Here is a 134,338-nt window from a genome sequence, read left to right as displayed (position 1 = left end):
GGAATTGGCACTTTATTAATACATGCTCGTAATAAAACAAAAGAGGAAGAGGAGGAATAGAACAAACGCTAATCAGTTTTTCTGACACACTAAAGATTTTTAACATAAGCTGGAAATGGCCCAGGAGTTATCTTTTTCATGGTGAGATTAGTAAAGGGAATGAAACACAGTAGAATGATTTTCTTGACAATATAGTATTATTTGGCAGCTAGCTTGAGCAATGCAGTGAGCTGAACTTGAAACATTGCATATATTTGATGTTTTTCTGGAGAATATGCATATGTTCAAGCTACTCTTGTCTAGATTGTGTTGAAGTCATCAGAGACTTATGAGTAAGTTACCTTAAAAATTTAAAGCTTTTAATGTCAGGTAATGTAATATCATAGAATAGTTTGGTTGGAAAAGACCATTATGATCATCTAGTCCAACTGTTAACCTAGCATTGCCAAGTTCACCACTAAAGCATGTCCCCAGGTACCACATCTACACATATTTTAAATACCTCCAGGGACAGTTACTCCACCACTTCCCTGGGCAGCCTGTTCCAATATGATGGCATATTAAAGAAGATACAAAATATCTGCATTGCTACCACTTCGAGGAAGATCTGTATTTGAGGACATGTACACCTATTTGAATCTAAACATTAGAGATAGAATGACAAATTCTCTTTACACTTGTTTTTAAATGAAATTTCATAAAAGTATTGCCTCTTGAGTGCAGATGAAATTCAGTAGCTTGCTATGAAACATGCAGGAACAGCTACACTCCTATCACTAGGAACTAGGAAGAATAGGAGACTTGTGGGTAGTTTATCAGGCACACTGAAAAAGTATCCTGACACCAGGATCAACACAGTATTTTGGATTCTGTTTACAGATTTTTATTTTTTTTTTCTTCTCAGGCTTTGGAAGACCAGGTATGGGACCTGCTGCGTGAAGCAGACAAGGCTGCAGAGGAAGAGAAAGAAAAGAGTCGGGTTTATGATGCCATGGCGGAGACCCTTGGGGATGCGTGGGATGCCCTCATCATTATGTTAGAGAAGCGACAGGCACTTCTGGAACTTACTTCAGTGTTCTTTGAAAATGCTCTGGAGGTTTGTATTTAAATCAAATGACTCTTAATTTGAAATCTCCAACTTCTTACAGGTACCCTGTCCACTGTAATTTTACTTTGTTATATGTTTAATTGTATTCCTAAAGGTTGAAGCAATTAAGAAAATAAAAATCTCTAGATGCATTGTTCCTTTTACACCTTCTGCATAGTTCAGGATGAAAATGAACAAAGAAACATGTAGATTTTAAGAAATGCCTTAGTCATAATGTCTCCAAAATTTGTAGTTGACAGTGAAAAATGGAAATGGACCAAAACCTAAAATATGTAATTCAGTGACTATGGACATTCTGCAGAATATCTTTCATTCCTTACGATTCAAATTATTTGGCATGAAAGGAACTAAATTCTCAGGTGCCTTCACTAATGCATACTGAAGATTGGCCACTGAAGGTTTTACACTGAAATATCCATACAGGTATTGCAATTATGCAAACTAAACATTAGTCTAACTTGCCAGTCCTTTACCTGAGACTTCCATGTGTAGATGAACACAAAAGAACAATTGTGTGAACCCAGAGACAGATTTCAGAGTGTTGTCTTTCCCCGTTTACCCATTTCTCTGTATCTCTTATCTTAAGTCACTGATACACAGGGAGCTAAAACAGAGAGAGTTGTCATGCTCACTCTGTGTAGCCTCACATTCAATTCTCCTCACATCCCTGGGGCTTTGAAGAGTTTAATAATTCTCCCTGATAATTTTGTTTCTACAATAGCCCAGTGCCACCTATAAATTACAGAAGTAACCATTCTACTGCTAACTGTCCTAAGAACTCCAAGATCAACAATCTACTAATTATTTTGTCCTAGTGATATGTATTATACAAAAAAATTAGTGCAGAGTTGGTGTAAGTATCACTATAATAAATTCTATACTACCTAAGGTTGACCTAGTGAAAACTAAATCCTTAAGGGGCTAGCTGAATTGCCACTACAACAGGTTTATATCATTAAAACAAAATGAAACAGCTGGAGCACAGCAGAGATCACACCCATAGATCACCCACCCTTCCCTAGAAGGGAAGAAGAAATGCTATATTGATTTAAATAGGAGTCACTGAAACTTCTTATGGAAAGGCTTTTCTTTAAATGACAGCCTGTGATTATGGAAATCTTTGTTTCATTGTGGTAGAACACCAAATGTGTCTCAAAAATAGTCTTTAGTGAAAATCCAAACTTGAATCTCAAGTGTTCATACCTAATGGATTTCTTTTATAGCATGCAGATCAAGAGGGAGGAAAATGTGGAACAATAGAAAAGACAGAAAAAGCGGAGTGCTTGCTTTTCATCTTCCTTAATTTCATCATAGGTTTCAACATCTTCGCTTACACTGAAACACAAGTTTGAACTTGTGAACCAATAAAACTACTGGTTACTTCACTCTTGAGATGAAGCAGAAGAATTGAGAAAGATTGGCTAAGATACAGAATATGTGTCTCAAGTCTTTCTGAGCTACTCATACTTGGAATTGCACCTGAAAAGGTTTTAACAATCTCAGCAGATTCCCAAATCTGCTCCAGATCTCTCCGAAACATGACATGTTTAAATATTTAAAATATGGAATCCCTGGAAAAATGAACTGTAAACGAATAACGTAACTTCAGTCTTCATTACGGAGATGCTGTTTCCCCACTATGATTAATTATTGTGTTTACCATAATATTAATTAGCTTAAATTTGCTACTCATTTCTGCCTTCAAAAGATTGCTTTAAAGATTGTATCTCTATCTGATGTTGCCCTTAAATATGTTTTCCCTTCAATACTTTAATATTAGAAAGGAGTTCTGGGAAGGAGACCTAAGTTAAAGGTTTCATTCATGTTAAATTATTTTACTGAAGGCTTTGAAATTGAAAGACTGTTCAAGAAAAATTTCTTTACAGTGGGTCTGAAACCTATGTAGGAAAGATGATTCATAAAGTGACAAACTGTAATTGCAGAATATGTCAACTGAAATTTGGGTTCCCTCAATCAATGAGAACCTCAAAAAACAAGAAGATGCATAGAGGCCGCAAAGCATCTGTATCTAGAAGACACCAAGAATGCCTTTTTCTAGGAATTTACAAATTCTTATGAACTTTCCCTAAAAATACAGAGATTATGATGGAGCTCTGCAAAAAAAAAAAAAAAAAAAATGATACTGTGATGCTTCTCAGTCTTTGTTTTTTTAAATGCAGTTTGCTGTTAAAATTGACCAAGTTGAAGATTTCCTGAAAAATGCCCAAGAGTTTGACAATATTGACTCTTTGAGAGAACTCCTTCTGCAACAAGAGCGTCATACAAAAGGTACAAATAGTATTGCACTCCTGATGGTATGTGATTGTGCATTGACTCCTTGAAGGATGATTTTACTCTTCCTGTACCTATTTTAAAAATAAAATATTAGAAAAAAAAATGTATTTGGAAAAATACAATGCTGAAATAACTTTTTATCAGGCCTCCTGCAAGATATGAAACTGCTGGGTTTGAGCAGGCTCTCTCATGGTTCCATTTTTGTTGCTGCAGAGCAGCTAGTGGTAAGCTTGTATATTCTTATTTCAAGGCAGTCCAGATCAGGTGAGCTGCTGAGAAACCAAGCTGACTTTTAGTGCTGATTGGCAATCAAATTCTAAAACAATCCTTCTTTTCCATGGGAAAATTCATCAAAGTTATCAAAGCTATCAATGAATTAGCATTTTTCTATGGAAAACTTTCCATTAGCAAATTTCCAATCATCTCTTGTAACAATCCTCTGCAAGATCCTACAGTTTCTTAAGGATGGCCGAGGGAGAAATCTGCCCTCTGCTTTCCATTGCCTAGGGATGTGGTTTGAAGCACAAGTGGTGCAGTGAGGGTAGGAGCTATGAGATAGAGGTGGCAACTAGCCAGCTTCGGAATCTATTTGCCTACTGTGGTTCCCTGCATTTTACTCCTGCCTTTGAGGAGTGTGGATGTGTTTCACTTCCTCACTGAGTTGTCTGATCTGCTCCAAGACATTCTGCAGCTAGAACTGTAACACTCTTGGAAAAAAGGTGTTTTCTCCTCTTCCACCATGACTTTCCTGCACCTATGTTTGCCTAGAAAAATTCTTCCATGTGACTTTTTTTTTCATTCAAATTCTCATGTGAAGCATCTTCTGCCATGTTGTGGTATTCTTAATTCAAAAAGGGCAAAAAAAGTTTTCTCAAAACAAGTCTCATTGTGTGTCTACTTCAGACACCTTTGCAATTCCATATGATTCTGTATTTTTTTATAAGGCTTAAGACTCAGTCTTTGTAATTCTAACCAAATTTTGCTGTAAGATTGCTAATAAATGGCAGAATATCAATTATACTTTATTATTCACTAGTGGAGTACCAGCTTAAATATCTTTAACTACGCTGAATGACAGGTATTATTCTCAGGAGACCAAATAGGTAATTGAACTCAGGTAACTCTAATATGGGTTTTGGGGCTTCCAATTTGATCTTCATGGGAGCAAATTGCTCACTGTATAGCAGTTTTAACCTGAAGTATCTGGCAGTAATTTATTGCTAAAAAGAGGGTCTATAACTGTAAAAATTAGATGAAATGGTTTGCCAGAGAAAGACTACTTTGACAGGGATAAGCTCTGGAGAAAAGTGATTGCAATTCATTGGCTTCTTATTTGATCTTTACCACATCAAATTTGGAAGACTGATATTGAGCTATTTGATTAAAAAACAGTGTTTGTATTGCTTTCTGTGAGAAGGATACCATCTACCCACTCCAAAGTAAGGTGGCTGAAAATATGACCTTTACAAATTATTTGCTCTACCAGTGATGAGTAGTTTATCACAAAAAGAAAAAAAAAGAAAAAATAAAAAGTTTTGAAACAAATACATTTCACATCAGAATAAAAAAGATGAAAATATCTAAATTATCCTCATTTATCCATTTGTATATGTATTGCATTTGGAATGGACTTGAACATGCATAACACCTTTCTGGAAGGCAAGAAGTAAAATGGACAGGCTTGTTGCAAGGAGCTCATGGAAACTAAACTCTCTTGTTAGCCCTTGGTGGCTGGAGAAGTGGAGGCATTCCACTCCTGCATCTTCCCTAGGTGCTCTATATGAAAGATGCAGATTTAGGGTGCTTTACCTTGAGTTACCAGTACATGTACTCAGCTGGGAGGATGAATATTTCAGCTGCTTGCTGCCTGTTGCTAGTTGCTTCACTAGCAGCTCCTTGCAAACGTTCCTTTCTTATACTTTTCTTCATGCCTACCTTTCCTCTTATTCTGGCTTGGCTCCCCTTCTTCCTTGTTCTGGACCTAAAAACTTTCCTATTTCATTTGAAAGGCCTATAAATACTGATGACTGTCTGTTCAAAAGATTTTGTACTATGTGGCCTTAAGGACCTGGAACAAAGATAAGACACATGACTGGTATTTCATTCAAGTGTACTAATCTACCGAATTTTAACCATAAATGTATCTAGGTAAAGGTTATGGAAAGAAGGTAAGAGTTCCTGATATTCGTGACTTATTTAGTTATAAAGTTATAACAGCCCCCAGACAGGACTTTCTCTTTCAACTTCTGTGAGGGACATGAAGACCTAAACTTTGCTTACATCGCTAATGAAAAACTACAGAGGCTACAGACCCACAGAGAAAGCAGGATAGGAAATTCCACTTCAGCTTACCTGAGGATTGGGGAAAACCAAAAAACCCCTCAGTTCTGAGGAAACACCATCACTTCTGGGTTTTGTCTCAATGGCTCTCAGTACACCATTATATGTGTACATATTATATGTACCATTACCAGTAGTTATATGCATGTGTATACAGTTCTAGCTTTGAAGGTTTATATAACAGGTGTCCAAACTGAAATATCTTAGGATATGTATCTTCTAAAGTAAATATTTATAATCGGTTCATGCAATGCATTAAAATACATTACAGTCATGTATGCAAATAGATAGGTAGTTTTAAAAGTTCTTGAGTAATATTTGAAATATGCTACTAGAATTACAAATCACATTTGTTTTTTTTTTTCTATGAAATTCTATTCTTACAGAGCTTTTGGAAAAGTCACTTGCACTTTTAAACAAAAGTCAAGAGCTAACTGAATTCATAGAAGAATTTAAATGTGAAGGGCCAAATGCAAATCCGGAGCTGATTCAGGGAGCCCACAGCAGCTGTTTGAAAATTGACAATCTCCTTGAAATGCTGCAAGACAGGAGGCGACAACTGGACAGATTTCTGAAACATCAGCGCCAAGGACTGGAGCAAGTTCTCCAAATTTGTTTGTGGCACCAACAAGAGAACCAGGTAAGACATACAATATTAAGAGAAGCCACAGTTTAAAAAAAAAAAAAAAAAAAATCTAGCAAATGTTTTACAGTAGAGACTCTTACAGAAAAGTAGCTCAAAAATATTTATTAGGCAAATATCCCTGCCCCACTTTTGTTTGATGAGATCCTAACTTTTGAATATTTGACTCGTTTGATGAGATCCTAACTTTTGAATATTTGAATATTGAATATAACAGCCTCATAATTTATTTTACTATAACTCTAATGTCTTCAAAAGCACTATTTCCATTATGTGGATCCCTCTTATAAGCTATCAAGATGCTTCGAACCAAACTATATTCAGAGGAAAATGTTAGAAATTGTTAGAAGTAGTCTGTTCTGCAGGCAATAACTTTGCCTGTGAGGTTGTTTAAGATGAGAAGCACCTTATCCGAGAAGCACAGCTCTTTGTAATTTTGCATAGAGACAGCAAAATTGTTGAGGTACACAAGCAAGCTGGCAGCCTTGTTTCTGGATCACTCAATATCGGTAGCTGCCAGAAACAGGACAAGAATTACTTATTTAATGATTATACATTAAAAAAAACAGATAAAAATAGTATGGTCTTATGCAAGCATCATAAACTCAGTGTGTAGTTATAAAATAATAGATGAAAAAACCACCTGAAAAACATGAACTACAACATAGGAGGCTATATCTATTTCTGTGTGAATCATTAGAAACCATTTAGTGCTTGCTTAGAGATACATATAATTGCTGCTGTTACTGTTTTTTATTTTTTTTCAGTGTCATCACATAGCTATACCATAAAAGAAAGATCCTCAGAAATAAATGTTGTTTCAATATAATGTATTCTAATATTTTTACAACAGCTTCAATGGAACTTTCAGTGTCACTCTAACTCACTGTATTGGAAATATGTCCTAGTTCATCTAGAAAAATGATCCTTTCTTTACATTAAAAAGGATTAGATTAGGTACCATTACATGGTCAAAAATCACATTGTCTGAGATGTTAAATGTCACAATTTCATAAAATTTACCAGGGAATTCTACTTGTCCTCATCACATAAGGGATAAATATTTGGGAGTAGCCAGCTAGAACTTGCCCTAAATTAGCTGGGATTGAAAATACTGTACAGTGAATTTTGTGTGTGTATTTGTGTGTGTGTATTCCATTTCCTTCCAGGTATGTGCTCACATCACAAAGAGTAAGTATAGAAACTGTTTGCTGGCCAGTTTCCTGATTGTCTGAAGAGAGTGGCCAGTATTTAAGTACCTGTTAGTTCATACCTGCATCCAGTTTGAGGCTGGTATGCACATGGAGGGACAAATTCAAATAATCTTTTAATATTGTTCTTATCAGAATATACTTGTTTACTATCTGCATTAGACTCAAACCTGGTATAATGTATGATTTATACATTTATGGACAATTAATTTGCATGCACCATGGACAAAGAATACATTCACATGTAATTATAATTACTGAAAAATTAACTTTTAGACACTTTATTTTTCTTTGTCCTCTAACATATTATGCATATGTTTCTGAGTAATGACAGAAATTAAACTCTCAAAGCCTCTCAGCACATCTGAAAACTAATATTCCAATCTCTGTACATGGACTGAACTTCTATTGATATCTAATGGTGCTACATATGCAAGAACAGCTTATTGAACTCCCACTGACATAAATGGGAGTTCAGGGGATACAGAAAAAGCAGAATGCTAAAGATGAGTTATGCTGTGTGAGATCTAAGAGTGGATTCGCATATTTTAAAAAACGGACAATTGCTGTTAAATTTTTCACTGACAATTTTTTTTATTATTTTTTTTTAGGTAACATCTTGGTACAAGAAAAATATCAGAGATTATTTTTGCAAGCAGAACTTAGGCTCCTCTCTATTGGAAAATGAAGAGTTACTTCAAGAGCTTGAAGAAATGGAAGTCAAAGTGAAGGTAAGAGTATGATAATTGATTGGTGAAGCAACTTTAAAGATAAGTAGCAAAATGTGAACTCAGGCATTTAATAAGCACACATAGGAGCAGATACTTAGTATGTATACATAAGTTATATATTTCTATATGTCTAAATGAGATTTTTTTTTCACTTTACTTATTTTAATATAGACCTCCATGTTTCTCAGTGTTTTTCTCATTTGAGACATTAAAAGCTATTGATAAGGTAAAAGAAGAGTAATCCTTGATGTTTATTTGGCTTTTCAATTTAGTGATCAAGTTCCAGATTGGTAGTTTATGTATTAAACTATGTTGCAAGAAAATAAAAGCAATTTTATTAGAATATTACCAAAGTTTAATGTTCATAAAGAATAAAAAGCCAACCACTTCTACCGTAATTCATTGTCACTGAACTGTGTACATGATTTGAAGAGGTATTTGCCTGATTAGGAATAGAGGTAATGGAAAATACTGTTTTCATTCTGAATATCAGTTTTTCAGAGAATAGATCTGTTAAAAGCAAGATGGCATTAAAGACAATATTGGTATTAAAAAAGATAGTATTTGTATAGTGTAGATTCCATATATTTAGAACCTTTCTTTAGGTAACTCAATTTTACTATAATCAGGTAAGTGCTGTTGCTGGGTCATGATCATTCCTTATTGTACCATTTTCTAGCAATTGAAACCCATATGAACAAGCAGGCCTTTTTCATCCAAAAATCTTTCAACAGAAACAAGTGTCTTTTAAAAAGTTATTGTGTTGATAGCAACTAACAGGTTCATGATTGTTCACAGTTATTTTTTCTTGTAAGATTTGTAGTTAAGTGTCACGTTTACCTGTTGGCATAATTTAGTTAACTGTTTCAGAGTTGTCATGTAAACAGAATACAATATTTCTAATGCTTTTCCAAGCAGCACGTCAGAAAACAAATTTTCTTAATCTAGGGAAGATGAGTATGAAAAGATGAATTCTGCAGTAAAGCCTGAACAGACCTTTGGCACAAGAAAAACAGAAGATAAACAGTAAATGACTAAGCCGTGAGGTGTTTCCAGAGAAACAGGGACCCACAAAAATATTTGAGGTGTCCTAAAGTATTGCTGAATTTTTGAATTAGCCAAATGGTCATTAATCTTTCCAACGTTTGATGTTGAAAGGCTGTTCTAATTTCCTGTCTGAATTAGAAATGATACTGTAAGTGCAGAAAGGAGAACAATATGCATTTTCTTTTTGTATAGAAATCAGTCCTTTTGATGATTGAGTATCCAGAAGCTAACTTACAACCATAACACTTACAGTTTCACCTAACAGTTGCTATTCCCTAGATTATATGAGATCATTTATATAATCTGAATTGCTTTCTTCCCCTAAAGTAATTAAAAAGTGTTTAGCATTAAACATTTTTGTAACGCATCCATGTGAATTATGATGTAGAATGTCTTACCTTTAGCCTACTGTTGTTCTTACTAGCAGAATGTTCTAGCAGAGGGAAATGAAATTCTTGGAGTGGATGTTACTGAACATGTTGGTTATGCTTATGATGTACAAAAAGAGTGGCCAGGTTTAACTGCATACTACAAATATATTTCAGAATGCTGAGTTACGGGGCTTTGTGCATTAGTTTTTACATCTCTGAACTGCAGATGTGGAGACTAGAATAAAGAAGGATCATGGCATCTTGATTTTAAAATTCAGATAAAGTATACCAATCAAATATGTATTCCAGTAAATATTTGTTAGATAGCAGAGATTAATATTAGATGTAATAACTGCACAAAGTAGTGTTTTACATGTATAATTGGAATACATTGAAATACAAAACAACCTAGAAATGAACTTGTCATCTGCTCACAGATTAAGCAAAACTAGATTTATAAAATATATTGTGTCTGAACATGAAATTCCCTAAATCTTTGGCATCTCACAGGCCTTCAGCAGCTGATTACTGATATGAAGTATTTTGACTTCGTACGTATTTGGGAAGTACAATGCTGTTGTGGCAACTAGTCACTCTGAGAAGCTATTGACTAATTCCATACAGAAGTTGCAGGGAAGGCCAGCAAAGATCTAGGTACAATACTAAAAACATTATTTTACTAGTGCTGGAAACAGAAATATTATTTCCTCTGTGTTCCCATACACGGGTGCACAAAATTGCCTTAAGCTGCTTTTCTTGTAAAATTTTCATTTCAGTTGGCCATACAACATGGTATTATTCTCCAGGGTTACTACTTTCTAGGATACAATCTTTCATCCCATTAATGACACAAATTCCTGATAAGTCTGGAATTACAGTCAGCTGTTTTGTTCAAATGAGCCTACTTTAAAAAAAGGTTGTACGCAATCTCTGTAACTGACCTTTCCTAATTATTACATAGCACTCTGCTACTTTTTGTGCAACAAGAAACTTTATTAAGCAATGACTTTATATTTTCTTCCAAATCACCCGTGAAGCTATTAAAGAATATATTTAGGAACAGAATGTTTTAAAAAATACAGTACTAGCAATTTATCTAGCTTTCTGTAAAGCAAAAATCTGTAATTCCCAAAATACGTTTTTCAGGCTGCCTTCAGACCAAAAGAATATTGTGATGTAAAACAACTCTGCTACATCTGTGCAACCTAAAGTACTTTGCAAACAATGACAGTATCACTGCAAAATGACACTGAGTACTTGTAATGCAATCTGCTATAAAAACATGCAATAAGTTCTGCTTTTGGAGCTCTAGTTTGTCATAGATTTTATACACATGTGATTACCACACATTTGGATATTTACTTGACACTTCCGTGGTACAGAGACATTAGAATTATTTTCTGTTTGTTTGATTTTTTTGTAATTTGAGATTTTTCTGCAAGGACTAACATTCTCCCTGAAATCAATAGTCACTATATGAATTCTAATATGTGACAAAATTGTAAACCACACATAAAAATATTGACAGGTTCACATGGAAAATTATGAGGGGAAAAAAATCCACCAAAAAATCCCCACTATACATAGCTATGGTACCATTCTATGTTATCTGTAAATTTTTAGAGTAGAAATTAAGTCCATCTTTTCAAACAGAGAGACAAATAACTATATTACTGCTTCAAAATTCCTTCACTTGTGTATACTGCAGCTTTGAGGGTAGGGCGAAAAGTTTCTTTGTAATAGACATGAAGAACATGCGTAAGTGTTCTCATAGGGAGTAAGATAGTGGCAAGTTCTGATATCTAAACAGTTTCACGCAAAGAAAATGCACATGTGTTTACTTACATGTATTGTTGCATTAAGATGAACAGGAAAAATAATTTGCTTAAATTGTTCAGAGGCTAGCCTAAGAAAAATTTATAGGATTAGCACCTTATTTATGTGACTGAGGTGAGAGAAGAAAGCAGAATGGTTTATTACATTCTCAAGTTGATATCTTATCTTGAACTTCACCTTGCGAAGAGGTGAAACCACTGAAAACATTATTGCTATCTTGTATACTAATCGAAGGCAAAAGTCTTTCAGATATTCATATGGTCTAAATTATCAATGTACCAATGTACCCAATTAATCAATTACAGGCAGAAGTTGGGCTTAGACAAAGTTCAGTTGTGAATGTTTTTGCAGTATGAGAGAAGGGAATAATTTATCATATATTCTGAAAGTGACATATTTTATTTTTATACTTAATTGGCTTGTGGTTTAAATGCTGCTCTATTAAATGGAACACAATCTGAAGACAAATAAATATGTGGTTTTCTTACGTTAATCCTAGAATGTTCCGCAAAGACAGTTTTACACAACTTCTAGGTTTTTAATCAAAAGATAGAATTTTTAAGTTATGTTTATGGTATAGATCAATACAGCCCTTTTATTCCATAGTGTCCATATCAAGATAAAGTTGGAAGCATTTCTACTTCCCCCACCCCCCCCCACCCCCCAGGCTTGTGCTGGATATTTTTGAAGGCAGAAAAATTTCTAAACTTTTACTTAAAACCACAATAGTTTTACTTCATCAGTTTTAACACTCTTGAAAAATAATTAATCAAGGAACCTAGAAAGAGCTCATTTTCACTATGGAATAGTGAAAGCAAATGTTTAGAAAACTTACTACTGTGAGCATAGTGGCATGAGCTAAGGAGTCACATTGAGTATAGGCACATACAATGCAATTTGTCTTTAAGTAGGTCAGAGGAATTCACAAGCATTTATTGACAAATTGAAAAGTCAGAGTAATAGTAGGCTTTGTGTTCCTTTCCAGGAAAATGGCTAACAATTTTTGTAGTCCTGAATGACAGATTTTTACAAATTTAACAGATAGAAGGCTGAAGGACATAAAAAACTGTCAAAGATTTTTTCCACTGAGTTTGTATGTCCTGTTAATGGAAATTATAGGTGTAGAAATATTTCCTTATAAATAGAAAGCTGAAAATGAAATTGTCGCTAGTGATTGTGCAAGATTGTAATGTTCATGGAATATTATAAACTATGAATTATTATAATAAATTGGTTTTGTGAGCTTGTGTGAAAAATTAGATGAGAAGCTCAGTGTTTGGCTGCAAGGTGCAAGCCAAAAAGGTGAATCCATCCAAACCACCACAACGAGGCTGAGTGCTTTAAGATCACCTAAAAGCTGCCATTGGGCACCTTGTACCAAACAGATTTATGAATGTTGTTACAGTGAAATCCTCTTACAGGAAATAATTTCACTACAAGTTGAATAATTTTCTTATAATTAGCCTTACCTGCTGTAATTATAATTTACACACTGCAATACAGTGAAACAATTTATAACTTTTTTTATTTTTCTGTATCTGCTTCTAAGCTAAATATAGACAATTTCCTTTCCTGTTGCATTAAAATATACATTTTTTAATTCTTGCATAAATTATTGTTTTTATTTATTATATGAATAGCATATAATAATAAATGAGGATGCATATATTCAACTGCACTTTTTTTTTGCCTTTTTCAGTTTATTATTATTGGTCCTGGTTAAAAATTCCCAGCTGCAGTGTTGTTTTCTAATTCTCAGAACATCTATATGTTTAAGTGTAAGTGAAATTTGGATTAGAATCTGATCATGAATGCATTTGGTGCCAGTCATTCCAGCTGCAAGTATTGGAAGATGTTGACATTGTGGTGCTGATACAATTGGATGTCAGGAGTCCACATCTTTATCATAAATAGGCCAATTAAGCTGTGTATGTGGAGAGACTTCCTTACTATTTTTTCCCAAGTTAAATTCTTCAGGTAAAAAGGAACAAATACAGCACAGCAGACTAATTATCCTGAAAATCCTCATGATTGCTGAGTATGAGGGCAGAGAGACAAAGATGGGACTTGATGAAAAGGGAATTGTGCATTAAATACAGTACAGGGTTTCACTTAATTAAAAGTACAGGATGAAGATTATTGCATACAGCTCTCATAAGTCATCATTATTTTAATTTGAAAGAAAAATTTAAAATATCAAGAAAGTTTTTACTGTAGCTGTTTAGCAGTAATAGACAAAATGAAAAAAAAATCATTCCTTTTATTGTTTTCTTATTAAACCACTTAGAATCTGGTTGAAATATTTTAACGCTATTGAATTATTTTATGTTGGCTTTTTAAAAAAAAAAAATTGGTGATACTATAATAAAAGTTAAAAGCAAAAGTAAATTTAACATGAAAAAGCTAAATATAGCATTAACACAGATCTATTTTTAGATTTAATGCAGATTTTTACAGCTGCTTAGTTTTTCTGTTGCAGAAAGATGGAGAGCATTCACCACAGTGGAAAAAAGATTTACAAACACAGCAGGATTGCTGTAATTTTCATTTACCTATTCATAAGATTTTCAGGATAAAGGAATATGTTGCATTGCACAGAAATAGGATGCCAATCAAATAATCTGTAATCTGAGTCATTTCTGCTAATTCAGTGAAGGTATTAGCAATCCATTTATTAGCATGGTCTTTTAAAATTTTTCCTCCTCAAAAAGCTTACTTAATGCCTAAATAAGCTTTAAGATCCTTTAAAATTGGTTTTAATTTAATTAAAATTTTCTTGTTAAAATCTCATTTAGAGTCTCATTTATCATATAAAAAGAGCATCCTTTTTTCCTCAATTTTGCTAAAATATTTGTCTCTGCTATAAACTGCAGCAGTTAGTATCACAGACTAATTCACACAGAAAAGTTCATCACTTAATATACCTTGGTAGTTGTTTTTTTAGAGAGATTAAAGCTATTTTTATATAATTAATGATTATGAGGCTATTGCATTTCTATGTATTGACATCACACCATGCATCACCTTCCTTATTCCAATGGGTTTGTTCATATTTTAAAATTACTTTCGTTGCCCATGTCAGTACTCTCTATTTCAGCTTTAGTTCATGTGCTCTGAAGCTGCAGAATTGAATCCAAAGTTCAAACCAAGAATGTACAGGCAAGGTCTGAATGCATGTGTTTTCCATTTTCAGATGCGTTTTTCACTGACCTGCGAGTAATGTTAGATCTTTTTCCTGAATTGTTCAAGTTAATCTAGAATGCAGTAAGGAAACTGGTCCTTTCCATTGGAATTGCCATGTACTATTTAAGCTTGGCTATGTTGAGCAATGGCTACGTTGGGAATTGTAGAGTGTCTCTCACTTGTTAGTTGCTGGTCCAGATCTCAGCTATACCAATAGGGAGGGAGAGATAACTGCATGCTGGAGAAGTGTATGTAAAACAAGTTGCTGATCTCTTTATAACCTAAAGAAAATAGTGGGACTGTATACTGTAATAGTATTTATCACAGGTAAAAAAATGTAGGAAAACCCAGTTTTGTTCATGAGGCTTAATCTCCAAATTTAATGTATAATTTGAGTCAGTACACTAGAAGCAGAGTTCAGGATGTATAATTGAAAAAAGAAATAGGAGTCAAGTAGACATTCAGTTCTGATTGGCTAAATATGCTTTCAAGTGGTGCAATGCAGACAAAATATCTTCATGCAAACTCGTATTGCTTCAAATGAATCCATTTTATAGCTCCTTCGTTTTAAAGTACCTAGCTCAATTAAGTGTCAGTAATGTTTCTGACACTGTGGCTTGAAATTCAGAAGTATGATCTTCCTTTTTAAAGCATCTTTGATCCCTTGCTGCCACTGGGAAGGTTCATGGTCAGATAAGGCAGAGATGTGTTTTGAATGGATTTGTGTTTTTGTGTAGGAAATCAGGGAAAATGTGCAGTGGAGACTGTCAAGGACGATAGCACACCTAACTGCAAGGGAGAGGCATTTGGTTTAATTGATTATGAGACAGCTCTCAGCAGAAATTGCATCACAGGAAGCAGCTGTTGTCTAGGCAATATTTTAATTTGTTCTTGGTTAAATAGTTGTACTTAAGGGGCTATTTGTCATGGTAGTGTGGTCATACCCAGTAGAAGTTTATTGTCTTTATGTTATCCAGACCGTTTTTCTCAGCAGACACACTAGTAACTGCTACTTCTGCCTGTGAAACTGTGTCCAATAATTTAGAATGCCACCTCTGAAAAGACTGTCATGAAAACCATAATTTGCTGAGAAATCCCTCCTAGTAGAAATACTGTTTTAAATGCTGATAACTTGCAACCTATAAATGCAATACATGTTTTCCAGTATTTATGTTTTCCAATATTTATATTACTATTGTGCAAGTTTATTACTTTTCTGGGTGTAGTTGATTAAAATGGAATTTTTCCTTTTAGGAATGGAATTCCACTGTGGAACAACTGGAAGCTGAAGCACTTAAAATCTTGCTTTCGGAGGACTATACAGAAAAAGAGCATCTAAAGCTTTCAAATCAGAAAATCTGTCTGCTGCGAGAAGAAGTATGCTTCCACATGGAAGAAAGGAAAGCTCTGCTGCAAGAGGCCAATGACTTTTTTCATGCTGCTGGCAAGGTTGGTAAGAAGCCTTGTCTGTAATAATAATCTGATAATACAACTGTCAGTGTGCTCTTGAAAGCTGATATACATGGGATTATGCAAGCAGTGTTTGCTAAACAATTTGGAATGGAAAATTACAAATCTGATGACCTTTTGCCTCAAACTTCTATCCAAAATGGCAAATGCTTTTTTTTTTTTTTTTTTTTTTTTACATATATTGAGAACACTTAGTTTCCAAAGTAAGTAATTTGGGAAATATTTGCCAAAAATGGACTTTAAGATCATGGGCTCTGTCATGATGGTGTTATGCTGTATAAATATACAGGAGCTGCTCTAAAATACCTGAGCTATTTCAGGCTAGAATGAATACCAGAATCAATGTCTATACTTGCAGTGATCTCCACAGGGGCTATTTAATAATCAGATATAAGAAAAATCAAGGACAATATACAATTCCTCATACCAGGCACATCATATACTACACATTCTAGACAAGATGTAACGCCAAAGTGACCAGTTAAAAAAACACATAACTCCCTTAGTCACAGCACAAATGATGAATTAAGGCCCACACCTATACTGAGGTCAGCAAGATAAAGTGTAGGCAATAATTTCTATTTCTGATGTGCTCATATGGAGCAGCAGTGATTCGGATTCCAGAATTAGATTCTTGCAGCTTTCACAGGAAAAGGCTAAGAGGGAGTTACCTGTTTACTGAATTCTATTAATTGTTTGTTTTATGTAGGTTGTGCTTAGGTACAAGCAGCCTTGTCTAGTATGTCTGTTTAATTTTCTGCTCTTCCTAATCTTATGTGATGAAAATGAGTAAATCATTGATGATCAAGAAAAGGAATATTTTAAAACTAAATTTTTACTTTTTCAAAAATCAAGTCTAGTAATAACTACTTGTATGAAAATTATTTTCATATTTGGTCATTACTTCTTTTACATCCTAATTATGATACCTTTTTCTTCTATAATATAAGCTGTTTCTCATACTTGAATACTTTAATACACTTTCAAGAGTTCTGTTCATAATTTCTTTTCTTTTTTTTTCATTGACTCTAATGTGAGCATGAAAAGAATACTCTTGTAGACTTTCTCTTCAAATCCCTGTGCCAAAACAAAAATATCAGATTTTTTTTCTTCACTCATCTTCTAGGTAATGAAGGCAGGCAATCTATAAGCATCTATATAGGCAAGGAAAGTTCAATAGCATATGATTTTTCTATCCAGCAGACAACAAAATCCACAGACAGATGTAATAGAGTTTATCTTTTAAAGAAGAAATGAGCTATTGGAACAATTTACCATGGTTATATTAGTTTTTTCATAACAGAAAAGTGGATGATATTCTTTAGTTAAATAAAAAATTTAGTAATTTGTTTGGCTTTCTATATGATAAAAGTAAGTTATGTTATTACATTCTAGTATTACTACACAACAATTTGTTAAAGGAAATTTATTTGAGTTAGAACAGAAGGAATAAGCAAAGGACACTCTATCTCATCAGTCTTTGATGTCAGTGGAGAACTTATTCAAGACTCTTCCAGCTGTGTGCTTTCAGATCAGAGCACTATCTTTTAAAAAATGGGTTGTCAAATTTGTTGCCTTGATTTGGGGCACAAAGCTTTTGGAACATTAGGTCTTTAGGCAGTGGTGCTAACCAACTACCTGTTACACTGAAGTTAAAGAAAACAAGGGTTTGTGTGCTTTTTGGAAATACTAAGCGCTTAGACTCTGCTGTCTGAAGGTGACCCATTGAGTTTTAAGTCTTTGATAATTTTGAAAATCAGGTGCTACATCTGAAAATTTTCCAGTGAAAAGGAGGACCTCAACATTAAAGACCAAACTTAAAAAAGTGAAATCTCTCTGTTTCTGTTTTACAACAAACTAGTTCTTCAATGTTACATACATCAAGTAGTATTAGTAATGCAAAATTTTTTTCTAAAACCTTTCAGTTAGAAGACTAGTTAGAAAAGTGTATATTTTAAGGTGTCTAAAGACCTTAATAGTGTTTTTGTATTTTTTAAGCATATTGTTTGCAGATCATTTATAGGAGCTTTAAAAGTAGGTCATTTCCAAGGATAGCTCCAGCAACAATCTTCATACCTCTGTTAAATGCGCTGAAAAAAACAAACTTAAGTCTTTGCCTGCACTATTTAATTTTTTTTTTTTTTTTGAGCACGAGGTGGGGCTGTAATCACATTTGTCTTTAACCTACGCTATGTTCCTTCAATATTTTTTTAACAACATGTAAACAACACTTGATGAGGAAATTATTTACAGGCCCTTGAAGTGAAAGATCTCTTTTGCTCCAATAAGTCTGATCTTTCTTGATTTCATTTATAATGAGGAATCTGAGATGGGCTGATGGAAACAGTGGTAAAAACGCTGATAACCAACCCCCTTCTAGTTTGGACAAGCAGCTACACAAATATAGATCTGGTTTTGAGAGCAAAGGTAACATCTTTTCAGAATATGGGGCTGTGCTTTGTGGAAGTACCTGCTGAAGAAAGCACTAGCTCAGATGTATCGCCACAGCATGCTGTTACACCTGTTACATGTAAGAGTGAACGAAACACTGAAATTAAGATCAGAAAAGAGACATTTTCAGTTGTTCTCAGAGTATACTTGAACCTCTGGACTGTCTTTATGTGTAAAATGAACACAATTAGCAAAATAAAGTATTAGTTGTTTTGAAATAACTTAGAGAACTACTATTAGATCTTGTGTATCTCGTAGTCATTTTAATTTTTAATGAATTCAGGAAAATAAAACCACAGAAGTATAGCACTTGCATTGTATTTGTGCTCTTAAATTCTGGCGTACACTTACTTGGCTACATTAAGCAATATTTTTCTGCATGTTTGCAAGCTCCTTGGCTCTTTCTAAGCTTTCCTTTAAATACTAATCCATCTCTACGTCTATGTAGTTGCCTTCAGTCAACCCGTATCTTCAGCATGTTGGTGCTCATTTACAAACCTTAGAGCTTGTAAGTCTTTTGTCATTTTTGCTAGCGTATCTGTTGTTTTTTCCTACTAATCTTCCATGATGAAATGAAAAAAATCCCTGTTATTAGTGTTAAGCATTTAGATCACTAATTATAACTTTCCTGCATCTTTAACTTGTGAATATATGAGTTGCAAATATTTTTCTGTTATCAACTGATAGATCAAGTGATACAATTTCTAAAATCATGTCATTTAATCTATGCTCTGATACCACAGTGGCATGTAGACAGAATGCTTTCCTCCTCGTATTCTGTTGTGTATACCATAATATGCTTATGCTTATAAAAAAAAACAAAACAAAAAAAAACAGAGATATATACATATGCCAATTCTCAAAAAGAACCTGAGATAGAAGTAGAAGGCTGGCTTTGTATGGATTGTTTAATGTGGATTTGGTTGAGCTCTTGAAAGTCAGAATTTAAGGCCTGATGTTGCTCTTCTGTGCAGAATAGGAGGGGTATAGAACTACCAATGGCTGCAGTGGCTGCTAGGGAAAAAATCAATCCAGATAACACCTTCCTGTATCCAGACTTCCTACTTGCAACTGAAATTGAACATTAGGAAACAAATCTTTGCTTATGGTAGCAGACTTGATTGGCATAGCAACAGCACTGACAATGCAGGCAATGCAACCCAAAAATGGTCTATCCTTGAAGCTGCAAATTGATGAATATGCAAAGCGCTCAGATGTGTTTAGGAAGAGAAGCTGCAGACAATACCTGATATGTTTTTTTCCATGCTAGTTTTCTAAATAGTTGTTCCATTGCCACTCTGTTCATGTTACCCTTTGATAGATGTAATTATGGCAGTAATATATACCTTTTTGATTTATTAATTTTAAATTTCCCTACTGCTTTTTAGCAAAAGTCAAAACACATTCTTGCATTTACTTAGTTAAATATGCTAACTAGTAATACTTATAATAAGTCTGACTGAAATGCTTATAAATCCATAATAATTCTTATACAATTCATAACTTTCCTATGACTCTTTAATATTCTTAAGTATGGTCTGAAGACTAGAATTCATTATACAGAACCTATTACACAAAATAAATAAATTAAATGAATTTCACTTGGTTCCTATGTTCTTGTGAATTGCCTCTATTTACAGAAAAAAAATATTTGAGATTTGTGTAGGTCCATAAATCTATGAGTTTCCAAATATGGTTGTAATTCCTGTCTTTATCTGAAGTTTATGGCCTTTTTAATACTTAGTGATGACTAAAAGGATTTAATGTTTTAGGAAAAGTTTTTTTTCTGGATATCTTCAATTACACTTTTTCTTTGATGTAGAGTTCTTGTTCCTGGAAAATTTTCTTTGTACAGTAAAGATATCTTTTTTAAAAAATGATGAATCCTTTATTCTGCAAGAAAAAAATCTGACAAGGACAATAAAATAGTACACATATCCTATTTTAATCCATTGTGTATTGATATTGAATTAATTTTACTCATTCTCTTCTTAATTTTCCTTAATTTCTTTTGCGTAGATGTCAGTTGTTTGAGAGGGTTCAAGCACCTCTACTTGCTATTTTGAGTCAGCAATATGGGGTTCTTTCTCAGCTGCTGAAATCTTGGTTTATATGCTGTATGTAAGCTGGATCATATTGTACGCCTGCAGTCAGAAATTTCACTTTTCAACTTTTTATGAGTGTAAAACCCTGCAGAAGTCTTTAAAGTCAAATTTGGTCTGCCTCAAAGTTCTTTTGTTTTCCTGATGTAGTAATTTTAAAATTGACATAAGGAAGGATAGTATTTTAGCATCTATGCAGATTTCTTGTCTCTCAGAATTCTTCTCAGTGGTGAACTGAGGCTTTAGGAGCAATATATTTTTGGACTGTAAGTCTGCAAAATTATTAACTGAACTAAAGCTTAGATTATATATAAAGATTTGTAAAGTCAGAACACAAGTTTGGTATTGTACAAACAGTTGTTTTCCTTTTAAAAATATGTATACAGAGCAGTCCATGTTATAGTCACTATATTTTAAATTTGTAACATAAATGGATAGGTTCAATAATAAGTTAATACTATTAGACATTGTCTATTGCTTTGATTTGTTTAGATGTCATGTTTTTCTAGTGTTTAGAACAACAGAAATAAACTGTGTAAGACAATACAGTGCTACTGATATGATGCTCATTATGCACAGAGGGTTTCGGCACGTTTCTATTTTACTAATATTAGTATTTAATAACTTTAATAAAGGAGTATTGCAATGTTGTCCTTACTCTATCTAAAAAGACAGGAGTCTTTTTAGAGTAGTTTTTTCACTTTCTTCTGGTATTTGAATGAGAAACTTCTTGCACTGAAGGAAGACAGAGAATAGATACAACAAAACCAAAGATGCATATGTGCTTACCAGAAAGCTGAGGAAATGATCTTTAAGGTCCTTTCCGAACTATTCTATGATTCTGTGAAGATCAGAGCCTATATTTTAAATTTTTGGTATATTTAAAACACTAAAATGAAGAATAATTTTGGTAAAACTCTTTAATTAAAGAGTGTGCTTCAGTAAAACTTTGAGTGCTAATGCACTGTATTATTCTTGTTATTTTTTTTCGGCTTCAATCTTTAAAATTGGCCTGATAATTGCTGAAAAAATTGAATTGTTTTAAATTCAAAGAGTAATTGTGATTTTGCATGCCCATACTTAGATTAACTTTTGTTGGATTATACCTGTGTTTTTCTGACACCTGCAAAGTCAATATCACAACCTAAATTAAAAGAATTGCTTTTCATTTCTGAAGAAATGTAAAATGTTAAATGTCCATTGATCATCTATTTATGTAAAAATATAAATACGTATTTTAAATAGCAATACTGACAACAGAATTTTTTTTTTTTTTTTTTTTGCAGGTACTTGATGGTCTTGAAGGTATTGAGAATTACCTTAAAATCTTTAATTCAGAAGACTCACATTTGCCTATCTTGACAATGAATTATGAGGAATTAAAGGAAGCAATTAAAGGTTCCGCAGCAAGTACCTTGCAAAAGGGACAAACTTTGGTTAATAAAGCAGATTCTCACAGGTATTCTGTCCGTTTTTGCAATTCTACTGCATTTCTCCACATCAACATGTTGATTTATAACTCAACTAGTTAGAATAAGACTGCTTTTAGAGCCAGTGTGGGTAACTAAGTAGGAGTGCATTTAAATGACCTGAAAATCAGAGTTTCTGCTATACTTATCTGTTGGTATTTATGTAAACCAATCTCTTTAACAAAGAACTTTAGGAAATTCTACATGCTATTTGTAAGAGTGGTGTCAAACAGAGGAGTGGTATGTTAGGGCAGTGTTCAGAAACAATGGTTTAGTTGACATTTTGGAAAAGTAAATCTATGCAAATGAAAAAATACCAATGGCTATGAACACTCCCTGCTTCCCAATGTAATGCTTTTAGAATTTTTTTAAAGTCATCATTTTAGCAATTACAACGTGATTTGATGCAAAACAAATACAGATGTTAAGCCAAGTGCAGAAAATGTAAAAGTTTCTTCACTTCTTAGTAGTTTTAATTCATGAATGAAATATTTTTTTTTTCTTCAAAAGCTTTTGTTAATTTCGGTGATGGTGTACTCCACAGTTATTATTTCTACACTGATGTAAAGCATAACTTAGAATCAGTCCTAGTGGTTTAATATCTCCTACTTTTCAGGTCTTAGTAGGAGGCTGGTGCAGTAAGAATGAAGACCATTTATACTAGTGAGTTCTACTTCAAAGACAGAACAGATGACCGTGGTTGATGGCTGGCTAGTGGTCAGCTTAGTGCTACCTTCCCATTACATGCTTATGTCCTTAATTTTTCCCGAGCTTTGAATAGCTTGAGTTCAACACAGCAACTGAAATTTTAGATAAGATCATCATTTCATCTCAAGACCTTGCAAAATATTTTATCTAAAGTGCCTTCATCTGTCACCCCAGATGTAATTGTCTTGAACCTAACAAAGGGACAAAATAGAAAATTCAAATAGAAAGTTGTTTCGGGAACACATGCAGCTATTGCTGCTATGCAATAACAGTAACAGCTATTGTTACTGCTTCAGCATCTCCTGATATTCTAATTAAATGAAAAGGAAGGGATTTTCCTCGGTGAAACTTTGATTCCTAAACCAACCATAGTTCCAGAACACATGCTTCTGTTCTCTAGGACTTGATGTTCTGCTAGACATTACCTCAACAGAAGCAGATGTGTTTCAAATTATGTCTGCACAGCATTGATTAATGTGTAGAAACACTAAAGATCTTGATAGAATAAATCCCTAAAATAACAAGTAATTAATTTTCTTTCTTCCCTACTGAGAGTTTAAAAAAATTTTTAAACAGTCCAAATCGGCAGTAGGATAGTAAGATATCATCGCTACACATCAAGAAGTATGGAATACATTTGTCAAAATAACCCTATCAGTAATTTCTGGTAAAATTCAATAAAAATAGGTCATGCCACAGGCAGATCTCCTGTGTGCCAAAGCACTGTTCAAGATATTCTGTAAATAAATAAAGAAGGTAAGACTGCTGCCTAGGAGACATTATAATTTAAAAAACGGCAAAGCGTTACAGCCAAAGCAGCTGTGATTTAGAGAAGGAAGGTGAAATCCAAAACAGTATCAATAGGCATTCTCACTAGAAAAGTGTTTTGCTCTTTCTAAAGAACAGTGAAAAATCTCAGACTCTAATATTTTAAATGTCTACTTGCATCATAAAAATAAATAAGCTCATTTCTAAAAAAGCAAACACAATATTATGGCTTTTCAGTTTTTCCCTGCAGCCGTCAGGCCTCAATGTCCAAATGTAGTGAATTTGCCATATATTTCAAGGAGCAGTGCTACTACTTCTGTGCAGGTGGAACACTTTATATTCCTAGGAATGGGTTTGAGGATTACAGTCATGGAATAATTTAAACTGTGAAGGAACTCTGCCCTCACTTGGTGCAATTCCTTGCTCAAAACTTGTCAGTTAGATTAGGTTGCTCAGGGCCAAATTCTTAGTATATCCAAGGATGGAGATTTCATAGCTTCTCTGGGTAACTTGTTCTAGTGCTTAAGTACTCTCCTTGTGAAACATGTTTTTCTCATATCTAGCCAAAATTTCTGTTGCTGCAACTTGTAAATATTGCCTCTTGCCCTTTTGCAGTACACCTCTGAAAAGACTCTGATCATGTCTTCTGTATAACCCCACTTCCTCACAGATAATGAAAAGAGAGCAATTAGATCACCTTTCTGTAGTCTCAACAGAGTTCTTTCAGCACCCCCTTGTACATCATATGCTCCCACCTCCAACCATCTTGGTGACCTCTGCTCAATTCACTCGAGCTTATTTGTCTGTCTTGTACTGCGGGGTCCCAAACTGGACAAGCTGGCCTCCAGATGCAGTTTCACATGACCTTAACAGAGGGGAATAACCTGCTGGTTAGTCTCTTCCAGATGCAGCTCAGCATGAGGCTAGTCATCAGTGCAACAAAGATGATCCTGACTAACATTTGACTTTTTGTACACCAAGACAAGTCTAGGGGTTTTTTTGCCTAACCCGTGGCTCAGAATGCTCTCAACCAGTTCATAAGCCTAGTAATGGTGACACAGTGAGTTCTGTCAGCAAATGTGGTAAGATGTTATATTCCAGAATATTAATTTCACACAGAAATGTTCACATTTTGAAAGAGGAAAGAGAGGGGCCTCTCTTTGTCATGTATAAGCCACTGTGCTATCCTTAAATGCTGACCCAGTGATTAACCCACATGGTCAAGATTTATATGAACAGCTGAGAGTCAAAGGAGGAAGATTTGGACAGAAAACAGAACTCCCATTAAGACTAAATCCTGATTACTATTTTGTTCCCCTTATTCCATAATTCACTGGTAGTCTTAACTGCCCTCACAGACTTTTCGTTTTCTTTAACTATCCAGACTGGAAATCCTGAGGGACTTGGGCAGTCACAATTTGAAGGCAGTGAACAGTGTGGATCTGAAAAACTTTAGGTATCTTTTCAAAAAGCTGCTTTGCCCTAAGACAGAAAAGTATAATCCAAAAGTGAGATACGTAGCTGCTAAGTGTTTGCATTATGGTAGGATCTTTGAACTAGCTGGCAACAAGTAAAAATTCATGTGGAATTTGAAAATAGCTGCCAGCTCCCAGAAGGAGTAATTGGAGTGCAGTAATTTTAGAATTCCTTCATCATTTGTGATAGAAAAGGTATTGCACGCTCTGCTACTCGCATTACTTTACTAGTTTTAAAAAAGAAGCAAGACTCCAGTTTTTCAGACAATATATTTATTAATAAGAAGGAATCATCTGACCTTGCTCGGGTTGGGTTGATTTTGATGAGATGATGCCCTGAATTGCACCGTATCTTCTGAATGAGGATACTGGAAAATGTATTTTTAATGCAATATCAAAGCGACTGCCATGTATAATACTGGTTTAAATGCACTAAGAGAAGATGGAGTACTTGAACATTAAAAGAATTAAAATGTACATGAATTTATGCATCCACATTATTTTGCTATTTTAATTTTTAGAGTACCCAGAAATAAGCTGGGCAGTTTATATGCATATGATAAGACAGCTCTACTAGTTTTTGATTTACAAATCTAATACTGATACCCTCACATTGAGGGAGGAGTATGTTTAGGGCTAGTGATGCTGACCTCAGTGGTGTAATTGGAAATCCAACTCACAGTAAAAATGGAGACATATGATGTTAATTCTGTCCTACTTTCAAATCTTCTTGAGGCATGTTGCAGCCTTATACTAAAAGACAGTCCAAATAAATGCAAATGTTGGAAGTGTTCACATTGGAAGAGGAATAGATTATAGAAAAGTGACAGAAGGCAGTTCTTTCTTGTAATCCTAGAGTGTTTCAAAACTAAAATATTGGTAGGTCTAATTTTTGAGATCTCATATTTTTAGATTAAAACCAGCTAGAAATACAAGAGGAGCAAAACTTTGTATGTAATAAATCTAAAAATATTATACAATCATTAAATTTTGTTCATTAAGAGAACGCTTGTTACTTTGCCAGCCAATTACCTTGCCTATAAGAACTGTCTTTATTTTACTGCTGTTTTAAATTTGTTGTATTAACTCATAACAAACTAGTGATACTTTCAAAGATTTTGAGATTTAAATTATGATTTTCAAAACCTATAAATCTTATTCTCTTATAGCTTTTTTTTAAAGGAGTGGTACTAGTAGAGGTTTTTAAACATACCTCTTTTTAAGGAGTACTGAAGTAAAGGAGTGACATTTTTAGAATTAAAGGATAAAGCACAAACTAACAGGTTTGTGAAGAGTAATTTCTGAAGAGTAATTTACAAAATCTGAAATCACTTACTCCCTAGAAAGAACTTAAAATTTAGTTTCTCTTTGGAGAGAGATTCTTGGATCAGATTGAAACAGAATGATCTATTCTAATACCATAATTCATCTTAGGAGTGTAGAGTAAGGTTTTTCTTTGAGGTTGCAGAATTTAACTCTAAGCCTGATCTGAAAGTGAGGAGAATTTTTTTTTTTTTATTTTTGAGGACAAAGATGGAAACCTTGAATTAACCTTCATTAACCTGTATTAACATAAGTTTCTAATGAGACTAAACTAATGAAAAACCTATTTAGGACATTTTTGTCTTACAAAAATTCTTACGATGAATTAATTTAAGTAGTAAAACAATTGATATGGGGGTTTCTTTTTTTAATATCAAAACTTCAGATCTTAATTGTATGTGGTAACCTGTTTACAGTTTGAAGAGGACTGCCTTAAGTATTCAGATCGTGAATTCCTTCCCTGCTATTAAATGTTTTAAATTATGAGACAAGCTAGAGTTTTGTAAATTTATGTTGTCTTTTCTCCTGTTAAAACAGCATCTTTGAAGGAATGTTTACTTAGAATGTATATGACATTCTTTTTCCAGCTACTGTAAAAACACTGAAATATTTGATTGAATCACAGAATGGTTTGGGTTGGAAGAGACCTTAAAGATCCTCTGGTTCCAACCCCCGTGCCATCATCAGGTTGCCATCAGCATCCACTAGACCAGGTTGCTCAAAGCCTCATCCAACCTCCCTTAAACACTTCCAGGGAGGGGACATCCACAATTTCTCTGGGCAACCTATTCTAGTATCTGACCACCCTCACAGAGAAGAATTTCTTCCTAGAAATTGAAATTTGAAAGTCCAAAGAAAAAAAAAAAATTGAAGTAGAAGTGATATGCTTTAGATAGCATAAGTAAGGTTCAGAATTATTAGTAAAATGAGGTATTTCTCACTGAATCAGGTTATCTGGCGTATGAATCTAACTTAAGCACTGGTGAGAAATGATTTGTTTGGAAATGTCACTCCTGTGTTCCACTAATTACCAATTTTGGATTTATTTTAGTATTCCTCTTGGTTATTTTTATTTTGAGGGTCACAGTTTAGAATTTATAAGTTCCTTGTCATGCAAATCAACAGAAAAGTTTGGGGTTTTTTTAAGTCATTATCATCCTGATTGTTGAGCCAAAATGAGAAATAACAGCAGTTCTGCTTTTTCATTTTAGCTCTTGGGTGACAGGAATTCAGAAAATGATGGAATATGTTAAAAAAAAAGTAGATCTATTAATCAAGCAGTGTCCAGATTACAAAGAATTTACTTTGAAGAAACAACAATGGACTGCCTCACTTGAGGATCATCTAAATAAGGTACATGATAACACATCGTCATCTTAATGCATTAATGAACAGCGCATTGCACTTCCGTAATTTAGCTATGTGGATATTAAAGTTGATTCAGATAATTTCAAGTAATATATTGGTTTGTTAGCTCACAGTTGTAGTTAGAATGCTGAATGCTGTTGTCAGTGCAAATGAACCTAAAGCTGTTCTGAAAAATGTAGCCGTTTCCATGAGACCATTTCACCACTGATCTTCAATAAAGCATGGATTTACTTAGATAATAAGCTATTAAAATTCTTTCTTTTGGAAAAGAAGTGAGCAATCATGGGTGTGCAGGTTTCCTATACTGTTTTTATGCCTTCTGTTTCATTTGACTGAAGATAAAAATAGAATTGTGGCGAAATTGAGGGTGACTATGAACTGCAACATGTTGTCAGTAAGACTGAAGAAGAGTAGATTCTGGTCACTATAAAAAAATACCTTTATTCATTAAGATACCAATGCATCAAGGGCATTACAGCCTTCTTTGAGCTGTTGAACGTTCTATAGTACTGCAGACTTTTTTAATGACTTGTCAGAGATGCAACAGACACATGGCTCCTAAATAAGATTCCATGTCTAAATTCAAATTACAAATATAATCTTTTAACAAGGTTCATATCAAGGAAATCCCACAGCATAGACCAAAAAAGTAAATCAAATTTAATGACTGAATAATTAAGTCTGCAAATGGATATTTTATAATATTTGCATGGTTTATAATGAACTATTCTGAAACAAATGGGAAGTAAATTTGCCATAGATTGGTCCCTTCACATTCAATTTATGTAGAAGAGGCCTTGTGGAATTAGAACACAGTGAAAATATTGTGGAGTTTTGCTGAAAATAAAAGATTTGCTGATTGCTGCTGTTGGTCTTGTAGAAATTATGTCACTAGTATATTGTGGATCTTAAGCTAAAACTACAATTCATTTAATTTTTACACAAAATTTAGACCCCAATTTTGACGTATGTTTTTTTTCTGCAGCTTTTGTAATCACTTTGTTCCCAGACTTGCGTTAGAGAACATTTTGAAGATTTGAGTCACAATACATGATCTTTCATTACAATGATTAGTGCTTATTGTTATATTTCTACCTAGCAAAAAGCTTTTCATTGCAACCTTCTGCTAATGTAAAGTATCCCAAATAATCTGGTGCTAAATTCAACTGCCCCTGAGCTTCATTTAATACAGTCTGAACCTCAATCAGCAGCCACTTCTTAAAATAAATAGTACATGTTAATTCACCTGTCTGATAATAATGATACACACTATGTCTGGTATCATCTGCTTCTGCTTTTTATAATCTGTTTTGTTACCCGCATGCATATATAATGTCTTACAGTGGCAATGAAATGGAGTTGTGTACATGTGTCTGTTCAAAAATAGGTTTCTTAGCTTGGCAGAGAAGCTTTAAATATACTTTCTGAAACAAACAAACAAGCAAAAAAAAAAAAAAAAGAAGCATAATACAAGTATTTCTGCCAAGTTTATAATACCTAGATTACAATGAACTTGTGCCTAACTGAAATAACAAGCCTGGGATACTTAGGGTAAAGGAAAGTGCTATCAATAAAATGAGAGACTTAGAATTTTCTCTAGGAGAAATAGTAGAATTTTCTTCCTTTATATTTTAATTTCTGAATTTCTCTGAATTATGCAAAGTACATAATCTAAATGCCAACAGACAAGTTTGCTTCACTTTTTTCAATACAAAATCATGTTTTATACTGTTTTTATATTGTCTATTTGTATAAATTAACTATATAAATAATGCTTTCAAATAAAGGTATCGCAGTCAATTAAAAAAATCACCCCAATGCTTGCAGTTGCTATGGAGATTGGTTCATATTTGTCTGAATCGGAAAGAGTTTTGAACAAACACCTTGAACTGGCTAAACAAACAAAGGTAAAAAAAAAAGAAGCTTTAACAATGTTAAGTACTTTTAGAAATAAATGCATGCTGCATGTAGTTCTAAATAACGTGAAAGGCTGAGTTTCTTCCATAGTTTTGGAAAGAAAATGATTCTATAGTTTAGTTTAAAACTGTAGTTGATGAACAAAACCACAGATAACTTTACAAGTCAGTCCTTCTTGTGTCATTGGTTTTCCCCATTGCCTCTATCTCATCATGTTATTTGTTACTGGCTCAGGATCCCAGTATTAACCCTTGACAGGAAGACTCTTCAAATGTGGATTGCTACTCCTACCTGAGGCATCAAGTTCAAAAATTGTCTAGACAGTCAGAGGCAAAGAAAACTTTTCTTGTGGTTTGTTATACCAAATAAAAAGGATAAATCAGCAAAAAAAGAAAAAAAGTAGTTCCCAGATAGAGAAACTTTGAAGGGGGCTGTGAAGTTGGCATCAGATATCCATTGGTCATGTAGGGAATGCAGCCGTGGTATGAAAGCACTGCAGCACTCAGCTCTGTAACACAGATGAGGCTATTTTAAAGTCACATCCAGGGCCTTTCCAAATCCTGTAGCAGAACTGTGGTATCTGAAAGTGGCTTAAAACCTCCATGGTCTTGACACAGGTGCATATTTCATGACTAAGCTGAACAACAGGGCAGTATGTATTTTAGGAGTATCCTGTATTTTAGGAGTTCTTAAAAGTCCATTACTCCTATGGAGTTATTTTTTATTTCAGGCAACAGTTTATGGAACCCAAGAGCTAGATCTGTACAGTATTTGTAGAAATAGAATTAACTTTAAAGAAATTCTGTAGAGTGCATAGGAAGAATCTAAAACATTCAGCAGGTGAACAAGTGCCCCTTTTTGTTCCACAAGACGATATAATAGTTCTTAGTATTTTTTTTTTTCTGCCAAATTTTTGCATGCCAGGGTGTTACCTTATTTTTTTGCAGTATACAGTCTGCCCTGACAATAGTAACTTCTCCTACCTAGTCTTTCTGTGGGTTGAGATATAATAGAGTTTGTGCTCTTGGTTGAATGCTAGAGGTAGATGTGCTAAGTGGTATTGAGTTAAATATATAAAAGTAGATAAGCACATAGATATATGAAGCTGTGAGTTAAGACAGTGAATCTGAAAACCAGAATCCCATCTGGATCATGGAAAATGTTAGTAAGTCAGCTCTTGCTCAGACAGCATACTGTGACTTTCTTCTTGGTCTGAGCAGTTGATACAGTAACAGCTAAGACCCACTATTTGATCTGTCTGATTTCTGCACATATGCTGCATGCAAGAACATTGGTTTGGGTTGGAATGCAGGGCAGTCTAACTTGACAGGTAGGGACTAGTCTGGAGCTGGGAAGCAATTATTGATTCAGGAATGAAGGCATGCGTGAAACTAAGATTAATAAAGCAAAACACTAAAGGATAGGCCTTAAAACAGTTACAGCAGTAGCCTTATGAGGACCTAGTGCTTCTGGAATCTCATTCTAGAGTGGACAGCGAGTTCTCCTGCAAGAACTGAGTATCAGACAAGCAGTTCTGGCTGTCAGTGTTCCCATATGGAACGCTTATGTTTTCATTCTTACACTGTTAAGTGGTTTCCTTATTTTGAATACTGAGATTCCTACTTTTTTTCTATTCAAAATAGCTATTTTAATAACTTCATCCATAATTTTTAGTGTTACAATATTACAGGAAAGAATGGTTATTTTCAGCATATGATGTCCATTATGAACTCTTCAACTAAGTAACTGAATTATACGTTAAGAAAGAAATGCTAGTGAAAATAACATTGATATGAATGTTCGTGAGTCCTTTTCAGTCATTACACATATTGTTCTATGCTTGTATCCTCAAAGGAAATTTCACATGAACTCGATGCAGCTAAGAGAATCATCAAAGATAAAGATATGGAGGAGCTTGAACCCGAGCAAGTGGCAACTTTTTCTAGCAGAACTGACTTTATGAATGAAGAACTGAAAAAAATTGAAAAAAATATTAGTTCAAAACTAGAAATTCTAGAAACGTATGTGACCTTTTTAAAGTCAGCTACGGAGGTACAGATTACTTACTACTTCTTGCACTAGACTGAAAATCTTACAAGTGAAAAATGTGCTTTTAGCTTGCTAAAACAAATCTTGTATATGCTATGTCATGAAAGCACTGCAAGTCTTTGTAAACTCTTTTCTGCTTTAAGGAGAGATCTGTTTCATCAGGGCAAGCAGCCTTGATCATTGAACTTGCATCAACATAATGACTAATCTATGTACAGATTTTCTACTGATTAAAATCATCATTGTAAGAAATATTATAATTTATTTTTTACCTTTTATCCTGTGCACATGTGCTCTCTTATTATATACATAATTAAAATCCTTACATGTATATACTCTGACTCTTAAATTTACTGATTTTTGCTTTATATAATTTTAAAAATATTTCACATATGTTCATATAGGTATTTATCGTATTATAATATATTGATATAGATATTTATCACTGTCTTGCACTACTTCCACTGGAGTGTTAATTAATCTGAAGGGGTTTAAAAATTAAATTTAAACCAGGTCTAGCAGAAATAATAATCAATTTAATACCAACTTAATTTTGGTAGCTGTGCTAATGATGCCTGGGGCAGTTAATTTTCTTTTTGACGTAATGGTTGTTATAAAATTCTACAACATAAATTTTATGTTTAGAAAGAAATTGAAAATGGAATGGAACCTATCAGAAAAAATTAGCCATAGGATTTATTTATTTGAAGATAAACTGCCAAAACATTGGATTGTGTCTACTTCCAATTATTGCTAACTTCAGTTATTTCATATTAAACAGATCTGTGAAAATCATTGCATTGATAAACTGGTATATAATACACATGTAATGATATGTGACAGAAATTTAACCAATTGCTGCCACCTGTCTACTTGCCATCTACTGGTTTGCAGATTAAAACTTTTTTATTATTTAGTATTTGTATAGATTTTAGGGAGGATGATAGATCTTAAAACCTGGAAAAGATTCAGAGACTGCTGTTCAATTTTATCATGTCTGTATACATTTTGATTATAGCAGCTCAATTTTTTAATTTGTTTTTTTGATGCTTATATTATGTCTTTCTGTAGGTGAATGATGAAATTAAAAAGCTGAAGGAATTCTATAAATCGGAACCACTACAAAAAAACAGGGAGTCTGAAAATAAAATTGCAATGGAGTCAGCTAATTCTCAGTGGCAAAAGGCTATAAAGAAGATATTTTCCACCCAAAATATGGGTTGCAATTTTCTTAATTTAGTAAATGTGGTGAGTATAGTGTGATAAACCATATTGAATATTTGATGTTTGCCAGTGGAGAGATCTAATCCTTGTTCTGTGACTGATGTATTTTGATTTCCCCGGTACCTAGTTTTAAAGGGACTAATGTTGATATCTACTTTTAAAATATAAAAGTATTATTTGAGTGCTAATAGTATTATAAGTAATATAAAAAGTTTTATGATTAACAATGACGGAACCCTTAATACATGATCCATTACCTGCATACAAATATAATACGTGCACATATTGCTGTTGTTCATGTTGGAGAGCAGGATATGTGCAAGCACAGTTTCAAGTTTATTTTACTTCCACTAAGAGGCAGTCTTTACTAATTGAGTATATGAAGTTCTAAAGAAATGGGTGCTAGAGCTACTTCCTTGCAGATAATCTTTCCTGGTGTTTTTACATTTTGTCTTGGGTTCTGCTGCACTGCCTAGCAGTGGATTTGTAGCACCCCTTCATGAGATGATCATTTGAGATGTGCAATCATTCCCTAAGCTGCCACTCCTAAAGTGATCCCAATTAATGTAGATGGCCTAGATACCCAGCTGTTCTTTCTATTTTTATAGGAGGGACTAGAGAGCAGTTACATTAGTGTGAGAAGGGCGAGTTGGTATTGATAACATACAGCAGTGTGCAAGAATAGCTGGAAAAACCTACTTAAGCAGGGAAAATTCTCAGGCAGTTAGTGCAGACTGAAGTGTGTACTGTCACAGCTGGATGCAGCCAGGCACAGATAAGATTGTGTAAAGGCAAGCTGAATATGTGCGAATGTGAAATTGCACTGCAATCACTTAAAGTCTAAAGTCTTCAGATATTGTCTAAAGATGTGTGTGTTGCCACTGTATTTTCTGCTACTCTGTTCTCATGATATTTTTAGGTTGTAGCTTCTAAGTCTTTTCTTCATCCACTTCACTTTCCATTTGCTATTGCCCAAAAGGTAGTTCTGTCTATTCAGAAATTACTTTATTTTGTGTAAGTGTTGAATAAGCATCAGATAGCAATGATTCAGTCATTACTGACCTGTTCTAGATTTTATACTTTGTTAGCCATATCCTTAGTATAGAAAATCTTGTTGATCTATGTCTATTTCTAAGAGAAAAGTGTATTTAAAGATACCCAGAGTACCAGAAATTTTCAAAGAAGTTATGCTAGAATAGTTGTTTTTTATTAAGCTTTGCTGAGACTTCAATATTGCGAGGTTTTAAATGTATTTTATAAAAACATATGTGGAAAAAAAATGTGTCTGTCTATTTGCCAGGCAAATGAGAGTTTAATATTTAAAGTTGAAAAATCTGTACAAGTAACAGAAGATATCATTGCTAATCTGAGTAAAGAAAAGAAAGAGCTGACTGATCTTTGGGCATTCTGGAATTTTAAAATTACTCAAGTAAAACCCACCAAGCAACAGCGCCAGACATTTAAAGAACAACTGAAAATTGTAAGTAAAATAGCTAGGAAGAAAGCAACTGTGCCAAATGTTTCTAGATTGTAATTAGTTTGTCTGTAACTCTCTCATCAACTACTATAGGTATCATTTAAGAAAAAAGATGATCAGTAAGATACTTCCCCATAGTCTATTCTGCCATTCAGATAGTAATGAAGAAACATGAATTGGTTTTGATCATTTTTACCCTTATTTAAACACATACAAGTCCAAGTCCTCACTTCAAATTTTAGGTTTTAATCAAGTCCGTATACTACACCAGCAGTGCTTTGTTTTTTTCTTTTTTTGTTTGTTTGGTTGATTGCATTTGCTTTTTTTTAAAGCACCATTTTGTTGTGACTTAATAGTTACTAAACAAAACTGTGTCCTAATAGTTACTAAAGTCAAGTCCAAACATGTTCATAACTAAAGAGGATTGAAACCTCCTTGGCAGAGGCAAAGTGTGCAGTGTTCTTTAAAAGCAGAGCTAGCTAGACTAGAAGCGGAACCAGAGGTTTGTAGATGCTGTTTGTGTAGTGCAACTTATCACTAAACCACAACATCTGTTATCACAGAAAAGACATTGTGTGTGTGAATCCTGCGGACTTAGTGTCTGAATCGTTTTTACACCCTGTCTGAAAAATTTCTTATCACCCTTGTCAGTCAGAAAGTTAGAAACAGAGAGGTTTATAGTAACAAAAAAAAAAAAAAAAAAAAAAAGGGTTCTTGGGGAAGGGTTCTTCTTAAAAATTTAGATTTGAGTTTAATTTTTTTTTTTTTTTTACTACAGATACAAACACTGAACTCTTTGATTATCTTTTAGACTACCCATGGATTACGGATTCTTCAAGAGGCACTCCAGATTGAAGCAACAGTTGACCTTGGAAATGACCTTTTCATTGTTTTAGAACTACAAAAAAAGCTTAACCAAATGAAACCACAGTATCAGGTGAGAAACCAAACTAGTGAAGTGCACAGTGGGTGAAAAGCTTTTTTTGGTACAGTGAAGATTCACATTGACCCCAAACAGAGTGTCGGGGTTCGCAATGTTTCATGTTTTACATTGCTTTTACAGAAGGAAGGGTTTGCCTGTGTTTATAAGGTAGGCAAGAAGAAATTTTACCTTCAGTGTCCAGAGAATACCTTGCATGGTGTTAGCTGCCTATTAAAGTGACACAAAAGCACTGGGGTGGTGGAAGTACACAGTGACTACCAACTTCATGCTTTTGAGTTAGAGCTGGTCAGAAGCTGAGGTATGTCATATTGAGCTTCCTACCTCCTCTGAATACTGTTTCTGAGTTTTAGCAATTTGGTCTGCTGTTCCCCTACAAGTCAGTTTGACTGGTTTTAATCCAAGGCTGTTTCTGGGTGATAGCAGAGATTCATGCCTAGAAGAAGCAAGGTATGTGGAGAGCATGACACTGATTTTTCACCAAGACAACTCACTATTTCTAGGTGGTTGTTTCATTAAATGTAAGGGAAAACTTGCAAATATTTTGGTCTGATTTGAGTAACTTCTGATTTTTTGCTAGCAACTGAATGCTGAGCTTGAGTACCTGATAAAATTATTAGAATTACCAAGGCAGAAAGGATTTCCTGGGAAAGAGAATTCTGAGAGAATAAGTGAGCTTATTCATCTCCATCAAACAGTAAAGGATACAATGACAGAACATGATGAGATTTTCAACAAGACAGTCAAATTCCATCACATTAAAAAAGAAGTGAGTATAATATTTTAAACTGTACCTTCCTGTTGCAGTTAAACTCGTTGGTTTTGGTGCTTGTCATCTTTCTTCCCAAAAACCCCCCCCCCCCCAAAAAAAAAAAACCCAACAAAAAACCAACCCAAACAGCATTAACCCACCTGGTGGTCAGAATTAAAATTTTGTATCTAAAACTGCATGAAATTTGGAGAATTAAAAATTCAGATCTGAACCCAAATTTAAGTACTTAAACCTACATCAACCAAGTTTAGAGTAACACATTATTGGTAAGGAAGGAATTGTAAGCTTCCTTTCACATTATTTTAAACACACACTGATTTTTGTTTTAATATATCCCAGCTGGAATGTCTATCAAAATCAGGAGAACTGGATATTCCTGAAACAAGTGTGGACCCTGAAAATGTGCACCATGCTAAAGACTATCTTGTGAATGCTCAGGAGAAACACGCACATATCAGAAAGCTGTATAAACTGCTTATTACCCAGGGAGTGGACATCTTGTCTGCAGTGCAGCAACCCGTGAGTAGACTTAGAATGACTTGTGATTTCAAGGAGAAATATGAAAGATTATTGGAATTATCTGACTGATTTTTAGATGTACAAAAATTTATTAATAATCTGTGAAAAATAAAAACAGAGCTTTAAGATACTTTTAAAAGAAAGCAAAACATTAAATGTAAAAGAGTTGATAATTTTTAGAGTTGGAAGATATACCACCATCAAATTAAATGAAACATCGAGGAATGATCAAACTTACTCACATTATGAATTGCTTTTGCCAAGAGAAAAATTAATTTCTTTGAAATCTTGTTTTAATTTTTTTAATGGTCTGTGAGCAGATCTTACTCTGGAAAATTGAAAAAGGGATTTGAAATAGGGAGGAAATTAATCTTAAAATATCAGTGCTTGGAAAAAGAAAAGAATGACTTTCTGTTCTCTAGTATTCTTTGTGCAATTCAAGGCACTGTTGGTGATTTCTTGAATGCCCCATCTATATATTAGACTCCTGTTACTTTGTTAAAGGTTGTTTCACATATTTATTCTTGTATAAAGAAAGGATAACAAAAGAACAAAAAGGAAATATAACAGTGCTACCTTATTTGTGGATTCCAGACTGATTTGCATGGCAAAATAGATATAATTTTAGAAAGCAGTTATTTTTCAAGGCTGGATTGTCATTACCCTGTATTCATTTACTAAGGAGAAAGCAAGACATTCTGTTATGACCTGCCTAGATTATCCATATTGCCAATCTGCTCTTCAGACTCCATAAACTGATTCACAGCAGAAAGGAGCTAATCTCCAGGTGGTAAAAGACTAGAGCAGGCCATTTCCTCTTTACTCAGGGAAGACACCATGTATGAGTTGTGACTTTGACCCAAAACTACTCTTCAGACTACTAGTGATTGAAACTGCTATATACTTGCTCTCATTACAATGGAGGTTTAATAGTTTACTCTGATTATGCATGTTCTGTGTCAAAATGATGTTAATTTTAGATTGGTTAAATCAATACATTTCCTGAGTTTCATAAGTTTCTTTGTCTATTCCCGCTTTAGAATTGTTTGAATGTTTCTGTAAAGAATCTGAAGCAGGAACTTGCTAGATATGAGTGTGATAACATTAACTGGAGCTCCAAAGCCAATAAATATGAGGAAGAACTTTCACAGCATTTCCGACACTGTGCCACTCAAGAGGAGATAAATGAGGTATATGAGAGAAATCCCAGTACAATGAATGACTGTTAAAAGGACTTTTGTGTTCTTTAATATATGCTACTGTTTACCATTCCCCTAACTGCTGTAGGTATACAGAAAAGTTGATTTTCATCTTAACAGCAACTTTTGATCCACACAGCAGCAATAATAGTCTATGATCCATACCTCTTCAGTTCGGGATTATATCAAGTTGTTGGACTGGCAATAAAGTGCTTTCCCTGTACCAAGAGGACTAGAAATAGAGCAGCTTTATTTTCTTTGGCTTTCAGCTCTCTCAGCTTCATCTGAAATACTTGAGTCTTCATATTTCTTTCTTCAGAAGCTGAAGTTTCAAACAAAAGTAGAATTTACATATATTGCAGTTGTAAGGCTATTAGAAAGATCTTTCAGTCTTTTAATGAAAAGTTAATAATAATTTAGTATTTAACATTCAGAACACAATATATGATACTTAAGGAATTGCTAGAAGGAAAGGAAGTGTTCCTTGGCATAAGATATTAGAATTCAGTACTATGGAACTTGGGAAAAATTACTTAGTTAATATGATTATTAATTTAACATCTTAGTACGCCAAATACAAGTCCACTTGCAACTTAAAGGTTGAATTGGATAGATGTCTCAGCAAAAATCAATTTAAGAAAAACATTCCATAGAATGAATTTTCTCAGAGTGATCCATTAAAGTAAGAGACGGCTGGCCTCTTGATGTTCTGTAGACTGCAATTCTGTGAATCCATGAAATACAGAAACTGGATTCTTACCTGGATGGATTTCACACTGATGTTTCCAGTAGTGGGAAGCATAGGTAGTGGAAACGTGACACTGAAAGTTATATTTTCTTTTTATCTTTCACTAAGTAACTCGACACCTGAATAAAGAAAGACTATGTTTTCTCAAAATCTGCAAAGTAGAGGTAACTGAGATTTCTGTCCCAACTATTTTTAATGAGAAAATTATTGTTTGGGTTTTCTTTTATTTTACAAAATATTCTTGTGTGTTTGGGAAAAGCATCCATTTTTACAAAAAGGTATTTTGAAATTGAAAGAACATGTGCATCAAAAAAAAGGTGGTTTTGAATCTCAGTTACAGTAATAGTCCCTTGTCATAAGCTGAGTGTGTGATCTTCTGTGCATCAGTCTCCTGTGATATAACTTCTTGGCCATTGATAGGAGGCAATAGGAGCAGCAGATGGTATAGGAGAAGCACTCTGGCAGAGGGAACCATGCTGTAGAAGAGAATGAAAGCATGAAGTACTTAATCAAGAAGTCCCATTACACTTTGCAGTGGTATGACAGAATCAGAATATTTGAGGTTTGAACTAAAGTATTCTAGGTTTTTACTGAAACACCCTCAAATTTGTTGAAGTAAAAGAAATGTTCACTGAGCAGCCTGTACGTAAGGCTGGCCATATTAAAAAATGTACAGTTATATTAAAAAGTCTCTTGTTTCTGTCCTAAAATTCTGTGATTATGTAATGAGGGCAGGAGGATGCAACTCCTTTCTAAGAAGATTTCTTTTTCTATTTTTATTACTTGTTAGACTTACAGTGGGTGGAGTAAGTAGAGGAAAAAAAAAAACAATCTTCTGTCTCTCTCAAATTTAAATGAAAGTATGTCAGTGATGTGTTATTCACCACATGCCCTATATCACAAAATGTAATGTTTTAGCTTCTCATAGTTAATGGACATCCTCTGCAAAATAATTGCATACCATATTTTCAAATACAGTGTTATTTATTTATTTGTTTGTTTATTTAAGTTGGGAAAGCCATGTTGACTGATTAAGTTAAAATCTGTCACCCCCAGACCTCATTGAATATTGAATGTAAACTAAATTGTAATAATTTGGCATACAGATACCTTTTTCTATAGATTCTGTTAGAGGTTAGCATAGAAGATATTTCCTAAACAAATGCTTGGCTAATGTACCTGTATATGCATTTATCCATTGTCTGGTTTTTTTTCATTTTTTTTTTCATTGAGTATTTACAACTAATTCTGCTTAGGAATCATAAACCAGGCACTGAACTACTTGAAGGATGTTAAAGCTATGAGTATTCAATTCAGTATTTTAAGTTCTGATAATTTTAATATCAGAAATTAGTCTAAGTATTACTAGTATCTACCAGACCTGTCTGAAATAACCATTTCTTTACCATCTACTATGTCTAACCAAATAAATATTTCATGTGCCAGCAGCAAGCAACAGCTGTTCATAGCTGTCACATAGTAAACAGACAACCAGATAATTCAGTTATGATTTACTAGTGTACAGAGCAAACTTTAAAGCTGACTGAAAATATTTGGAATTCTGCAGTAAATACTTAATTTACATTTAATGTGGTGAATTTGTGTGTAAATAAAGCATCTGAGTGAGGGCTTTGGTGATTAGGATTCACTGCTGTTTGAAAATATCATACTTGTAGGACTTGGCTAGCTGCCTGTGTTTGTAACACAGTGCCTCTATAAGAAGCAAGGAAACAAATACTTAAATTTATAGCCAAGGATAGAAGGACAGAAGAGTAAATTGCATGCCTTTTGTGTGTCTTCTCTGATTTAAAGTGAATTTGCAGAGGCAAATGCCCTCTACGTTTTTGAAAGGTATAAGGAAAGCTCATACGACCTTTGAGGTCTGTATTTGACAGTTTGGGCTTCCTGCTTCACTAACTAGTTTGAGTAGCAGACTCTGAAGAGCCACAGCTCCACTGCATTACAATGAAGTCATTTGTAATAGAGCTGAGTCAAGCCTCAGGTAACTGTAGCTTAATACTACACTGAATCGGTTCATGGGATTATAAGTGATAACATAACTTTTGCAATTAAGAAACCTTCTCTTTAGATTATCACCTTAAAAATAACATTAATGCATGTCTGCACAAAACTTGCAACAGAAGAGTAACATCCTGAAGTAGGTTCTTAGCTCTTCTCAGTCATCTCACTTCTTTTCTCTTCATTGTGTCATTATTTATACACTTATGGAAAGGTATGACTGAAAATGTAGATTTTAACCATAGAGGGTAAGGAGCTATCTCTGTTCACAAGTCAGTGGGAATTGATGCTTCTTAGCACAGTTCTTGCCTTATAATTTATTTTAATTGTAGTCCCAGAATTAAAGTAATCATTAATGACTTGAACAGCAGCTTTTCTTTCTTCCCACTTTCTATCTGGCTTTGATTCTGTTATTTCATCTTTGCCACTTCGAAAATCTGTTTCTGGAACCTGCTTTCATGGGCTATTTTGATTATTAGTGCTACTAAAAGTTTTATATATGAATGAAAATGGAAGGGTCAGTGGCTAACAACACTGAAGTACCTCTTAGAGTGGCTCAAATAGGAATCAAAGCATTTAACTGGAACTGTACTGCTTGCAAAAACATGTTTAAAGCAACTTTATAATGTGCTTTTTAAAATTTATTTTGTAATTGTGTGATAAATCAGAGCAATTGGCACCTAAACCCCTCTCTATCACTATCGTTCTCCACCCATGACAGGCTAACTATAGTTAGGAACAGCTGCCTGATTAATGACTATGACACAATGGACAAGTTACAAAGTTCAATTAAACTTCTGGGCTGAGAGCACTGAAGCATATTAGGGTGTATAGTTCCTTTAGTATTTCTCATTTAATTTTGCAGAAAATAGTGAAAAACTGAGGTGGGTTTAGATTTTTAAAAATTGGCAGCCATATATCATCCTTGGTACAATTGCCGATGATAACAGGAGTTGTGTACGTGCACTCTGAGGGGTTGATGTACAAGTCTGAGCTGAATCTGTTTTTTCCACTGTTGCTAAAAGAGAAGAGTGACAGCAGCTGCAAACCTTTGACACATGAGCGATCATATCTGAAACAAGGTGATCTAATTTCAGATACTGCTATGAAGAGAGCCTCTGGCCTTATAAATGATCACTAGCCTAGGTGTATGCATAAGCCAGTGAAATAAACTAAAATAATTCTTGTTCATCTCTTCTTTTCCTCGAACTTAAACCAGCAAATAAGGCTCTTGTGTTCTGAATACAAAATATTGTTCCAAAGAAGTGGTTTTATTAACAGGGAGCTTTTAGATAGATTTTATTATTCTGTGTACTTAAGGAGGACAAAAAGCTTAAACTGATTGGAGATCACAGTGCTGGAGATAGAATTCCCTTCCTTTCCATTACACTGAGTGAACACTATCTGTCTTTTCACTGCTGTAATAATGTCACAACATCCCAGTAGATGAAATGAAAATGAAAAATATATCCCTCAGTGGATTAACATTAGTATATAATAATAATAATAATGATTAATTGCTAGCTGTTCCAATAACAGTAGCTGCAAAATGAGCATTCGTTACTCCTGGGATTCTCTACATAATTTATTCTACATTCTCCTAAATCAAAAGATCGTAAACCCAAAGGATGTGAAATTCTCAAAAAGAATATTTCAGTCATTTTTATATTATTCCATTTCAATTTTTATGAATTAACTATAAATAACTTAAAAATGTGAACATGGAATTGCAATGTAACTAAAATAGTACCTTTTATAAGGCACCAGAAGCATATTTTAAGCATTTTTTACTTGTGTGTTTCTCCTATGTATTGCTTAAAGGCATTCAAAAGTAACTGTACTATCTAAAAGGATTTTTTGCAATTTAAATAAAATTGGAAGTTATATAGCTTTAAGAGAAAATATATTGAAAAAATAAAATTTTATACTTTAAAAAAATTCATAGTCCTTTAAAGATAATTTAGCTCAGTGTGTTTGATATGCTTATTTATATAACATTGCTAATGCAAAGAATGACATGTGGTTTATTAAGGCCACACTTGTAGGAGGACATTAAAGCAAAAAGGTAATTGGCATTGGAAAAAAAGTTTAAAAAAGAATATAACAACCCTATATTATAACTAGTAAATAAACACTGTTTTTTTAAATTATGTTTATCATATATTACTCTTCTTTTTTATGTGTATTAAACTCATTCTAGTAAACTTGCCATGCACCTGATCCATATGCGTGTAAATGAAAGTAGTTACCTGGAACTTAATCAGTGTCATTCCTATCATTCTGGATTTCTAAAATAGTTCGTAGATTAAAGAAAATACAGCTACATTCCTTCTAAGTAAAAAAGAGTTTCACAGCAAATTTAGTGTAACTAAATTTAATAGTAGTTATCTCAGCTAATATAAGTCCATCTGAAAAAAATCTTGAAAGTCATGGATGCTTCATAATCAGAGCTAATAGTTCATCTTAATTTATATTATGATAAGAATAATTTTCCCTAATGTTGAGCTTCCTGCGACAAGTCAGTGCTAACTAGTAATAGTACTCTCATGTGATACCAAATCTATCTAGCTGTAGTTAGATGAGGTTTTCTTTGGGTATCTCTGCTACCATACTCATAGAATAGTTATTTGAAAGGCAGGTGCTCATATAGTTTACCTCTTGATCCTGCAGCAAAGAGCTGGATTTGTGTTTGTATGCTGTGAATAATTATGCTAAGTTTGGAATAGCACAGTGTATAAAATCAAGCCCCTGTGCAACTTCCTTTCAGAAGCAAGGCTTCTGAAAAAGGAGGGGAAAAAAAACAAGAAAAAAAAAAAAACAAACAAAAAAATCAAGCTAACATAAATGTTGTATTGTAGGAGAAATGTACTATGAATAAATACAAATCTATTTGTCTGAACATGATGGTACATTTACATGGCCACCATTTCCACTAAATGGACTGAAGTATGTGAAGGACATCTACTGCTAGTTAAAATCAGTGAAAACTCTCAGACAGGATTTTTTTCCTAGATGGTCTGAGCAAGACTCTCATCCTTTGCCCAAATCCTTTTTTTGCCCAGCATTCTGGAAACAGTACTTCAACATTCAAAATGCAACAATGTTGATTGAGTAAGATTACGAGTTTCCACTACTGGAAAAAAATTCTGAGGAAATAAGGATGCTTTATGAGATGGCATAGTGTTATTAATTTCTGTATGAATTTTTCAGTGTTCAGATCATAGTCTGTTAAACAGCTCTTGAAAAAAACTAAATTGAAGTGTGATGGTTTCTTTTTTACTAACAAATATGCTTACTCTGTTTCAGCTCAGAGAATCATTTAAGGATCTCAAAAAGAAATTCAACAATTTGAAGTTTAACTATACGAAAAAAACTGAAAAAGCTCGAAATTTGAAAGTGCTTAAAATACAGATTCAGCAAGTTGATACACATGCAGAGAAAATACAGGTAAAGTTAGAAATTTTAGTCTTAGTGAAGACTTCACTGGTGGAATTAACTGTTGTGGCCTGTGCCAAGCAGATCAGAGAAGATGTAAAATGTTTTATGAGCTTCCCACTTACTCAGGTTTATATTCTTCCACTGTCTCAGTCAATGACTGAGACATTTTTCATTGTTCTATTCCTTTTGTTCTTCCATTTCCCTTCAGTAAAATGACTTCATTTCAGTTCCTGATTGCTCTGTGCTCATTCCTTTTATCCTCCATTATTTTTCTATTTAATCTCTTATTTTATTCTTGCCTCTGTTCCTTCACAATATGTGTGACCTAGTCTTCCCTCTCATTACAAAAAGCCCGCAATAAAACAAATACCCTATCAAAATTAACATATCGACAATAAACGCACACCTATTCCCTCTTGTATCCATGTACTTTCTTGTCTTTTTCATTTAATTGTGAAAGTCTTCAGAACCTTTTCTGCATCCATTGCCTGGAGCTGATCATGCTCATTTGCACCTTAGAGCCCTGCTAGCCTCACCTGTTCTTTTGCATTCACCAGAAACTCTCCTTCCAAAGTCCACAAGGACCTTTTCAGTTGCCAATCAGAACTAGCACTTTTTGTTTTGCTTGCCCTATGTTCACAACTTTTAAAATTGAAATTTCCAGTAGCTTCTGTGATTCTGTTTTTGCTGTTTCTTTTCTTTGCATCGACTATTCCTTTTACAATCTTTCCCTTGCACTTTCTTGGAAATTTAATTCACAATTGTAAATTCAAATCACAGAATCATTGAGGTTGGAAGGAACCTCTGGAGACAATCTAGTCAAAATTCCTTCCTCAGAGCAGAGTCAACTACAAAGGGTTGCTCTGTCATGTCCAGTCGGGTTTTGAATATCTCCAAAGATGGAGACTCCACAAGCTCTGTGGGTAAGCTCTTCCACCCTTAGAGTAAAAGAAGTGAGGTGTTTTTTGTTTGGGGGTTTTTGTTTGTTTGTTTCCTGCTTAAACAGAATTTCCTGTATTTTAGTGTGGGTCCATTGTTTCCTGCCTTTTTACTAGACACCACTGACATGTGTGGCTCTGTTTTCTTTACTACCTGCCATCATTTTTTTTTTTACACATTGGTAAGTTCCACCTTGAGCTTTCTATTTTCCAGGCTAAAAAATCCCAGCTCTCTCCTTCCTTGTAGGACACATGTTCAGTCACTCAGTCATCTTTGTGGCCCCTTGCTGGATTTGCTCCAGTACGTCTAGGTATTTCTTCTGTTGGGGAGCCAGAAGTTGACACAGGACTCCAGATGTAACCTCACTAGTGCTACACAGAAGGGAATAATAATCTCCTTTGACCTACTGGCAATGGCCTTCCAGTGTATATTACAAGTGTATAAATGGACAGTTCATGAAATACTTTCCTTTTTTTAAACCAATCTCTTCCTCTCCAAACAAAAATCAAGGGCCTGTCTTTTTGCATCACTTGTAAAACAGCTATAAAATATATAAATGTATACATGTATATATCTTATCCTGAAACTTACAGATCATGTTTATACCAGACGTCATGAAGTACTAGTATGAATACTTGTTCCACTTGGTCTTTGGGATTATACTGGGTTGTCACTGATGTTGCTTACATCAGATTCTTAAGCAATATGTTAACATTCTAGGACATAACTAACCATGATGCTTAAATTGACTTGTATTTGGTCAAAGACTCCAGAGGTTTAATAGTATTTTTTCCTTTCCAGATTCAATGAAAGTTATTTTGTTTAAGATCTCATATTTTATTCTACAGATATTTGTTTATCTTTAAGCTGAAAAATGTAACTCAATTCCACCTTTAATATAAATATAACTTATATTGATTTTAATCAGTATTGTTGAGGCCCTCCAGTTTCCTTTGATTTTTGCAAATGCAACTTGTACTTTTTAAAATACGGGACAAGAAATATATTTGCATCATTTTTAATTTTTATTTCTAAAAATCAAAACATTTTTGTGTCAGTATTTAACATTGCTACATTTTTTACACAGATTCTTAAAAAGAGGATTGATAATTTAGAGAAGAAAGTAATTGGCTCTGTTGCAAATGAACCTAATGCTAAAGCTAGAGTCCTCTTGGGGTCAATCAGTGACTTACAAAAACAGCTGAATGACTTTAGCAGAGTTGTGGAGGATTACAAGCAAAATCTGGATCTCATGGAGCATCTGCAACAGATGATGGAAGAGGTATTAGTAAACCTGAGATCCCCACTGTGTCTGTAATAATGATCCAGGAATGGGATAGATAAAATCGCTCTTAACTACTTCAGGCAAAATCTGTGGCTTACAAAAGTAGTAGATTGGTAAAAATCTGTATTTTATTTTATTTTTTCTTCATAACTTTGTGGAGAAAGGGGGAAAATGTTGTAACACGCAACTTGACCATATTCTTGCACTGCTATGCATATGACTGGGGTTTCCACCTCCGTATGGCTTTCATAATAATTCATCATATCTATAATCATACTTATGAGTTCATTTTCTCTAAGTATATTCTGAGGCAACACAGAAAGTGCCACAAGGCCCTCTTTGATAGCTGTCAAACCACAAGAGCCAGGTTATCACAATACCCACTTCATTACTTGTCAGGAAGAGCTGTCTGTAAGGTATGTAATTCTGGACCTGAAAAGTAAAATACCCAGTTCCTTAAAAGGAGCATATAATTTAAAAATAGACTTAATTGTTAAGTATATGATTTTTTTTTTCTCTGAACTGCAGTCTAAATCTTTTTGTAGACTTATGTAACTCTATTTTAATGTGCCTGAAGACTGCCTCGTGCATTGCCTTTTTTTAAAAGAAAAAAAAGTTTGTAACAGTATTTTCCCTCTTGCCACATTGTGTTGGGGCATCTGCTGTGAGGCAAACACATTCCTGTCATCATTGTTTATTTTTAGAAATAACACTGTTCCTATCTCCAAAGTGGTCTAAATACATAACAAATAAATTCCCTTAATGATGAATCACAATGCTCAATTTTTGCTTAGTTTTGTTTCAAAGATGTTTTCAGTGTCCAGTGGTCTGATCAATGCATCATTTCATATATTATCAAAGCAATTGCAATTTGTTACCATTTGTTTTGCATTTATATTTATAAAAATATCCCTTACTTTGAGGGAAATAATTTATTTCCTAGAGCTAAAATTTAAGATTGCTTTTTTTTTTTTTAACTCAGTGTAAAACATCACCTTTTACTCAACAGTTTTCTTTCAGTGAATAGGCATAGTCTTAAATATTTACTTTAACAGCAGTTAAAAATGGTGATTATTAGCTGCTTGCTGTAATAATGCAATACGGATGATACTGAGTGAACAGCAGATTCTATCCTTCTCTGAGTATTGTTAAGTAAAAATGATTATTCAGGGTATGTTCTAAAGCGTGTTCTTCTCAAAAAAAAGATTCCTGGAGACTTTAGTGGTTGCTGAGACCAAAAACCCTAAACCCTTAGACTAAATCTAAGCAACCTTGCTGCCTTTACACAGGTATAACTGTGTCCATGAAATGAAGTTCGTGAAATTAGTCAGTTGATACACAAGGTGGAAAGAACTCAGAAATAAAGCATGAGTTTGCAGAATCATTTAACTAATAACCTCACCATGCTTTTAAGATGTGCATGAATCTAGTGTTTAAAAAAAATTTAACAGCTATTAATATTTGAAATAGCATTGGTAATGAACAAAAGTTAAATTAAAATAATAAACTTGAAGACATACTGTATGCCAGTGATTATGGACAGAATAGTCCAGTCTATTCAAAAGCTTGAACTGCTGATAATAATTCATTATAATGCAGTGTTTTTATGCCATAGTGTCACTTTTGGTTTGAAGATGTGAGTGCAACAGTCATTAGAGTTGGCAAGTATTCTGCAGAATGCAAAACAAGAGAAGCTATAGAGACTCTCTACAAGCAATTCAATAAGTTTATTGAGCCTGCAGTGCCTCAGCAACAAGGAAAAATTCAGCGTATTACAGACCTCGCTAGACAGTTATACGGTGAGGAGCTGTCTGGTAATGTACTGTGGGGAAAAAATTACAATAACTTAGGAGGGAGCAGATTCCTAAATTCGTTCATTAAGAAGAAAATCCCATGATGTTTAAAAAACAAATATTTTAAAGGATTGAATGGAAGAGGTGAATAATTTCAGAATAAATATTTTTAAAATAAAAATATGAAAGTACTCCACAGTCTGGTATTAACTTGCTTTTGAGTATACAGCCTGAGTTCACCTTGAAATCAAAGTGTGAATGTCCTTGTAATATTTATGAGCTTGGAATTAAGACTTCATGGTTTATGCTATCTCATAACAGGCAAGCCTTTGAAGTCAAAGTACTTTACTTGTCATATACCTCAGTGCTGAGTGAATTTTTTTATATTAATATTGCTAATAACTAATGGTATTTGATTGCCAACTCTCTTAAGCATTTTATTAGCAAAAAAATGTAGATTGCTATGTAAATACTGGATTTGTAATTGTATTGATTTGGAATATCAATGACCAAAAAGAATGAACATCAACAAACTTCAGATTTTGCTTTTTTTTTTTTTCTGCCACTCATATTGTTTATATATTTGTTCAAGTTATTTTATCCAAAGATAAGATGGCCATTCAAATGTACGAGGATACTGTGTAGCCTATCAATTCAAGTAGTAAATCTGAAAATATTTCAACATACTGTGCTTTTAAATTACTCTAATTTAGTGTTGAAAAGATTAATTAGATAGCACAGATATCTCTCCCCCCCTTTTTTCTTTTTTTTTTTTTGTTTGTTTTGTTTTTTTAACCTTCTCAATGTTAAAACATTAAACGTTTAAACATTCCTATCTGTAGGAAAGGAGCTGACAGAATAGATTCTTGACACCATCTGATTAGGAACACTGAGAGAAAGAAGCTGCTTTGTGGTTTTTAAGTCTTTACATGTGAAAATGCTTCTGCATCCTGCCTTTGTTTTGTATTTAAGTTCTTCCAAGCTGTATAAACAGTAAGGCAACTAGTTTAGGAGACACTTAATGAGGTGTCTTTTAAAACTTTTAAAACAGTATCACTAGCCAGATAGAAGTAATTTTGTTTAAGGAGAAACCTAGCAGAAGACTTGCAGTGACTATGAAGGCCCATCTCAAGTAAACTAGTAAGAGATAGGAAAGCACATTGCTGTGAATCACAGAACTCCTTCAGCAAAATAAAACACAGAAAAATGTAACTACTATAGTATATTGTGGTTACAAAGTATGTTGATCACTACACATCTGTCTGAGGTGTTCTGTTCTACTTTCATGTTGTTTTACCTTTATAGGTATTGAAGAAGGAAAGAAGTATGTCGAAAAAGCCATATTAAAGTACAAAGAAATCATTAATTCTGTTGATGAGTTGTGTAGATCTCTGAGAGCGCTTAAGGAGATTAAGGTATATAATATATATATATATATATATATCTGGAGAATATATTGCATGTGCATCAACTTATCAGGATTAGTTTCTGAATTAGTACTTTTAGCTGAGGATCGTCTGTGGTAGCATGAAGCACTTCTTAATTGTTCACTTTTCTATTATCTTAGATAATGGTCATAATGAGTAAATAAATTGCTACTTGTTTGTGCATTAAACACTCCTCCTAGGTTTCTTTTTCTCAACCTCTTTCAGAACTGTTACTGCTTTCAAGAAACCTTTAGGGGAAAAGGTCACAATTTCTTTGAGTATCTAGACAAATACTTTTTTCCATATTTCTTCTTCCCTTGGTACAGTAACATAGGTAACTGCTAGATCTAAAAAATGCCAAACAACCTAGCTTAGATCTCTACTGGAAAAACCATCCCAAAAAACCAAGTTGTTAAAACCTAAGTAATTTAAATTAGAAAAACATGGTTTATAACATAAATATTTCAATAGAACAACGACATTTTTACTTTCATATTCTGATGGGCTTCTTTAAGTGTATTTAAGTGTAATGCATCAACTGAGAAGAAATTGTGGAAGATAGCTGAGAGGGCTCAATTTCTGTAGTAAAGACTTTGTCTACTCCACCCCCACACTCTCAAAGTAATACATAAAAAATTTCCCACATGCAGCAGTAGCTGATGGATTAAGTCTTCTGTGAAGCTGGAAGAGTTAAGATGCTTAAATATCCTGCTCTTGTTGATGTTGAATGTTGTTTCACTTGTCTTTGATGGAATTATACTGTAAAAACTAATGAACACTCAAATTATCCATTCATACACTTAAAAGCAGTAAGAGATGCCAAAAATACAAAGGAGTTCCAAAAGTCATTAGATGAATGGAAAGAATGCTTTGCCTTGCACTGTGACCATAGAGAAACTCTAATATATATGCCAGTTAGGTTTTTCAGAGTTGTCCTCCCAATCCATGTGTTAAATAAATGCTGTTGTGTGCAGGACAGTAGCTGCAGATTCTGTCAGAACAGGGCTTGAACTTTGATCTTTTTTGCTAGCTTAAAAATGCTTCGAATATTGGAACAGGCTGCCCAGAGAGGTGGTGAAGTCACTTTCCCTGGCGGTATTTAAGAGACAGGTAGATGAGGTGCTTAGGGACATGGTTTAAAGATGAGATTAGTAGTAACGGGTTAATGGTTGGACTCGATGATCTTAAAGGTCTTTTCCAACCATTATTATTCTGTGATTCTGTAACATAATATGGATCTTTTTAAGAGAAGTAGAATTTCAAAATAATTTTAATATTTTACTTTGACTAATTTTGCTAATTGTAAAATTATCCTTCTTTAATAGGATTGTTTGGGTAATGCTTTTTTCACACAGAACCATTCCTAACCTATTTACTGATTACATTAACCTTTAATTTAGATAATTCTTTTTAAAAAGTAAGTAAAAATGAATATTAATTAAAAAAGAATTTTCTACAATAGATACTAGTTCTGCTGCTTTTTTAAAATGGAAGTTGTTATTTTTTCATAATATGTAATATTACGAGATTTTAAAACTAACATTCTTATTGAACATTTCCAGAGTATCTGAATAGTTAATGTCTGTATCTTATGAAGAATAAATAATTCAGCAAATTATCTACAAAAATAGGTTCCATGAGTATGGGATGCCATGACTATGAATCAGTTTAACTTCCTGTCATTTTTAAAGTGTAAGAAATTAAGGGGAAATGTATTGCACAATCTTTTCTGATTTTTGTTTGGCTGTTAAATGTCAGAAGAAAACAACTCTTGGATTTTTCAAGTGCAAAATTAAAGAATACTTTTTCCTCAGGAAAAAAAAAGTAGATTGAACAGATTACACAGAATTTTTCACTTGTTTGATGCTAGAATGGAAAATTAATAATGCAGCACTTCATCTTAAGGACTTATTTAGGACAATAGCTTTTGGCTGGACAGCTAAAGATGTGAAATACACAAAACTACTAAAAAACTTTAGATTTTCCTTATGTTGTGCCACTATGACATTCTCTGAAATCTGTAGATTTCTTTCATTACAATTTTCAATTATTCATTAAGTCTTCATAAAATACAGTATGTTTGTCTAGGTTTCTGTTATGTAAGTACTTTGTAACCAGTTGTAGTCTTTGAGGCTTAAGCTAGAAATAAGTATTAGCTGAAAGGAATGGTAAAAGTACTGATCTAAAGTACAGTTAACTACATTCAGAGTGGTTATGGACTCTCAAGATAGGAAGTTGAGGGAGGGAGAAAAACAAGAAAAAATGCAAATTCTGCCTCATTTTTATGCTTAGAACACATTCTTAGTACACTCCCCTTTCCACCTTTTAGTCAAATTTGAGTCTAGAGACTCACAAATGTTTCTTTCCTTCCTAGAACTGTTTTTCTGAAATCTTGATTTTTTTTTTTCCTGGTTTTGTTGTTTATCCTCTTTTTTCTTAATAGTTTCACTTTCTTAATCCTTTATTTCCCTTTACTTATATTGGGTGCAAATTGGTTAATATTCCTCAGATTCTTGACCTACCACTTGAGTTCTTGAGTCTTTGGTGTTCCTGTCGTTTCCTTGCCTCAGAAAAGATCTACTCATCTTTGAAAAATGTTGCCTTTGCTTGTCCAGAAAGGAATGAATCTGGTTTTGCTGCATATTTTTGCCATAAGCAATCTACACCTGTGCTGATGACAGATTTTAGAAAAGATTTCACTTACTTTTTTTCTACTCTACTGTACAGAGCATAAATCAGTGTGTAGCTAACAATTGCTACCTTCTGTTGTGTATAAGCTTACTTAATTTTCTTTTCATATGTCAGAAAAATGAGTTTTCTGAAGAGTTGGTTACTGTTCAAAAAGAAGAAAGAAATAGTCAAGAAGCAGATGAGGCTCTTATCAAAGACAAAGCAGAGGAACAAAAGCAGCAGGTTAGATTTTATTTTATATTTTTTAAATTATAACTCTATTTCTTAAGAGGCTTTGTGTATTGCTGGAAAGTTTCCATCTTCTAGGCAATCCACATATTATTCCCTATGATTTTTAATTTTTTAAGCCTTCTTTTTACTTGCCTATGTATCTCTTTTTCTTTTCTAAAATAATATTATTTTCATAATCTTTTATCAATTTTCCTTTGGTCCTATTGCCACAGTATTCTGAACGCAGATGTCACCTTTGTGACGATTCCTCCTTCCTCAAGGGAGAACACATTCTGCTCTATCCTTTATAAGACCTAAGAGAATACAGGAAGTAATATAGGAGACTGCTATTAGTATTTCCCAGAGCCCTAATATTCATATAACCCCTAGAGACAGGCTATGAAAGTATTTGATTCATAAGTAAAATGCTATGTAAGAAGCCTCATAGCTCAGAAACTGAACTAAGTAACAGCAGAAATTATGATGCTTTGTTGAATCATTAAGGTCTTCTTCAGGAAATAAAGTGCTTTTTAAACATTTATCTTTCAGATGGCATCAGATAAATTGCTTGCAAATTCAGAAAGCATTACTGAGAAGAGAAACAACACTCTGTTTCCTACCAACACTAAACAGGTATCTGCAGTTTATGTTGATTTTTTTTTTTTTTTTTTTAATCAAATTGGTGGGCATTGTTGTATACTCTCCTTGTTGCTTCTCAGAAGTGACTGATACTGTTATAGATTGGTGGGCTTTGATTGTCTTTTCATTTACAGTATTACAAAATCCAATGCAAAACAAGCACAGAATTACTTCACTTTTGCAGCAGTGTGAATAACAGGAAAGCAGTCATGGCAAAAACATGGTGGAACACAACTATAGCTGTCAGCAGTTCAGTATGACATGTCACAGATTATCTGCTGTACTGTTGGTACAACACCAGACATCAAATAAATAGCAGAACTCAATACCAGGTAGTCGTTTGACGCCTATTGAAATAGTAGTTTGACATCAAATAGTCACCCTTACCTTAAAACACTTAAGTTACATTTCAGTTGCAAAATTCCATGCAAAGGTATCATAAATAAGTTCTAAAATATGAATTGCATGTTGAGGACAATGAACAAAAGGAAATTAGATAGTGAAAGACTGAATATGCACTTAGAATTATAAAAATCCCAGCTGACAAGCAAGTTTTATTCATGGATATACAGTAAGTGAATATGGAAGGTTCCAAATTGTCAATAAATATATGTAGTCCTAGAAATACAGGCAGTAAAAAAACAGACCTCCATTTTATGAGATTAATTCCTTTAGCTTAAAGAACATTTTGAAGCTTTGGGATCCTGGATGTAAATGTAAATAATTTACTATGTGAAATATTCTGGTAAGTTGGAGTGTGTGGTAATATATTTAAGTCTGTAGAAAGGTAGGATACATTGGTAACTGGTGTATGTGTGAGCCGACACAGGCAGGATGCAGGAACAACCACAAAAACCATAGATAAAATGCAAAGAGCAAATTTTTTCTTGTTACCTTGCGAACCAGGGGATCTCTGAAGCAGCATCTGGGGCAACGGCACGTAAGTGGGAATGCAGGCACCGTGGAGCTTGGTCCTTGCTAGAGAGAGCGAGAGATTCCAAACCTGCTGCTTTCACCTGTATATCGGGGATTTTTTGCAGGCAGTAGTTTTCCACTGTGCTTTGATCTTTCTCACAGCAGGGCAGGAATCTCAAGCATGTTCAGGGTGCCCCTGAGTCTATCACTGTGTTATCTGTATGCAGACACATAAGACTAAACAACAAATAGTAGTGTGATACATGTGTTTTTCGACACCCTAGCTGCAAGTCACTTGAGTGTGTTTTTAGTCCTCCTTGCCAATCTTCCGTTATATTCCCAAAATTTAGAACTCTCAAACTTCCATTTTGCAAGCTGGTAACACAGACCAGTTCTACAAGACATTAAATTGTGATGTTCTGTAGAAATTTAACTAATATTAACATTCTCTTCAGTTCAATGCGGAATGTCCTATAATCTACTGATGAGCCAAAATTGTGCCTAATTAATTTTGCTACCTCCATTCCAAGTCAATGGGAGTTTCACCATTGAATTGGAGCTCAGATTTCACTCAAAATTTTATGACTGTTCCAAAGAGCCACCCTCAGGAGAGCCACCTCACCCAGCAGACATCCATAGCTCTATTTCCTATTTCGCTAGGCCACAGCTTTGTCAGTCGTTGTCAGACTGTGCCTCAGCTGACAAGGGGAGAAGTCAGGGGTATGGAAAACAGCAAATATCAGATGTGAAATATGGCAACTGTGATGCCTCCACCCTTTTAATCACTCCATACTTCACTTAAAGAAATAGCAGGTTTTTCTCACCAGAGCTTTCCTGTCTTCCGTCTCCAGCCTTTCCAAGGAAAGACCTGGCCCATTCCCAGCCCCTCGTCTAGTGGGCCAGCAATCTCTGATTTTGTCTATACTTATGCAAACTAGTTTTGCGGTATTAATTTGCTTCAGTAATAAATACCACCCTCTAAAATGTGGTCTAAACCTTCTCATGACAAATTCGTCCTCATGCTTCTTTGATCCATGTGGCGCACAGGGCTGAAAGTCTTCATGCTGCCAAAGCCTGTCTGACAGTTTGCTCACTCACTGCCCACCTGTCATTCTTTTCCCCAGGGTCATTTCCCAGCAATGTCTGGAATAATTGTTCAATTCTGTGATCTCCAGACAAGGTGATCATGACACTGATAGCATATCTCTGCACTAAGATCCTAGATTAGTCACTGGGAGATTCCTACATTGTCGTGTCCTTCCCGTAGATACTCAAATGTATGCCACTGTGTGCACGTGTGCATAGACTCCTCAGTAGGCAGAATGAAACTGGACTGTTGATTTAATTCAGACAGTAGAGACTGGCTATTCAGAAATGTTGACCTTTGTTTTTATAAATGTAGCTGCTCAGAATTTAACATTCTAAATAATTTTTCAGCTGTTTAATATTTAATCAGATTTGGTTAATTAAATTTGTTAATGCAAGTCAGACCAAACCAGCCAGAATTTTCTACTGAAGTGCAGGTTAAAACTTCATTTAAGAAAGACTTGCAAAGTTGGTCAAGCTTAAAACTGAGAGAGTTACTTAGAATAATGCTGATAAGGTTAAAAGAGCTGAGTGACAGTCAAATTTGCAAACCCTAGAAAAAGGTATTGTATGAGTGTGTTGGAATTAATCCCTAAAACTAGCAACTTCTTGGGAATAGTTTACAATTGGTTAGAACTCCAATTAAAAATTCAAATATGTGCAGAGGGAAAAAGTAACTCAGTATTTATTGTTTTCTGAATAATTGTAAAGGGGAAAAATAGACACATTTAACCAAATTGGAAAATCAATTATAATTTTTCATGTTTATATCTATGGTATGTTCATACTGAAAGATATATTGAGGGTCAGAGTTCACCAGGAGATGCTTGTGGAAAAGACATTTAATAACCAAACTTGAACTTCATCTTACAATTGAATTGACTTATTTAGTAAAATAGACACAGTAAAATACCAACTTTCTTCCAGTCATTTATTCATGGATCTAGTATGAACCACATGGCTTTGAAATGATAAATGTATTAACTTGGAAAAACATCTATTTTAAAACTACCATATCTACAGGACCAGGGCATGTGTGAGGTTCTATTACTTCTTTTTACTTTTATTTTGTTATTTTTGTTCACTGATGATTGGGTTATATTTAGAGCAATAAAGCAAAAAGAAAGCCAAAATGAATATGCCACTGCACTTTTGTACTGGATACTGACAAAGAGACTTGGTTTGGAAAGAAATGACAACCAATGTATCACCCAAATTGAATGAACAGTTTATAGGTGATTGAAACATTGCTTAGGGGATTATATATTTTTGCATAGAACTCAACAATAAGAGAATAGCATAAAAAAACTTTATGAACAGCTTTGCTGAGTGTCCTGGCATAAATGAAGTAAGCCTGAATATGTGATTATACATTTATATAAAAATCAAGAGGCAGAGAAGTAATTAATAAATCCGATAATGTCTTTGCATTGTGATTAAAATTAATGCACTCATGTCACATCCAATTCTTTTTGAAACATGACGAATGGGATTTTTTTATTCTGGATGCAAGATAATATAAAAATAATTTTAACATTGTTTTCTATTAATGTTTGGACAGGATCTTGAAACAACTGGGAAAAAAATGAGGGAAATACAAAATGCTTGGAAATATTCTCATAGTTGTTGATTTAATTATGTAAATCTTGAACGTGACTGGTGACTCTCTCAAAGAATCAAAGTTCAGTAACTTGGCTGTTAGTATATTTTTATTGCTATGTGACTGTTCCCATTTAGGTGTAATTAGGCAACCTCCCCCTCACCTTCCCCTTGCAAATGCTCTTCTAAGCAGCACCTACAGGAAATTCATAGGTTGTCCTTTGTTTATAGAAAGAGGTACTTTTTCTTTTATTGTTACTATTATAATAAATGCTTATATATAATTATAATAATATCTGCTAGAATCTATCCAAACAGCTTCAATTCCAGTTAGCTGCTGCTATTTTTTCTGAGGAATTATCCTTTTCCATGTATTTATCTCCTCCCGATTCTTAGAATATGTTAAGCTTAATTATAAGAAATATCCAATGTCATGCTAGCTTCTGCATGAAAAGGAGATGCATAGAATGATAACTGAATCTCTCTCTCTGTTTTTCTTTTCCTTCTTCTTTCCCCTCCTAATTTAAGGAGAGGAATAAATTGGCTGATATTCCAATTATCTGTCCAGCTGGTGAAGATCTTGTTTCACAGGATACAGAGCTGTCATCTTCAGCCAAAAAGGATAGTTTACAGACTGAATTCCTGGCAGAAGAAATACCCTCCGGAGATGAATATGAGTGTACATCACCTGATGATATCTCTTTGCCACCGCTTTCTGAGACACCAGAATCCAACCTCTTACATTCTGAAACAGAGCTAGAAGAGCAGTGCTGTTGTAGTTCTCATAGTTTGCATGTCAGTTCCTATAGCTTGCAAATGCAGAAAACCACTAGTATTAAAAAAGTGATGGAAGCGTCTGATCTTTTAACAAATTCTGCTTATGCTGATGCTAGAAATAATAGAATAGAAAGTCCATTAGATCAGTTTGAGAAGTTTTGTATCTCTTCAACAGATTTAGATCCAAAAGTCAGAGCAGTGTCTCCTTTGACTTGTAGCTTACAAGGAATATCTGAAGCTAGCACTGCTTCCTGCACTGTAAATACCAAACCAGTGTATAGCATGATGAGTGCAGTGTGCAAAACACATTTGCAACACCTTGAACTTCATAAAAGCATGGCAGAAACACAAGAACAATTGCATGACTTGAATAACTGTACTAAAACCCAGGACAGGCTGCATGCTTTGCCTGATGCATTCTCAGGTTTTGTATTTCAATCAGACACCACCAGAAGCTGTCAGAGGCAGATGGTCACCCAAGAAGAGATTAAAAGTTCTTCAGAAAAGAACAGCATGGCCAGCCTAACTGGACAGGCGCCTAACTTCTCCCAGCTTCTGTCTAACAAAACCGTCATGGAAGGTTCTCCAGTAGCTTTGGAAGTAGAAGTAACAGGATTCCCAGAGCCTACACTGACATGGTGGGTAGCTTATGAGAAGAAGTAAATATGCCTATTAGCAAGACATCTGGAACCACTTATAACCAAATTAATTAAGCTATAGACTAGAATAAATGGGCTTGTATCCTTTCTACTCCACACTTCTGCATGTTTCCCACCTTCAAAATTGCTTTTGACAATTAACCTACTTGAAAAAATAATCTCTCTATACTTAATTCTATGAATAATGACATCATCAAACTACTTGCAAGCATATCCAATGTTTTTTAAGCAAATAAATCGTATAGTTTTTATATTCTGGAATATGACATTCCACTTGTTCCATAATTTCTTAAAACAAATGCGCACTCCAGGTTTACCATAAGTAAATTCACCTGCGTTGTCTTAGGATCTTGACACTATATATGGACAGACAGGCATGTAAATATGCATGCACACTAAAGTGTTTATATAGTTGCTACATATACATAGTCACACATTTATATATGTGTGAGAGTCAGTTGTCAAAAACTGGAGAGAGGTTACAAGTTAAAAAACCCTCTAAATGTCTATACTGAGAGAACCAGTTTTATATTATATATTTGTATGCACTATCTCTCCCTGAATTGCTGTATGTCTATTAAAATTGTTTTATACTGCATTTGTGAGGAATACAGGTTATGTAATATAAACATCTTTTAAGATTACCTTTAAGAAATTCCCTGTCAAATGGAATAGGGACTGAAAGAGGAGCAAGATTTCAAGATTTTGGTAATAGTCCTCTATGTGTTGGCATATTTTCCTAAAATTTTACCTCATTTGCTATTTCTCCACTTATTCCATCAGACTTTCACAATGGAGGTCTTTCTTTTAATGTATTAAAATTAGATATACTCCTTACTTAAATGTGTTGATGTTAAGACTATTATTGCACATGTAAAGAACTGGACAAACTGCAAGCTTTTAGTAAGCTGAATTTTCTTCTATGGCACTGAGAAAAATACTGGACAGTGCAACTTTGGTGCTATACTGTGTTGGTATCAATAAAGTCACTTTGTTTTAAATCACAGTATTCTACACTTTGAGCAGTATTGTTGGTTTAACAAGAGGTACCTTCATTTTTATTTTATCATAAGAAAGCATTAATTTAGCTCAAAAATAGATACATTGTTGATATATGGTCTTTTAAAAAATAACATTCAACTGAAAGCATTTTGCAAATTAGAAATTTATGAAAACAAAAAAAAGTGGGGTTTTGTAATTAAAAATTCACCAATATCATGTATTTTGTACTGATGCAGACATTTTATTGGACATACATGTAGAAAAGCAGTTCTAGGTTTGTGTTAGGTTACTTGTAGCTTATATTGAAACATCATGAGGCAATAAGAGCCAGAATTTTCCCTCACTTCCAATATGTAAATCAGGAGTCAATACCAATATGTGGTGACAGATCCTCAAATGTCAGAATATGACACCAGTTGTCTGAAATAACTCCTGATGCATTGTTCTGTCCTGTTTGATGATGTAAACTAAGTGAATGTTAAGTGGGCTGGGGTGGAGGAATAGGTCCTTGACTGTACTTTATACTGAAGATACAAGTTTAGAAAGTTTGTACATTACTTACGCATCTTAAGAGCCTGTTCAGGAATTGAATGTGGATTGACTCAATGCCTTACTGGCAAAACTGCTTCAGCTCAAAACTGAGAGCCCAGACTTTCATGCTACTCTCTCCAATATTGCAGTGAGATTACTGTGACTTTAAAAACCATTTTCAGAACCACATTTTCTAGTATTAAGAATGTATTATCAAGCAATTTGAATTGTTTAAATATTCATCCATATTTACATATAACTTTAAAAATGGAGAAATAAGAGCACAGCAGTGAGGTCTATCTCTTGCTGTTAATGTAGTGTAGAGGTTGTCTGAATTAGCAAAGTTCTGCTTGGCATACAGTGATGTAAATCTGACTTGAAAACTGACTCTCTGCTTCAGGTACAAGAAGGGCCAGAAACTGACTGCAGATGAGCACTTAAAGCTTTTACGAAAGGAGACAAAGCATACTTTGTTCATTCAGAAGGTGTGTGATAAAGATGCTGGCCTCTATGTTGTTCGGGCTAAAAATTTGAACGGCACTATCTCATCAAGTGCCATTCTCCACGTGAAAGGTAACAGGCCACCTATTGCAAGAATAGACTGGGTAATGCTGTGTGTCATCTATATTAGCATATCACTAATATACTGGCTATTCACAAAATAAGTACAATATTGACTGCACTGGACTTAATTCTCACATTTATTTTCTTACACTGCATCTTTCACAATCTGTATCAAACCACTTGTATTTTACATTTGATATATTGCTTGTTTCTTTAATGCCAGTATTATGTGCTTATTTTCCTTTCTCATAGTGATGAGATAAAGAAGTTACAAAGATTTTCTAGAATCTGAGGCAGAGTTTTGCTTTCTAAAAACTCTGGCACTACAGAGTGTAGCAAACAGTTTTAAAGGGTATAGGTATTAAATCTCAAGATACATCCACATAGAATGATCAGATCAACATATATTTTATAATATGCCTTTCTTTTGCCAGGGGAGAGGGGGGCAATGTTGAAATGTTTTTTAAACATCAAATGTCTAATTTTTCTCATATGCTTTTTTATTTGTAGAATAAGGCTTCTTAGTAAAGAAATCATACCATTCATGATTGCACTGACTTAGGTGAGATTTAAATCTCTCTCAGCCCAGCAGATTGGCTACGGAAATGAAAATTGCAGTAGTTTCCAATAGAGTTGTGATCATCTGCACTATTAAGATTTGTCCCAGAACTGGGACAAAGCTGCATCTCTGTTTTAACTTGTGGATCCTTCATCTTGAATACTACAGAGAGTTCAGTGCTAGAATAATCAGTATTCTGTCTTTTTTGTATGGCCAGTGTGTGAGTTCAGAGATATGCATTTGACCTTTTTGGTTGGAGGAGAGACATTTGGGTAAATCAACACTATGAGGTGAGATTCTGTCCTTCAGAAAGCAGGGCTAGAGCTAGGATTCCAGCCCTGCTTGGAAAAAAAATTGTCCAAAAATCACTGGCAGTTCTATTGAAGTAGGAGAAAAAGTTATTAACTTTTCATCATGTCATAGAGCAGGAGTTGAATGTAGCTTGGATCTAGACTTGTGGTTGGATCTGATTGCTTACTGGGACTTAGATGAAGACCACTCACTATTTATGATAATCAGAACTACAAGTTAAAAAGGCAACAGACAGATACAGAACTACTGGATGAGTGTACATAAGTTATGGCAACAAATTATTTTCCCTTCCTCATAACACTTACCCTAGGAGCCTGGATGTACATCAGTATTACAAGGAAGCACGCATGCAGACCTCCCACATACACATTTGCATTAAATCTGTTTCTGTTAACTTTATTTAACAGGTTTTAGAACAAGTGGGAGAGATCTCCATTACTTGCTTTACCTGAGATTTGACAGCCAGAATACAAGGCCACTTTACAGATTGTCTGAGAGTAGGAGATGCAGCTTCAAATCCAAGTGGGATTCATTCAATCTTTTTATTAATATTATCTATAAACTAGACAGTGATGTAGTCTTTTATTGGAGTTTGGTTTATGCTCCCCATTCCAAGCATAACAAAGAGGACTGTCATCTTTCCTCTAAAAGGGGAGGAGTTAAAGAGAGGTCTTGGAGAGAGAGTAAATTTTAGTCCAACATTTATAAATCTGTGTTGTGTATGCCTATGAACAAGTATATTCTGCCTTTAGTAAAATTCTGAGTATGCATCATGCTGCATATGTCTGATTGAGTATACTTATGTTTCACTCAGCAGAAAAACATTTTAAATCAATACAATGCTGATTTATTTTCCTTCTGAATTATAGTTTTAATAGTTAATGAAATGACCATTGTTGCTACAGTCTATATTTTCTTTATCTATTTTTTTTTTCCTTTTTTCATTGTATTTTGAAAGTACTAGTGGTAGTTCCTGTACTGAACAAGACATAAAAGTAGTTCATCTTAATGGACTTTTTCAAGGCATTGTTATCTGGGACTCGATTCAGGGTTGTATGCTCCAGGAAAGCTTTCCAGATGAGGAAGCTGTAACTGTTCACTGCTATGATGTGGTATTGAAACAGTAACCTGTGCTCAATTTTATTGGCTGGAGAAGGACATTTTTAAGCCATTTCTATCTGGAACGTCACTAAAGGAAAGCTGTCCTCTGTCCACAAAACTGCAAAACCAGAATGGTAGTGAAATGCCACACTAGGTGAGTTTAACACTCATTGTCCAGCTTGAATCATAAACGCCTGTTGTAACTGACAAATTAGGTAGCTGAGATTTCAACAGAGCCTCATAGAAAAAAAAAAAAATGTCAAGGATGATCTTGTCTCCTGCTATGCCAAGACAAAACATTATTCCAATGGGGAAGGGTAGATTAATGCATAGTTCTTTGTACACCCTGATTAAAACTGTATGGGTCTAAAGCTTATAAGGAAGATCCTGGTAGATTACCTGGCACCCAGGGAAGCCGTCTGCCTTTCTAAGGAAAGCGAGCCTCAGTTTTGCAGTTAAGCTCCAAAGCAGCTGAAATGGCTTATGATCTCCTCCTGTGCCAATCATCCATTTTTCTTTTTCACTCAAACATGCTATTTGTGAAAAATAAGCTTCCTACTACTGAATTAGATCTTAGAATTGAGTTCCCATTTAAATGTTAAATAAGATCTTTCAAATATGAATTGTGAGAAGAAACTGAGATGCAAATGAATCCAACTTTTAAAATCTAAGTACACTATTATTTTCAAGAGTACACACAAGTATGACATTCACGCTATTGCTATATAACAGACACTGTGAAATAATAAAAGGTCAAAACAAACACCTTGTCACTTCTGAGAATGTTGTCATTTTTGTATAGTCAAATATTATAATTATTAAATGCCCAGTGGTATAAATATAAGGCCAGAAATTGCCTTAGCACATCTGTAGATTTTAATAAATCATTGTAGAAGTATGTAATCCCTTTATTCATTAAACCTTTCCTCTGAGAATTTGAACACTTCTGTGAATTTTAATAAAACTTTTGTGAGTCTGGTATTGCATCTACTTTAAATCAGGAACAGTTTTAAATGCACAGTTTTTAATGGGTATATGGATACCAGCCACATTTTCAATTGCTGCAAAATACAAGATTTTTTACAAAGAGAGAGAATAGAAATACCAGATACACAGCAGGATACTGAAAGTCTCCTGTTTTTAATGCTTTGCTTTGTAAACAAAGATCTAATCAGTGCTGATTGCTGTTGTGTTGGCAGCCTGGGTTTAAATTCTCTTTTTTAAGGACTCTAATAAATGCAAAAAAAATTTTGCTGGAGAATTCCTGTTGTTTTATGTTCAGATAATCTAAAAAAAGAGTGACAGTGATGTAGTCTCACAATACACTAATAATTCTCTGAAAGAAAACCACACTTACTCTGTTTCAGCAATTTCAACACAATGCTTCCCTCCCCTTCTATATTTTTTGTAGTTCATGTTATGCATTCTTCACTTCCTCCTCCTCTACCATACTGAAGAAACAGGGAATACATCTAGGTGTTTTGTATTGTTCTGGTTCTACTTTCTTGTTTTACAGTGCTGAGTTCCCCTCATCACAGTCACAGTTCTGAACTTTGTTACTGCAAGACCTCATAATGTTTACATCTTCCCTGTTGCTCTCTTAAAGAGCGGATTTACATCTCAATCTCTCTAGCCTTAAAACAAATTATTATACTCAGGCATATTGCTAACCTAACCTCCCTTCCTCCTTCCCCATTTGCAGACACCCAAGAAAGAATGTTTTCACCACAAGAAAGAAAGAGGTGAATGAGATCAAGTGACTACTAGATGTGGAGTTGTGTGAAGGGGTATTTACACAAGGTGCATAAGTTTAGAGGGGAAAGGGATTAATTATTTTCATTTTTCAAAAGAAGCAGCCTGTCTAAGGGCCCAGGTGTGAGTCAGTAGGCAAAGGGAGGATGAGGCATTCCCCTGGTTGGCTTTGGATCAGATGTGGCTGGAGCTGCAATGGAGAAGGTGACTTCCTCTCAAATTACTGGTAAGGTATGCCTATTTCTGAACCTTTTTTTTGAAACTTTGCTAGGGTAAGCTAGTAACTTTTGTGTACATATATATTTTGTGGCTCAGATGAGCTGTGTCTTTAAAAATTACTGCTCAGATTTTCTTTAATGAGGCTACACCATGATATTCAAGGAGATTAAAGCACTGGATTATGGATATTTCATATCAGTTGGTATTCCTTAATAGAATGAGGCATCAGAGATTGGAAATATGTCCAGAGTAAAAAGATTAAGAATAACTGTGAAGCAAAGTAATAAAAAATAAAAAAAAAGAAAACAAATTGACTTGACCTAGTACTATCTGTGTGTGAGAGACTTGGGGCAGGTGTGAAAGCTGTGTGATAAAACCAGATGCAGGTAATGTCTCCACCTTCAGGGGTTTTTTGCATTGCTCCAGACTGCTGAGTTCCCCAGTTTGCTGCAGAACTCTACTGGTTCCTAAAAATAACTTATGTAACATTTAATATTTGACAAACTTCTTATCTCAAGTGATCAGAGTGTGATTTCAGTACCACTGACTGCCTGAAATGTTTTCCCTCCACAATGCACAAAAAGATCTATTCCTTCTAACCTTTGTGGTTCATGGGATGTCCAGCCAAGAAATAATTTTTAGTTGACAAGTTGTCTTAGCTTATTCTGACATCCCATTATGATATAATGGGAAAAGCATTAGTGAAATATAACCATCCATTCTGTTTTGAAGTTTGCTATCAGGGGATGAACTCTTGTTTTACAGCAGAATTTATTTCCCTGACTTCTGTTTTGAAGTTTGCTATCAGGGGATGAATTTTACAGCAGAATTTATTTCCCTGATGAGTTCTACTGATACAAAAATCAAGATGACTTCTGATCATTATTCCCATTCAATTCAGATGATTTTTTTTTTTCTTTTTTTTTTTAATGGTAAAAAACATCCTGGTATGAAATGCAGCCTGACTTCACAAGGTAATACAAACCACACAAGTAATGGAATCCAGACAAAATTCACAAGGAGTGGTGATTGCCCACTGAATGTTTTCCACCAGAGTACAAGCTAAGCCTGCAAAGAGGAGGCAGAGGTGTAATCTTGGTTGCCTTGCTTGAAGTAAAGCAGCAGATCCCAAATTTCTGTGCTTCAGGTGCATACAACACAATGGTGGCGGCATCTTGTGCACACTAACTTTTAACAGCTAAGTACTGAGTTGTTTTTGCTGCTGGAACTGACTAATAGTGCCTTTAAGAGTATGAGATTATGGATATTGTGGCCTTGGTCCTACAGTACATGGGAAGAATGTAAAAGCAGCTAAGCTTGAAAGCTTATTGCAAGAGCTCAACTAAGCAGTGGATTTAGTAATACAGTGAAAATGTCTGCTTCACTATGATGACAGTCCCACATTTGGCAAAAATAGTCATGGGCTCAGTATGTGTGGGTTTAGAAGTTGCTGGGCACCTTTGTGAGATGCTGTGAGATATTGTTTCACAATAGCATAAAGAAAAAATCTTCATGCTAAAACTGCTGGCACAGTTGAGAGCAGTTTCAAGCTCTGTTATTTATCACACATTTCAGTAACTTTCAGTTTCTGAGAAGGCCAGTGATTACTTTTGTTAAATCTTATGAACATATGGTACAATGTATAGTAAAGAGGAACAAGATGACATTCTTTGTGACAGGAATGCGAAATTGTCGCTTTTGTTGTAGTATGTGTCTTTACGCTTCTGTGTGTTTAGTTCTACTGCTTTGGATTTCCTGTGTCATGAATACTTTGAGTTCTGATGTCATAATCTCTCTTTTTTTTTTTTTTTTTTTTTTTTTTTTTACTGTGGTCCTGGAGGTGGAATGTAAGTGGATCCTCAGGTGGTAGTACAGTGATACAGTAAATCCAGCTTTACAGCTCATTATGTTATGTGTCACATGAAGCAGTGCTTCGCTTCAGTACAAACAGGTGCTGATGATTGAAATTTCTTCAGACAATCTTGATGGATTAATTTGTATTGGCCAGGCCTTGTATTGGTTCAGGTGTCATCTGTCCTCACAAAACTGGCATGCAGCTAGCACAAACTCAATCTCATGTGCTCTGGTTATTGCAATGGAAATGCAATTATTTGCCCATCCTTGATCTGAATCAGATTTGCACTGGGTGATCTGGTAGTACATGGTTTGAGTATTAATGATGGCCAAAATAATAATCTTGCTTATTATTGTAGTAATACAATTAAGTGGTACCAGAGACCACATTCTGGCCTTCCTCATTGTTGCAAATATAAATCAATTTTTAAAAAAAATTTTTCAGTAACTTTTTATTTTCTAGAAGAATAGGGGAAAAGGTGGAGAAAGAGCACAATGTCTGACAGGATATTAAATGCAAAAGTCTGCTCTCTTGACTTTGTCATTTTAAAATTGTATGGAATATTTACTCTTCTACCTTCACTGAAATACAATAATCCACATAGATTTGCCTACTACCTACACAAAGAACGTGATTCTTTAGCATTACTATGGAACTTATATCACTAAACCCATGCATGAAATTCTAGGGTGCTTAATAACAGTGTGTTTCAACAAATTTTATACTATATAGATAAATGATGTCTGCCTACTAACTCTTACAAACAAGTTATGCTGAGCTCCAGGCATCAAGAAAGGCTCTCTTTGTCATGCAATGTGATGAACTTTATAATTATCAGAATGGGTTTTTTCTTCAGTTTCTTTAGTTGTGCCTTTTAAAATACAGTGGATTTATTTATTTATTTATTTATTTATTTTCAGTACAAGGAAAACAACCAAACTTCGTACAAAAATTTGGACACACCACTCTACAAGAAGGAGAAGATTTAATACTGCATTGCACTATACATGGAAAGCCCAAACCATATGTCTGTTGGATGAAGGATGATATACAAGTGGTATCTGGAGACATTAGTGTATGTTCTAATGTTCTTGAAATATTTCTTGGGAGAAAGATAATATATTTTGCTTTATGCTACTAATAATCTCCTTTGTGCATTCTATTGTTTTACAGATTGAGAAATTAGGAGATACCTATTACCTTTTAAAAAGAAATGTAGTCCTTGCTGATACTGGGAAATATATCTGTGTTGCCAGCAATGAAATTGGAAAGGCACACTGTTCTGCTTTCGTAACAGTGATAGGTGATTTATCCCGACAGCTGCATGCTTTTAAGCATGTTTTTGCTGTATTAAATGAGCACCTTGTTTCTGCTCTGCTAATGTACATGTTTTGTTTCAGAGAAAAATAAAACCTCAGAAATTTCCACTGTAACTCAGGCTAAATCAGAATGGGAAGATGGATACTTTTCAGAAGAAGTGAATGTCACTACAACTGAGCTAGTACAAGCCCACGACACACATTGTGTCCAAGATCAAAGACATCTCCGAGTAAGGTAACTTGCAGCTTACTCTGTGATACATCTTGTAATACTCAAATAGCTGCACGGACCATAATTTACAAAGCACATATCAAACACTCTTCCTAATACTATGAATCCTTGCATAATGTAGATGAAGTGCATAATGTGTAACTGCCTTTTACACTTAATCAGTAGATACACAGTTCTGTTAGATGAAAGACCTTGTAATACAATAGAAAATGGAGTTTGTATGATAAGGTAGTTAGTTTAGTGAATTTTTTTTTTTTAATCTAGGTATCTTAATCTAGATATTAGTGTAAAATTGAACAGCTCAAAGATAGAGTGTTCCAGAAGTTCAAATTGATACAACTGCATGAACTTTCAATAACAGAATATGTAAAGAAAGTTTTTTAGTAAGTTTTCTGCTACTAAGAACAAGTAGCAGTCCTGATAGCACAGGAATAGTCATTGTTCATTAATTGGTTAAAGACAACAAAAACTTCCCACTGTACAATTTCAGAAGATTAAATGAGATACACGAAGTCAATGGTCCCTGTGGTGACTTCTTGCACAAGGTTGAATCTTGCCTCCTGAATTTAGACTCTGATAACCTACTGTAGTTTATGGAGCCAGAAATGCCTGTCTTTGAGTAATGTATTCAGGGATGAGAGAGTGTTTATACCCTGTGACTGTTACTAATCTGGTCTACTCTACTCTTAGTTCACTGCTTCACTGGAAATATCAGATAAGATGGATGTAGGTGAGGATTAGGAAGTGGCTATGCACATAAAAATAAGACTTGCTGTCAGAGGTTTTGAATAGAAAATACCTAAACAATTCTATTGATAATGTTTGTTACACAACTCTGAAATTGGCATTTACAATGAAAAGCTGGTTTCATGACAATACAGTAAAATAGCTTTCTCTCTAGAAGATACGTGGAGCAATGCGATGGAAAAGAGGCTCCCGGAGTCTCATGGCTTTAAAGAAGTGATGGTTAATGTGACCTGGGAAAATGGTTGTCAGGCTAGTCTTTCATAGTCTACTCAGAATGTTAAGTTTACGCTGGTCACATAAAAGTGCATTTGTTGCCTAGACGTGTCTGAATATTTTCTGAAATTTTCATACATAGTGAATTCTACAGCAGAAAGCCATAGGAAAAAAGAAAGAGCAGTGTTCTTCTGTCTTTAAGTTCCTGAGCATTGTCTCTCTAGATGTAGAGCAACATGGAAAAGGAAAGGAAAATTATTACCTACGTTGATTAAAAGCTGTTATTTCATCATAAGCTGCCTGCACACTTTCCCTCATGTCTAGCTGATCAAGCATTGATCCTACATATTTTCTTCATTTTTTTTTTCTGTATTGCTGTGAGATGGCAGATATTCCAAAGTAAAAATATTAAATGCAAGATAATTTTAACTTTACTTAACGCACATAGAGAATTCAGTATGGTTAAAACATGTAGATCATACAAAAAGGTCAAAATTCTAATTTTTCTCAACTCTTCTGCTCTTTATAACTAAAGTGTCCTCTAGTTATTTGTTATTAACAGTGAGATGAGTTTGTTCTGTCTGGAATCACTATTTGATCTCTAATCTCGTATTGTCTCAAAACCACAGAGAACAGTCTATACCAACCACCACAATGTTGCCTATGAAAGGGAATGCTGCAGCTGACACCACTAAAACTGACCTTTTTTAAACAGGTTTAAAGAGAAACTCTGGCTCCAAGGAGTGTATCTTGAACCTGAGAGGCAACAAGAGATTAGCTTCAATTTGGAACATGATTCTGTTCTTCTCCAACCTGCTGCAGAGGATCAGAAGATGGACTGAACTGCAAGATGCCTGATTCATGAGAGTATTCATGTTGTTTGCTGTGTCCATTAGTAGATATTGTCCATGGATGAGGAGAAGATAAATCTATGAATGCTGTTTGATTTATACCTAGGTTACAATTTATATTTCATTTCTTTATAAATAAATCATGAATGAAATTCAACAGTGCACAACATTTATTAGGTGGTGATTCCTAATTTGCAGTTCTGTTCTGGTTTGTTGGACAAATCTAACAGAAGATGACGACGGAAAAAAGAGGCATTAGCCTTTAAAATTACAGATTTCCTTGGTGATTCATCACTACCCATGGTTTTATTCTTCTACGGATTCCATTAATTCCATCAGTAGTTCTTCCCACTGGCTTATAGAGAGAATTCAGACACAAATGAACGACGACTTAAACCAAAATGAGTTTATAAGTACAGAATTCTCAGTTTTATTAAATACAGTGTTCCTTACCTTATTTCTAACAGCTTTGAGACACTTTGAGGAGGCTGGACATCAAAAGGAGTGGTTACTACTAATAGCAAACTTTGTCTAATGCATGCTTACTGCCAAGAATATCTTCAGGGAATAGAGAGTCTTTTTAAGGCAGCATAATGGAGAAGTTTCCTACTATATTTCTTCTGCTTTCAGGACTGGATTCCTGTGACAAAACAGTATATTTCTAGTTGATGCAAGTCATTACAGTCCAAAGGAGTGCACTATGAAGTGACACCTGTGCTAGTTTCAAAGTATATCCTTACTTTAGCTAAGGACTTCCCAATGATAGAATTCTGCAAGACCCACAGCATCCATTCAGGTTACAAAGAAAACTTGAAGTGAAATTCAATCTTTTGGATTGTAGGGCAGTCATTAACATGATGAAATTTTTGTCTCCATCTCTTGAAATCAGTCTCTAGGTGTATTTTTCATTTCATTGCAAAGCTATTTGCAGAGAAAGAGGAGGACTTGCATAGTGTCATCCATCTGCAGCATTGAAAAAAGTAGTTCAGGAAACATCACATTTTGGATGGCTGTTTGACCAGCACAATAACCAATAGAACATCTAGTTAGTTTTGGGAATAACTGCTCTTCATCTTGGTCTTCTGATTCAGATTTTCAAAGTCCTACCTAGCAAATGATTCATGCTACTCAGACTTCTGCTTCAGTGTACAGCTTATGGCTTGGCCAATGCCACAGGTATATGTGTATTGTGCAACTGCCTATTGTACAACATTTTGTCATTCTTTACATAAACACTTGTTAGGCCCACACTGGGTTTGTGTATCGCAGCAATGCACTCGCAAATAGAGATTTAAGCAATGCAGGAAGTTTGTGCTTCATCTAGGTAGATGTAATCTCTGCAAAACTGGGACTGAAATAAAATTTTTCAGAGTTGCTTAAATCATAATACCAAAACATTAAATATTTGTCTCCAACAAGATGCAGGTTGGCTGGCAGAAACTCAAATTTATCTCCAAATTAGAGTACAGGCATAGAGAGGAAATGAGCTGAAAAAAATATCATGTACATGTCTTCACCTGATCACATAAATCACTTGCTTGACGTTATGGAAGAGTCAATGGCATCCTGCCCGTAGTAGAGTCACAAGGCTGTGTATATGTGCACATAAATATAGTAGCTGAGGACTGAGGTCCTTATTCTGCTTATTTACCCTGTATCTCTCATAAACAGTTTTTTCCAAAATGAAATGGAGACAAATATCTAACATCTTGTGGATCCTATACAATTACCTTTCTGATGATTAAGCCCCTCCTTTCTACATATTGTTCAGATTTAAAGGTTTCACAGAAAATATTGTGTTTCTAAATGCAGTCACATTCAGAGGACTGACAAAGTACATATCAGACATCTCCTCCCCCCAAAAAATCAAACCTAAAATGTATGTTCTTCTATTAGCTGGAATCCATAAATATGGCATATAAGATTTCCTATTTAAAAATTCTTTCTGTAAAAATGAATGGTGAATTCAGTACCCGCTGATCTTGATTCCTCAGCAAATTTAAAGATTGGATTTTGCTTGCTTTTCATCTTGGTTGTCAGCCTGTAAGAACAACTTGAACTTTAAAATTTGAGGTGGGCTTTTTTTTTCCCCTTGATTCATAAAACATGATTTTACCTAAGAAAAAAAAAAAACTTAATGTTTTTCTAAATAATACGTGAGTCAAAACAGGAATCTTTATATATGTTCATCATTATGATTTTCTTACAATAGTAGGAAGTGGTATTTATAAACATATAAACAAAAAAATCCAGTAACATTCTTTTGCCAATGAGGAACACAGCTATTGTGCCAAGTGTTCCCAGGGAATGGATCTGTTCTGGAACATGGTAAGTGTGCTTGTTCCTTTTCATTTTATAAGTCATAGATGCCTATAAATTTGTTAAACGGTCTGTGAAATTTTACAAGATGCATGTTTCTGTAATATTCTAAGGAGTATCTCAATGCTAATTAAAATTTGTCCACTATTATGATTTTAATTATTGTTTTGTGGAAGGAAGTGGAACAGTTAGTAAATATATTTTTACTCAGTATCTCAGGTTTTGTTAGTAGGGTCCTGTTTTCTAAGATGAGGTGCTAAGTAACATTTTTATTCCTTCCTTGTTCTCATGTAAATGTGTAGGGATGATATATAAAGAAATAATACACAAGGAAAAGTGATGTCTGTAAATCTTCTCCTTAGATTTTTCCAAGGAGATTATGAGTGACAATTATCAACATGAAGTCAGTGAATATGAACCCTGATAAGTATTCTATACCCTTTCAACTTCAGTCACAGTTCCCAGTAATTCTTCACAGATGAAATAGCTAAAATATAGTTTCAAAAATTGGTTAGTGCCTTAGTTGTCTTTTCTGCTTTGGGAACAACTGATGGTGCCTTCTCCAGTAACAAGTAAAACTTTTCCGGAAGCAAAGTTTTAGTTTGTATTGAAAATGATTCATATGATGAGGGGCCTGGAGCATCTCCTGTATGAGGAAAGGCTGAGAGAGCTGGGACTCTTCAGCCTGGAGAAGACTGAGAGGGGATCTTATCAATGTCTATAAATACCTGAGTCGTGGGGGCCAAATGGATGGGGCCGGGCTCTTTTCAGCAGTACCCGGTGACGGGACAAAGGGCAGTGGGCAAAAACTGGAACACCGAAAGTTCCGTACAAACGTAAGGAATAACTTCTTTACTGTGAGGGTGACGGAACACTGGGACAGGCTGCCCAGAGAGGTTGTGGAGTCTCCATCTCTGGAGATGTTCAAAACCCTCCTGGATGCTTTTCTGTGCAACCTGGTGTAGGGAACCTGCGTTAGCAGAAGGATTGTAGGGAACCTGCTTTGGCAGGGGGGGTGGACTAGATGATCTCCTGAGGTCCCTTCCAACCCCGGTGATTCTGTGATATATCCTGCATAATCAATTACAATAGCGCGGATAAGAGACGTTAGCAACTGAAAATGCTGCAACTTATCAGAATTCAACTGCTGTACACAAATGTGGATATTCTTGTGAATAGAATGTGTTTTGTAGCCTTTATTTAAGGTTCTAAAGGTGTCATAACAAAGTAGTGTTCATAGCATTTGCAGGGGAAGGGAAGTTGGTGAAGGTGGTGGAGATGTATTTTGATTTCAGGTCAGGATTTAATGGTTTAACAGGTAAGATTTTTTTTTTAGTTATTTCTAAGTGTAAAGAATGAAAGTGGATGGGAGGAGGGAAAGCAAATTTTTTTTCAAAAAGAGAAAACTGTACACTATTGCTATCTGACAAATAATGAAGAAAAGGATGTGATTTTTATAAAAAACGAATTAGGAAACTCTGCTTCAGGAAAGCACATTGAAAACTTGCCTAAGTGGCAGTTTGAAGCTTTCATTGTTCAAGAAAGAAGGAATTTAAGTTCTCATTAGAATCTTACACTTTCAAGGCATCTTCATGTGGGCCTACTAAAGTAATCATTGCTGGTACCCACAGTGTTTCATTGTGTGAAAGTTTACCTGCTATTTCTTAAATTTATTTTTGACCTACAATGTAAGATGTATACTATAGTAATATTGGAAATATATAGTTTATATTTAAAACAATATCAGACTGAAGTAAATGCTGAAATTTTTCATAACAATCCCCAATTTGTATGTCTGCCTGAAAAAAATGTCTTTGTTGTTATCTGGATCTGACTTTTGTTTGATCCTGGAGCAAAGAAATAATGTAGCTTTTACCAGCAGTATCTTTGCTACATGATAAGAAGACTGAAGTCATCCTTCTACTAAACATGTAGAAATCACACTGGGCTGATAGTTATTCTGTTAACAGAAGGCATGTGATATAAATATTTCATATGTCCTTGAGAGCATGAGAAATATTTCGCTGTTCAATTTCTGAATTCACCAGCAGAAGTAAAAAGTTGAGAAGGTATGAACTTTTGTTGGAATGGAAATAGATTTAGTAGTGATCAAAAGCAAACATAAAACTTACAAAAATAGGGAACTTATATTAAAAATACATTGTATTTGGTTTATATATTTGAATGCAGCAATTTTTTTTCCTTGTAACTTTCTATTATTGTCACAAATTGTTGTTGACTCGATTAAAATAGAAAAATTTGGATTTCTGACCATCTGATAACTTCAGAAGTGACAGTTTGCACATTTCTGTCATTCAGAAGTTATCACATGTTCATAAACCTTTTCTTTGTTTATTTGACTTAGACATAGTCATTAAACTGGTTGTGTTTATTAAGTTTGCAGATAGATACTAACCTGTGTTCTTTCTCTAAGTTTGATTTTTCACTGAATATTTGAGTGTTCAAATATAGAGAAAACCAGCCATATGCTAATTTAGCATCTGATTTAGAATCAGAAATTAGATACCCTTTACATAGATTTCTTTGGACATATTTTGTCTTTTAGTAGAGCTAACCTGTCCTCCCCACTAATGTGAAGACTTGCCTTTGTTACTATACTAAGTCTTATTCAGGGAGATTAGGCTCTCTGACATCTATTTGCAACAAAAAGTTAAAAATGAGCCATAGTACTCTGACTCCCAACCTCTGAGAGTTCAGATAGTACCAGTGTAGAGATTATTCCTCCAGTTTCTGTTGCTGCTGTTACTGCTGCATGCTAAGAGTAGTCATAAAGTTAACTTATGGGACGGGTAAACTAAAGGTCAGATCCAATTTCTGAAGTTATTTTATGAGATCATAGCAATATGTCTTTTCTTGTTTCCTTCAGATCCACAAATTATATTGTAGTACTCACTTGCAGGAATCATATTCTCTCTCTCCATTTTCTGTGGTTCCTGCTGGAGGTTTCCTTCAGGTTGTGTTCAAACACAAGTACAGCTGTGTTTGCTTCTCTAGGTATCCTCTGGGAGATCCTTTTCAATATGGATCTTGGTAACAGCAGACTGAAGTCTTCCATTTACCAAATTAGCTAAGCAAGTGCTTGACTTTAAGCATGTAAGTAGTCTTGTGAGCCAGTTACGTGCTTAAAGAGTTTGCTAGATATGTGTTATATACCATAGGGAAGGAAAAGGATTTCTGAATAAGAAGGCAACAATGGCAGCAGGCAGATGTGGTGTTGTGGTAAAACACCTCCTGTTCCAGCTATAGATGAGAGTAGTCTTCTAATTCTGACAGCTGAGACAACCAATCTAATGGTACAACTAGCTGCATAGACTGATGAAGCTGGGCTAGTGGAAGTTCACCAACCAATATGCTATTCCATGGATGATTGTAGAAGGCCTCCACAGGTCTAGAAAAAAAGATGTTAGACTTAAAGTCTTCTATTTTAGAAATTACTGTAGTTGTCTGTGTTAGTTTACTTTAACAGAGTTTATATTTCCACACTTTGTATGCTATTGTTTGTTAACCTTAACTGCTTGGAACATCCAACAGAAAAATTGTGAAGGGGAGAAAAAAAAAAAAAAAAAAAAAAAAAAAAGAGCACCAAATCTTTATATTTCCAAATACAATTTTAGAATTGAAAGTTATGGAAAAAACAATTTAAACAGTGTATTCTAGTGTGCAGCCACATGTCTGAGCTCAGCTTACTTATTTAGTCTGGTGATTGACAGATGCATTTGGTAGCTTCTTGGATGTTTTATAGTGAAAGAAAGTAAGGCTGAATCTCACTGATATGACTACTCCTGACTTGTCTGTATCCTCTGCTGAAATGCTTCTTTATTACTTTCATCATCTTGTTCTTATGATTAGGAAATTTGCAATGGCTTATAAACTGCACATTATAGATGAAAGTGAATTATAAATAAAAATCTTTGGAACAGATGATTTTTTCCTCAGTGAATCCCTTTTGTGCTTCCAAAATTGGCATTGTCAGTCAAACCAAAAGGTGGTGTATGGTTACACAGAGTGGATCCCCTCTCACAAGATACTTTCTTTTAGGAAACCAATCAGAACTGGCACTGACATGATGAGGCAGACCTGTCAGCAGAGCTGGGGTATATAAAGCAAAACAACTATGTTAACACTTCTGAGCAGTCGTGCATTCCCCGCCTCGCCTCGGGTGTAGGGATTGCAAAAAAACAAAACTACACTGTCAAGACTGTGTAGTTTTGTTTTTATGATTAGAGGCTCTACAATTCTCATGCTGGGATTGTCTAAAAAAATCTTACTCTGGATAAGGACGTCGTTCAAGAAGATTTCGTTGGGCTTAGCCCACTCTTACAGGCACTTTGAGAGATCAGGTTAGTAGCATGTTTCTGCTAGTGTAATGAGTATTTTATCAGTCATTAATAATCCTGATATGATCTATTATTTATAAATTTGCTCATGTGGGGTATAGGTTTCAGAGTATAGACATGGAGCACTTAAATTCTCTGGCAAGATTATGTCTTAAATTTCTGGGACTAAATTTTGATAACATTCAGCAAAAAGTTTTTATATTTATTGTTAAAGACCATAGAAATTAAGATTTGAAAAACAGATGGAACCATCTGCTTAACTTAAAAACTCCTTTCTTTTGGGAGTGTTCAAGGTTATGCTACTGAGAGATAAACTGAGAAGCTCCAAGAATAGCTCTGATAAAATGCATATGGTATCAGCTAAGCGCTGATGACTTTTTAAGGGAATCAACTGCTAAGGTATCAATTACATGGCAGCTCTGGAACACTTGTCTGCTGTCATTCATAGCTGGGAAGGTTATTTCTGGAACATGACATTTCAGATGCATACTTTCAATTCTAATTATACAAAAAGCCATATAAGATCAGATCTTCATCACTGAAATTTGCCTAGACAATGAAATATATAAACTTTGTGTGAACTCAGTGACAATTCTGCTTAATTAAATGATTTAGAATCTATTCTGGAGTCAGGAAATTACATATATATATATATATATATATACACATAAAATATTGAATTATATTGTAAGATTATTTCCATATATTTTAGCTGAGCTTCAAAACGTAGTTATAACTGAAGTAGATCTTAGTGAATTATATGTAAGAGATTTGTCTTTATTTTCCTTTCAGAAACTAATGTTGTGTTAGGATGAAATGTTGGTCATTTCTGTCTAATTTGAACTCATTTCCCCCCACTCTCAAAACTGAAAAGCTCTGATGAAAGACCATTCCTCTGTCAAGCTGGAACAAGCATCCACATAACCAGTAAAGGCAATAAAAAGCAGCTCAACATCCCACTACAATATCTAGGTCTACTCTTGCGCAACTTTTCTATGTAGATATCAGGCACTGATTTCAATGAAGGAATTCATGTCATGAAGAAATTTCACCCTTTTGAAAGGTAGCATATATTTGGCTCATAGTGAAAGAAACTTCTCTTTCTCTTTATTTTTTCAGTTAAGCTTGGGACTGTCACAAAATGAGGTGCAAAAGCCAAATTAAACAACAGTAAATCTGAGAGAGAGATTGATTGAGAAGGTTATGAGGTTAACCCTCGTTTAGTAAGACATGATATGCTCTCAGGGGAATTTTTTTAATGAGAAATTGTAACATTAATAGATGTATGATACATTAAGGTACTAGCTACATTTTTTAAACCTACACAATTCAAAATCAGTAAATATGTTCATGCAAATATAAAGTACTCGTGATACAGAGTGTCAGTGTGCTATTTCAAAGTAGGATCTTGTGGCATAGAAAGAGAAAGCACACTATTTTTTTTTTCAGATTTCATATGGATCTGCAGTTGTTTAAACCATCAGTGTCAGTTGGCTACCTTATATCTTAGCTCACATTTCAAAGGTGGCTGTCTTCCCATATTCAAAATTCCACTGACATACTCTCTAAGAAAGAGTAGAATTTTATCTGCATCTTTAATGCCAATATGCTTCTGTGTAAAATGAAATTGTTCACTACTTACAGACTACTTTTAAAAGAGATCCTCCTGGCATTTTTTTCTCTTATTAAATGCCAAATAGGTTGTAGACCTTCACATTTTTTTCAGTTGCTACTTCGATCTAGTTGTCTTCCCATTGGAGAATGCAAATGCTTTGCACCAACAAAACATTAAAAAAAATTAAATGGAGATTATTTTCTCTTTAGGTAAAGGAGATTAATGGACAAACAAAGGCTAGATGACCTGCACAAGGTCATGCAATGAGTCACGCAGAACTTTTTCTCCTGCTGCATACTTGTAATGCCAAATCACAGCTTCACTAAATATAACAGTTTCACATACAACTTAGCCAAGTGTGCCCTAGAGTAATTTGCTATGCAACTTTTTGAAAACCTACAGTCTTCACATTTCACCAGGTCAATGTAATTTAAAACTGAGAAGAGTAAATGGTTACAAAAATAATGACAAATATTCCTAAAATCTAGCAAAAAGGATGTGCGTATAACAATTTCACCACTGATATTTAATTATGTTTTTGTTGTTTTCAGAGTGCCTGTAAAGATGACGACAAAAGCACCAACATTTACGCAGCCACTGCAAAGTGTTGTGGCACTGGAGGGTAGTGCCGCAACCTTTGAGGCTCATATCAGTGGTAAGGTTTTGATTCTTTCTTGCAAGATTGATTATTTGTGTTATCATTTTTTACAATGTTTATGCTAAAACAAATGATAACACTTTTCATAGATCATAATCTGATCTGAATGGGTAAAGATCAGTGCTGAAATGGGAATATATGTATACACATCATAGAGTACTGTTGAGCTCTGTGAGGTACTGTCACATATCCAGAAACGTACTGCATAAAGTTACAAGGCTTCCCAGGGAATAGCTAGTCATCCTGCCAATGAGACTGGTGTCTAATTCTCAGGCTGAATTGCCAAAACTGTGAGGAAATAGCAGTAAAAGTATATACATAAAAATACATACTGTGCTGATAAGGGAACTTCATATGGGTGCAGAGAGAGTAATCTTGTTTGGATGATGATCAGACAGAAGGAGACGTCAAGGTGCAAAAGGCAAGGCATATTCATTGACCTAGTGCTGAGCCTTACTCTGGCTAAAATGTTTTTCTACCTTCTGTGTCCTTGAGTTTACTTGATTCTAGAGTTCTAGCAGGGGGGTTAAAAGCGCAAAATCTAGGTCCATGTGGCCACTGAAGAGGGTAGAAAACTGTAGTTTGCTGGATAGTAGATGAGTGTATTGATCATGATGGTAGCACAAGGCTGGATTAACATAATTTGTTGATGTAATTTAAAGATTCCATGTAATTTTAAAGGATACTTCATTTTGCCAGTCTACACACTATCAAAACACCCGATCTTGTGCAAACCCCCATGCAAACTCCCAAGATAACTTTACCAGATAACCAACACCCTGTTCTAAGAGGGCCTCTGACCTCAGCAGTGACTAAGGAGAAATGACACGTGTTCCTGCTCAGGGATTGTTATATTGTCTTACAGGCATTAGCAATGTGATGATCCACATACCATAAAACACTACTCAGATGCTCTGTGACAGGTGCAAACACATGATCCGTCCAACTGTAAAGATCTCTGATATCTCTAATCCACTGTGGTTCATCCTTTGGTCCCTTTGGGTAACACTGTCTCACACAAGGTTCATACAAGATGTTTGAACCTGTCCTGTAGTCTACACCTATGATTTTTTTCCATGCCTTATTCTCTTAGTTGGCTTTCTACTCTTCAGTTAATTGTCCTGACCTTTTTTTGTTGTCTCTGCACTGTGAATTTTCTATGAAAAGTTTTTTTCCACTGATGATTACAATATTTATTATTACAAAATATATATTATTACAAAATATATATATATTATTACAAAATATATCAAAACAGGTTAGGATGCTAATATTATGGCTCAATATGTGATTTTGGCTATTTTCATTTGTGCGATATCATGGAGTACTTGGGAGAACTTGATTTCTTACTAATAGGAGATATGGCACTTTTTCTAATAGCATATACCATATTTGTATTTTAGTCCCTAATAGCATGTGAGCCAATCTCCTCTTAGCTGTTATTCACATTGTGGGATTCTCAATATCTTCCCTGCCCCAAAAGCATCCACGAAGACTGGCAGATCTGACAGTGGCTTGGCACTTTGTTTTTCTAATGCATAAAAAATATTGAAGTTTTATTTCTTAAACTAATTGCATAAGTAATGGATGACACATTTTTTATGTAGCTTTATTCTGCTGCATTGTCTACCCTTCGTATCTGTCATGAATTATTGTGAATTTGAAGTTCAGACTTTCAGTTTATCTCCAATAACACTGCTTTTATATACAAGTCAAGTATTAATACAGAGCTACAATTCGAATGTGAAGAGCCCAGTTAACCTAAGAATACTATGAAGAGCTTAGCAGCCACCTGAGATACAATTTTTCAGTTTGTAAAACAGAACAAATAAATTGTACTGTTGTATCAGACTGTGAATGAAGTGCCACATTACAAAGGCCTGATATCAGATAAAACATCCAGTACCTCCCCCTGCACTCAGAAAGTGAAGACATAAATTCTGTGATTAAAAGCAGTAAATGCCAGAGCAGCTAGGACATCATCACAAGGGGAGCCCTAATGGGTTAGCAGTAACTGAGGGGACATGAGGCAGCACGTCACTGTTGAGAAGGTCTGCAGTGCTGTTGACATTAGATCTGTGCCAAATCTCATTTCTCCACAGTACTGATTAAGTATTGAATTTGTTCATAAAAAAACTAACCTGTATTCCACTTAACCTTCTTTGAACCAATATTTTCAGGTATTGCCCAGTGCAAGCCAGCCTTTAAACTCTGCATTTTGTTGAAAGCAGTACATAGATTGTACACAGGTTGGCAGTTCCTGTCACTTAACGTAATTGTGAGAGCAATCTAACTGAATTCAATTACTTAAGCAGTGAAGTTGAGGTACTTCAAGTTCATTTTCTTCTTTTGGCAATAAAGCTCAAAAAAAAACCCCAAAGACAGTTATAAAATGAAAAAGAATGTCCTAATAATTAATATTCAAATCATAGCATAATTTGGCACATATAAAAGTAAATCCCTACTCCATATAGTCCAGGCAAAAATACCTATTATCTGAAGTAGATCTTACCTTTTAATCCCCAGTTTCATGGCAAAGGACTAGCAGAGTGCTAGTAAAATTGTGAAGTTGAATTTCTTTTAATATGAATTTGGGCTCAGATTTTTAAAATGGCTCCTAACTTTGGACCACTTGAACATACCAGTTTGAGACTGCAAAACAGATTATTTTTAAAAATGTAGGCCTTGTTCAACCTACCATGTTTGCTAATCATCATATGATGCTGTACCAAGAAAATAAAACATTTTGTCAGTGTTTCAAGAAATTAACTATTGACAATATGATTTTTGGTTGCCTAGCTTAAAACATTTTGAAACTAATTTGCACAAATGTTGAAGACACATAGCTCTGGATTAAATCAGTGAGATCTGCTGGATACTCTATTCATGGTGATAATGCCGAAGTTGTCCTATAGCAGTTGTACAAAATTGAATTGTACCAACCCCACTAGGGCTATTTGATAACTTTCATCTGTGACATTAACAATGGTTGATTGTACTTTTACCCTTTTGATTTCTAATCCTCTCTAAAACTGGCCACATTCTCTTTCTCTGTGTGTGTGTTTCTATTTACATATATCTAAAAAGCAGTTTTTCAACTGTAAGTAAAATTTCAAACTTTCCTAAGTCTGATGTGACTGTAGACAGCCAGTAATAGCTTCAATCTACATATCTCAGCCTCTCTTTCACTTTAGTCTCACACAGTCATATTCCTGGCACATTAAAACCCCAAATAATTAAATTAGTTTATACTCTAGAAAGGAAGAATACTCTAGAAAGGAAGCAGAATCCTGTGGTCCTGGGGTTTTTCAAAGCACAGAGGGTGGAACTGGGAAAATCAGAGTGGCTTTAGTAAGTGCAGCTTCAGATCCCATTCCTGAGCTCCTGTGCAATGTGATTGGTGATTTGGCTTGTGTGGAGAAGTACATGGAGTAAATTTGTGGAGAAATGGTGTTCTAGAACTACAAAAAAGACTTTGAGCTGGAACTGTCCCATTAAATTAGCTGTTATCTATATGTGGCTCATATAAAAATTTTACCTGTTCATCAAATGGATTTCAGTTGCTCAATAAATTTGGCTGAGTAGAACACTGGGAAGAGAATTTCCACTAGGAATGAAAAAAACACCATTTAAAGCTAAAAAGCAACTGTAGATATGGATGAAACTCTTCTGGCCAGAAAAGTCTTAGCTCATGACCCTGGCAACAAAAGAATATATTTGAGCAACAACAGATCAACTGATTCCAGATAACTGTTTTCCACCAAACTCAAGCAGAATTGACTCCAGGATAAAAAAACAAAAGCCCAAAACATTAATAGCACTTGATGTGAATGTCTACAACAGTCACTTTTTCTGCCACTTCATTTTATAAAATCATTTAGCGTTAGGACAACTATTTGGTTGGAAGTTCTGATTTTTACCTGGTCTCCAAACTATTGGAATAGATAATTTTGTTAGCAATATTACTTAGATACTAGCAAACAAATTAAAAAACAAAACAAAAAAACACCTCAAGTGCATCCATTCATCCCCCTCATAATTTTGATTCCTCAGCAGGACTGCCAAATGCTACAGTCCACTCCTTATTCAAGTGATTTTCCAAATACAGTAGCCTGTGCAGTTGTTCTATTGCTCTGTCATTTTTTTAGAGAAATTATCTTACTACTGTGTCACTGAACGTATGATCATAGATCTGTACCTGTGCCATTACACTCTACCATAACTGTGTATACATGAGTTAGTATTATGGTAATTTTGGATATCTGACATTTCATAGCATCTTAATCTCCTTTTGTCTTCCTTTTTCTTTAGGTTTCCCAGTTCCCGAGGTGAGCTGGTATCGGGATGGCCAGGTTCTCTCTGCTGCAACTCTGCCCGGTGTGCAGATCTCGTTTAGTGATGGCCGCGCTAAACTGGTGATCCCCACCGTGACAGAAGCAAACAGTGGAAGATACACCGTACAAGCCACCAATGGATCTGGGCAAGCAACTAGTACTGCTGAGCTACTTGTCACAGGTACCAAGCAGCTAAAGAAAGGCACCTCTCTCTGCCAGCAATGTGAGAAAGAGAGCAATAGGAGTGTCACAGATAATGAAAAAAGTTTGGATTTTAAGTACATGATTAGCAAAGAAATATCAAACCAAATTCTTCTTCCTAAAGTAGCCTGAAATTTGGCATATATTCTCACCAGTAATTTCTAAAAGCATCCTTTACATGTTAACAGTATAAAGTTTAATCTTGATCTTATAAACTCTTAATCACAATTACAAACTTCTGGCTTAGCCCTGTATACTTCTGCCCATGTGATCTGTCACATGGGCTACATTCAATCTACACATAAAAGAAAAGATAAAACTATGTAGGATGGAGCCCTTAATGATGTTTAATGATATAAATTATATTTAACAGAATAACGCACATAAAGGGCCATACCCAAGAGAATGTGTTTACTACTTATGGTTATAATCAATGTATATCTAATTCTAGAAACATTTGCAATTGTGGGCATAATCAGAAATATCAGAAATTTTAAACACATGGAAAAGTTAAAGGTGTTTGCATTTTGGCAAGTCAACTCAATGTTTTGAATGTTTGAGAAGATAGTATAATCTGTCAGTAGTATGTGAAGAAGAAGTAGACATTGTACACTTCTAGTAATTAAAATATTTAAGCCTTACAGTTCTTTTTAACAGACGTTATTGTTTTTCTGTTTATTTCTTCAATAAAACTGCAGCTGGAACAGCACCACCAAACTTCTCACAACGACTACAGAGCATGACTGCAAGGCAGGGAAGTCAAGTTCGACTTGACGTGAAAGTGACTGGAATCCCTACACCTGTGGTGAAGTTCTATCGGGATGGAGTAGAAATCCAAAGCTCCCCCGATTTTCAAATTTTACAAGAAGGAGACCTTTACAGCTTAATAATTGCAGAAGCATATCCTGAAGACTCCGGTACTTATTCAGTAAATGCCACAAATAATGTGGGACGTGCTACTTCAACAGCTGAATTGCTAATTCAAGGTAATAGAGTTGAAGTTGCAAGCCATGAAAATAAGAGAGCATTCATTGTTGTAATGGTACAATATGCACCACTTCTTCAAAGTTATATCAACATGTTCACTTATAACTTCTTTCTCAAAAGTTATTAACTTGTTCTAATGACAAGACAAGGGGAAATGGGTTTAAACTGAAAGAGGGGAGGTTTAGATTAGATATTAGGAAGAAGTTTTTCACTGTGAGGGTGGTCAGACACTGGAACAGGTTGCCCAAGGAAGTTGTGGATGCCTCCTCCCTGGAAGTGTTTAAGGCCAGGCTGGATGAGGCCTTGAGCAACCTGATCTAGTGGAACATGTCCCTGCTGATGGCAGGGGGACTGGAACTAGATGATCTTTAAGGTCCCTTCCAATCCAAACCATTCTATGATTAACTTGCTGTGAAAAAGCAGTGTCTTTGCTGAACTTTGCCAAAGATTTTTGTCTGAGAGTTTAAAGGAACCTTTTATTCAGAATGGCTCTTCTTTAAGCTGAGGATACAGTAAAAGGAAAAAAAGTGGGGGATGTTTTCACTTGTTCCCACTTTGTTCTGTAGATTTCTCAAAGTTTGTCAGCTGGCTTTGATAGAATAGATATATTAGACTGCACAACTGTACATGGTCTTGTAAATGAGCCTGGTAAGAATGAAAACAGTTCTTGGATAGAGGAGAATTGTAGCTGTGAAACATTCTACCCAGAACAGTCTTGCTTGGATTTCACCTCAGTCAGGCTTCCAGCCTGTGTAGTCATTTGAGATCCAGGACTGATTCTGAAGAATCTACAATAAATGTGTTTTGGTTTGTTTGGAGTTTTTTTCTAATTACATAATAATGCAGAAATATTATTTCAACTGTGTTCACAATTATCTGTCTATAGATACTGCAGGAAAAACAGATGGTTGCTTAATTCTTTCCCTGTTTATATACATTTGTATATAATTTGAATTGATCATTCATTAATTTCTGCAACTGCTTATTGTTTGTTGCCATATGCAATTCTCCTGACCATTTTTTCTCTTCCAAAAGGTGAGGAAGAAGCCGTTCCTGCTAAAAAGACAAAGACAATTGTTTCGACTGCTCAGATTTCACAAACAAGACAAGCCAGAATTGAAAAGGTATATTTTTCAAAAAGAAAGCCGGTAAGGCTAAAATGTGGATTGTTACTTCTACAGTGCCTCAGACTTGTTTTCTTGATTTCATTGTAGAAGATTGAAGCCCACTTTGATGCCAGATCACTTACAAGTGTTGAAACAGTCATAGAAGGTGCAACAGCCCAACAGCTCCCACACAAAGCACCTCCACGAATGCCTCCTAGACCTACATCAAAATCACCAACCCCACCAATAATTGCTGCAAAAGCACAAATGGCACGACAGCAATCACCATCACCTGTTAGGCAATCACCGTCCCCTGTAAGACATGTCAGAGCACCAACACCCTCTCCAGTAAGGTAAACTTATTATTCTTTCAAACAAGATTGCTTTTTTAATCACTTTCACAAATAACAGTAATGCTGTAGAATGAGAGCACAGTACAAAATGGAAGGATGCACTGACTTAATACTGACTGAGTTTACTCTGTGAGCCATAATGTGCTATGTTTGTCACTGCTATGGAAATGCATGCTTCTGAAGTAAATTTTCTATCCCATATGGAAGAAAATCCTTTAGAGAATAAATCTCATTTGATTGCTCTACATATAGCTGAAGTCACATTCAAAGCCCCAAGTTCATGATAAAAGAGGTGAAAAGAGTAGAGCAGTTGACCCTTGATTATTTTAGATTAACAGAGTAAAGAGCAGTGATACTCTGGTGAGTGGCAAACAGAATGGAAGGATATGTAAAAAAAGTGAGCACATCTAGGTGTGTGCTGGTAATGAGTGCAGAAATAATGTTTTGAAAGTTGGCAAGGTAAATGTGGTTATGGAAAAATGTTTGGCTCTGCTGCATAAAGGGTCTTGAGAGGGAAAGTAAGTGATTTGAAGAGCAGAGCTTGTGGTCTAGAAGACCCCAGGAGGTCTGTGCTGAGAGACATGTAAAGAGAAATTTGCTTTGGAAGTCCTGCAGTTGCAGCATCCTGAAGCACCAGCATCATGGCAAGAATTTCTCCAAGTTGAGTGCTTAGAAGAGCCCCATTTAAATTGCCAGAGCTAGGTATGCTGGTGAATTTTACCCTGTTGAGAATAACTTGCAAGGACAGGAAGAAATGGATTGGTAGCAATAACTAGCAATACCTAATAACATGCATAGGTGAAAGAATAATTCAATAGTGCCATCTAGAGTGTATATGGAACTAGAAGTTAGTACTCCCCTGCTAGTCAAACCACTTTTAGACATACAACACATTAGAAATAAAAATTTAAACATTAATATAATGCTGCTGCCCCCTACTGCAATTTGTTAACATTATCTGGGAAACAGCATAAAAAAATTCCTCTCAAAGAAAATCTAAGTTAGAAAGCCTTCTAAAGCATTTTGAAAAATGCTTTAAAACTATATGCTAGGACTGGGATTGAATTTTTGGAATATCAAAATTTATAAACTAGCACTTTCAAGTGGCTGCCAATTATTGTGGCTGAGAATTGTAAATGTAAGTATGGGAAAAAATATAGGCCATGACCAGAATCTTGCCTGGAGTCTGAACACATATATGAAAGACACATGGAAATTAAATGTGGTGCAGGAGTAGATACAGTTATGCTGTTGCTAGGTGGCTGCCACATTATATTTTTACAAAGAGCAGTTACGCTAATGATTTTGTCTCTCTACAGAGACTGGGCCAAAAATAGAATATGTAATACAGCCTGTCAGCCTTTTATATTATTCCTATTAGGAGAATTAAGATAGACCAAATGGAAACTACTGATTTTAAATATATGTGCTTAAGTGAAATGCTCTTTGACATTTGCCCTTATTTCTCTTTGGAAATCTAACTAAGCTACTACAAAGATATGTTACTGTTATGCGTATGACAAAAACACACATTAATTAGGCATGTTAAAACCAGGAAAGTGTAATTTACAAGTAGAACACCTTAAAAACTTTTTTAAAAATCAAACTACAAAGTACTGAAGATACCTGAAATGGGGCATGAATTCAAGTTCAGGATGAAGTTGTTTATATAGTTGTTGTTATATAACACTACATTCATTATATTCATACTTTATTTTTCCATTAGGTCAGTTTCTCCTGCTGGAAGACTCTCCACCTCACCTATTAGACCAGTGAAATCTCCATCTCCAATCCGTAAAACACATGTAGTGACAACAGCTGGGCCTGAAGTCCTTCCTCCTTGGAAGCAGGAAGGATATACTGCAACCACAGAAGCCCAGATGAAAGAAGAAAGAGTATCTACAAGTGCTACCCAAATAAGAACTGAAGAAAGATGGGAGGGGAGATACGAGGTCCAAGAACAAGTTACCATTAGTGGTGCTACTGCTGGTGAAGTTGCAGCTGGTGCTAGAGAGGTAAAGTCTACTTTAGGAAAAAACATTGATTTTGCTTTATGTGTGGACTCACCAATGCTGAATAGATCTGCTAAATGGAATCTGAGAGGCTGTGTATAAAGACGTGAGTGTATCTGCTGTTGAGAGAGATTTCTGCTGCAAATATTTAAATGCTTCTTTGCAATATTCTGTCTCTGTACCTGCTTTGTGCTTCTTCTGAATGTATGCAAAACATGAAAAAATGTCTTTTGATGTGACTAATATAGGTGAGAAAAGACAGTGAAAAAACAGCAGCTGTTGCTACGGTTGTTGCTGCTGTGGATCAAGCAATGGTGAGAGAACCAGCTCCAGCTGTTGTAGAGCAAACTGCTAAAAGGACAGCAATGACTGCAGTCCACGTTCAGCCTGTTCAGGAGCAGGTAGAAATAGAGCACAGACATTCTATGGTTTCCCTTTTATCCCTTCATCCAACATGCAAACAAGGCATGATTCACTGTGAGGAATTAACAAGATATTACCTAGTGAATCGCAAAAGCATGCATACTCGTATAGAGCATCTGCACTTTGAAGGAATGCTTGTGCATCACTTATTCCATTGCTTCCCATTCTTAAACTGTTCTTAAGTTTAAGAATGCCTTCTATGAACGTGATCCTGTATTCTCCCTTGTCATTTATTGTCTAACATTATTCTTACACTCATAAAGCTTTTCCTCTATTATCTCATTTATAATTTACCCACTAGGAATAAAAAAATTCTCCCTTAATATTTTGCCTTCATTTGCATTCCTCTCTTATTTTTCCTTCTCCTCCTCTTTTGATGATCAATTTGTTAAAATTATTTTTAAGGCTTTGGTTGTTTTTTTTTTTGTTGCTATAAAATTCAGATGAGAAAGGAGGCAACGGTAGTAGTTACCAGTGACAAAGCCACAAAACATACAGTAATATCGAGAACTAGAGAAGGAATTGTTACTTCTCAAGAACAAAGGCACATCTCTCATGAAAAGGTGAATACAGATGTTACCTATGATTATCATACCAACCCTGTTCAACAATTTAATATCTCATCAAAAACACAGGCCTATGAACAAGACAAATGACATACCATAATATTTTTTTTCCCTTTTATATATGTTCATTCTTCTAGTCCATTGCTATCTTTCTCCCATCTCTCCTTGATGATGTCTGTATTTCCTTTTTCATTTCATTTCCATTATTAGTACCTAAGAATGTGATAGATAAACTTGCAAAATATTATCTTAGAAAAAACCCTATTTTTTCTATATTGTATGGTGATTTACTAGATAGGATTCTTAATCATTTAAATAACTGACATGTAGGAAATACCTCTTAAATCTTCCTTTTTTTTTCTGGTTTTGTTTCTAAGCTTGCCATTTGTAGCCTGCTTTGTTTGTTGGCAGCACAGTGGGCGAGAAAAAGGAGGAAAAATTCATTCTACATTGAAATAAATTTTGAGAATGCTGATGAGTGATTTGAATTCAGATTATTTCAGCATGTGTTTTATCAGATAAATGAGATTTAATGGAAGACCAGCTTTTATAGAGAAATGTTACATTTGCATTTTAGCTGAAATGTGTGAGTAAGAAAGTGTAACCTATCTTTAAAGTATTGAGAAACAGAAATCCACCTGGGCAAAAAATTACGTGTTTATGTGCAGATTACAATTGAACTTCCTGGCAAAGTGCAAGGTACCTGAAACTTTTCTAAATATCCTGCACTTTCTCAATCCGATCATGATGCAGGACAGTTTTTCTCTGATCCAATTTATTACAGCTTTCAGTAGCAAAGTAAGCATTTGTGGAATGTTTTATTATATTTATGCTGAATGTGTATACGTTTTATAAAAGTCTGTTTATGTTATTGTTGTTTCCAGACTAGAGGATTTTGCAATCCAGAGTTTGACATTTGTACCCCTCTCATTTGTCTCCTCTTTTCCAAATGTATGAAAAATCACATACTTTATATTTTTAAACCATATATAAACTTCTTTATTTGTAAACTTCCAGGTAAGAAAAGAACCAGAGAAAGCTCCAGTACCCGCAGTAATAATTGCCACAGACAAAGCCAAAGAGCAAGAAAGAATATCAAGAGCTAGAGAAGAAATATCTATCAGACATGAGCAAGTGCACAGTGCTCATGAAAAGGTAAATAAACGTTACAGATGTTTAGCTCATTGTTATACTCTAAGTTTATAAAACCTCATTCTTCATCAAATGTGCTACATGTCTTTGCTCTGCTTCTCTATGAAGAGAATATTACAAAATGAAAACTTTATAAAGCAAAGTATTCCAGTTAGAGACCCAGCATTGCAGGTCCAGTTCTGCTGACTTCATTGCAGTTCTGTGTAGAGAGGAAGAGCACAGCTGCCCTTCCTACAGATCCTTTTATTGCCAGGGTACCTAATGTTTAATGATCTTTGTTTTTTTTTGTCTGAAGGTAGATTTCTGAAGATAAATTGTAAAGTTTTTCCCTCATGATATGATATTGATGTGTGGAGTTTGATTTAATTAAGTTCATATTTGTGTGAGAACTGAATGCATCTGCTGTAACATATTTGGAACAATTATTTATTGGAGTAACTGATGGAATATTTCCATCTACTGATAAATATTAAGTCAGTAATACTTATTTTTATTTTTATTTTAATACTTATTTTTCCTACAAAACATAACAATGATCTATCACAATTAATTAGGAAGTGGGAGGATTCTTCTCTAATTCACACACAGATTAACGCATTGTGTAATGACTGAATGCACTCCATTCAGCTAGCATATAAAATAGGCTATAACTTGGTATGTACAAAGGAATTATTTCATTCCTCAGGTGATATTTTTCTCTTACTGATAAACATTCTGAAACTTTATCCCACTTCCCAAAAAGCTGTGTAATTTTGACAACAGGCATAATTGATTATGATTGTTTTTCTTTACCATAAAAACTAGATAAGAAAGGAAGATATGAAACCTTCTGTACCTAAGGTAGTAATTACAACTGATAAACCTAAACCACGAGTCATAATATCGAAAAGTAAAGAAGGAATTGCTACCAAACAAGAACAAGTGAGCATAACCCATGAAAAGGTGAATAGCACTATTACAACCATATTTATTTTTTTATCCTCTCTTCTTATTTACTTTATCCTCTCTTCTTCCTCTCAAACCTTATGTGTCCCTCAAAAATACTAACTACACATTTCCAGCTCATTTTTTGTAAGATTTATTACACTTGCAAACTTTTAGAACTACAGTTAATTTCACTGTATTATTCTACCTCTATCTTTCTGTCCTAAATATTTTTATTAATAAGATGCCCATAATTCTTTTCTGACTGACCTTTGGAATGGACTGATTCCCTCCTGAAATGCATTTTAACTTTTTTAAAAAATTACTTTTATTTAAGTAGGTGTCAGGGTTTAACAATACTTACTGGTATACATATAATACAGAGCTGTGTGCAGTGTACAAGGATCTAACCCCTTAATTTTCCTTCCCTGTACCCATTCCAAAATGTTTTCCCATTGTTAAAGTACCTTTCTGAGGCTTGTGACTCCTCTCATTTGGAAATTACGCTTTTAAGATTACAGTTTGATTTCTCTGTGAAAGCCTACTCCCTACCAATGACTTTCAAGTAATGTTTACTTGTTCAAATTTCTGACTCTGCAATCTTTTTTTTCTACAAGGTAATTCCTTACAATTTTATGGTTGTCAAATGAAGCAACCTCTCCTTATTAAGGTTTCAATTGTATTGTTCTTTGTACAGTACAAATTTTAACATCCATTCAAGCCTGTTCAGTTTATTACTTCTGATAACAAGACACTTGTTGACACTGCTTTGTTCCAGTAGGACTTCCACAGTAGAAAAGTTTTTCCATTATAATTTAGCCAGGAACTCCCATATGTGAAAGAATAACATAGTTGCCAACAGCTTTTGTTTAAACTCTATTTATCTACTTTGCTAGAAACAGTATGATACATTCATAAAATACTTTTATAAGATATAATTAATGTAGCATAGCATATAAAACTCACTCAGAGGAGTCAGACTGCTAAGATATTAGTGTTATTTGTTAGATGATGTAAATTTAGGATACAATTCAAGTCTGTATAAGCAATTATTTTGAAATTGGCAATGATACTGAATAAGAGGTCCCTGTTACGTAAACAGTACTTTAATAATAAAAAAACCCCTCTGTAAACAATCACATTTTGGCTTTGCTTAAGTTACTTTATTTTAAGCTGATAATGATTTTAAAATCAGCATGAAATTATCTATTAGGTTTTTTTCCCATCTACAAGACATATGTTCAATATACTCTGTTGCTACATTCCGATCAGTTATGACAGTAATAATAAACGCTAGTCATAATCCTCCTATCACCTACTGTTGGCTGACTGGGCAGAAATTTGGACCTGATAACACAGAAGTTGCCAGTATTTATCAGTTATTAGAAACACATAAAAGTCCTGATACAAATGCATTCACTTCTGATTTCTCAGAAAGCCCATTTTTCCTTCTTTTGTAAAATAATTTAAAATAGATTAGCACTGAATTAACATATTTGCCCGTGGCAAAAATATTATGGGTATATGGCTTAGTTAATACATTCACATCAATTTCTAGACACATTCTCCACATTTTTAGTAGCATCTAATAGCTATATGGAGCTGATGAGCACACTGACTTTAAAATTATTTGCACGTTTACATACCTGCCATACTCTTAAATATATCCATAAACGTGACTATAAAGTATTAAAAATGGGCTTGTATACAAATATTGATATGTGTAAAGCACACAAGCATAGATATGTTCTCTATATTTGAATCTACTGACTCTGAAGTATATTTATGGGTGAACACATTTGATGTTTACATTATTACTTTTGCATATATATACACTCTCTCTTTGTCTGGAATATACTTTACTGACCATTATAAGTATTTGCCAGATATGCAAGCCTTTAACATAATTATGAATATTTGTATAAATTCTGCCAATGTTATCTGTAGACTGAAGCTGGAAAAAAGGCTGAAGCTGTAGCTACAGTTGTTGCAGCAGTTGATCAGGCACGTGTTCGATCACCCTGGGAACCAGAACAAGCAGATGAAGCTTATGCAAAGCAGAAAACTTTGGAATATGGCTATAAAGAGCGTGCTGTAACAGAACATGTTGCTGAGGCCCCAGCAGAACGTCATGTTGTCAGTAAAGAAGTTAAAACTGTCTATATTCCTCCTGAGAAACATATTTCAGCTGCTGAAAAGAAGGAAGTTCATATATCAGCAGAGGTTAGAGTCAGTTTACATTGCATTCTTTTATCTATCTCAGTTTGGAGAACAGCATCCCATTCTCAACAACTTTTTTCATTGCTTTGTGTAGATAAAAAGAACAACAGAAACTGAGAAAACAATTCATGTTGAACACCCACGACCTCGCACAGCAAGTCCTCACTTCTCAGTCTCCAAAATTGCTGTTCCTAAACCAGATCATACATATGAGGTAAGAAGTGAAAACTGTATCCAAGAAGAGCAATATGCTCGTTTCTAATAATCAGTGGGTCACTCATTCCATTGGGCTTTTCCTCCCACTCCAGTATGGTGCTTTCCCAAGAAGAAAAATTCTATGCTCTCTGCAGTTGTTTTTGTTGGCTTGTTTGACTAATAAAGAGCAGTGATGTAAACATACACATGAACTGCTAAAATATGGTTTGTAGTTATTAGTTATTTAAACAAGCTTTTAATCTGTTTAAGGATGCAGCTTCAATACTTAATGTCATGCAGCAAAATCATGAACATTTGTCATACAACTTATGCTTTTTAAAAGAGCAAAGATATCCCTCTTCAATCTTATTATTTTCATCAGTTCACTAGCACATTGGAAACAACGCCTCTTTCTTCCTTGCAGATTACTACATAATAAGCTAATTTTTGAAACAGAAAAAATCCAGACTGCATAATATTTCACCATTCAATTTTAGTGTTACTTTTTCCATTCTTCTGTTCAAGTCCTTCACATAATATTAAAAGTTTCCATTTGATTAATTCTCATTCAAGCATACTTTCTCCTTTCACTTAGAAAATGAACTGGTTTTTTTTCTTCAAACATAAGTAAACACTATAAGAATTCCCTAAAATATTTTTCTCTTTAAAGATTTATGTATGTTTTCCAAAGTTATTATGCCTACAATAACATTTTGAAATATCTTCAGTCATTTTAATCACTGACAGTTATGTAATTAGTAGTATTGTTTATTGCAGTATTAGCCTGCTGAAATGGAAAGCTGAGACCTCAAGTGAATAAATTTAAAGGACATTTCTCATGTGGCACTTAAGAGCTTCTTGACCATTTAAAGATCAAATTCTACAGTGAAAAAACAGAAAATATTTGAATGGTAGACACATCAAAAATAATACAAGGATATTATATCTCTGGTATTTTACTACTAATCTAAAACTGAAGTAGTTTTTATATATATAGCTTTTGCACTGTCAACAAATAAGTAACTAAGGAAACAACTGGTGCATATGCAATCTGCTCAAGAAATATACTGACTCCTTTAAAAACAAGAGAACAACAAAGCTGTAACTCTTTCTCTTCTGTTCCCTAGGTTTCAATAGCTGGATCTGCCATGGCCACTCTGGAAAAAGAGTTATCAGCTACTTCTGCTGTGCAAAAGATCACTAAGCCTGTGAAACCACCTCAGCTAAAGCCACATGAAGTCAGGATAAAAGCAGAGCCAGTTGCCCCTCCACAGTTTCCCTTTGGAGAGGCTGCTGAGACCTACAAAAGTCACTATGACATTGAGACTAAAAAGGAGGCAGGTGTAAGCATTAAAGGTGAAGCAGTGCAGGAAGAACACTTAGTGTTGCGGAAAGAAGGTGAAGCCAAGGTATGTTATTAAGCAAATTTCCGACACTTTGACTTACGTCTTAAAAACGTAGCATAGCCTCATTTATTTGCTGTTTCCTCATTGCAGTTTTCCACTTTTACAGCACTCTGCTGACTTTTATCTTTGTTGTATTACACAAATCCTTTTAAAGACTTAATATTTACCTATGACAAACAATGAGTTCCCTTCTCCTAATTTATTTTCTTACCTAAATTCTGCTGTTTGTCTTTGGCTTTGTTAGGTGTTTATTAACTGTGCTTTAAACAACCTAGGTGACAGAAACTGCCAGAGTTCCTACACCCATGGAAATCCCTGCTACTCCACCTACCTTAGTCTCAGTAAGTAATTCACATGTAGGCCAGGGGATTTACACTATGTTTTCACCCATTTTGTGTTCTAACTTTGATCTTTGAAAACCAGATAATTATTTTTTTTTTACTTAGTATTTTTAACCCTATATTAGACTTACTCAGCCATACAATTTCTCTCTGATACAAACTATTCAGATTGTCTGTTATGGGGGTGATTCTTCACAATTATAGTTCACGTTTGCTGCAGTGAAATGGTTTCTCACCGCGAACTGCATAAACATCAACCTACCTTTTCATTTCCTTGTTAAAACAGTAATGTTCAGAGATGCCCAGTCCAGTTTCAAATACTTCCCTGTGAAAAATGCCTCTTTTTTTCCTGGATACAATGCTGAACGGAACATTGTTTTGAAGTAGACATTAAATTTTCCATTCAAATAGATTTTAGTTATTTAAGTGCCTGTTTAATAATGAAAATATATACTGACTGTGATACTTATTTTTTGTCATAAAGGGCCTCAAAAATAAGACTGTGACTGAAGGGGAGTCTGTCACTCTGGAGTGCCATATCTCTGGTCATCCTCAACCTACTGTGACATGGTACAGGGAAGACTACAAGATTGAGAGCTCAATGGACTTCCAGATCACTTTTAAAGCAGGGCTTGCTCGTCTTGTGATTCGTGAAGCCTTTGCAGAAGACAGTGGAAGATTTACCTGTACTGCTACCAATAAAGCTGGAAGTGTCAGCACATCTTGCCACTTACATGTGAAGGGTAAGTGTACTTATGACTGTGGGAAAATTAGAATTTTGTTAACTGCATGTTAACTAAGTTACTTGTAATGTAACTTAGACATTTTATCACCTCCCAATTACAACATATGCCTTGAATTGTATTCCAGGGCTATTAGGTAACAAGGCTGTAAGAATATGAGGAAAAGACCAATTATGGGCCAATGGAGACTCTTACCTGCTTCCTCAGTGGAAGTAACTGGCCCTCTGAGCCAACTAACTTCTTAACCTTCTCTCTCTGTCAAATATTTGTCTTGCAGTTTCAGAAGAAATTGAGACTCGAGAAACCATTTCAGAGAAGGCTTTTGCAGAAGAGAAACGGTAAAGTTACATTCCTACTGACCAATCCTACTGTGGTCATTAGTTTATTGCACTCTGTTTATGAAAGCTTCAGATATTGGCTCACTTGTCTGCACTGGAATCTTATTTCAGCTATGTGGAGACAAAGGATATTGTAATGGAAGATGTCTCTGCTGCAGCAGAGGAAGTATCGGGAGAACCAATACCTCCTTTCTTCATAAGAAAACCCATAGTACATAAATTAATTGAAGGTGGGAGCATTATTTTTGAATGCCAAGTAGGGGGCAACCCAAAGCCACATGTCTACTGGAAAAAAGGTGGAGTTCCTCTAACGACTGGCTACAGGTACTTTGAATACAGTGCACAAAAAATATTTAAACATAATTTTAAAGAATATTAATTGACAGTACCATAATTTTGATTCCCTTCCTGATGCTGAGCCAAATAACATCACTGATTTCTGTGAAATTTTGTTTTTGAAAAGGAAAAAGTCATAGGATCATGTCTTAATGTGAGACTTTAGAAGGCTGCTAAGTTTTGAAATACAAATATTCAAAAGACCATATAAAATGAGAAATGCTACATATCCTTAAAAACAAATCAGGAACAAGCTTTGCATTTATTTTATTCTGTCTATGTAATGCTTGATTCTGCTTATGCAAATGTTGTCTATAGAAAGCAACCAGAGGAAAAAATATATTTGTAGCATTCTTTAAATATATCATGTTATAATGACCCATATTAAGACAAGCTATGTTCACACAGCATATACCATTTTACTGTGTCTGATAACTAGATATCTGATATTTCAGTACTGCTGTTTGCATCCCATTTATTTTAGTGACAACAGAAAAAAAGTAGACCTATAATCTAGTTTCAGCATGGTTGTTTTTCCTGTACTGTCCTGCAGATTCATTGAGCAAGAATTGCCTGCAAATTTTCTCTTTTTTTTCTCTTGTACAAGTTGGGAGTGATTCTGATTGTGTAACTAAAAGCAAATTCAATAAAAGGTCTGTTAAACAGAATCATCGAGAGCTTGTACTTTTATGTTTTCTATAGATACAAAGTGAGTTACAAAAGAGAAACCGGGGAATGCAAACTTGAAATTTCCATGACTTTTGCCGATGATGCCGGAGAATACACTATTATTGTTCGTAATAAATATGGAGAAGCTTCTGCAACGGTCTCCTTATTAGAAGAAGGTACATTTTAGATAAATGGGAAAAATATTTCTTAAAACTAACTTTTAAATGGGGAAAAAAAATAAATCATGCTGCAAATTCTTTGCAACTTAGTTTGGTCAATGCAAGGAACATAAAGGGTGGCTTTGTTGACACCAGGTTCTTGAAGGACTTGTATCCTTTGCTTAGAATTTCTTGCTATAAGAACCTTTTTTTTGATGTCCATAACAGTGTACATTACATAAGACATTCAGACAGTGATGTGGGGAAAGGAGGTTAATCAAGTAACAGATTGTTCTATTACAGGGAAAGAAGCTAACTTGATTTTTTTTTTTTTTCAATTGTCCTTGTAAAAATCACAGAATCACAGAATGTCAGGGATTGGAAGGGACCTCAAAAGACCATCTAGTCCAATCCCCCTGCCGGAGCAGGAACACCTAAATGAAATTACACAGGAAGGCGTCCAGGCAGGTCTTGAATGTCTCCAGAGGAGACTCCACAACCTAAAAATGCATGAAAGTTTGCAGGAGACAGAGCCACGGTGGAATAAATTGTAAAATAGTTTCTACAGGTGCTTCCACTTTGAAAACTAGAACACCTAAATAGCACAGTAAAACTTACCTGTTTATAAAGCTCATCTGAGGGCATCAGTCTGCATTTTATAGCTGTTTGTATTTTATTGGTTCAACAGACAGAAACTCTGCTTGAATCACCAAAACCAGTATAATAATTTGTACTTTTTTTCTCTATTCAATCCAGTGAAAACCACAAAAACTTATCAAAATTAATATGTTCTTAACTCTTAGCTGATTACGAAGCCTACATAAAATCACAACAAGAAATGATGTACCAAACTCAGGTGACTGCATATGTACAGGAACCTAAAGTGGCTGAGGTAGCCCCAGCTGTTTCATATGGTGACTTTGAAAAGGAATATGAAAAAGAACAAGCCCTAATTAGAAAGAAAATGGCAAAAGATACTGTGATGGTCAGAACTTTTGTAGAAGATGAGGTATGTCTACCACTACTCATTACTCCATACTCATTTTGTATACTAACTTTTTACCAGTATAAATCACTTCTTTACAAGGTCATTATCTGACACACAGAACTAATGGTCTTGCTTTTCTGTACAGGAATTCCATATTTCTTCTTTTGAAGAAAGACTTATCAAGGAAATTGAACTTCGAATTATTAAGACCACTTTAGATGAACTTCTCGAAGAAGATGGAGAAGAGATGATGGTTGATATTTCTGAATCTGAAGCTATAGAAGCAGGATTTGATTTAAGATTAAAGAATTACAGAGCCTTTGAAGGGACAGGAGTTACTTTCCATTGCAAGACGACTGGATATCCATTGCCAAAGGTACGCCAAACCTGTATGACATGAATGTATTTAAAAAAATCATCTGGTGCTCTACTTGAAAAATCCCTTATCATCTCATTGTCAGGCATTTTACATTCTGCATGGAAAACAGAAAAACACAAAGGAAACCCAGTCTTTTGTTTTGATAACAAGCTGAATTTTCCTTTTGTCCCTTAATAGAATAGTGTTAGGTTGGTTAGCCAGTTCAAAGGTAGGTTAGATATACCAGTAACTTGGTCTTGATTCTGAGTATCTCTGAGTTAGCCCACACAAGTGAGTAACACAGTAGCAAGTCCTGTCTAGGTCACTTTGGTCTTCATCAAAATAGACCATATATCCGTTTCTAGCTCCAAAACCCGTGTTTCAGGCTACTGTGAAAGCATGTTACTTTAGTATTGCTTATTGCAAGTAAAAATGTTAATGGCTGTGACAATGCATCAGCTGAAAAATAGGAAGATGTAATATGTTGCATGCATGGGTCATTACTTGGTCTTTGTCTTTAGGAGACCTCACATAACATTGCACTGTTTCTTTCCATGCAGATTGCATGGTACAAAGACGGTAAGCGTATAAGGCATGGAGAGCGCTACCAGATGGAAATTCTGCAAGACGGCAGTGCCAGTCTGCGTTTGCCTGTCGTTTTACCTGAAGATGAAGGAATTTATACTGTCTTTGCGAGTAATATAAAAGGAAATGCCATTTGCTCAGCAAAACTCTACGTTGAGCCAGTGGCACCCACAGCAACTCCAGGTTATATGCCAGGGCCAGAAGTTATGAGAAGATATAGGTAGGTACACCGTAATATATAAATCTCATGAGACTTCAGTCTGCTGTGATAGACAGTCCAAAAACGCATTACACAGGAGCTAAACAGTTTAAGTTATTGGAGTTTGCACACCTCTGGAGAAGTTCTAAATCCTGTTTTCATGGCTTATATTGATTTATGTGCCAACTCTTTATCTGATTTGCCTTCTTAATGAGCAATGCAGTTCCCAGAGTTCCATCATTCACATGCATATGCAGCCGCAGTATCAGATTTACAACCTCAGCAACCATATTTATTTTTTAAACTACTCATGTTTTTGGAAAAAATGTTCTTCTCTGCTTGGAGTTTTAGTACTGTGTGCAACTCTTACTTCTCGCCCTTAAAAATAGTTGTATTTCTATGTCAGAAAAAATCCAGTGTTGCCATGTACTGTGTTCTGTCTCCATATACATACACACACACGCACAAATGTACACAGGATTACATCCATATCTGTGCAGTATCCAAAACGCAAAAATTTCCCTGGCTGTGGTGTATCCTAATACTATTTAGCTATACAAATTGCTATGAAAAACCTAAAGAAAATTGACTACAAATAAAAATGAATTTTGTCACAATTTCTCACATAGATAAACTGGTTAATATCTTTTAAAAAGATTATGCTGAAGGCAAAAATTGAACTCTCTTTATCATGTCAGCCCACTGCTATATAACGTCATGCACATCTGTCTTGTCTTTTCCTTCCAGGTCTATTTCTCCACGTTCTCCAAGCCGGTCTCCTGCCCGCAGTTCTCCTTCTCGTTCTCCTGCCCGCAGATTAGATGAAACTGATGAAGGACAACTAGAGAGACTATACAAACCAGTTTTTGTGCTGAAACCAACGTCATTTAAATGTTCACAGGGGCAGACGGCAAGATTTGACTTAAAAGTTGTTGGCAGACCTATGCCAGAGACGTACTGGTTCCATAACGGTACATCAGCCTGAATTTCATCAACAAATAATCTTAAAAACCAATCTTATCTACATTTAATGTCTTGTTGAAACACTGTTTTGGATGCAACTTTTTTTTTTTCTTCATTATATCTGCAGGTCAACAAGTGGTTAATGATTATACCCATAAAATAGTGATTAAAGAAGATGGCACCCAGTCGTTGATCATTGTTCCTGCTATGCCTGATGACTCTGGAGAATGGGCAGTAATTGCTCAGAATAGGGCAGGCAAAGCTTCAGTCTCAATGACACTGGCTGTGGAAGGTATCTACTGTGCATGACATTTTTAGGAGGCTGAGGAGTGTTTCTTATTAAAAACCATGGTTATGTCATTTATTCTTGTTATAACTTACCCTTGCTCTTTCAGCTAAGGAAGACCTAGTCAGACCACACTTTGTGGAAAGGCTGAAGAATGTTAGTGTAAAGGAGGGCTCTAGACTGGAGATGGCAGTGAAAGCTACTGGTAACCCTAATCCTGACATTGTGTGGCTGAAGAACAGTGACATTATTGTACCTCATAAATACCCCAAAATAAAGTAAGCATTTTTATTTTGCTTAAATAGTAAGGAAGTTAATCATCACTATCCTGTAAAGTGCCTCCTGCAGTGTGATCCTGCAAAGTGCCTCCTTCAGTGTGCCTAATACCCTCACTTCCACAGGAGGGATTCACAAAGGATTTAGTCCAATGGCTACTGAGGTGCTATTAACAGTTTTTGCATTGCAGCAATGCTAAGAGTTATAAAATACCTTGTAGGACTCAATTTTTTCCAACTTGTGTATTTTGTATTCTACAAAGCCAATGCTTTTACAACAGAGATTTAGGGAACTGTTGTCTCTGATTTTGAAGTCCACTGCAGGCAAAACTGCCATTGAATTCAAGACTGGTTTTTGTTATCTTTACTTCTTTGATTCTTAGGCACTGTACTCAGAAACATGAATAAACATAAACAACATGTCTAATTCCTCCAGAGATTTGCCTTTGAAAGCTTTGATCTAATTTTGGAGAAGGGCAAAAATTAGTAACAGAAAAGTGCAAAAAGGTAAAAAAAAATATTTGTTTTAATATTTCAGAATTGAGGGAACCAAAGGGGCAGCTGCCCTTAAAATTGAATCTACTGCCAGGCAAGATGCTGCATGGTATACTGCTACTGCTATCAATAAAGCTGGACGGGATACTACACGGTGCAAAGTAAATATCGAAGTTGAACATGCAGAACCTGAACCAGAAAGAAGATTAATCATTCCAAAAGGAACTTACAAAGCCAAGGAGATTGCAGCACCAGAGCTAGAGCCTCTACATTTGCGTTATGGTCAAGAGCAATGGGAGGAAGGAGATCTCTATGACAAAGAAAAGCAACAGAAACCATTTTTTAAGAAGAAGCTCACATCTTTAAGACTCAAGCAATTTGGACCGGCACACTTTGAGTGCAGGCTTACACCAATTGGTGACCCAACCATGGTGGTGGAGTGGTTGCATGATGGCAAACCTTTGGAAGCAGCTAACAGACTACGCATGATCAATGAGTTTGGGTACTGTAGCCTGGACTATGGAGTAGCCTATTCCAGAGATAGCGGAGTGATCACTTGCAGGGCAACTAACAAATATGGTACAGACCATACATCTGCTACTCTGATCGTGAAGGATGAGAAAAGCCTTGTGGAAGAATCCCAATTGCCAGAAGGCAGAAGGGGACTGCAGCGAATTGAAGAGTTAGAAAGAATGGCCCATGAGGGTGCTCTTCCTGCAGTTGCCATGGACCAAAAGGAAAAGCAAAAACCAGAAATTGTTTTGGTTCCTGAACCTGCAAGAGTCCTGGAAGGTGAAACGGCACGATTCCGCTGCCGTGTGACTGGCTATCCTTTGCCCAAGGTCAACTGGTACCTCAATGGACAGCTCATCCGTAAGAGCAAAAGGTTTAGGCTCCGTTATGATGGAATCTACTACCTGGATATTGTGGACTGCAAATCGTATGACACAGGAGAGGTGAAAGTCACTGCAGAGAATCCAGAAGGCTTTATTGAACATAAGGTGAGACTTGAGATCCAGCAGAGGGAAGACTTCAGATCTGTTCTTCGTCGTGCTCCTGAACCCAAACATGAGCCTGTAGTGACAGAGCCTGGAAAACTTCTCTTTGAGGTACAGAAGGTGGACAAACCTGCAGAGGTAACAACTAAAGAAGTGGTGAAACTGAAAAGAGCTGAAAGAATCACTCATGAGAAACTTTCAGAGGAATCTGAAGAGCTGCGTAGTAAATTCAAGCGTAGGACGGAAGAGGGCTATTATGAAGCCATCACTGCTGTGGAACTTAAGTCTCGCAAAAAAGATGAATCATATGAAGAAATGTTAAAAAAGACAAAAGAAGAACTTCTGCACTGGACCAAAGAGATCCCAGAGGAAGAGAAGAAAGCCCTTCCTCCTGAAGGCAAAATCACCATTCCAACATTCAAACCAGAGAAGGTTGAGCTTAGTCCAAGCATGGAGGCTCCCAAGATATTTGAACGAATTCAAAGCCAGACTGTACCCCAAGGAACAGATGCACACTTCCGTGTGAGAGTGGTGGGAAAACCAGACCCTGAGTGCCTATGGTTCAAAAATGGTGTGCAGATTGAAAGGACTGATCGTGTGTACTGGTACTGGCCTGAAGATAATGTTTGTGAATTAGTCATCAGAGATGTGACTTCTGATGATTCTGCCAGCATCATGGTGAAAGCAGTCAATATAGCTGGCGAAACTTCTAGCCATGCTTTCCTGTTAGTACAAGGTAATTAAAATTCTCTTACTTTTATCCTACTGCTTATCATAGTGTGTTAAGTCTATATGGCCCTGTTGATCCATTGCATATTGTTTTGCAGCCAAACAGTTAATCAGCTTCACACAGAAGTTACAAGACATTGTTGCTAAAGAGAAAGACTCCATGGCAACATTTGAATGTGAGACATCAGAACCTTTTGTCAAAGTGAAATGGTTTAAGGATGGAATTGAGATTCATTCTGGAGACAAATACAGGATGCACTCAGACAGAAAGGCTCATTTTCTTTCTGTACTAGCAATTGAAATGTCTGATGCTGATGACTACAGCTGTGCGCTGGTAGAAGACGAATCCATCAAAACTACTGCAAAGCTTACTGTTGAAGGTGAGAAGCACATGGCTCAGTACCATGAAGTACTGTTAAAGTGGAATCAGCTTCAGGAAGAAATAAAACCATTTAAACTTATGTCTAATGCACTAAGAAATGTTCAAGCTGCTTTCACATTCTTGGAATCCAGTATGAAAGTTTAGAGATATATTTATGTAAAATTTTTACACCATATATATATATTAATTTCCTTAGGCTCATTTAATAAGAAATGTTTTCATCAGGGTTTTCTAATCAAGCTTATTCATGAATGTGATTATTTTTGCCTGTAGGTGCTGTGGTTGAATTTATTAAAGAACTTGAGGATGTTGAAGTACCAGAGTCCTTCTCAGCTGAACTTGAATGTGAGGTTTCCCCAGAAGACGTGGAGGGGAAATGGTATCATGGCGATGTTGAACTCACTTCTAATCACAAATACGTGATTGCATCCCGCCGTGGTCGCCAGATCCTCACTATTAAAGATGTTAATAAAGATGATCAAGGAGAGTATAGCTTTGTTGTTGATGGAAAAAGGACTCACTGTAAACTGAAGATGAAGCGTAAGCATTTCTAATACTTATATATACTTCTAATACATATATTGTCTATATATTATAGATTTCATGTATTACAGCTATATCACTATATCACATACTACCTTAATATTCAATATACTTCTTATCTGTTATGAGGATTAATTAACTTCATTTAATTCCACAGCTCGTCCCATGGTTATTCTTCAAGGACTTACTGATCAAAAAGTCTGTGAGGGAGATATTGTACAACTTGAAGTTAAAGTCTCCCTAGAAAATGTGGAAGGTGTCTGGATGAAAGATGGTACTGAAATTCAATCAAGTGATCGTATTCACATTGTGTTGGATAAACAGTCACACATGTTGCTGATAGAAGATGCAACGAAGGAAGATAGTGGAACTTACTCTTTTAATGTTCCCGGTCTTGAACTGTCAACCACTGGACGGATCACAGTATACAGTAAGTCATTATCATGATTTTGAAGGTGTGTTTGATTTTTGGATCTGCTAGGATTACTTCTTAAAGGCATATTTTTTCATGATGAATATTTTTGTAACTTGACAGGTGTGGAAATAGTGGTGCCTCTAAAAGATGTTCACGTAGTTGAAGGAACAAAAGCTATCCTCGAGTGCAAAGTTTCAGCACCTGATGTATCTTCTTCCAAATGGTACCTGAATGATCATCAGATAAAGCCAGATGAACGTGTACAAGCTGTATGTAAAGGCACTAAACAGAGGCTAGTGCTTACCAGAACCCATGCATCAGATGAAGGATGTTATAAGCTGATGGTTGGCAAAGTTGAAACAACTTGCAATGTCACAGTTGAAAGTAGGTTTTCTTTAAGATGCACAGTTCTTTGTGAAGTTATTTCTTTAAATACAAAACCGTGGAAGCAACTAATATATATGTAATGTATTCTTTTTATAGAAATTAAAATTATTAGAGGTCTCCATGACATCACCTGCACTGAAACACAGAATGTATCTTTTGAGGTCGAGCTCTCCCATTCAGGGATTGATGTAATTTGGCATTTCAAAGGCCAAGAAATCAAGGCTAGTCCTAAATATAAAATTGAAGCACATGGCAAAATATATAAATTGACAGTGGTAAAGATGATGAAAGATGATGAAGGGGAATATGTATTTTATGCTGGAGAGAAGAAAACATCTGGAAAGCTTATAGTAGCAGGTTAGTAGGGTTAAAGTCCAACATTTCTATTTCACTGTGATTTAAAAACAATGCTCAATGTACTGTATTTTGTAATTGTAGCAATTGTGCTGTTTCTGGTTTTGGGCTTTAATTTATCTTTTTTTCTATGTTCTCCTTCCTCGTCCCCTTATATTTTGTGATTGGTATAGTTTTAATTCAACAAATATTTTAAGTAAGTGCTTATATGTTTTTCTAAATCAGAGCTATAGTATGGAATGCTGTAGTATACTTTTGATGTAATTACTATAAAAAATAAGTTATTTTGTCCTGAATTTTCAGTACATCTGTGCTGATAATAAAAATAATAAATTAGAATAACTAGGATAGAAGTAAGAAACATATTTTTGTGATGTTCAGGTCACATTCTATTCTTGATTTTTCACAGAACTTGGAATGTCTATTGGCATGCTGCAAATTAGGGCAAAGAATTCTAGCATCAACTTCTCATGTGGTTGCATTTCTGTATGAGGGAAAGTCGAACAGCAATATAACAAAAACATGTTCTTTTGCTTCCCAACAGGTGGTGCCATTTCAAAGCCTCTCACTGACCTGACTGTGGCTGAGTCCCAAACAGCTGTTTTTGAATGTGAGGTTGCAAATCCTGAATCAGATGGCCAGTGGCTAAAAAATGGTAGACCATTACCTATGACAGATCAGTACCGTGCTGAGTCCGATGGTGTAAAGAGAAGGCTTAATATCCCTGTCACAAAACTGGATGATATGGGTGAATATAGCTATGAAATAGCAAGCTCAAAGACATCTGCCAAACTAAAGGTCGAAGGTCAGTATTTCTTCTAACTAACTGATATCTTTAAGACTCAGTCCAGCATCACTCACTGTGTCTTGGATCAGGCCCTAAGATATGAGCATAATTTGTTTCATTTTTTGAAAATATTATTATAGTATGATGCACTTTCTGAGGTAGCAAACTATTTTGGACTCTCCATATTTGGAATTTAGCTTGGTATTTTAATTAAAATACATTTTATTAAAGGCATAATTCAAGGGCTAGCAGGTAGAAATTCACTCTTTGTTAGTTGCATAATAAACACATAAAATTAAAAAAACCCTTGTTTCTCATGGGTTCTACCTATAAATGCTCCTTTTTGTGTTCCAAGCACACTACTTCAGTGGAAATTGTATAAATCAATATATACATACTAGACTTTAAAATGAAACACCATGATTCAGTTTTATTAAGATTATTATATTTACTATCATTTTTAATTTTGGTCTGTTTTGTCAAGTTTGGTTTTCTTTTTCCTTTTTTTTTTTCCTAGCTGTTAAGATAAAGAAGACACTAAAGAACTTGACTGTGACAGAAACACAGGAGGCAGTTTTCAGTGTAGAACTGACCCACCCTGATGTGAAAGGAGCTCTGTGGATTAAAAATGGTGTTGAACTTGAATCAAATGACAAATATGAAATTTCAGTGAAAGGAACTGTTCACACATTGAAAATCAAACACTGTGTTGTCACTGATGAATCTGTTTATAGTTTTAAGCTTGGAAAAATAGGAGCAAATGCCAGACTTCATGTGGAAAGTAAGTCAGTCTGGTTTGAATATTTGCTTTAATGTGTGTTTTGAAATTCAAATCAAACACACTGATGAATCTTTCTAACTTTTTTCCTCAAGCTGTCAAGATCATCAAAAAGCCAAAGGATGTGACTGCTTTGGAAAATGCTGTTGTGTCCTTTGAACTGAGTGTATCCCATGATACTGTACCAGTCCGATGGTTCCACAAAAATGTCGAGCTTAAACAAAGTGATAAATACAAGCTGATCTCTCAGAGGAAAGTTCACAAGCTTATGCTGCATAATATATCTCCTGCTGATGCTGGGGAATACACAGCTCTTGTTGGGCAAATTGAGTGTAAAGCAAAACTGTTTGTGGAAAGTAAGTATTATAAGTTTGTAAGAAAGTAATTACATTAACCGCTACACCAACTCATTGAACAACTTGACCTGACACTTTACAGCCTGTTACCCTTGGTTTTTGGCAGTCTTCCACACATACTGACTTTAAAAAAAATCCTTTTTTTTAAAAAAAAACCCCAAAAAACCATACTGCTATGGGTGAGCAATTGGCTGATGGGTCAGGCTCAAATGGTTCTAGTCAATGGGGTTACATTGGGCTGGCAACTGGTCACTAGTGGAGTCCTACAGGGATCCATCCTGGGGGCGGTGCTCTTTAATGTCTCCATCAATGACTTGGATATAGGACTTGAAGGACTGCTAAGTTTGACAATGAGACCAAATTATGAGGTCCTGTGGAGAGAGAGGTCCTGCAGAGAGATACAGATAAATTAGAGAGCTGGGCAATCACCAACTGTATGAATTTTAACAAGGCTAATGCTGGATTTTGTACCTTGGACGTGGCAACCCTGGACACACACACAGACTGGGGAATGAGAGACTGGAGAGCAGCCCTGCAGAGAGGGACCTGGGGGTTCTGGTCCATGGCAAGTTGAACATGAGCCAACAGTGTGTCCTGGCAGCCAGGAGGGCCAACCGTATCCTGGGATGCATCAAGCACTGCATTGCGAGCCAGTCGAGGGAGGTGATCGTCCTGCTCTGCTCTGCACTGGTGCAGCCTCACCTTGAGTACTGGGGGCAGTTTTGGGTGCCACAGTGTAAAAACAATATAAAGCTACTGGGGAGTGTCCAGAGGAGGGCAACTAAATTGGTGAAGGGCTTAGAGGGGAAGCCGTATGAGGAGAGGCTGAAGTAGCTTGGTTTGTTCAGGCTGGAGAAGAGGAAACTGAGACGAGATCTCATTGCAGTCTGTAGCTTCCTCACAAGGGGAAGAGGAGGGGTGAGTCCTGATCTCTTCTCTCTGGTGGCCAATGATAGGACCAGGAGAAATGGCAGGAAGATGTGCCAGAGCAAGTTTAGGTTAGACATTAGGTAAAGGTTCTTCACCCAGAGGGTGGTGGAGCACTGGAATGGGAGGTGGTCATGGCACCAAGCCTGACAATATTCAAAAAGTATTTGAACAACACCATCAGACACATCAGACATCAGCCTGAATCTTGCGACTGTCCTATGCTAGGGCAAGAGTTGGACTTGATGATCCTTGTGGGTCCCTTCCAACTCACAACATTCTGTGAGTCTATGATGATTCTATGATTTTCTTTTGTCTTTTTTTTCCTCCCCTCTTAGCCATACACATCACAAAGACCATGAAAAATATTGAGATCCCTGAGACCAAAACTGCTTCTTTTCAATGTGAAGTTTCTCATTTCAATGTGCCTGCTGTCTGGTTGAAAAATGGTGTGGAGATTGAAATGAGTGAAAAGTTCAAAATAGTGGTCCAGGGGAAGCTCCATCAGCTCAATATCATGAACACAAGCAGTGAAGATTCTGCAGAATACACATTTGTTTGTGGAAATGACAGAGTCAGTGCAACTCTGACCGTAAAACGTACGTAAAAATGAAATTTACCAGAATATTTTAGTTATCAGTAACAAAGTTTGTGTTAATACATGCACTTGGTGCAATTCAGACAAAACCTGCACTGTTGTAGAGATATTTTCAAATAACCCTGAATGGCTTCATTTACATTTTTAAAAGACATCTGGAAGCTATGAACTTGAAAACCAGATCCTGGTTTCCTCTGTTTAGGCCAGCATACCTAAACACCAAGGCACTATAGGAGACAGAATCTGGATTCCTAGGTCATTCAGAACTTTTGGCAAGTTTAATTGTAATATTTATTCTGGATACAGAACCTTCCTTTTAATATTACCAAAAAGCAGAATATGTCTTAAAGAATTTTAAACATCACTGATCCATTTAATATGTGTTTAAAATAAAGCAAAACTGAACAGAAACCCCCAAACCATGTCCACTTGTTTTCTTTTAGCCATCCTAATTACCTCCATGCTAAAAGACATCAATGCTGAAGAGAAAGATACAATAACATTTGAAGTTACTGTTAACTATGAAGGTATCTCATATAAATGGCTGAAGAATGGAGTAGAAATAAAATCAACTGACAAATGCCAGATACGAACAAAGAAGCTCACACACTCCCTCTCCATAAGGAATGTGCATTTTGGTGATGCTGCAGAATATACTTTTGTTGCTGGAAAGGCAGCTTCATCAGCCACTTTATATGTGGAAGGTATTTGCCTTCTTGATTTTTATATTTAATGACTTCTGGTGGCTTAAGCAGCATTATGGTACTCATTCTACTTTATTTCTGCCCTAGCTCGTCACATTGAATTTAGGAAGCATATTAAAGACATCAAGGTTGTGGAGAAGAAGAGGGCTATTTTTGAATGTGAAATTTCAGAACCTGACATTCAGGTCCAGTGGATGAAGGATGGCCAAGAACTCCAGATTGGTGACAGGTAAATGATTGTTTCTACACCATATTGACTTTTGTTATTTATTTTCTCTCAGGAAATAACTTGCTCCTTTTCTGATGTCCTTAGGATGAAAATTCAGAGAGAAAAATATGTCCATCGTCTCATCATTCCTTCCACAAGAATGTCTGATGCTGGTCAGTATACTGTAGTAGCAGGTGGAAACACATCCAGTGCCAATTTGATAGTGGAAGGTCGTGACATTCGTATCAGAAGCGTCCGTAAAGATATTCAGGTATGGCCTATACAGAAAAATAAATATTTCATAACTTTGTCACTCAAAGAATAATGCAAAGGAAGAGCAACAATATCTAACCAGCAAGAGTCTTAATACAAAAATCTGTAATCACAAGATCAGGACCATCTTCTAGGAAACTGGAATGTGGGACCATCTGTAAAAACAAATGCTATTTCTAATATTTATTCTACTTGTTCAAAGGTCATTCAGAGACAAAGAGCTGAAATTGAATTCGAAGTCAATGAAGATGACATTGAACCACAGTGGTACAAGGATGGTATTGAGATCAACTTCCAATATGAGGAAAGATACAGTTATGTGGTGGAAAGGAGAGTTCATCGAATGAGCATCTTTGAAACCACTTACTCTGATGCTGGAGAATATACTTTTGTTGCAGGACGGAATAGAAGTTCTGTTGTTCTCTATGTGAATGGTGTGTATCCTCACAAACTATGCTTTGACTGTATTTATTACCCTGTGTTTTTTCTACATAAGTTTTCTGGAATTCTAACTCTAAAAGAAAAAAAAAAAGAAAAAAGAAAAAGATGGCTAGCTGATGAAACTGCTATAGCAGTTCTTTTTCTCACTGTATTTATTTAAACAATGAAATTCTCAACTCTAAATAAAACTAATTTGTTCATATGTTCAAATACACCTTGCCAGAGGGATCAACCTAACAATTCTTGGACACTTTTTGCCAGAAAATTCTTACAGCAGCACAGCCAACTATGTTAAGGCACTTGCTGCTAGATTATTCCTCCTGTATCAAGGAAAAGGGCAAATCTTCATGGGCTCGCACGATTGGGTATAATAAGATTAAAAAAAAATAAAATCCTTGCTAATATTTTTGAAGCCTTGATAAGTATCAATAATGAGATTTCTCCATTTCCTCCTTTCTCCCTTCCCATTACCCCACTCATTTTGCAGCTCCAGAGCCACCCCAGATTATCAAGGAGCTAGAGCCAACCACTGTGGAGTCTGGCAAACCTGCTCGCTTCTGTGCTATGATATCAGGCAAACCCCAGCCCAAAATTTCCTGGTACAAAGATGATCAACAGCTTTCTCCAGGTTTCAAGTGCAAATTTCTTCATGATGCACAAGAATATACTCTATTGCTGATTGAAACTTTCCCTGAAGATGCAGCAGTGTACACCTGTGAAGCAAAAAATGACTACGGAGTTGCTACAACTTCAGCTTCACTTTTGGTGGAAAGTGAGTTTTCCCTGCTCATAACTGTGTCTGTGAAATGAGATTGTCAACATGCGTGTGATCATCTTAATCTTTAAACATGACTTCTTTTTCTTATTCTTTAGTCCCAGAAGTTGTTTCTCCTGAGCTAGAAGTGCCAGTGTATCCACCTGCTGTCATAATACCACTACGTGATGCTGTTACATCCGAGGGACAGTCTGCACGTTTTCAGTGCAGAGTTACAGGGACAGGTGAGTTTAATGAAATCCTGTACATCTTTTCATCTATCAGAATTTTTCATCTTGAACTCAGAAAAAATGCAACAGTATATGTGCCAGGATAGTTATTTGATATTTGTTACTCACAACTATCAGTTAAGCAAGACATTTGTCAAAGATGGCATCAAGCATAGAAGTTATAAACTGTCATAAACATTAAGCATTTCTAAGAAGAAGTACTTCAAAAAATTTGTCTTTGGAAACTTCTCAGTGTCTCAAATGCTAACTGATGTTGGAAAACTGTGTCAGCAAGTAAAATGCTGACAGCAAGTAAAATGGTGGAAAAACATTAACACATTAAATGAACCTGGGGAAGTTTCTGATGACGCACATTGTCATGTAAATTAATTAAAAAGACTGAAACTGTCTTTCAGCCTTTATCCTAATAGTCCTACTCTGCAAACTAAACTGCAATTGTGTGCTTTTTTCTAGCATAAAAAGGTGTTTGCTCTTTTTTTTAAGTGTAGATTTTCTTTAAATAAGTTTGCTACTTTTTATTACATAGAATATTTTATACAGTTAAAATAATTCTTTCCAAGTTAACACAAACCCAAATAAAACTACCTTACTTTACTTCAGTAAATGGCTTTTAGTATGCCTAGTAATAAAATATTCACATGGTAAACTACAGAATAAGATCCAATTCAAATCCCAAAGAATTTAAAATTATTTAAAGATAATTAAAACTCCAAATTTAAAAATAATCCTGAGTGATAGCTGTGTAAAAAGCCACAGAAAAATTGGTAATATACATATATATAGGCAAATATATATAATTTGCATTTTTATAACTTGAAATCAAACTTCAAACTTTTTTTAAAAAGCTTTACAACTAATCTGATTCTTCTTTAGAAGTGGTGCTAAAACTCAGAAAATGTATATTGGAAAGACTGGCCTGCCCTCTGTGCAAAGCCTGCTAGTGTAACTTTTTTTACACAAACTGTATTTCTGTGAACGTGGAAGCTGCATTTACAGCACAAAGCATAAGGATCCTTTAATCTAGGTCCTCTTTCATAGAAGCATAGAATCATAGAATTGTTTAGGTTGGAAAAGACCGTTAGGATCATCAAGTCCAACCATAAACTTAACACTGCCCAGTCCACCATTAAACAGTGTCCCTCAGTGCAACATCTACATGTCTTCTAAATAACCTCCAAGGATGGTGACTCAACCACTTCCCTGGGTAGCCTGTTCCAATGCTTGACAACCCTTTCGGTGAAGAAATTTTTCCTATTAAAAATTTCCTTTATTGAATGCTGTGTCCAAATGAATTTCCATACCTCTAACTTGTGCTGTGAAAACATATTGTATTAGGTAATACGTGATTGCAAATACAATTGTTTAACGGCACATGCCATGCAACTGGTTGTTGAAAACTGTCTTTCTTCTGATGACAGTAATAACACTATTTCTGTGAAAACATTTGATTCATGCCAGGTGGAGAGGCAAGGTTGAAGTCTGCTTCAGTCCTCTTCTTTCCCAAGTCTACAAGAACCTATGCAAGTCAATTAACACATTTTATATAGAAATTTTACAAAGGTACAAAAACAGGATCTTTCTTGAGGAATTTGAAACTTATAAATTTATAACTTATAAGTAACACTTGTAGTATTTGCAACAAAAAGAGGCAAGGTACTGTCTTCAGCAAAAGGTTATTCCATATTAATTTCTTTGACCTGTTCAGCGCAACTTAGTGATTTTATATCCTGTTTAATCAGGCAATTGTAGCAGAATCTCTTTTTAAAACATGAGACTTTCTCTAATTTTAATAGTAGCAAAATATTTTTAAATTAATACATTAAGAGTGGAAAGGGAAAAATATTTTTACTCAGGAATATAACAGCAGCAGAATCAGTTTTCCAACATAAATATTTTCAATGCAGAAATCAAAACTTAAAGCAACAAGTAGGCCACTTTCCATTGATCATACATAACCAAAGTAATATAAGGCACATTTAAACTTAAAAAAAGTACTTGAGATTAAGGTTTCTGAGAGATACAAATATAAAAACAATGTTTACTTACTAGTCTAATGCCATAACTTACACATTTTTTCTTCTTGTTGCTGCTTCTTAAGCAGATCTGAAGGTCTCTTGGTACAGCAAAGACAGAGAGATCAAGCCATCACGGTTTTTTAGAATGACTCAGTTTGAAGACACTTACCAGCTGGAGATTGCTGAAGCTTATCCAGAGGATGAAGGAATCTATACCTTTGTGGCTAGTAATTCTGTTGGCCAAGTGACAAGCACTGCTACCTTGAAGTTAGAAGGTACAGTGTGCAATTGAAGAAGATGTCTTGTTTAGGTCATGCTCCAATACTAATCTTAATATACACTGATGATTATATGTGAGTTGTTGTCTGTCATGTTGTCTTTTAATTCAATTAATTGCTACCTTTTACAATGTCCACAGCATACATTTATATCTGCAAAATATAGGTCATGCACAGGAAAACTTATTTCACAATTTTTCAATGTTCCATGCACCTCACTTTTTCATTCTCTCCAGTCTTAGAAACCATCATGCACCAAACATGGTAGAAACCTTTCCAATGGAAGTGCTTTGCTTACACATACTTTGATTTGACTATGAGGAGAATCTAGTAAGAGGTTTTGCATAAAATAAATTACTTTGAAAGTACCGGAAAACATGTTAAATAGAGGTGTGTACCAGGTACTTGGGCAGCTAAAATAGTTTCCATTCATATGAAATGATCACATACTGACTAAAGTTTTAGAGCAGAAATATTGTCTGGATGATTTGCTATTTAAGTTATATATTGTCCTTGATATCATTTAACCGTAAATATCTTGTTTTCTTTTTGCAACAGATTTTGTAAGTGATTAATTAGAATAATTCATGCTCTTCAGTTGCAAGTTAAAAAAAAAATCTTAAATGAGAGAGAAAATTTATTGTAGTGTAGGGTAAGAAATTAAAAGTTGGCATGCTTCTTTTCAGGCTTTAAAAAGGTTGAAGAAGTTACATCAGAGTCCCATTGGCATGTTTCTTCATCTGTTTCACTTAAGGAGGAATCTATTGGCCAAAGGCCCACCTTTATCCAGCCTATTTCAAGCTGCAGGGTATGCAGTGGGGAATCAGTCAGATTTCAAGCCAGAGTCTCTGGCATGCCCAAACCAAAAATCCAGTGGTTTCATAATCAACAACTCATGTTGCCAACAAAGGACTTAGTTTTCCACTTTGATGAGTCTACAGGCACAGCTATACTGATAATAGTAGACGCTTTCTTAGAGCATGCTGGCCAATACTCTTGCAAGGCAAGAAATAGTGCTGGAGAGACAACTTGTACAGCTACACTTACAGTGACTGCAGAAGGTAAAACTCCATTTTTACTTCAAAGGGATTCAGTTTGTTGTCTACCACACTTTTACACTGTCACTAATGTTCTTCTTTCCTTGTTTCATATCTTTTCTTTACTAGCTAATGGTAGTAGTACCTACACTCCGTAACCCAACCACTCTCATTTCTTCTGTTTAAGTGATATCATTCAGAAATTTGCAAATTTGTATCTTGATATAGATCAAAGAATAGAATCATTTTACTGAATGCATCCAGATTTTTAAAACCAGTAATCAAATGATCTTTATAACATTGACTGGAGGTATTTTGTACCATCCTGTAGTAAAAAAACAAACAAACTAACAAAAAAGAAAATACCTCCTTAAAAAGTTCCATAATAAGCTTCCAATACTTCAGCGAAAGAAGAGACAAGTATCAACTGCATGACTAGCTTAGGCATCACTTGTCATTCATATGTATGAATGGATAATCATTCAATGTCCAGAGCACAGTGCATTTGGCATGCTGAGTTTTCAAATGAAGATCATTCATTTTCATCCTCCATACTGTTTGATTTTGTTCAGAGCATGGCCTAGTAAAGTTCTTTAGATACTAATATTGTTATTTTTGTTACTTGATTACACAGTGCAAGCCCTAGATAGGCAAAGTTCTGGGAAAGATGTAAAAGAGTCTATCCGGTCACAGGCTATATCAGAACTTCATGTTGCTCCTCTCAAAAAGAAGAACATTAAAGCTTATCAAAAAGAATTTAAATCAGTGCAACAACCGACACAAGAACTGGGTGTACAGGTTTTTGAAAGTGTATCAGAAAGTTTGACCATGAAGGCTACGTCCCTTGAAGAAATGGAAGCCATGCACACAAAATTCGTTTCCCAAACATCTCAGAGCACCAGGACCTCTATGGCCACTGCTAAGGAAATGAAAGATGTCCCTCCAAAGATTCTCTTGCAGCTCAGAGACCTAACTGTGAAATGTGGTGATACTGCTCAGTTCATATGTGGCTTACAAAATGAATTCTTCTCTGAGTTTCTTTGGGCCCATGAAGGTGAAAAGATAGAAGCATCTGAAAAATTGAAGATATCACAAAATGGAAGTTTTCTACTGCTCACAATCCTAAATGCCCAGCTGGCAGATCAAGGACTGTACAGTTGTACTGTATATAATGATTATGGAGGGACAACAACTGCTGCAATACTAACAGTCAAAGGTGGTTATCTGACTTTTAACATTATAACTTACCTTTTGCAACTTCACTATCACTGCCTACAGCTCACTCATATTTCCTTTATTATCTATATTTAATTGAGAATGCTCTAGGAATAATGCTTTGGGGTTTTTCCTCCATATTTACAACTCTCTTCATAAGTGACATGCAGTATTGGGGAGCTGGTATTGTAACTTCACGCCTCTTCCCAGCAAGTCACATATGTTTGAAGCTTTTTATTCCTCATATCCTTCATGATATGCAGTGAGATGTAAAGCAAAACAGGGTAGTAGGAATTTTTACATTTTGAGAATTCCTGAAGCTGTAGTTTAAGGACGATAATGTCAGAGGAGCAATGTTCAACTAGATACCTGGTCATTTCAAACTCTATGGGTCCAACTTGTTTCTAATAAATCCAAGGTTCAAATTTCAAGATTGGCAATACAGGTCAACGTACTTGAAAGGATTAATGGGTGCAAGTATTGTATTACTGCACTAATGTATTGTCTTCTATCCTTCCCTCTCCCTCAGATATAATTATTTATTTTTGCTAAGATTCCTCCACTTCTTCCTGACACCTGTGTATTAAAATGTTAGTAGTGTTACCAGTAGTGAAAACCCAAAAATGTATTATCACCACACTGGACAGGTGATAGTATTTCTGGTGTGCTCAAAGGAATCAAGAGCAGAAAAGTAAGATGAATAATGAGGAAACCATTGACCCTGTTGATTTGGCTCTTACACATTGAAGTTTCTTTCTTCACTCTTGAGCTGTGCAAATTGCCTTACATAATCTTCTGCTGCTACTTTCTAAATTGAGGTGCTTAATTAAAAGTAAAGATGTGCTTTTATTAGGCATTGCAGGTGAAGTCTTGGTCCCGTGAAAGTCCCATAGGCTTAACTGACACCTAGCATTAACCCAGCAGGAACAGAGCTCTGAAATGTGTAACCACTCATGTTTAATAGCATTGTTGTAGCACTAATATGCTGGACATTCTTTCAATACTAATTACTGGGTTTTTCCCCCTTGGTATAAGGATATTTTTTTATTCCTGCAAAACATCTGATCTAATCCTTTTCCTAACTTTATTCTTACCTAGCAAAAGAAGCACAAGCCAAAGCAGTAACAAAAATTACCCTTGAATCAGATACTAAAAGCTTTAAAGCAGCCAAAGATTGTCAGTTTAAAGCATCTGAAGTTAAGCAAGAATCTTCCAAGAAAATCTCAAGCTTGTTTATAACTACATCCCAAAGACCATATGAAGCTGACATGCAAAGAAACAGAGTCTACTATCCTGATGTTGTGCCATGTGAAGACATCATAGAAACTGACACCGAAGCACCAGAGTTTCTTGAAACTCTGCCTTCAGAAACCACTGTAAAAGAAGGAGATGATGTGTTACTCTTTTGTATCATGAAGGGTGTGCCTACACCTTGCGTGGTCTGGCTGTACAATCAACTAATAGTTGAGGAGTCCGCATTTTGTTCCTTAAAACATGATGGGCCACTGTGCAGTTTAAGATTGTTGAAAGTTGGTCAGAACCACAAGGGTATATACAAGTGCAGAATAGTTAATCCTGCAGGACAAGCCGAGTGCAGCACCCATCTGAGAGTGACAGGTTGGCAACTGCATGCTCCTTCCAAGTGTCCATTCCTTATGCATAGCATCATTGCATTCCAGTACATTCATTCCCTGGGAGCTGATAAAGAGAAGCATCTCATTAGATGGTGTATTGTTGAATATTTTTCTTCAGGGATTTAAGGCATGATAAAGGCATGTTACATTAGAAATTTTCCCCGACCCTGCAAAAAAGAAAGCAAATCTTATAGAAAAGTGTACATTGTGAACAAGTTTGAAAGCATTTGATTACTCTCTTCTCAAAATTTATCAAGTGTTTGAATTTTAGCATGCATTTATGTGTATGTATGTGTGAATTTATGTTTGCAAGAGATTGGATGTTTTTACTACATGAAGTGTTGATTGGCACGTTTAGCAACTATGTCTCAAAAATCTTTATTTTTTTATTCTAGCTCCTGAAAAAATTATACATGAGAAGCTAGAGGAAGACATCGAGATGGAAGTGAAAGGTACAGTCACCAATGATGTTACACTGAATAATTGGTACCATTAATTAGTAACATTGTGAAAAGCTTACATATAGTGTCTGATGGGGAAAGACACACTTTAAAGCGTATTGTAACATGTTGCATGTTTGTTTTGATATGCAAAGGGTTACCTGCATTATAAGGTTATTTAAGTTTTAAAATATGTTTAAAACTTCAAATTTATAATTTTGTAGCTATATTCTTAACTTTTACTTCATGCTTTGCAGCTGTTCACAGAGCTTTTATTTGTTCAATTTCCTTTTGAATGCATGGAATAGTTTACTTCAGAAGGAAGTTATACAAATCTTAATCATATTATTCTTAAACAAGTTAGCAACCTAACATTAATCAGTTCAATGGACACTATTGGATGGATGGATGGATGAACTATACTAGGAAGCATTTGTTGTTTAGGATATGTGAAAGCTACACATTCCCCTTGTTTCCTTGCACTTTTTTACATACATTAATTCATCATTATACATCTCTTACTCTGGCTTGCAGATAGCATACGTGGTTCATGTTGCTTGCTTTTTTCCCTCTGCATAACACTGTGAAGTTAGTGGCTGTATTAGTTCGAATAAACGCCTTCTCATTTCATGTTAGCTACTTACTTACTTTTTTTTAAGATATCTTTCAAAATATTTTTTCTCAATTGTTTGAACATTTAATCTACAAACAGAAGGGTCAGAAAGGGCGTTTATTCTACTGTCTGCAAGTCAGGTAAGATTTTCTTCTTTGCTACCCAAAGACACACAGCTTTTCCAGGCAGCAAAAACATACACGCAGAAGAACGTGTTATTTTGAAATTAATTTTTGCTTGTTCAAGAAGAAATTTCCACAGTCTGAAGAAAGAACAGACAACGAACGATTTTCGTGTCAATCTTTAAAACAGAGCAAGGCGTTGCGTTTATTCGAACAAATATGGTGAGTGAATTACTTTTTTTTCCTGGGTGTGTGATGAAATCTGTTGCATGCCCATTTTTTATTTCAACATATTGCTATTTCATTTTTTTCAATTGGATGGTAGACAGGGTGTGGCGTGTTATAACTCGGTCTCCTTCTCTTGCAGAGCAGCACAGCCAGGAGAACCTCGAGGGACCTGAGACAGCAGTGGTGCTGGCTTGCACCCAGAACTGTAAACCCACCTTCACACAGGGACTCAAGTGTAGATCTGTCGTGGAGGGGGACCCTGCACTCTTCAAGTGCAAGCTACTGGCATGCCCGGCACCCCATATGGCCTGGTTTCACAACAACCGGCCAGTCCACCAGGACTGCCGCAAGGTGATCCGCACTGAGAGCGAGGAGCACACGCACCATGCCAGCCTGGAGGTGCGGGATGTGCGGGAGCACGATGCTGGCAGCTACAGGGTATTTGCCTTTAACAGTGAGGGCTCAGCTGAGTCCACTGCCTCCCTGCTGGTGGCACGCAGTGGGAAGCAGCAGGGCTCGGGTTTCACACGGAAAGCAGAGTGGATGAGGGAGAGCTGGGACCACCTGCTGCAGCAGCAGCGGGAGGACCGGCTGCGGGTGGTGCTCCGCTGCACTGGCTCGCCCTTTGACAAGGGGCAGGAGGCTGAGCAGTTGCTTGGGAACATCTCCCCAGCCCGGGGCATGGTACGAACCATCTGTTTCCAGAAGCTGCCACTGGTCGGGCCTCATCGTCCAGGGCTGGTACGTGGTAGGGAGCACAGTGGCACAGTGGCAGAGGCTGAGGAGCTGCTGGATGAGGAGATCCGTTGGAAGCTGCAGCGGCTGCGGGAGGCAAAGAGGGCAGCGCTGAAAAAGAAGCAGGAATCCCTCATGTCCATGCCCCAGGAGGGCCCTTCTGGGAAGCCCAGTCCACCTGAGGCAGCTGCCACGATGGATGGCTCAGAGCCCCTCGTGGTGCAGGTAGTGAAGGCGTACCGTAGGCCCAAGGCTGCAGGAGAGAGATGGCAGATGCCAGGTGGGCTCCTGGAGCCCTGCCCACCCCTCTTTGTCCAGGAGATCAAGTCCCAAGAGGCTGTTGAGGGGCACAGATGCACCTTCTCCTGTCTCTTCCATGGCCGCCCACAACCCACAGTCACTTGGTACAACAACACCAACCCTGTGGGGCGCATCCAAGGCACTGCTGTTCACACCACAGAGTGCCGCTCTACACTGACCTTCCCATCCCTGCTCCCACAGCATGATGGCACCGTCACCTGTGTGATCTTCAACCCTCTGGGCACAGTCAGCACCTCAGCTGCACTCCATGTAAGGCGGCGAATGCCAGCCTATGAGGCCACAAAGAAAGGGGAGGAAGGGAATAAAGAGGAGGCTGAGGAAGAGGAGGAGAAGGTGAAGACAGAAGAAGGGGAGAAAGATAAGAAAGAGGAGGAAGAGGAGGAGAAGGTGAAGGCAGAAGAAGAAGGGGTGAAAGAGAAGGAGGAGCAGGAGGAGAAGGTGGATGAGGAGGAAGAAGAAGTTGTCAGCCTGGCCTTCACAGTACAGCAGGGACTGCCAAGTGCAGTTCCAGATTCAGACTTGCTGTCACTGCCTGTGGAAATAAAAATCACTGCCCCTACTCCAACACCAGAGCAAGACACAGAGGTGAGGGAGACTACGCATCCCTCTCCTGACCAGGCTGCTCCCACCATAAAGCACAAGTTCAAGTTTTCATTTGATGTAGGAAATGAGCCACCCCAAGTTGTGGCAGAGGTCCCAGCACACATTCATTGCAAAGAAGGGGAAGCAGTGGTGTTGGAGTGTGCTGTGTCTGGGCAGCCCCCACCAGTTGTGGCCTGGTCCCTGAATGGCCAAAACCTCTCTGCCAGTGAGAGGCTGAGGTTTGAGGAAGGCAAGAATGGTATCTACCGCTTACACATCCAAGAGGTCTCTGTTGCAGATGCTGGGCTGTATTGTTGTGTGGCCAACAATGTGTCTGGAACAGCACAGACTGCCTCTGAGCTGACAGTGCAGCCCAGTGCACCCAGGTTGTATAGCAAGGATGGAGGCACTGAGGAACTGCGTGCCAAGGACCATGTTCTGCACCTCCAAGGCCTCAGTACACTTGGGAAGGATGAAGATGAACAGATTATGTGCTCCAAGGAGAAGGAAACCCACCTAGCCTGGTCCCTGAAGCTGTCTCCATCTCCTGGTGAGCAGTTGGAAGAGAAGTGTGAGGAAACTCCTCACTTCAGGGAAAGTGAGATGGAGGAAACAAAGGTGCTGGATATCATGGAGGTTTATGCAAGGCAAGAAACGGGTTATACAGAAGAAAGTGTGAGGGATACAGATGGTATTTCTGAGATGAGGCAGCATAGCGGAACAACTGTTTCTGAGGAACACAGCTTTAGAATTGATGACACTGAGCTGCACCCCAACCTGTCCAGGGAAGAACATGAACTGGTAGCCAAGGACTCAGGTCATTTTTCAGAGGAGCTAGAGGCTGAAGGAGACAAGGTGGTACCACATACAGGTACTCTGTCCTGTGACATCCTAAAGTCAGCATTTATCGAAGTGAAAGGGCAAACACACCCCTCTGATAGAGCTGCTCTGGCAAGGGAATGTGAGGATTCACAATTTTTCATTCCTATATCACCTGTGGTGCAAGAGGGGAGTGATATTTACATGGAGGAGAGCGACGCCTCTGCCTGGGAGGCAATGTCTCCTGATGTGCCTCTTGTAGAAGAGCCAAGTGTGCTCCACCTGCAAGACAATATTGCAAGCACACCCACAAAGGAGCAGTTTGGCTTTTATGACTTCTGTACAGAAGAGCAGCAGGAGGAACAGGCCAAGGAGCAACAGAGATCAGTTGATATTGATCAGGACATCGAGGCTGATGATCATCTTTGTAAAGAAGAAGCGATTGATGCTGGGGATGTTGCACACTGGGAAATGCACAATAATGAAAAAATGCTGCAAGAAATGAAGTCTGATGCAGGCAACTCTTCTTTGGATCTAATCCTCACTCCTCCTGGCATAGAAAACTCAGGTCAGGTTTTTACGGAGGAAGTTGAAGTTCACCTAGAAGAACTGCATTTCAAAGAGCAGTTGTTGCCATCTGACGCTGATGAGACCAGTATCATATTTGATCTGAAGAAGTTTGTAGAGCCTTTCCCAGCTGCAGAGACTATGGACACAGAACAGGCACAAACCTCCACAGCCCTGGAGAGTGTGGAGGTAGGAGTGACTGGACTCATCTCCTCTGTGCAACAACGTGATGAAATTGTGGAAGAGATGTCTCTGGGTGAGAAGCTGCGTCAGAGCTACAGGGTGCAACAGGAGGAGGTCAGTGCCCAGGAAAAGGCACAGCCAAGAGAAATCAGAAGAGCTGCTTTGCAGATCTCTAATGGGGACTTTGGCAGCATCATGATATCTGCTGAAGAGGGATCTTCTGCTGAAAAAATTCATGAGTCAGAGGAGAGTGTCCGTGGGGAGGATTCACTTGAGGGACAAATTCATAGCTTTCTGTCAGAGTCCACAGCAGATTTCCAAAAAGGAGTGCAGGAAACACATGTGGGGGAGGGTGGGGAACGACTGGAGACCACAGACTCCCACAGTGACAGCTTCATCATTGACTTGAAAAAAGCTGCACATGAAAAGAAACCTCAGGCTAGGCATCAGAATGAGGAGGAAGGTGGCTCTGGGATAGAAAAGGTCTTTGAAACAGGAATAAGCAGCTCCACCTGTGAGATAGAAAGCACAGATTCCCCTGAAGAGATGCTCAAGGACATCCAACAGGAACCAAACACAACCAAGGGCTTCTCTTTTGGGCAACTCTTACTTGGTTTAATAATGGATGATCCCGTGGCACCAAAGGAGCAAAGGAAGGATTCTTGGGGCAAGAAGAGAATTCCCACTGAGGAAGCCTCTGAGAATAGCCTGTATGGAGAAGGACAGTGGGAGGATATTTCTGCAGGTCCAGAGCCCAGTGTTGTTCCAGCCTCAGAGCTGGAGCCTGACTTGTCCCTGGACAAGTATTTAAAGTCAACTGGGATAGAGGAAGCTCCAGATTTCAAAGGGACAGCTCAGAAGGAGCAGCAGGAGACCATCACTTCACTGGAAGTGGAGGAGGTTACCTTCAGCATGGTTTATGACTATTACAACAACCAGCAGGAACTCATCCGGCCCTTCTCTCCTGAGTCGGAAATGTCTATAGAGCTAGAGACCAGGAGCGGAGAGGAGTCACCTGATTCAGACCGCTTCTACACACCTCCCTCCTCAGTGGAGGTCTTTGAAACTGCTTCATCAGCATCCTACCACACTCCGATCAGCACGCCTGAGCACTGCTCCACACCGTCTGAAGGCTCAGGATACAGAACACCACCTGAGCGCTACTCCACACCGTCTGAGGGCTCAGGATACAGCACACCACCTGAGCGCTACTCCACACCATCTGAGGGCTCAGGATACAGCACACCACCTGAGCGCTACTCCACTCCATCTGAGGGCTCAGGATACAGCACACCACCTGAGCGCTACTCCACACCATCTGAGGGCTCAGTGTACAGCACACCACCTGAGCACTACTCCACACCTTCTGAGGGTTCAAAATGCAACACACCCTTGGAGTCCTACTTCACACCCTTTGAGGGACCCTGCTCTGCATCAGGGGACAGCACACCACCTGAGCGCTACCGGACTCCCACTGGGGAGTATATGGATGCCCTGGCCACGCTCCCCCTCTGTGAGAGAAAGCAGCAGCCTCCAGACCAGGTACAGGCTGAGGTGTTTAGGACCCCCTGTGAAGCCCTGGAGCCATCAGGCAAGGAGATGCCACCTGCATTCCTCAAGGCATTGAGCAGGAGGAGGCTATATGAGGGCAGCACACTGAGCTTTATGGCTGAGGTGGTGGGTGTGCCCAAGCCAGGGGTGAAGTGGTATCATAATAAATCTCTGTTGGAGCTGGATGAGAGAGTGAGGATAGAGAAGGATGGGGACAAATGTGTGCTGGAGATCACTAATGTCCAGAAAAAAGACGGAGGACAGTATCTGTGCCATGCAGTGAACATTGTCGGGGAAGCGAAAAGTATTGCGCAGGTGGAAGTTTTGTCTGAAGATGGGCGGTCACTAGCACTGCCACCACCTGTCACCCACCAACATGTTATACATTTTGACCTGGAGCAAAACACATCTTCAAGGTCACCTTCACCTCAGGAAATCCTCCTGGAAGTGGAGCTGGATGAAAATGAGGTGAAGGAGTTTGAGAAGCAGGTAAAAATCATAACCAGCCCTGAGTTTAGCCCAGATAAGAAGAGCATGGTGGTTTCCCTGGATGTCCTTCCACTTGCCTTGTTGGAGCAAGCTACAGGCTTGGCCGCAGAGGAGAATGAGGATGTAAAAATCGATTTCCAAGTAACTGAAATGCCTCCCCGCTTTGCTGTGCCCTTTGCAGATATCGAGGTAACAGAAGGCTTAGAGGCAGTGTTTGAGTGTGTGGTAACAGGTACTCCTATCCCAGTAGTGCAGTGGTTCAGAGGCGACATCTGTGTGACACCTGCCACAGGGAAGTATGTTGTGAGTCAGAAGGAGGGACTTCACAGTCTGAAGGTCCAAAATGTAGGTCCTTCTGATGGTGGCTGGTATTACTGTCGAGCAATCAATAGGCTGGGAGAAGCAACGTGCAAAGGCTCCCTCGTAGTCATGGCTCAGCAGGGAGCAAGTGCTAAGGCAAGCAGTGAGACAGTCACGGGCATTAGTTTTGATGTGTTTGCTGAGCCATCCCAAGAGGAACAGGTTGAACTTAGGGCAGAGGACTTGGAAAGCTGCAGCTTTGAGTCATAGAAGCCCCTCCCAAATTCCTGAGGCTCATTTCTGACTACAGTACATTTGTAGGTGCCTCAGCATGCTTCCAGTGTCTCGTGACTGGTTCCCCCCACCCAAGTGTCCACTGGTACAAGGATGAGGTGTTGTTGGAAGGGGACAGGTATTGTGTGCAGGAAGAGCAGGGGGACTGTCATAACCTTAGTATTGAAAACTTGATGAAAAGTGACAGTGGGCAGTACAAATGTATAGCTACTAACAGGGCAGGAACTGCTGAGACTCATGCTGTGTTAACATTATACAAAATTTCCATAGTTTATTTCAGAGTCCCTTTTGAAACAGTAAATGTTTTTAGGCTGTTGTTTACTGCAGGTAAAAATGCAGCACACATTTTAGGGGCATTGTTTTTCATCTCTTTAGGGATGAAAACCACTCTACATGGGCATGTATCTGTCTCACTTAAACTTGCCTTTGTTGGGGAATTCAAGTGAGATTTAGTCTGTGCATAGGTCTTTGTGCACAGTTTCTGCACAAAGCTATATTTCAGTCTACTTCCAAGCTCCTTACTCATTCTTGTAAAGATATTTTGATTGAGACTTATTTGGGTAGGACTAATTTTTTTGTACAGTGTACATATTCCTGTATGTCTATAACAGTGCTATCAGTATTGTTTTATGTAGGCTAAAAATGATCAGAAAATGTAGAAACCACCTTTTTTTGCAACCTAAAGGTATGGAATACTAACTTATGCGTGCTGTTTAGTTTGGATATAATTCTATAAAATAATTCATTAAACTGGTGTTTCCCCTTCTCACGGTGTTGTGTCAGAACATGTGTCTCACTGACTCAAATCCTGTGTTTACAGTTTCTATCACTGCAAAATTCTTACATCCATGAGCCTTATTCTACTGCCTCATGGAATGAAATGACTTTTTTTTTTTAAGTCAATGGAAATATGCTGTTGTAAAGAAAAGCAACACAATGGGAAGAAAATGCAAGTTTTGTGTTAGTAGAGACTGGACAGGATTTTTTTCTCTATTACCAAGTAATAAACATGAAAACATATTTTGTACTTTATCTTTAGAAGTTAAAGGGAAAGCAGAGGAAGAATAATAAATCAATGACATAACTGTAAATTCATTAAAATAATTTTACTTGTCCCCATATTCCAGTGTCATTCATAAAAACATATATACTAGTAAAAAATGAGATTTTTTATGCAGGATTCTTGTTTCATGTTAGAATTAAATCTCTACATATTCTTTTTTTTGGTTTTTGTGGGGTTTTTTGTTGGTTTTTTTTAATCAGTAACAGTTAAATGTGCTATGTGTCAAGATGACCAGAAATAAGTAGAATACATTCAATTGTTATCTGTGGCATTTTCTCAGCAGAAGAGATTTTTTACATTAATGTTCTCAATGTGAGTATATATTTTTGTATTTAAAGTAATGCTAATATTTAGGAGGAATCAGCAGTAGCTGACATAATTAAATCAGAACTAAATCTATCTTACATAAATAATAATAAATTGATTAAGAAAATATGTTAAAAGTATGGGAGTTAATAATTAATGTTTATCAGAAGTTAAATAATTCTCTAATATGTGTGCCAGCTTTCCAGTTACCTATATGCCAAGGTGTAACCTTGAGTTCAACAACCCTAAGGAAAAATCATTTTTCCTTTGATTACCTGTTTGAAGTTCTTAGTTATTTACAAATTGCTCTCAGTTACCTTAAAAACTGCTTTAAGGAGCATCATGATTTTAAGCGTAAAAGAATTATTCCTATAGTACATTCAGATATGTTCATGCATGTTCTTATTTCTGAGTTTGATGTGTTCTCACACTGAGGCCAGCATGTCTCAAAAACTCAATAATCTTTAAGACTATCTCATCACTCACCTGGGATAGTAATTTTTGATCAAAAGATTCACTTTGCCCAATTGTGTTGCCCGGTATAAACTTAAAGTCAGGAGTAGCAAGGTCTAATGACCTAGTACAAGGGGAAAATGACTGGAGTTAAGCTAATACCAGTGTGTTGCTTCAGTTTCTTTCCAGTCATGACTCTGTGATAAATATTTAAGATTTGTATGTTGTTAAAAGGCAGAGATATTTGTGATTTCTTATAGGTAATGGTGGTAGGAAAGAGGAGCATAAGTGTCTGACCCAACATTGTGCTGGGAAAGAATTGCTTCATGATGTGTCCTTAATCCATTCCTTGCATAGATGTGTAGCACTAACTGATTCATTAGACAGCAGAGGTCCCTAGGGAAGTTGGCATGAATTGTCTGATGTTACATGTCAGCTGTGACATAAGGGGTCTTTTAGGTCTGAAGCCAAAGAGGTCAGAGGCCCTTTGGTTAGGTCCTAAGCAATTATGATGTGGTTTTAATTTGTATGTTCATTTACTGAAATTTTTAGTAGAAACAGGCCCATAACTTGTTTTCAAAGCCATAAGCCAAACAGTTCAAGTTCATGTTAACATCTGAAATACATAGCCAAGCATCTTTATCTCTACCTGTGTAGTGGTGTTTGTGGTTTATGTCTGTTTAAAAGTCTTGTTTTAAGTTTCATACATTAGCCAGGAGCACTGTCATGTGCTTACAAAGAGACAAAGTCTCACCTAAGCTACAATTATATAAATCTAGAGCAATTCCAGCTTTGGATAAACTTATTCTGGGGCAACTGGTATAGCTTAGAGCCATGATTTACTATCTCTCTTCAAAATTTTGTGCTTTCTTAGGAATTACAAAATTCACAAATTCATTGTCAGGTGAATGTCATCTTCATTTCTATAAAGTATCTTAAAAAAACGATGAATTATGTTTGTCATCAATGTGTGTTGAATGTTAACATGTACGGTTAATTTGTGAAATAAATACGTAAATTACTTAAGTCCATCACTTCTTGTACTTTATTCATTTCACAGACATAGCTAAAATATTTAAAAGTATCTGTATAGTTTTTCTGTCATAAATATCCAGGAATACACAAGACTACATTAATTTTTGCCACACTCCTGTATGTAAAGCATTCTTATGTGTGTGTTAGCATAGGATCCATTCTGCAATTTTTACACTTTATTATGGGCCAAATTCTGCCACCCATTCTCAAATTTACTAGCACATTGTATTTCTGGGGAAACTGCCCTACTGTTTTAACATGGCTGGTAGGTAATGTTGAAGGACTGGTGTAATTTTTTTTTTTACCCAAGCATCTGTTTTCTGCAGTTAATCACTGTATGCACTGTGCTATGTCATGTATATTATGGCATTTGTGGTAAGATTAATAATTGCTAAAACCAATTGGGTATGGCATATTCTGTTCTTCTTTATAGTTGTTATTGGAGTGTAGCAAAAATTATTACCTCACAATAAGTTTTGGAATGTAAGACTCTGTAATTGAGAGACTTATCTAGGTTCACCATCAGAGTGCCTGGAGACATTTAGCCACTCATACTTCTTTTATTCTTTTTCGACAACTCTCATATCTTTCCAGCATCAAATATTGTGGGCCTTAACTGAACAAACTTGACTCAGTGAGAACAACAGGATTTGATTTCCAAAAGTTTTCTTTGCGCCGTGCTTTTCATGGATGGCTTGTTCCATTCATTTTACTGATGTTTCTAGTGTCAAGTGTCAGGAGAGAATGACATGTTCTTGACATCTGCTTCCTCTCATTTTTAAACCACCATTGGAACAACGTGGTCCAACACATAAAACCTTAAAGTCCTCTGTCCTTTTTCTCTGTTATTATGAGAATCTAAATATGCAACAATGTGACAGGAAGGAATTTAAAAGCAGAGATTTAAATCAATGACATTGAATGAAGAGTGCAAACACATTATTTTAGTAATAATGGTGTTGTAAGCATAAGGGTTTAATGACAAAAACAGGATGAAGCTGGTAAGGGAGAGGTGTTTCAGCGTGTTAGACAAAAGGTAGGGTTGAAAGAGATGAACTAACTGCACCATAAGAAAGTTTATGTGCTGAAATGTTTGTGTTATTTTTCCAAACCTAATTCTGGCATTCTGCTTTTTCTTGTTTTTTTAAATTAAACAAGGGTCTTAGCACTGCTCTGCTGTACTTGTTTGTATGAGTGTACATACAAATATGTATGGCACATACCACTTTAATTGTATTTGTGAAATGCAGCAATGTTGCTTGACTGTTACTTGCACTGTACACCCTAGGGGTATGCCTAACCCATACTGTGATGTCAGATTTAAAGAGACATACATGAGGATCCACATGGGAAGTTCATAAGTAATCTGACAGCACAGCATGGCTTTTTGGTTTTGGTAGGTATGTATTTGATAGCAATAGTACCTCATGTTCATTATTAACTGCTGTACAGTGTTGAGAATGCCTCCAGATATACAAAAATAGTTGCACTAACACTTCTTATTGCTATCTACAAGTGTTCTCATAAACATTCTAGTAAAACTATTTTTTTTTTTTCCATACAGACATTGCTAGCACTCTTATTGTGTCTTCTGAGGAAGGAAGAAGTGAAGGCTACAGCAGCAGCCTTCAGTTGTCTGATAGAGAGAAAACACTTGAATTTGAGCCTGAAAAAACAGTTTATTCCAGCAAAGCAAAGATGAAAATGGAGGAAGGGGGCAAAGCCCCTGTATTCCTCAAAGAGCTCTCAAATGTTAAAGTCCGGCAGGGAGATGTAGCTAGGCTCTCTGTTACAGTTAGTGGCAGCCCCACACCCAAAATCCAGTGGTTTTTCAACAGTATGAAGCTAACCCCATCCATGGACTGTAAGTTAGTGTTTGCTGGCAATGACCACAGCCTCATCCTCCCATATGTGGGTGTACAGGATGAAGGTGAGTACACGTGTGTGGCCAGCAATGTACACGGTGAGACCACATGCAGTGCCTACCTCCAGGTGCAGCAACTGATACCAGGGGTCCCTTGTTTTGCCAGGGAGCCAGACAGCGTGCAGTGTCCACCAGGCTTCACAGCAATCTTTGAGTACACCGTGGCCGGGGAGCCATGTCCTGATGTGCAGTGGTTCAAGGGGAGTGAGCAGATCTTCTCCAACGCGCGTCGTTCTGTTGCTCACCACCCTGATGGCTCAGGCTCCTTGACAGTGCGGGAGTGCATGGAGGAGGACACTGGGCTCTACACATGCAGGGCATTCAGTGCCCTAGGCGAGGCCACATGCTCCGCTGAGCTCCTTGTGCTGCCTGAGGAGCATGCTGTGTGCAGGCACAGCCCAGCCTTGCAACACTCTGCGGTGGCAGAGGACCAAAGTCTCCTCTCCTATGAAGAGTCTGGTGAGCTTCCTGCCATAGAAGGAGCGCTCAGCCTTGAGGCCACAAGGGAGCCCCCAGCCCTCCTTCAGCTTCAGACAAGCCAGATGGAGCACGTGTTGCCCAGGGAAGACATCTTGCCTGGCCTGCCACCAGCCTGCCTGGCTGCACGGAGTGTTGAAGAGATGATTGCCCAGGTGGCCACAACACAAGAGAGCAGCAGGCTTCTGGCAGAGCCATTGCAAACCCTCCCTGCTGGCCCCCAGGGTGTGGTTCCTGCAGCAGCCATGGAGACACAACTGCCAGCCTGCCTTGGGACTGTAGCTGCACAGATACTCTTGCCCAAAGAGCAGCTAATCACCAAGACAGCAGAACAAACGGCTGCTCTGAAGACAGAGGCTTCCCAAGCCCTTCTACAAATGTCAAGCACCACTGAGAGCTGTGCCATAGATGGTGACCACATCCAGGTCCTTGAGGGCTTCCAGGCAATGCAAGGTGAACTGAAGGCTGAACCCAGATTTCCCTCTGAACTGGCCTTCACTGGGAGCCAAGCTGTTCCTCTGGAGAACATATCTTCCCTGGAAACAGCAGAGGAAGATTTTGCTGCCAGAATCCATGAGGGACAGAATGTGAGATTTCCCTTGCTGCTAAAAGAAAACCAGCCCCTGGAGAAAGAACATGTCATTGATCTTGCCAGTCCACTTAGGAAGTGTCCAAGGGCAGGGAGACAACCCCATGAAACAATGTACACGCACCAGCTCCAGCCAAGCCAAGTCCTCAACAAGGAGAGCCAGCTTACTGCTGAAGTTCCCAAGAGCTGTAAGTTAGACGTAAAGTCTCAAATTAGAAATGCACTGAAAGCTGCAGTGGTAAGTGAGCAAAACCTCTTATTTTCAGAATGGTTGACTGATAAAGAAAACATTGAAGTGCAGACAATAAACATAACAAAGGAACATAAACACACCCTATGCACCTATGTTGTGACCGCAGGAGGACTCAGTCCCATAGAAATCCCAGTCTCCCTGGAAGAAGTCAGTATTCAGACAGCTGACCAGAAAACTATCTTGAAGGAGGCTTTCTATTCTCTTATTTGTGAAGAAAAACATCTCTTGATAGATGAAAAATCCAAAGCATTACCAGTCCATCCAAGTCCACTTCTCTCAGGAAAATACTACAATGAAACCTCAGAGCTGGAACCCCAGCAAGCTGAGAGGACTATGGAGGCAGAAATACCCGTGGAGCAGCCTTTATCTGCACAAGTAATCAACACTGTGACTGTGCATGGTCAAATCAAGGATGTGGGCGCAGCTGCAGCCACTGCTGATGTAGCCCCCATAGATGTTCCCATTGAGATACCCACAGAAATACTGAAAAGGAAGGAGAAAAGGGAAGAAATATGTGAGAAAGAGGGTAGAGAGGGTCTGGAAACTAGAGATGTGAAGCTGACGGATGAGTTGGACAAAGAGAGTTATCCCATCATTCACAGCAAACTTGTTGACACTGTTGCGGAGGAAGGGGAGAATGTCAGTTTGGTGGCTGTCATATCAAATGTCAGTGAGGTGAACTGGTACTTTGAAGGTAAACTGGTGTTTTCAGGCGACAAATTCAAGTGTTTGCAAGATCAGGACACATACACACTAGTATTAAGCAAAGTGTGCACGGAGATTCACCAAGGAGAGTACACCTGTGAGGCTCTGAATCAAGGTGGAAAAAGAGCAACAGCAGCAAAACTCACAGTTGTTAAAAGAGGTTGGATTATGGGGATGAAATACTGCCTTTCTAATACACTGTTCTACTAATGAAACTGCCCTACTATGTGTCTGCCTCTTTGGATACAGATACAATATTAACACCATCATGTTCCTAATTAGATGGCCCCTTTATCTCTGGATTTATGGTGTCCTTTTATCACATTGCAAAATCTCTCACTTCCTTCACCACAGTGTTTGGTCAGGAACTGTCTTGCTTCTTGTTCTTATCACACAAGCACAGTCAGGACAAGGTGTATCTCAGTCCTGACCACTTCTTCCAATTGCTGCCTGTGAAGTGGACCTGCTCTTCCCACTTTTCTCACTGCTGCACCCTTTCTTACTGTTTAGAGTAATTGCACAATTTTAGCACAATTTCTCATTCACACCATAATTTCTTATAGCTCCAGGATAGTGTGGTACATGTTTGTATCACGTTGTTATTGTGCATTGCTATTGCACATTGTTTTTCCAGTATCGCCACTGTGTTTCCTGATGTCATTATGCACTGTAGCACTGTCTGTCCACTGAGCTTGGTACTGCTTTCATTTCTTACAGATACATTTTTCTTTTACAGTCACTTTATGTGGATTGCAAGTAAATCACCTTTTTACTTTCCAGAATGTCCTCAGGCAGGGCTTTGAGTTACTCTCTGCTTCTCATTTCAGTTGCACCGATCTTGAGGAGAAGGCTCGAATCTCTGGAGGTGGCTGTAAATCACGTGGCCAAGTTTACCTGTGAGGTAGAGACTGCTCCCAATGTCAAGTTCCAGTGGTACAAAGCTGGACGAGAGATATATGATGGAGACAAATATTCCATTCGCACCTCCAACTACCTCTCCACACTGGAGATCCCGAGGCCTCAGGTTGTTGACTGTGGAGAGTATAGCTGTAAGGCTTCCAACCAGCATGGCAGTGTAAGCTCTACAGCCCTTTTAACTGTAACTGGTAAGTACAGATTTCCAAGCACTACTTCTTCTCCATAAAATATCTTGATATATTGCAATGCTTTCACTGCTATATTTACAAACGTTTATGGTGGGGCTCTTGATTGCTGCTGCTATATATAATCCATACCTAATTTTGGCAGACACAAGCATAGAGAAGGAATAATTTTTGAGAATGCTGCTTTTAGGTGTTTTCTCTGCCTGCTAAAATGTACAGTATGAATCACTGTGAAAAGTTTTAGAGGGGAAGGAAGAAGGGGGAAAGAGAGAATGGGAGGAACTAGATTGACGACAGAATGGGATTGGTTTATGAATACATTGTTGAAGAAGGTTTGTGTAACTTGCAACATAACAACATCCAGACAACAAGAAAACATGCATTTTTAAATCTGATTTCTTTGCTGTAATAATCACTGTGCGATTATCGTAGCATCCTAGGTTTATCCTGCAGCTATACTTGTGAGTCAGGCTATGCAGTTACATGTACCCGAACATTTGTGTGCCAACGCCAGAGGGGAATTCTGTGTGACTAGGGAAATAGATCTTCTTAAACAAAAAAAGAGGGTTTAAAGGTGCTTCAGTTTGCAAACTTTTTTGTCTATTAAGAGCTATAAAATTATCTTTTTTTCTTTAAAAAACTCCACCATCTTTTGGACTTTTAGTGTATGGTGATTTTTTAATTCTGACTTTTCTTTTTGTGGGACGAGTCTTTATGTGGTCTTTGCTAAGTGCCAGATGCTAAAGACTAAAGAAAGGTGCACAATCTGTGAAATGCATGCAAACTTGTCCATCTTGAGGGAATAGTGCACCAACATGTCAGTCTTGGGGGAGGAAGTTCTGGTTTTGGTTTATTTTCCTTTAGTTTGTACATTGCTCCAGAGATTCAAAATACTTTCAAGTTCTGGAACAATATACAGACCTAAGAATTACAAAACAAAAGTTAAAATTCATAATCTTTAAAACGTCTTGTCTCCTTCACTGCTGGCTTCTTTTGCTTAAGAGTGTCCAGTGACAAACCAGCCCCTCTTGCTCTCTGTCCCTAGCAAATGTGGAGAAAGAGATTAAGGTCTGGTGCTCACTTCTGGATAACATTGAACCCTTTTGTTTTGCAGAAGCATTTCCACCAACGTTTCTTACCAGACCTGAATCTATCACTACTTTTGTGGGCAAAAGTGCCAAGTTCCTGTGTACTGTGTCAGGCACTCCAGTCATCGACGTCGCCTGGCAGAAAGATGACACGACCATTTCACCTTCAGATCACCACAAGATCTTCAAAGTGGAAAATAAACATGTGTTAGAAATTTCCTTTCTCACCACCAATGACAGAGGGGTTTACACTTGCAAAGCTTCCAACAAGTTCGGGGCTGACATTTGCCAGGCTGAAATGGTCATTATAGACAAGCCCCACTTCATTAAAGTTTTGCAGTCAGTGCAGTCAGCAGTCAATAAAAAAATACGTCTTGAATGTCAGGTAGATGAAGACAGGAAAGTAACCGTAGGGTGGACAAAGGATGGAAACAAAATCCCTCCAGGCAAAGATTATAAGATTTACTTTGAAGACAAAATAGCCTCACTTGAGATTCCTCTGGCTAAGCTCAAGGATTCAGGCCATTATGTGTGCACTGCCTCAAATGAGGCAGGAAGCAGCTCCTCTTCTGCCAGTGTCACAGTAAGAGGTAAGATAGTCCTACACCCCCTTTACCTTTGCTCTTCTTGGGTTCCCCATTTCTTCTTTTGCAGGCAAAAGACTTCTTTGGGCTGAAATCATGCTGTGAACTCTTCTCACATCTGCCATCAGGTCCATTCACCTCTTGGTCATTTCCCCTGCTGCCTTCCAGTGCACAATGTGTTTCTTCAGTATTTCTTTGGCCAGCCAGATACAAGAATTGCTCCTATGTGCAGGGAGAGATGGACAGAGCAGACAAGAGAAACTACAAGAACCACAGCTCTGCAAAGATTATGCTGATATTTACTGAAGTCATGTTTTGTTCTTGCACTACGAACTGATCTTTGAAAGCTTCATATTTCAGCCTTCTTTCTTCTTCCTCTTTTCCTTTTCCCCTTTCTTTCCCCTCTCTC

General features: G+C 36.3%; 2 protein-coding genes across 2 annotated transcripts in view; both read left to right on the top strand.

Annotated features, from left to right (window-relative positions):
- The window catches only part of CCDC141 (coiled-coil domain containing 141), a 79,505-nt gene extending 19,086 nt beyond the window's left edge, over positions 1 to 60,419 (top strand). The window contains exons 3-25 of the mRNA XM_010169802.2: positions 905 to 1,096; positions 3,289 to 3,397; positions 6,130 to 6,383; positions 8,209 to 8,328; positions 16,020 to 16,214; positions 22,075 to 22,247; positions 27,743 to 27,884; positions 29,687 to 29,806; positions 31,671 to 31,868; positions 32,937 to 33,113; positions 34,390 to 34,569; positions 35,378 to 35,503; positions 36,087 to 36,275; positions 36,618 to 36,797; positions 37,838 to 37,987; positions 44,070 to 44,210; positions 46,228 to 46,422; positions 48,041 to 48,224; positions 49,524 to 49,633; positions 52,451 to 52,558; positions 53,096 to 53,179; positions 57,314 to 58,200; positions 60,155 to 60,419. Coding sequence (XP_010168104.2) covers positions 905 to 1,096; positions 3,289 to 3,397; positions 6,130 to 6,383; positions 8,209 to 8,328; positions 16,020 to 16,214; positions 22,075 to 22,247; positions 27,743 to 27,884; positions 29,687 to 29,806; positions 31,671 to 31,868; positions 32,937 to 33,113; positions 34,390 to 34,569; positions 35,378 to 35,503; positions 36,087 to 36,275; positions 36,618 to 36,797; positions 37,838 to 37,987; positions 44,070 to 44,210; positions 46,228 to 46,422; positions 48,041 to 48,224; positions 49,524 to 49,633; positions 52,451 to 52,558; positions 53,096 to 53,179; positions 57,314 to 58,200; positions 60,155 to 60,419 — 4,479 coding nt within the window. The remainder of the gene's footprint in view (positions 1 to 904; positions 1,097 to 3,288; positions 3,398 to 6,129; positions 6,384 to 8,208; positions 8,329 to 16,019; positions 16,215 to 22,074; positions 22,248 to 27,742; positions 27,885 to 29,686; positions 29,807 to 31,670; positions 31,869 to 32,936; positions 33,114 to 34,389; positions 34,570 to 35,377; positions 35,504 to 36,086; positions 36,276 to 36,617; positions 36,798 to 37,837; positions 37,988 to 44,069; positions 44,211 to 46,227; positions 46,423 to 48,040; positions 48,225 to 49,523; positions 49,634 to 52,450; positions 52,559 to 53,095; positions 53,180 to 57,313; positions 58,201 to 60,154) is intronic.
- Positions 60,420 to 75,946: 15,527 nt separating this feature from the next.
- On the top strand, positions 75,947 to 133,935 carry LOC104526368 (titin-like; the record flags this gene model as incomplete). The annotated part of the gene is given in 49 exon segments (XM_029085398.1): positions 75,947 to 76,158; positions 78,322 to 78,425; positions 82,740 to 82,943; positions 83,662 to 83,949; positions 84,986 to 85,074; positions 85,165 to 85,409; positions 87,136 to 87,429; positions 87,675 to 87,822; positions 88,288 to 88,407; positions 89,428 to 89,565; positions 90,367 to 90,504; positions 92,434 to 92,709; positions 92,801 to 92,920; positions 94,029 to 94,310; positions 94,583 to 94,648; positions 95,133 to 95,391; positions 95,669 to 95,729; positions 95,841 to 96,053; positions 96,768 to 96,910; positions 97,696 to 97,901; positions 98,026 to 98,256; positions 98,799 to 99,043; positions 99,770 to 99,993; positions 100,113 to 100,277; positions 100,381 to 100,549; positions 101,085 to 102,775; positions 102,867 to 103,148; positions 103,424 to 103,690; positions 103,851 to 104,123; positions 104,229 to 104,492; positions 104,592 to 104,852; positions 105,394 to 105,654; positions 106,154 to 106,417; positions 106,510 to 106,770; positions 108,036 to 108,296; positions 108,739 to 108,999; positions 109,087 to 109,228; positions 109,313 to 109,478; positions 109,683 to 109,914; positions 110,409 to 110,693; positions 110,795 to 110,920; positions 113,028 to 113,216; positions 117,501 to 117,557; positions 118,648 to 119,813; positions 120,051 to 124,277; positions 124,313 to 124,676; positions 128,771 to 131,314; positions 131,982 to 132,260; positions 133,372 to 133,935. Coding segments are annotated over 48 exon segments (19,102 nt in total), but the record flags the coding sequence as incomplete, so codon positions are not given.
- Positions 133,936 to 134,338: the final 403 nt, after the last annotated feature.

The sequence above is a fragment of the Antrostomus carolinensis genome, unplaced genomic scaffold (genome assembly GCF_000700745.2).
Source record: "Antrostomus carolinensis isolate BGI_N321 unplaced genomic scaffold, ASM70074v2 scaffold6886, whole genome shotgun sequence".
Classification (NCBI taxonomy): Eukaryota; Metazoa; Chordata; class Aves; order Caprimulgiformes; family Caprimulgidae; genus Antrostomus; species Antrostomus carolinensis.
This window is presented reverse-complemented; position numbering and strand designations above follow the sequence as displayed.